Below are 144179 nucleotides of genomic sequence, written 5' to 3' on the forward strand. Positions count from 1 at the left end.
GTTTGTTCAACAAATGACATTTACCTTTTTCAGAAACTTATATATTTAACTAAGGAGTTCCTTGTATTGTTTATATTAATCGTTAACCAATACTTTATACTGTGACTTTGTTGTTTTGTGCCATGAGTCAGATGACCGTTAAGGCCCATGGGCCTCTTGTTTTAGTTTGGACTTTTGTATATCTGAAATATGACATTCATTTCATTAACGATGTCTTCCCATGAATGGATGAAGATGTTTTTACTGGTACTTATATCGTTTTGAGCAGTAAGATCCAGTGCAGTCCTTTTATCGGAATAGTTTTCGTCTTTGTTTAGACAGAAGTCGAAATTTTCCAGCAGAACAGATTCAATGAATTTGCTAGATATTGCTTTCATCACAACAAAATATGCATGAAGTTCCATACTTCCGATATTGGTCAGGAAGCCTCCATCTAGCTGCTTGATTACACCTTTTGTCTTAGTTTCATGTTCTTCCATACGGATGTTGAAAGGTCGTTTAGTCATTCCAACATAGATAGGATACTCCGTGCCAGACGCCGCTTTGACAAAGAAGACATACAAACCGGATGAGTTGCTCAGGGTATGGTTGCCCATGTCATGAACAGAAAACTCTTTGACGGAACCTATTCTTCCAAGAAATTCGCTGATGAAGGGTCCATTTTGTTATGCATGTTCTCCCATTGTCAGACGAATATTTGTAGAAACACAAGTCCGTCCTGATTTATATAAGACAGTTGTTGGCACTTTGTCAACACAAGAGTGACTGATGCACTTCCTAGTAAGAAGGCACGGCGATCTGTATGAGTTTCAACAACATCGTATCATGAATATGTCACATGTCCTTTATATGACACATACATTGTGTTTCTAACTAACAAGTTGATAATGAATATATTCAAGCTGTTTACTTATACTACATACTAAATGGTTCCCCCGTTACGCGATAATGGCATTTAAGATCAGGGCCATTCAAGATTAATTACCAAAGACAGAATAAACACCTTTTATCAAATAGCATTTGTAACAATTAATATGTTAAGTTAATTTAATTAAGTCATTAGGTTTGTTGTTACGGTTCTGTAACATGGACAGCGGATTATCCTCAATACGCATCAGAAAATTACAGGAATTTCTCGTTTACCAATGACTACTATTGCCCTAATTGATTACAAACTGATAAGTTGTATAGTTCCAGACCTTAACATGATATGAAATGGGAGTAATATATTTATTTAAATATTGTTCTATCTACGACACTGGTCAATCATTTTTTTGGTCTGTATCCTATGGGTGGAGGGAACCATTTCATTGAATACTGGATTCAATACCATTAACCTTTTGAAACATAGAAAACATCTTCTATATACATACAGGTTTTGACAATTAAACTTTTCGTCCATATTTGGTGTGAAACATCATTGGGGACGGACAATGATATTTTATATATAAATGAGCGTGGTCCAACCCCTAGGGGCTGAGGGATGGGGCCCCCAAAGTGCAAATTTTCTTAATTTTAGCTTTAAAATCCTACTCCGCCTTCATCCTTGGATGAATTTCATCTATATTTAGTGTAAAACATTATTGGGGAAGGATAATCATATTTGATGTAAATGAGCGTTAGAGTCTATCCGGGAAAGGATTACTAGAGGGTGACATTTATTTAGCTATTCGGGGATGACATAACGGAATTTGAATCAATGTAGCGCAAAAATGGTACTGTATTGAGTAATCAGAAACAATGCATGGATGATGTTCCTGGTATAATGCAGTTTGTAATATTTTATATCTATAGACGGGGCACAAAACCAAACCTAGAAAATGCATTGAAACGACAAATGGTGAATTAAATCCCCGAATCGAAGTGATGTTACGGGATACAATAGGTAGAAAAAAGTAATTTAGGAATACAGATACAAATGTAGTCGCTTTTACTAGGCCGGTACACCTGTACAAATATATAATTAAAAGTCAGAGCGGTTCCGAATGGCGAGCTCGAAAAATGGTAATATGAACTATTTTCTATGTGACTATTGTCTAAGTATGGTAGTTCTGATTAACTTATTTAACATATAGTTATGTAACCTGTGTAATCTATAGAGTTACATAATTCCCCAGTGTGTCACACTGGACTAACATCCTGACATCCGTTAGTTCCGGAAACATGCAATGTTGTGAATGGGTGCTGCGAGAGATTACGCAATGATCCACGAATATACACGTATATAAATCATAATGTAGAAAATTTTCTTTTTTTCTCTCTCAATACATACTTATTAACACTACCTTAATTGATATTAATAAAATCAATAGAAAGGTGTAGATATTATGTCTTAAAAGTCGAAATATGAAAAATATAAGTAAATATTCACAACAAAAATAAAGTATCCGATTTGGAAATAAAACCGTATAATGATTAGCATTTTAATTCATTGAGAGAACATGCTATTGTAATCTCGAATCATGTGCTATAATTCAATGCACGATTTAGGAAAAAAGAATAAATTAATAGCTTAAATAAGATAACAGATAAAATGAAAGATGGCAGGGAATTATATTGGGCGATGTTGATAATGATAATCATAATCATTATGATGATGAAAAGATGTTGATAATGATAACCATGATGATAATGATAAGATGTTGATAAGGATGATGATGATTATGATGATGATTATGATGATGATGATAATGATAAGATGTGATGATTATGATGATGATGATGATGATGATGATAATGATAAGATGTTGATAATGATGATTATGATAATTATGATGATGGTGATAATGATGATGATAATGATAAGATGTTGATAATGATGATTATGATAATTATGATGATGGTGATAATGATGATAATAATGATAAGATGTTGATAATGATGATTATGATAATTATGATGATGGTGATAATGATGATGATAATGATAAGATGTTGATAATGATGATTATGATAATTATGATGATGGTGATAATGATGATGATAATGATAAGATGTTGATAATGATGATTATGATAATTATGATGATAGTGATAATGATGATAATAATGATAAGATGTTGATAATGATGATTATGATAATTATGATGATGGTGATAATGATGATGATAATGATAAGATGTTGATAATGATGATTATGATAATTATGATGATGGTGATAATGATGATGATAATGATAAGATGTTGATAATGATGATTATGATAATTATGATGATGGTGATAATGATGATGATAATGATAATAATGATGATTAATGATGAATGATTGCTTTAATATTGTTTTACACTAAATATAAAAAGTATTGAAAAATAAACAATTACAAATAAAATAGAGTCTGTCAAAGGTGTCGGCAATAACGGCAAGATGATATCAATAGGTCTGATTTAAAGTCATCGGTCATATAACCAACTATATTATACTCTAACTATGTCGTTTTGATTTCAAAACTTTATTTAGAAAATAAACTGTCGGTTATGTCGGCTAAGTTGAGAATACATGACATGACGTGTTTGTACCTTTGTTTGAACGTTGAAGCCGCTTTTACCATTTGATGGTTTAGTGCCGGCTTGGAAGGACAGCGACACGTAGGCAATGGACCATTTATCCTGACATTTACCTTATTGATAACGATCCATTTCCGGCCGATCACAGGAAAGGTAGTTTTGACATTTGAGCTGAAAACAATGAACTTTTCAATAGTTTGTTAAAGTTTTCTACAACCATCAGTAATATCTCACCTCAGTCTGGGTATCATGGAATCTACGATCCAACTCATGTAAACAACTCTTCTGTACAATTCACTATTGGGCATTGATATAAAAACTGTAATTAGAAAACAAACTACATGTACATGTATTAGTAAAAAAAAATGTTTTCGTGTCTGCTGAGCGGAGAGTATAGGACTATAGTGTTTGAACTTTGAACCCGTTGTCGCCCAGGTTACAACCAGGTGATGTGTTTGTGCCGCTTTTGAAGGACAATGTAACGGAGGACACGGGTGATATGTTTCGGTGTTATATTTGTCTTTACATTTGGAAATGTGTCATTTCTATATTTATTTTTAATTTTAAAATGTACTGTAGCTCTTATTATCATAAATCATTATGAATTAAATTATGCTTTCACAACTTTTAGTACTTGATTTGTAGTAATTGATTTTTTTTGTACAATTGATGTGATTACTGTAAACCAAGTGAATGACGTATGCGATTGTATTTTACAGATGATAAGAATTCCCATAAACACTTTTGTCACGGATACTGTAGAAAGTTTAACAACAAAATCACCTAAAACCATATTGCATGAAAAATCAAATGGAAAACATAGTTCTCGGGGCTCATACTGGTACAGATATGACACTCAATATATTTTACCGAAATAATGAAGTACGTAAAAAGAATTAAAACCAATAATCCTTTTTAAACATTCCAAACATTTTGCCGACTCGCGTTTTTGTCTGACCCATTTTCGTTTCCGCCCGAAATATTTCCGACAATTTGTAGAAATTTTGAGATAAGCTCTTGCAAAATTAGGAACTCTACATGAAAACGATTCAAACTTTGGATATCAATAATAACTTAAATGTCAGTAATACGTATACGTGTGTGTCCAACACACATGGTGCACTAATAATGGTATAGTCATTACCTGTATGGGTAATAGTACTTAAAATTAAAAATTATAAATTAAACGTGTAATTGAAGTAAGAAGCAATATGATAATCATAAAGTTCAGTAAATCGATTGATTGCATTACAAAATTGTGTGATGTCCAATTACTTTCCAATTACATTTTATTTATCTATCCAAGAGGAAAGAAGCACAATTATTCGTATTTGTTACATAAAATCAATCAAATATGACCTATTTCATCACTGGATGGACTTCAAGCTTACAAAATTGTGAAAATTTGTTCGAGATCCCGCGTTTTTATATGATATTTGAAAAATAAATTACCTTGGGCATATCATATACAAATCTTGTGGAATTGACATTGGTTTTATTTACTTTTTGGCCACTTCATTAATTTTTAGGGGCGAAAATATAGCAAAACATGATAATAAGTATAGAAACGGTCCTTGGAAAAAACGAAAATTAGTTCACATTTGTAAAAATACAACAGTTTTGTATATTGTTCTATCGTTAGAAATTTAGGACAAAAAATCAACAGGATCGAGACTACATCACCCCTAATTTTACAGAAAACATAATTTTATTAATTTTTCTGTTTTCGGCCAGCAAATGTGCACATATGGTCTATTTAAACCTCATATATCACAAAACGTTGTTCAAGAACACTCATTTTTAATGTAGCTTTGAAATCTACATGAAAAATGCAAGAAAATAAGACCTGTTAGAAAAAAATTACACGGGTTTCCCCAAAATGGAGCTACCTAAAGTTATTCTTTGGAGGATAATATAAAATGTGAGATATTGAAGAAGATGATGGAAGATAACATCATTAAATAAGCTTGGCATACCAAGTGTTAGAAGTGTCTTTACATTGCCTTGATTCCAAGACGTGTTCCAACTGGTTAATTATAAATCTAAAATGAGAGTAACTACCCATAACACAAAATCTAATTTGAATATGAAAGTGAATTATTATTGATAACTTTACATCAGGGGGAGGAAGTTGAAATGAAGGGGCGAAGACCCCAACTGTGGCCGTTTTAATAGGTACAATATTTAGGTAATCAAATTCAATGGAGGTTGAAGGGTGTGTGTATGTTGTTGTACGTTATCAAATGTTAACTTCTAGATGTTCCTTTGTGCATTCCAACACTTGTCACAGACCATATTTACTTTGAAAATAATCATCAAATGTTTTTCGTAAACAATGAATCTGATATTATCATTTATTGGTTACGATTTGTCTAATTTAAACTTCTAGAAATGACATTTAAACCATCGAATGAAAGAGGATAACAATCAGTTACCCTCATTTAGGATAACAATCAGTTACCCACATTTAGAATAACAATCAGTTACCCACATTTAGAATAACAATCAGTAATACTCATTAAGGATAACAATCAGCTAATCTCATTTAGGATAACAATCAGTAATCCTCATTTAGAATACCAATCAGTTATCCTCATTTAGGATAACAATCAGTTACCCACATTTAGAATAACAATCAGTAATCCTAATTTAGGATAACAATCAGTTACCCTCATTTAGAAAAACAATGAGTAATCCTCATTTAGGATAACAATCAGTTACCCACATTTAGGATAACATTCAGTTACCCACATTTAGAATAACAATCAGTTATCCTCATTTAGGATAACAATCAGTTACCCACATTTAGGATAACATTCAGTTACCCACATTTAGAATAACAATTAGTTACACTCATTTAGGATAACAATCAGTTACCCACATTTATGATAACAATCAGTTACCCACATTTAGAATAACAATCAGTTATCCTCATTTAGGATAACAATTAGTTACCCACATTTAGGATAACATTCAGTTACCCACATTTAGAATAACAATTAGTTACACTCATTTAGGATAACAATGGGTTACCCACATTTAGGATAATAATCAGTTACCCACATTTAGAATAACAATCAGTTATCCTCATTTAGAATTGCAATCAGTAATCCTCATTTAGGATAACAATCAGTTACCCACCTTTAGGATAACATTCAGTTACCCACATTTAGAATAACAATTAGTTACCCTCATTTAGGATAACATTCAGTTACCCACATTAAGAATAACAATTAGTTACCCTCATTTAGGATAACAATCAGTTACCCACATTTATGATAACAATCAGTTATCCTCATTTAGAATTACAATCAGAAATCCTCATTAAGGATAACAATCAGTTAATCTCATTTTGGATAACAATAAGTTACCCACATTTAGGATAACAATCAGTTACCCACATTTAGGATAACAATCAGTAATCCTAATTTAGGATAACAATCAGTTACCCACATTTAGAATAACAATCAGTAATCCTCATTTAGGATAACAATCAGTTACCCACATTTAGAATAACAATTAGTAATCATCATTTAGGATAACAATCAGTTACCCACATTTAGGATAACATTCAGTTACCCACATTTAGAATAACAATTAGTTACCCTCATTTAGGATAACAATCAGTTACCCACATTTAGGACAACAATCAGTTACCCACATTTAGAATAACAATCAGTTACCCACATTTAGAATAACAATCATTTAACCACATTTAGGATAACAATCAGCAATCCTCATTTAGAATAACAATCAGTTACCCTCATTTAGGATAACAATCAGCAATCCTCATTTAGGATAACAATCACTTATCTTCATTTAGAATAACAATCAGTAATCCTCATTTAGGATAACAATCAGTTATCTTCATTTAGGATAACAATCAGTAATCCTCATTTAGGATAACAATCACTTATCTTCATTTAGAATAACAATCAGTAATCCTCATTTAGGATAACAATCAGTTATCTTCATTTAGGATAACAATCAGTAATCCTCATTTAGGATAACAATCAGTAATGCTCATGTAGAATAACAATCAGTTACACACATTTAGAATAACAATCAGTTACCCACATTTAGGATAACAATCAGTTACCCACATTTAGGATAACAATCAGTAATCCTAATTTAGGATAACAATCAGTTACCCACATTTAGAATAACAATCAGTTACCCACATTTAGGATAACAATCAGTTACCCACATTTAGAATAACAATCAGTTAATCCTCATTTAGGATAACAATCAGTTACCCACATTTAGAATAACAATTAGCAATCATCATTTAGGATAACAATCAGTTACTCACATTTAGGATAACATTCAGTTACCCACATTTAGAATAACAATTAGTTACCCTCATTTAGGATAACAATCAGTTACCCACATTTATGATAACAATAAGTTATCCTCGTTTAGAATTACAGTCGGAAATCCTCATTAAGGATAACAATCAGTTAATCTCATTTTGGATAACAATAAGTTACCCACATTTAGGATAACAATCAGTTACTCACATTTAGGATAACAATCAGTAATCCTAATTTAGGATAACAATCAGTTACCCACATTTAGAATAACAATCAGTAATCCTCATTTAGGATAACAATCAGTTACCCACATTTAGAATAACAATCAGTAATCCTCATTTAGGATAACAATCAGTTACCCACATTTAGGATAACAATCAGTTACCCTCATTTAGAATAACAATCAGTTACCCACATTTAGGATAACAATCAGTTACCCTCATTTAGGATAACAATCAGTTACCCACATTTAGGATAACAATCGGTTACCCGCATTTAGAATAACAATCAGTTACCCACATTTAGAATAACAATCATTTAACCACATTTAGGATAACAATCAGCAATCCTCATTTAGAATAACAATCAGTTACCCTCATTTAGGATAACAATCAGCAATCCTCATTTAGGATAACAATCACTTATCTTCATTTAGAATAACAATCAGTAATCCTCATTTAGGATAACAATCAGTTATCTTCATTTAGGATAACAATCAGTAATCCTCATTTAGGATAACAATCACTTATCTTCATTTACAATAACAATCAGTAATCCTCATTTAGGATAACAATCAGTTATCTTCATTTAGGATAACAATCAGTAATCCTCATTTAGGATAACAATCAGTAATCCTCATGTAGAATAACAATCAGTTACACACATTTAGAATAACAATCAGTTACCCACATTTAGGATAACAATCAGTTACCCACATTTAGGATAACAATCAGTAATCCTAATTTAGGATAACAATCAGTTACCCACATTTAGAATAACAATCAGTTACCCACATTTAGGATAACAATCAGTTACCCACATTTAGAATAACAATCAGTTAATCCCATTTAGGATAACAATCAGTTACCCACATTTAGAATAACAATTAGCAATCATCATTTAGGATAACAATCAGTAACTCACATTTAGGATAACATTCAGTTACCCACATTTAGAATAACAATTAGTTACCCTCATTTAGGATAACAATCAGTTTACCCCACATTTATGATAACAATAAGTTATCCTCGTTTAGAATTACAGTCGGAAATCCTCATTAAGGATAACAATCATTTAATCTCATTTTGGATAACAATAAGTTACCCACATTTAGGATAACAATCACATTTACTCACTAATTTAGGATAACAATCAGTTACCCTACATTTAGGATAACAATCAGTAATCCTCATTTAGGATAACAATCAGTTACCCACATTTAGAATAACAATCAGTAATCCTCATTTAGGATAACAATCAGTTACCCACATTTAGAATAACATTAGTAATCATCATTTAGGATAACAATCAGTTACCCACATTTAGGATAACATTCAGTTACACCCACATTTAGAATAACAATTAGTTACCCATTTAGAATCATTTCAGTTTACCCACATTTAGGATAACAATCAGTTACCCCACATTTAGGATAACAATCGGTTACCCGCATTTAGAATAACAACAATCAGTTAACAATCCAACACATTTAGAATAACAATCATTTAACCACATTTAGGATAACAATCAGCAATCCTCATTTAGAATAACAATCAGTTACCCTCATTTAGGATAACAATCAGCTAATCCTCATTTAGGATAACAATCAGTTTATCATCATTTAGATAAACAATCAGTTAATCCTCATTTTGAGAATAACAATCACTTATCTTCATTTAGGAATAACAATCAGTTAATCCTCATTTAGGATAACAATCAGTAATCCTCATTTTAACAATCAATCCCATTTAGATACATCAGTAATCCCCATTTAAGATAACAATCAGTTATCACTCATTTAGAATAACAATCAGTTATCCACATTTAGGATAACAATCAGTTACCCATTAGAAAACAATCAGTAATCCAATTTAGGATAACAATCAGTTACCCACATTTAGTTACCCACATTTAGAATAACAATCATTACATCCACATTTAGGATAACAATCAGTTACCCACATTTAGAATAACAATCAGTTACCCACATTTAGGATAACAATCAGTTACCCACATTTAGAATAATAACAATCAGTTAATCCTCAATTTAGGATAACAATCAGTTACCCACATTTAGGAATAAACAATCAGATATCATTTAGGATAACAATCAGTTACTCACATTTAGGATAACATTCAGTTACCCACATTTAGAATAACAATTAGTTACCCTCATTTAGGATAACAATCAGTTACCCACATTTATGATAACAATCAGTTACCCACATTTAGAATACAATCAGTATCCTCATTTAGGATAACAATCAGTTATCATCATTTAGGATAACAATCAGTTACCCACATTTAGGATAACATTCAGTTACCACATTTAGAATAACAATTAGTTACCCTCATTTAGGATAACAATCAGTTACCCACATTTAGGATAACAATCAGTTACCCACATTTAGAATAACAATCAATTATCCTCATTTAGAATAACAATCAGTTAATCCTCATTTAGGATAACAATCAGTTACCTCATTTAGGATAACAACACATTTAGGATAACAATCAGTAATCCTAATTTAGGATAACAATCAGTTACCCACATTTAGAATAACAATCAGTAATCCTCATTTAGGATAACAATCAGTTACCCACATTTAGAACAACAATCAGTAATCATCATTTAGGATAACATCATTACCCACATTTAGATAACTCAGTTACCCACATTTAGATAACAATCAGTTACCCCATTTAGGATAACAATCAGTTACCCACATTTAGGATAACAATCAGTTACCCACATTTAGAATAACAATCAGTTACCCATCATTTATAATAACAATCATTTAACCACATTTAGGATAACAATCAGCAATCCTCATTTAGAATAACAATCAGTTACCCTCATTTAGGATAACAATCAGCAATCCTCATTTAGGATAACAATCACTTATCTTCATTTAGAATAACAATCAGTAATCCTCATTTAGGATAACAATCAGTTATCTTCATTTAGGATAACAATCAGTAATCCTCATTTAGGATAACAATCACTTATCTCATTTAGGATAACAATCAGTTATCCTCATTTAGGATAACAATCAGTTACCCACATTTAGGATAACAATCAGTTACCCACATTTAGAATAACAATCAGTTACCCACATTTAGGATAACAATCAGTTACCCACATTTAGAATAACAATCAGTTAATCCTCATTTAGGATAACAATCAGTTACCCACATTTAGAATAACAATTAGTAATCCTCATTTAGGATAACAATCAGTTACCCACATTTAGAATAACAATCAGTTACCCACATTTAGGATAACAATCAGTTACCCACATTTAGGATAACAATCAGTAATCCTCATTTAGGATAACAATCAGTTACCCACATTTAGAATAACAATCAGTTATCCTCATTTAGGATAACAATCAGTTACCCACATTTAGGATAACAATCAGTTACCCACATTTAGAATAACAATCAGTTACCCTCATTTAGGATAACAATCAGTTACCCACATTTAGGATAACAATCAGTTACCCACATTTAGAATAACAATCAGTTATCCTCATTTAGGATAACAATCAGTTACCCTCATTTAGGATAACAATCAGTTACCCACATTTAGAATAACAATCAGATTACAATCAGTTATCACATTTAGGATAACAATCAGTTACCTCATTAGATACAATCATTTAGGATTTAACAATCAGTAATCCTCATTTAGGATAACAATCAGTTACCCACATTTAGAATAACAATCAGTTACCCACATTTAGGATAACAATCAGTTACCCACATTTAGAATAACAATCAGTAATCCTCATTTAGGATAACAATCAGTCTACCCTCATTTATGATAACAATCAGTTACCCACATTTAGAATAACAATCAGTAATCCTCATTTAGGATAACAATCAGTTACCCACATTTAGGATAACAATCAGTTACCCACATTTAGAATAACAATCAGTTACCCACATTTAGGATAACAATCAGTTACCCACATTTAGGATAACAATCAGTAATCCTAATTTAGGATAACAATCAGTTACCCACATTTAGAATAACAATCAGTAATCCTCATTTAGGATAACAATCAGTTACCCACATTTAGAATAACAATCAGTAATCCTCATTTAGGATAACAATCAGTTACCCACATTTAGGATAACAATCAGTTACCCACATTTAGAATAACAATCAGTTATCCTCATTTAGGATAACAATCAGTTACCCACATTTAGGATAACAATCAGTTACCCACTTTTAGAATAACAATCAGTTACCCACATTTATAATAACAATCATTTAACCACATTTAGGATAACAATCAGCAATCCTCATTTCGAATAACAATCAGTTACCCTCATTTAGGATAACAATCACTTACCCACATTTAGGATAACAATCACTTATCTTCATTTAGAATAACAATCAGTAATCCTCATTTAGGATAACAATCAGTTATCTTCATTTAGGATAACAATCAGTAATCCTCATTTAGGATAACAATCAGTAATGCTCATGTAGAATAACAATCAGTTACACACATTTAGAATAACAATCAGTTACCCACATTTAGGATAACAATCAGTTACCCACATTTAGGATAACAATCAGTAATCCTAATTTAGGATAACAATCAGTTACCCACATTTAGAATAACAATCAGTAATCCTCATTTAGGATAACAATCAGTTACCCACATTTAGAATAACAATCAGTAATCCTCATTTAGGATAACAATCAGTTACCCACATTTAGGATAACAATCAGTTACCCACATTTAGAATAACAATCAGTTACCCACATTTATAATAACAATCAGTTACCCACATTTAGGATAACAATCAGTTACCCACATTTAGATAACAAATCAGTTATCCTCATTTAGGATAACAATCAGTTACCACATTTAGGATAACAATCAGTTACCCACATTTAGAATAACAATCAGTTACCCACATTTAGGATAACAATCAGTTATCCACATTTAGGATAACAATCAGTTACCCACATTTAGATAACAATCAGTAATCCTCATTTAGATAACAACAATCATTTTACACCACATTTAGAATAACAATCAGTAATCCTCATTTAGGATAACAATCAGTTACCCACATTTATGATAACAATCAGTTACCCACATTTAGAATAACAATCAGTTACCCACATTTAGAATAACAATCAGTTACCCACATTTAGGATAACAATCAGTTATCCACATTTAGAATAACAATCAGTTACCCACATTTAGAATAACAATCAGTTACCCTCATTTAGGATAACAATCAGTTACCCACATTTAGAATAACAATCAGTTATCCTCATTTAGAATAACAATCAGTAATCCTCATTAAGGATAACAATCAGTAATCCTCATTAAGGATAACAATCAGTTAATTTCATTTAGGATAACAATCAGTTACCCACATTTAGGATAACAATCAGTAATCCTAATTTAGGATAACAATCAGTTACCCACATTTAGAATAACAATCAGTAATCCTCATTTAGGATAACAAATAGTTACCCACATTTAGAACAACAATCAGTAATCATCGTTTAGGATAACAATCAGCTACCCACATTTATGATAACAATCAGTTACCCACATTTAGAATAACAATCAGTTATCCACATTTAGGATAACAATCAGTTACCCACATTTAGGATAACAATCATTTGTCCACATTTAGGATAACAATCAGCAATCCTCATTTAGAATAACAATCAGTTACCCTCATTTAGGATAACAATCAGCAATCCTCATTTAGGATAACAATCAGTTATCCTCATTTAGAATAACAATCAGTAATCCTCATTTAGGATAACAATAAGTTACCCAGATTTAGATTAACAATCAGTTACACACATTTAGAATAACGATCAGTTATCCACATTTAGAATAACCATCAGTAATACTCATTTATAATAACAATATGTAATCCTCATTTAGGATAACAATCATTAATCCTCATTTAGGATAACAATCATTAATCCTCATTAAGGATAACAATCAGTTACCCACATTTAGAATAACATTCAGTTACCCACATTAATGATAATAATCAGTTACCCACATTTAGGATAAAAATCAGTAATCCTAATTTAGGATAACAATCAGTTATCCACATTTAGAATAACAATCATTTACCCTCATTTAGAATAACCATCAGTAATACTCATTTATAATAACAATATGTAATCCTCATTTAGGATAACAATCAGTAATCCTCATTAAGGATAACAATCATTAATCCTCATTAAGGATAACAATCAGTTACCCACATTTAGAATAACATTCAGTTACCCACATTAATGATAATAATCAGTTACCCACATTTAGGATAAAAATCAGTAATCCTAATTTAGAATAACGATCAGTTATCCACATTTAGAATAACCATCAGTAATACTCATTTATAATAACAATATGTAATCCTCATTGAGGATAACAATCAGTAACCCTCATTTAGAATAACAATCAATAATCCTCATTTAGAATAACAATCAGTAATCCTCATTAAGGATAACAATCAGTTACCCACATTTAGAAAAACAATCAGGTACCCACATTAATGATAACAATCAGTTGTCCTAATTTAGGATAAAAATCAGTAATCCTCATTTAGGATAACAATCAGTTACCCATATTTAGAATAACAATCAGCAATCCTCATTTAGAATAACAATCAGTTACCCTCATTTAGATTAACAATCAGTAATCCTAATTTAGGATAACAATCAGTAATCCTCATTTAGGATAACAATCAGTAATCCTCATGTAGAATAACAATCAGTTACACACATTTAGAATAACAATCAGTTACACACATTTAGAATAACAATCAGTTACCCACATTTATGATAACAATCAGTTGTCCTCATTTAAGATAACAATCAGTTATCCTCATTTAAGATAACAATCAGTTACCCACATTTAGAATAACAATCAGTTACCCATATTTAGGATAACAATCAGTTACCCACATTTAGATTAACAATCAGTAATCCTCATTTAGAATAACAATCAGTTAACCTCATTTAGGATAAAAATAAGTTATCCTCATCCAGGATAACAATCAGTGATGTGACTGAGTTGGGAGTCCTGTTGGATGTCCTTGACAGTATGTTCCAGTGGGTAGTACTATAATGTGACTGAATGGAGAGTCATTTATGCTCATTTCGTCCGACCAAATGTACGCCTCTAAAAAGGTCATGTATCCTGTTTCCAGAAAGAATGGTATAGGAAAGGAGTGAAATATGTATCTGACCTTTTGTATTATTTCAAATACCAACATTCAAGAAGATTATTGGAAAAATATATACACCAATATCTTAAAAATAACACAAGACACTACAATACAATGGTTCCAGTATAGGCTGCAACATAAAATCCTTCCCCTAAATATATTTGTAAAAAGATTTGAGTAAGGAATTCCAACAAATGGAATTATGTAAAATAGAAATAGAAAGTACCATGCATTTATTTTTGGAATGTGATAAAATGAAAACTCTTTGGCAACATTTAATTAGATGGATGAAATTATAATTGATAAAAATGTAGATTTAGATCTAGTGTCAATCCTATATGGGAAAAACAAAATTTATCAAACTCACTTTTTCTTTTAAATTTCCTGAAAATTCAACAAAAAACTTATCTATGTCTCTTCAAAAATTGGCAATAAGCTTACTTTCAATTACGTTAAAAATATTCAATATACCAATTGAATATTGAAAAAAAGTATTGCACAGAAAAATATTAGTATAGATCTTTTTAACAAGCTACAGGAAGTCTGTCAAAACATCTTCATTATTGTTACTGTAAATTTTCATACGGAGAACAGTTTTGGAAATTATTGTTCTAATTTGTTGTTTATAAGTGGTCATAACAGTAAAATTCTCATGAAATAACATAATGTCAAAAGGTATTTTGAAATGAAACTCTCAACTTGTCAATTTACGCTTAGATTGTATTGAATTGACAAAGTATATATTGAGAATGAGTAGAATGTCCAGCCTAGAATAAAGGTGACTGTGAGGATTATTTAAAGATTTAAATGTATCCACATCGCGTTATGTTTCCGGAACTAGCGGAAACTTACCAGTCAGGATGTTAGTCTCAAATGTAATATACGTAGACATTCAGCAGAGTTCTTTAATAGATTATCTCCCCCTAGTTTGAAACTGCCACCAGACCCTTAGTTGTTGATAAACCTTTTTCAGCAGAGTCTAGAATCAAACATGTAGCAAGACAAAAATAATCAAAGCTTTAAGAGATTTTTTTCAACATTATAGACTGGTGGCCAGTCTACACCTTACATTATGATGCGTTTCGTTTAAGTATGGGAGAAAAAGAATCAAACATGGGATGTCAAATGAACAGGGATATCTCAACTCTTGTAAAAGATTATGGCCGTCAACCCTCGGCAAGCCTCGGGTTGACCAGCCAAAATCTTTCACTCGGGTTGAGATATCCCTGTCCACCTGACAGGCCCATGTAAGATTCTATTACTCTTCCTCAATATATACTACCTACCTATACCTTAATTGGTAAAGTACATGGCTACCAATGCAATACAACTTCGTTACGGCACCATGTCAACAAGATTACTGTTTTCTTGGTATATTTTAGTTTAATTTTCAGAAAACAGTCAGGTTAATTGTAAAGATGCCATACAGCGGGATTTGCTCTACTTAATTTACTTGCAGTCACGGCTTGCAATTGTATTTATAACTACATATTTCAAAATGGCGGGACACTTTGGTTATTGTAAATAAGTCGGCAGAAAAATAGATAATAGGATGATTTGTGGATATGAGGGATAAATAGAATGTTGCGTGTTTGCTTTATTTCTCGTACTTTATCGAAAGAATAATAAAAGAATTCAGTTGTAAAAAGCATTTTTGATTCAGCGTCATCATTTGGACGGCCAAACACGTCAAAATTGATGACGTGAATGGTTGCTGCTAGTCTTGATGATATCATGCCATTGTCCAGCGCGTGTGAGCTGGGTTTTTTTCCTACCCTTGTTAAATATAGTGTCTTGTTTTCCCAGCAACAGCCGGATAACCGTATCAGCTATGGAAGAATAATAAATTTAATCTTATATGGGTCTGTTAAGTGGACAGGGATATCTCAACTCGAGTGAAATATTTTAGTTGGTCATTCCGAGGCTTGTATGTCTACTGCAGACCCATGTTTGATTAATTTCCCCCATACTCTAAAGAAAATTCAGTTGTTTAGAATTATTTTCATATTCGAATTATCACAGAGACGTCTCAATGTGTCACAATTAATACAGACAATTGTCTCCGCAGGTATCAATGACGTGACGTCATTGTCAAGCGCGTGTGAGATGTATTTTTTCTTCTCCGGTAAAAAACAGAATTATCTTTACCCTGGCAACCGTGGGATAACCCTGCTAAGTTTGGAAAAAAGGTATTCCAACCCGGGTTCAAAATATTTTTTTCGTAAAATTCAGGTTTTACTAACCGTCTGGAACACTCGAGTATAGAACATCCTGGGCTTTATAAATCCCACTTTGTACAAATTTTACTGGGCTTTATAAATCCTACTTTGTACAACTTTTACTGGGCTTTATAAATCCTATTTTGTACAAATGTTACTGGGCTTTATAAGTTCTATTTTGCACATATGTTACTGGGCTTTATAAATCCCACTTTGAACGAACAAATGTTACTGGGTTTTATGAATTCCTCTTTGTACAAATGTTACTGGGCTTTATAAATCCTACTATCTTCAAATGTTACTGGGCTTTATAAATCCCAATTTGAACGAACAAATGTTTCTGGGCTTTATGAATTCTACTTTGTACAAATGTTACTGGGCTTTATAAATCCTACTTTGTACAAATGTTACTGGGCTTTATAAATCCCACTTTGCACAAATGTTACTGGGCTTTATAAATCCTACTTTGTACAAATGTTACTGGGCTTTATAAATCCTACTGTCTTCAAATGTTACTGGGCTTTATAAATTATACTTTGTATAAATGTAACTGGGCTTTATAAATCCCACTTTGCACAAATGTTACTGGGCTTTATAAATCCTACTTTGTACAAATGTTACGGGGCTTTATAAATCCTACTGTCTTCAAATGTTACTGGGCTTTATAAATTATACTTTGTATAAATGTAACTGGGCTTTATAAATCCCACTTTGTATAAATGTTACTGGGCTTTATAAATCCTACTTTGTACAAATGTTACTGGGCTTTATAAATCCTACTTTGTAAAAATGTTACTGGGCTTTATAAATCCCACTTTGTACAAATGTTACTGGGCTTTATAAATCCTACTTTGTACCGATGTCACTGGGCTTTATAAATCCTACTTTGTACAAATGTTACTGGGCTTTATAAATCCTATTGTCTTCAGATGTTACTGGGCTTTATGAATTCTACTTTGTAAAAATGTTACTGGGCTTTATAAATCCTACTTTGTACAAATGTTGCTGGGCTTTATAAATCCTACAGTCTTCAAATGTTACTGGGCTTTATAAATCCTACTTTGTACAAATGTTGCTGGGCTTTATAAATCCTACTTTGTACAAATGTTGCTGGGCTTTATAAATCCTACAGTCTTCAAATGTTACTGGGCTTTATAAATCCTACTTTGTACAAATGTTGCTGGGCTTTATAAATCCTACAGTCTTCAAATGTTACTGGGCTTTATAAATCCTACTTTGTACAAATGTTACTGGGCTTTATAAATCCCACTTTGTGTTAATTTTACTGAGCTTTATAAATCATATTTGGTACAAATGTTACTGGGCTTTATAAATCCTACTTTGTACAAATGTTACTGGGCTTTATAAATCCTACAGTCTTCAAATGTTACTGGGCTTTATAAATCCCACTTTGTACAAGTGTTGCTTGGCTTTATAAATCCTACTTTGTACAAATGTTACTGGGCTTTATAAATCCTACAGACTTCAAATGTTACTGGGCTTTATAAATCCTACTTTGTACAAATGTTGCTGGGCTTTATAAATCCTACTGTCTTCTAATGTTACTGGGCTTTATAAATCCTACTTTTGTAAAAATGTTACTGGGCTTTATAAATCCTACTTTGTACAAATGTTGCTGGGCTTTATAAATCCTACTTTGTACAAATGTTGCTGGGCTTTATAAATCCTACAGTCTTCAAATGTTACTGGGCTTTATAAATCCTACTTTGTACAAATGTTGCTGGGCTTTATAAATCCTACAGTCTTCAAATGTTACTGGGCTTTATAAATCCTACTTTGTACAAATGTTACTGGGCTTTATAAATCCTACTTTGTACAAATGTTGCTGGGCTTTATAAATCCTACTGGGCTTTATAAATCCTACTTTGTACAAATGTTACTGGGCTTTATAAATCCTACTTTGTACAAATGTTACTGGGCTTTATAAATCCTACTTTGTACAAATGTTACTGGGCTTTATAAATCCCACTTTGTGTTAATTTTACTGAGCTTTATAAATCATACTTTGTACAAATGTTACTGGGCTTTATAAATCACTATTGTCTTCAGATGTTACTGGGCTTTATAAATCCTACTTTGTACAAATGTTACTGGGCTTTATAAATCCTATTGTCTTCAGTGTACAAATGTTACTGGGCTTTATAAATCCTACTTTGTACAAATGTTACTGGGCTTTATAAATCCTACTTTGCACAAATGTTGCTGAAATGAAAGTTTTCAGCAAGAGCATTAAAACCTTTAATTTTTAAATAGAACAAATGCTTAACAATGCCACTGTGATCTACTTGTTCAATTTTTCATCTGTTTTCTGAAATGAAATTCAAAAGCCCGTTATTTGCAGGCACACAAAATATTATTTCCAACCTATGATTGGATTAATGGGGACTATACGATGGGGTATAAAAATATTTCAGAAACCTGACATATCCTTACATGACCCTAGTGGTTAAAAGAACGAAATAAACTAATGTATCTTTACTCATTATAACGGCTATTTTGCTCCTTAAAGCATAATATGAGATTTACTGAGCTACATCATGATCTGTAGTAGACATGAAAACAAAGTTTCAGAACGTCAACATATCTGCACTTGAAAGTTAAGGATGTACATGTATAAGATCCCGGTGTCCGGATAGATCAATGTAGACGATAGAGTGTCCGATATACTTGGTACAGTGATATCATTCCCCGGTGTGTCACACCCATGAGGATAGTATCATGCTATATCCGATGAATGTTCTCCGACAGTCAGTCAAGGAAATATGGAGGGGTGACCGGGTGGTGTACTAGTTAGGTCATCTGCTTTATACTTCAGCCAACAGGGTGTCTTCCGTAGTTCTGTCCGCAACACGGACGAAGGTGAGGGTCAATTTCTCATTGGTGTGACACACCGGGGAATGATATTACAGCACTAAGTATATCGGACACTCTATCGTCTACATTGATCTATCCGGACACCGGAATTTTATACATGTACATCCTTATCTTTCAAGTGCAGATATGTTTACATTTATAAACTTATTACTTTTTTCTTCATTTCTACTACAGATCATGGTGATTCTCATTTAAGTACTTCAAGATACTTTGCTATTTGGAGAAAAATAGCCTTGATAACGATTAATAAAATAAGTCTATTAACCGTTTTGATTATTAAAGGATACCGTATGTCAGGTTTCTGGGACCAAATTATCTTCCTGCGTTTTCATTTTCTTTGTTCCTTGATACTATTCCGTCTTTGCATATTACAGAGTTAGCTCCCTTGCGAGTAGGTATCGATTGTTACGTCATTATTTTGTGAGCACAATTCACGTCATTTTCTCCGAAAAGTATGACGTTACGCTCGCAAAACATCACGTCACAATCAATACCTACCCGCAATTGCAGATAACTCTGTAATATGCAAATCCGGAATATATAAACTTTCATATTTTATCAACTATTTTGGCAATTTGATGAAATGCTGTGAATACACAAAATAGGGTAGTATGTAAATATCCATAACAAGGTCATAATAACATTTTAAAATTAAATTTCGTTACCTATTTCATCTCTTCTACCATGATTATACCTTAAGGTTATCTGTATTCTATGTTCTATTTCCATGAAGATACCTTAGGGTTATCTGTATTTTATGTTCTATTTCCATGAAGATACCTTAGGGTTATCTATATTTTATGTTCTATTTCCATGAAGATACCTTAGGGTTATCTGTATTTTATGTTCTATTCATTAGACCCGATTTTTTTCTGGGCTCATACGTAAAAGGTCGAATGGTGTGAATTGATGTTTCCATTAAGTCCTAATTAATTAAATGATAAATTGCAGTTTTGTGCCTGCAAATCACGAGGTTTTGAATTTTCCATCAGTTCAGAAAACTGATGGAAAATTGAAGAAGTAGGACACAGTGACCTTGATAAGCATGTGTTCTATTTAAAAACAATAGGTCGGCATTGATGTTTAGTAGAATCTTGAGAATCTTCACATAACATAATTACAGTATGACGGGGATACATTAGGTCATATTGAATGAAGCAAATGAAGTGTAACGAAATGAAAGCGATGGTATTATTCACTGCGTTTAGACTACATGCATTCATGATTGCATTACTTATAGGCTACAGGAAGCTATGGTGTACACTAGGTCTATGCTACAGGTATCCATGGTATTCACTACGTTTACACTACAAGTAGTCATGATGTGCACTACGCGTAGACTACAGGTAACCATGGTGTCCACTATGTCTAGAATATAGGTCATCATGGTCTGAAATTTGTGTAGACTACAAGTAGTCATTGCTACGCCGCTTGAGGCGTAGCAGTTAGAATCGGATGTAAATCACGCCATCTTGCAGGATAGCCATGTGGCAAGAACGCTTGAATCAGATGAATGTTCGGTGTGTTACAAGCACTGCCTGTTGAAGTAATATTAAAACGAATTACGGAAACAGACTTTAATCTGTCCGGATTCGGACGCCATCTTATAGTCCTGAAAATTATAGACCAATATCGCTCACTTGTATCTGCAGCAAACTCCTAGAGCATATTGTAGTAAGTAACATCATGTCTCATGCCGACCGAAATAACATCCTCTATCCTCTCCAACATGGCTTCAGACAATCCCGGTCATGTGAAACTCAACTATTAGAATTTTTAGATGATGTCTCCAGAAATATTGAAAATAACAAACAGACAGATGTGCTCATTCTTGACTTCTCAAAAGCTTTCGATAAGGTCAGTCACACTCTTCTTATCCATAAACTCTATAACTATGGCATCAAGGGGGACGTTAACAGATGGATAAAAAACTTTCTTGAGAACAGAACACAATCTGTCATCCTTGATGGCGAACTTTCCCCACCACTCCTTGTAGAATCGGGGGTCCCCAGGGCTCTGTTCTCGGCCCAAGCTTGTTTTTATATTACATCAATGATATGCCACTTAACCTCTCATCTTCAGTTAGATTGTTCGCCGATGACACTATCTCATACATAACCATAACATCGAAAAAAGATTCAGAAACACTCCAAAATGATCTAGATAAACTAGCTGACTGGGAAAAAAGGTGGAAAATGGAATTCCACCCCCAGAAATGTAATGTTCTTTCGATTACCAAGGCTAAACATTCAATCAAACATAATTATTATCTTCATGGTCACTGTTTGGAACACACTGATAAGGCAAAATATCTGGCATAACAATCAAACACGATTTCAAATGGGAATCCCACATCAGCAACATCACCTGCACAGCCAATAAGACCCTTGGCTTTATTAGACGAAACCTCAAAATTAATTCAAAAAAGATTAAAGAACAAGCATACAAATCTTTAGTACGTCCCACACTTGAATATGCATGTACAGTGTGGGACCCATACCAGAAGGGAGACATTGATAAGCTAGAAATGGTCCAACGCAGAGCTGCTCGATATGCCACTAACAGATTCCATAACACCTCAAGCGTTAGTGACATGCTTGAACACCTAGAGTGGCCTAGCTTATCGGCTAGAAGAAAAAACGCACGGCTTACTATGCTTTTCAAAATCACTCACGGCATAGTAGCTATTAAAAAAGACGAATACTTGACCTCACAGTTACGCCCTACCAGACACTCCCATACATTTGCATACCAAATACATTACTGTAGAACTGATTCTCGCAAACACTCCTTCTTCCCCCGCACTATCCAAGACTGGAACTCTCTTCCGCAAGATCTTGTAATCTCAAAGTCACTTGACTCCTTCAAAACTCGTCTTTCATCTCTAATTTAATTATTTTCTTCTCTTCCCCTGTTCATAGCCACACCTTCAACAATATCGACATGATCTTCAATATGATGAAGTAGGTCGATTATTTGGTAGATGTAGAGAGATCTTCCGAATATTTAAAGCATGGTCACATGTGCGCTTACATCCGTTAACTAGATTTCGGTGTAGAACAAGCATTCGTGGTAAAAGTATTCTGAATAAGAATTTCCTAGAAATTGATCGGGCATTTTAATTAAATCTGGTTCCATTTACAGATGGAACAAATATATCTGTAGTAGTTGTCATGTTCGAGGCATTACTTTTATATTTCTTATTTAATTTAGATCATCATCGTGTAACATTATATACATATGTAAATACTACCTGCATTAGAGGGTGACAGTGCCAAGAGCCAAGTGTCACCCCGAGGATATCACTGTCACCCGAGGCTTATTTTATTATACCAAAAGTTTAGAATCAAAACTAATTTTCAAGTATTTGCAATCTATTGAAACAGTTTAACTAATTTTAGCAAAAGTCGAACAATCACCGTCGGCAGTAGAATAGCAACTCGGCTTCTACTGAGTAGTGCTAACTATCATTGCATTATAAAAAAGAATATTCACAATAAGGATTTTGTGAAAATTCTTGTTGTTTTTATTCCTGCGTTTGTTAAAATCTTAACGTTTTTGTAAATCTCAATGAGTTTTGGTTTCGTCCCGTCGTCTGTTTACAACATCAGCAACGTCACGAAGACGCTTGAAATCGCATGTCTTCCGTTCCCCTAATCACCGACGGGTTCATAAAAACAAACATATAGCACTTGGACGGTAAGCGAAAAGGCGTAAACGGAAAGCTCCGTGCTTAATTTAAAAAAGAAATACTGATAAGCAAACTAATTTGGCAGAACTAGCTCCAGATAAATTTTGAAGCGTCGCTTCCAAAAACAAAGATGGCGTCGAAAAAAGAAACGAGTGCGCATCTTTTTCGGGCGGTTAATATTTTGCACTGTCAAAATTACACTATCACCCGTTGCTAGGGGGTTGCTACGAACGTGTCTATTGTTTTCTATTGTTCTAATGTTACCTGTCGTGTGATAGTGTAAAATACCAAATATATCTCTGGACCAATCAGAATACATGATTCTCACTTGAGGTATAATAATAATAATTGTCAGACATATTATTAAAGGCCCACTACCTTTCCGAAACGGCTTTTAATTTCTAAAATGGGAAAGTAAAACGAGATCGATATTTTTGTTTAGTCGCTAAAGTTGTGAATTTACCGTTAATACTACACGTGTCATCACATTCTGAACAATTTGATTAAAATAACTTAAATGTTTATTTTCATAACGCGGGTCGTCTTAAGTTTCCCGCCGTCGTCCTTAATACCGCGCGGTAGTTGACTACCACTGCGCCAGACGGCAAAACAGCGAAATAACTCTCCACTGTTATCAAACATTACGCAGGAAATCTTGCATATTTTTGGTGTTGTAACCTCATCTTAGGCCATTGGTATATATTTTCTGATGTTATTACTGTTAATAAGAAACCTTTATGTTTTCCTCCGGAAAGGTAGTGGGCCTTTAACGGGACACGGAACATACTAAAATGCGGGATGACAGTACATACTAAAAGCGGAATGAAAAGAGACCATAGAAAAACATAGAAACATATTAGATTAAGTTCAATATTTTCTTTGCCTTTTCTCTGAGCTTAGCCATTCTGCATAAAACCCTTTTTAATTTGTTGGAAGCAAAAGTATTATTAAAACTGTTCGTCTTTACTAGATCTGGCTACCTTGCACTAACACAAGCTCACAAACTATAAAATGACTTTCAACAGAACAATTAAAATTGCTAAACAATATCATCATATCATTGTTTAATTTCCATATTCTGTCCAATCAAAGGGTTAAGCTTCCGCGTAGCCCACCTAGCTTTTTGGGAAGCTAATACTTGTAATGTACTCTACGTTTAGGCTACATGTAATCATGCAATGCACTCTTTTTAAGCTACATTTAGCCATAAAGTGCATTATTTGTAGACTCTATGTAGCCATGGTTTCTTTTACATCTATATATATAAACTATAGGTATCCATGATGTACACTATGTTTAGACTACAAGTAGTTATGGTTTGTAGTACGTTTAGACTACACTCGTCCACGGTTGAAAACATTTAATGAGATATGGAAATAAAAATTCTATCTAGCAATGCTTGATATACAAAGTACGAATCAATATAGCTTTGATCTCAAAATGGACGAACAGACACTATACGTCATCTTTCTGGATTTAATGGAAGCCGGCGAGTCAGGATGTTATGTAGACTGGCCACCAGACCCTAAGTTGCTGATAAGACTTTCTCAGCAGAGTTCTTTACTAGATTATCTCCCCCTAGTTTAAAACTTAAGCATGTAGTAGAGACAAAAATAATCAAGCCAATTTTTAGTGATTTGTTTAATATTCTAGAGACTGGTAGCCAGTCTAGATGTTATGCTATGGTCACAAAGATCTGTCGGTATCTGGAGATAGTTGGTAATCGGGAGTACACCATTACTTTTTTTTCCCGACATCAGTCAAAACACTTTCTCACACATGATTTACATAAATGCCACCATCTGGAGGCCGTGCGAAAAGTCTTACAAAGTGTTTCCAAACAGGTTTTATGAGGCTCAGTGAGGCAGTGAATACCGACCGTACATGCGATAGCCGTACTGTTCACCGGACATTATGCGAACATCACCGGAAAACGAACAATGCCTGTACAAACCGGCCGATTGTCGGGCGGTGGGATTACCGCTCAAAATTCCGGCCGAGTATCTGATCATTTAGTACAATGGTTGAAGGATATATTGCGTGATGCAGTGAAGATTGATGTTAACTGTGCCGAATACTTAGGGACCAAGTGAAGCGTGAAATAATGCTGATGATCATATTGATATATCAGTCCTGTATCCCAATTACTCGTATTCTGGTCTGTCAATTTATTAATTTTCTAGTAAACGTGTTTTCCCTACTTCCGAAGTTGCATTCTTTGTTGCTACCATCTCCCTTGTCAATGCCTCAACTTTGGTCTTGGATTGAGTGAACGCCCTGTGAAGAAGACATTTCTTTCCGTTAAAGTACGTGGTACAGTTCAAGAAGCGGTGCAACTCTGTTAATTCCATCTATGATTGTCACCTGCTAAATCCGTAAATGGATATTTTCACGATACGGCTACTCGAAATATAATACTTAATGATATTTAATACAAAATTATTTAAAATAAACAGACTACTGTATGCAATGCTACAAAAGTATGTTATGAGTAACGCAGGTACTGAACATCACGATGCTGACTAATAACAATAGGAAATAATGACGGATTTTGATTGGTTAGATCGCGTTGATTTATTATTGGCTTCGTCTTATATAAAGAACGACAAACGCGACTTGTAAGTCAACTGAACCGTGGAAATGGAGAACTCTAATAACTACGCCGAAAGGAATGCCTATTTCATCCATCACTTTCTCCACAAGATCGGGGGAAGTGTGGCAGACTTTAAAGTCGACACGATTGACCTTAACACTTTACCAAATACAACTGGCCTGTACGTGTTCTACGTCAAGTTCAACCCTGACAGTGACGATAGGTACCCTATCTACACCGGCATCACCAGGAGGTCCTTCCGTCAACGTTTCAAGGAACACGCCGAGGATGGTGTTATCGACGCCGTTAATAATAACACATTTCCAAGTAATTACTCAAACATGAGTCTTCACGCATACCTTGTACAACTCCACGGATTTACACCAAAGTTCATTGAATCTATTCTTCTGGAGGCCTTTAATTTTTGTCTAAACAAGGATGAAAATGGTGCTAGAAGACAAAACCTTAACACCGAAGGCCAATTCGAAGCCTCTGTAAGTAAACACAACTTTGACATTACATGGGGGAACAGCATGAAAGATGTGGCTGACACAAACAACGCTTATAACATGAAATGATGAATTACGGTCTGTCAAGGGTATCTATAACGGCAAGGTGATATCGAAAAGTCTGATTTAAAGTTATCGACCAAGCTCATGTTATCAACTTTCTGTGCTCTTCAACTAGGTCGCTTTGATTTCAAAACTACATATTTGGAAAATGAACTGCCAGAAATATTGTAGCGTCGGTTAAACTAGGAATACTTGACAAAAATGTGTTTATTTGTATTTGAACGTTGAACCCATTTCAACCATCCCATGGCTTAGTGCCGCCTTGGTAGGACAACGTCGTGGAGGTAATTGACAATTAACACTGACATAAAATGGTTCCAGGAAAACGATTTGTGGAACAGTCTTCAGAAAATGTTAATCATATCGTGAGTTTCGTAGACTGCTGCACACTCGGACAGTCCTACCTGATCCTGTTTCCTTATGTAAAATTACTTCTTGCCTGTTTGTTTTTTGGGTTTTTTTTACACGCTTTGTAATTTTCGCTTATCATTTTTCATTTTATTGCTTTACACTCTATTTGTTATCAAAATAAACAGATATTTAATTATTTAGTTTCTATGGTTAATTTTTACACTGTTTCTTATTATCTCATTTAAATATTTGGAATACAGAATTTCTAACAAGTGATTACTGTTATGCTGTTTAAACATTTCCCAGAGGTCTTACTAGGTAGGAGAATCCTAATCACTGGATTACTTTTTGATGTTTTAATATTTCATTTATATTTAATTTTAGAACTTATTAAATTGTGCAATCGTCTGTGATATATGATATGGGCCGCGGTGGCCGAGTGGTTAAGATGTCCCGACATATCAGCACAAAAAAGCCTTCCACCTGAGTCGCGAGTTCGAATCCTAAGTGTGGCAGTTGCCAGGTCTTGCCAGGTCTTTCTCCGGGTACTCCGGCTTTCCTCCACTTATCAACCTGGCACGTCCTGAAATGACCCTGTCTATTAATAGGACGTTAAACTAATTAAACCCAACCAATTTTTGCTTAATCATTTTGTTTAATTAAGAAGACCAAAGAGTTTTTATTGTTATAAATAGTGCCTATTTAAATTGATATTTGTTGGGTTTTTTAATATATATTTGTCTTTCTTGTCTTTTTTATACTGTTTTTATTGATCTCATTTAAATATATTGAATATAGAATTTAGAAAAAGTGGTTAAATGTTTATGGTTATGTAGTTTATATATCAAATATATATCTTATCGTATCAACCATTATCTAGAGGGCTCGCAAGGTAGGGGAATTCCAATCACTTCTGGATTACTATTTTTATTATTACTACTCTTTCATTAATCTTTAATTATATAACTTATTAAATTGTATATGCGTCTGTGATATATGTACGTTATCCTTACTCACTTTACTATAACGTATAATGTTATCTCTGTATATATATACGACACTGAATAAAGTTTCTTGTATCTTGTTGTTCTTGTATCATTTATCTTACGATCACATCCCCGCCCAGTACAGGGTAGGCAGATTTGACACTCAGTTGAAAACATTACTCGAAGTTTCCAATGCTACATTTGTAGTTTTATACATTTTTTAAATGTTTCTATGACCATCAGTAATATGTCACGTCAGTATGGATATCAAGGAGTCTACGTCCAACTCATGTAACCAACTGTTCTGTATAATTCACGTTGGAATTTTGATGTAAAACCTGCATTAAGAAAACAATCAGTAAAGAATGTTTTCGAGTCTGTGAAATTGAGAATATAGGATTTTTCCATAACCCCGAGCTACTGCCCTTTGTTTTTCTTGGCGTAACATTTTTAGCAATTATCCTCAGTTCATTTTTATTGATGTTTTTTGTAACATTGTGCCTATATTTTCAGGGCTAACGATATAATGATATTTCCTATTTCTATTAAATGTTTGCGTTGTCCGATACCCACATTTTATCATACTTTTATCAATGAATATTTTGCACGAGTGGTCGCAATTTACTGTATGACCGTGTGACCTCTGTTTTAAAATGTGCATAATATATGATATATATATATATCCTAAAATTTTAAAGCAAAATTCACAATTGCATAAAGAAATCAAACAAAATAGGTTAGAGAAATTGATAGCTGCGGCACAAGGCAGGATTGCTTAAACAGTTTAATGTTTAATATCAAAATATTTACAGATTGCACCGACATAACCATGCTTTCTAGTATTATCATTATCAGTGTATAATGATAGTAGAACACGTGCGACGATTATATAGTAAAGACAATCGATCAGGGGGAGGTAACTCGGTATAAAAAAATCGGAAATCAGTTCGCGGAACGTAGAGAAATGTTGCTTAAGACATTAAAATATTTAACTGGTTTTGGCAATTATATAATTTGTTAAAAATGAATGTTTTTAATGAAACGGGGAACTGTTTTCTTTTAATTTGTTGTCAATGCCGCAATGCGGCGGGATTCGTGGGGTCATGACTCCACTTTTGGAGGGAGCATATGAATGACTCGATTACAATCAGCTGTTTAATCGAATTCGTTGATGAAGACGGAAGCGAAAACAATATTTGTATTAAAAAATATGCAACTGTCGCGAGAATAAATAACATATTCATATGCGTGAAAAACTGTTAATACAAGAAAATTAAAAATCTATTTCTTAGATAGACTCATTTACGCTATCGCGATAGTGAAACTGCAGTGATCAAGGAAAAAATCTATCTAGAGAGGGTGTAATTTTGCCATCATCTGATGACGTCTGCAGAGTTGCAATTTAAGCCATGTCATTTAATTCAACATTTTCAGAGTGTTAACTTGATTTTTTGTTCGATCATTTACAGAGTGAAATTCGAAAACAACTTTGATTTAAACGGCCATCTTGGATTTCAAAATGGCGGTCATGTTGAAATTAATATTAAAATCAACTATTTATGTAACAAATACTACAAAAATATAAGTATTTTCACTATATTTGCTTCAAGTCAGCTTAACCATTTAAATACATTATATATAAAGATATAGCTCGCAAAGTTGGCGGCCATTAAAGTTTGGTTTTAGCTGGTATAGAACGTGAGTTATGAGTCACAGAAGGTGTTTTTGGCAGCCATTTTGAAAACCAATATGGCGGCCGCTAGGGGCCGTGATTTTTTGGGGTCCATTTTTTTCTGAAACCTTATGTCCCAAAGAAGCCATATGCAAAGTTTCATGCTTTCTTTAAACTTTGAACGATTTTGCCAAAAAATCTACCTTAACCGCTCCACTATATGACATTAATAATATATGAAAAATCGACCGTTATCATGTGGATTTTTAAAGGTCAAAACTTGTACGTCATTAGCGGATAATGAATGAAAATCAATTTGTTTAATAACATAAGCATTAATTCATAAAACGTTTCGCACATAGTTAATTACACTCGTATAATAATTGAAAAATTTCTAAATTTTAATCATGGAAGAAATAAATCTAAAGGGAAAATCATAAAACCACTGGCATGTATTACAGCGAAATGTGTTGGGCGAGTTGACTTTAGGCAATACCTATTAGTTGGACGATCTTTTACAGGCAATGCAAAATATCTATTTTCTCCTCGTTGTTTACGAATTCACTAAATTTTCCACGATCACCAAAGCCAGACCTGACCGGATGAGCTTGCATAAACATCATGGATAGGGGTGATAAGTCAATCCCTAACCAACTGGATGTTTGTGTAGATCTATATGATATTATCTATTAATAGCAAATAAAGCTCTGACATCTATACAGACATCCGATTTCATAAAAAGTTAGTTTGGTGCTAATTCACTTTCACTATTGCATAGTATTATCTGCTTACCCCGAGTCAGAATCACCAAACAAATTCCATACTCTCTAATCATTGTGGAGAATGGTCGATGGTGTTTATGACTACATGAATGTCATCTGTTGATGCAGCTAGAGTTCAAACATAGAAACTATATTTTAGCACCATTGATTAGACAACGCATCTAATATATTATCAATACAGTATGTTTCCTTTTAAATTCAAATTATGTGTTTACATTGTTTTGACTTGTCAATTATGATAAATTAGGCTTAATCTTTCAACTCATTTCATCAGATTGGTAACACTTGTAACATCACATAGGTGGGTGATATGCCAATCGCTAACATACATGATGTTTATGACTTTAGTTTTGTTTTATTTTGAAAAATAACAGTCATATTATTTTCACAATCATCTTAAAATATATCAGGCTTCTTATGTACAAAATAAATGCTCCTTCCTAAATATATCAAGCTTCTTATAAACAAAATTAATGAAACGCTTTGCAACTCCTTCCTAAATATATTAAGCTTCTTATGTACAAAATATTTGTCAAATTGGTACTAATTACAAATGTGCAATTAATTTATAATTCTACAAGGTATATATTTATCATTCATAAATCCCTGGTACCCTGTGAGTTTATAGGATATTTCCTTTATTTAAGGAAAAATTTTTTTTAAATAGTTGTCTTTAATAAAATCCAATATGAATTTATATTCATGAAATCATAGATGTACATATGGTAGGCTTCAATTAGTGTTTTAGTTCAACGTCATCTGATATAGTTCATAAAGAGTATTATGTTAGACAAACTCTTTAAACAAGTCAAAATGTAAGCAGATAATAGCGGAATAAAACATGGATATCCCTGTCTGTCACTGCCGATGCAGTGAGTCAATTGCAATGAGGTTATGCAATTTATTGGAAATTAACAATCATGGAACATAACTTGAAGGTGAAATTAATAAAAAAAAAATGGTTTTTGTTTGTAATTGCATTTAGTTTGAACGTTTAGTTTCTTGATTTTCGTGAGTTACTCACAGGAGTTTGACGACGAGTTAGTTTTTTTATCATTTAATGTGATTTAAAAGGAAGATGTTTATGACAAATGTTATTAGAACATCGGTAAAGAAAATAGTAAGAATCTCGAAATCCGCTCTCTTACCAACACCGCATGCCAAATCATTGTTTGCTGCTCTCGATTTTAATATGCCAAGCGCGTGCCAGTTCTCTACCCACCTGTTGTCGACAGCATCACAGTCGTTATCCCACCAAAATCGATAGAGTCTTGGTGGCCATTGATGAAGGTTAAATGTTATGTTATAAAAATCAATTTTTTAAAAATAAATATCCGGGTTTTTTAACCAAAATAATCATCAAAACCCTTCTGTTTTAGACAAAGAAAAGCAATGCTAAAGGCATCTTGAAATATCACTGTCAAATCAACGAGGAAAGGAGTCCGTGCATCTTATATTTTTTAATATATTAGTATCGTTGCGATTATTTATAAATTTTCTTAATTTGACAGCTGTTATAACTGACAAATTTTATAGTATTTTACAAACAGAAAGGCCATGTGGTAGATATAAGCATTTGGCTAAACATGTAATCCATCCTCAGCTAATAAAGTTTATCATTAAAGGTATATATACACCTGATGATGCGTGTTGCTAATACATATCTTCTGTAAAAGAAGTAATCAGACCGGAATGATGTCACTGCAGAAATCACGAACATTATATTTTCAATGTAAAGTTTCACTTAAAGCAAAAATAAGGGCAAACCATCAAAGAAAGAATCAATCAACCGATGTAATTACATCGATACAATCAATGCAGGTCTATAAACCAAAAAGATCAGATAACTAGACATAGCAATAGATTCCTTAACATTGAAGATGTCAAAACAATAGAACTACCATAAAAATCAACATATGTTTCATCAGAGTATAATAATCATTTATTGTAAAAATATAGATAGATATATACGTCTCAACGCTAGAAATTTTACTAGGTAAAGCAAAACGGAAAAAATAAAGAAATCGGACACTCATAGAAATGGGCGAAATACATCACAGGTCAGAGTTTGTAGCTGCTAATGGTCATCCGATATGGTCGTATCAAGCCAACTGCTTCACTTAGAGTTCGATTCAACGCAACGAGTCCGAACTTAGGAAAAAGTCAAGTTAAGGCATACTGACTCCGCGTAACATGGACATAACTGTCCACAGATTTAACGTTTATATAGAGTGTCGATTTCCGTAATCCTTTGCATGATGTTGTCCCAAAAAATATTGAAGTTTTGCTTGCTATTGTCGGCCGTGTATTGATCGCTGATGTCCAGGGCCGTGCGAAGAGCAAAATTTTCATCAGTGTTTAGACAGAAATCGAACGCTTCCAGTAGAACCGATTCTAGGAATTTGCTTGTGATGGCGTTGAATTCTACAAGGTATGCATAAAGACCCAGGTTTCTGTGATTCGTAGGAAACCTTCCATTGCACACCTTGTCAATGACGCCATCATTTGTCGCATGCTCCTTAAATCGCTGGCGGAAACTTCTTCCCGTGATACCAACGTAGATGGGATAGCGCTCCTTACTGGTGGGATTAAACTTGACATAGAATACATACAGACCAGCTGCCTTTGGCATGGTGTTCAGGTCGGTATTGGTAACATCTACGTCTAGCACTGTCCCTATCTTGCTCAGGAAATATCTGATAAATGGTGCATTCTTCTCTGCGTGATTTGCCATGTCTGGTCCGTATTGTGGCTTAACATTATTTTGATCAAGTTTAAATACTGGAGTAACTGCATTTAAGGAAATGATTAATCATTTTGTCATCAGATGATCTTAAGTGCCTCTTAACATCACATGCACGTACATTTAAATAAAAAACTTCCGTGGGGAAAACCGTACGCCTTGAAAAATCTGTTGATTTTAATTTGTTTTAACATGAGTTACATTTAATTCCGATTCCAAAACATCAAAAATCTATTACTAGGCCTTATAAATCGATCTATATGATTGAAAATAACTGTATTTTACAGAAGTTCAGGACTTCTAAATAAAAGTACATGTATATTTATGTTGACATTCAGCTTTTCTAAATTGTGAAATAAAATAAGTCTTTGAGTTTCAAATTGTTAACACTCAGAGAAATAGTGGAATGATCAGTCCCCCTTCCCCTTGTGAGGTCAGTGTCGTGCCGTATCGTGTTGTTTAAGCATTGGACGTCTTTAAGTTGGCATTCATAGCCAATATGAATGCAAACTGGACAGAGGCAAATTCCATGAAGCGCGCTAGCTCTTCATGTTGAATTTGCCTCTGTCCAGTTGGCATTCATATTGGTTATGAATGCCAACTGAAAGACGTTCAATGCTTATATTTACATTTGGTTACAATTTTATGATGAAATCCCAAGGAATTTTGCATATATAATGAATTAATCATTCGTTATCGTCATGGATGGAACAGCCATTTGAACAGCCGTCTTCCGTGATCGCTGGCACGACAATTGTGACGTCACAATGATAATGACGTCATAATAAGCTCTTGAAGTTCATTGTCTATATGACTGCCAACTGCGCTTGGTAAGGTTACATAGTGGGACTGCAGTGAAAATGTAAATATATCGTGATGACCAATTAAATTACGTGATGTTATCTGAAAATTGTGTCAAGAACATATAATTTATTAATATTGTAATGTTGATATGCTTTTTGTAAGTCGTAGTTTCCGTGTGTTGTAGTGTAGAATACAGAATTGTAGGTTCGGTATGTTTAGTGAGTAATGCAGGAGTCGACTGGCACACATAGTTTTCAATGATGGTTTATTTAAGGAATAGATTTTTATTTGTTGAGGTTATGAGGGTATAATGATAATGGAGCACGTGTAAATTATGTAACCCTTGCGAAGCCGGGTTACATAAAATTCACACGGGCTCCATTATCATTATACCCTCATAACCTCAACAAAATAGAAATACATTTTTTATATTTACAGTTTTTCTACGTAAATGAATATAATTTATTCTCGTGGAAGTTGCATATTCTTTTTTTATTAAAATACCATTTTTTTCTCTCCCGTCATCATCAACGAATTCGATTGAACAGCTGATTGGAATCGAGTCATTCATGTGTTCCCACCAAAAGTGGAGTCATGACCCCACGCTGCTACGCCATCGACTATTCCCGTAACAATAGAATCGCCGCACGCATTAATTGTGCTATCATTATACACTGATAATGATAATACTAGAAAGCATGGTTATTGAGTCCATGTCAGCGCAAACTGTAAATATATAGCAATGCACAGGGACATCAAATAATATCATATCTAATTAGGAGCTATATAATTTACCCCAACATGTAGATCTAATTAGGAGCTATACAATGACCCCAACATGTAGATCTAATTAGGAGCTATATAATGACCCCAACATGTAGCTCTAATTAGGAGCTATACAATGACCCCAACATGTAGATCTAATTAGGAGCTATACAATGACCCCAACATGTAGATCTAATTAGGAGCTATACAATGACCCCAACATGTAGATCTAATTAGGAGCTATACAATGACCCCAACATGTAGATCTAATTAGAGGACCCTAACATGTAGATCTAATTAGGAGCTATACAATGACCCAACATGTAGATCTAATTAGGAGCTATACAATGACCCAACATGTATCTAATTAGGAGCTATACAATGACCCCAACATGTAGATCTAATTAGGAGCTATACAATGACCCCAACATGTAGATCTAATTAGGAGCTATACAATGACCCAACATGTAGATCTAATTAGGAGCTATACATGACCCAACATGTAGATCTAATTAGGAGCTATACAATGACCCTAACATGTAGATCTAATTAGGAGCTATACAATGACCCCAACATGTAGATCTAATTAGGAGCTATACAATGACCCTAACATGTAGCTCTAATTAGGAGCTATACAATGACCCCAACATGTAGATCTAATTAGGAGCTATACAATGACCCTAACATGTAGATCTAATTAGGAGCTATACAATGACCCCAACATGTAGATCTAATTAGGAGCTATACAATGACCCCAACATGTAGATCTAATTAGGAGCTATACAATGACCCTAACATGTAGATCTAATTAGGAGCTATACAATGACCCTAACATGTAGATCTAATTAGGAGCTATACAATGACCCCAACATGTAGATCTAATTAGGAGCTATACAATGACCCTAACATGTAGATCTAATTAGGAGCTATACAATGACCCCAACATGTAGATCTAATTAGGAGCTATACAATGACCCTAACATGTAGATCTAATTAGGAGCTATACAATGACCCTAACATGTAGATCTAATTAGGAGCTATACAATGACCCTAACATGTAGATCTAATTAGGAGCTATACAATGACCCTAACATGTAGATCTAATTAGGAGCTATACAATGACCCCAACATGTAGATCTAATTAGGAGCTATACAATGACCCAACATGTAGATCTAATTAGGAGCTATACAATGACCCTAACATGTAGATCTAATTAGGAGCTATACAATGACCCCAACATGTAGATCTAATTAGGAGCTATACAATGACCCCAACATGTAGATCTAATTAGGAGCTATACAATGACCCCAACATGTAGATCTAATTAGGAGCTATACAATGACCCCAACATGTAGATCTAATTAGGAGCTATACAATGACCCTAACATGTAGATCTAATTAGGAGCTATACAATGACCCTAACATGTAGATCTAATTAGGAGCTATACAATGACCCCAACATGTAGATCTAATTAGGAGCTATACAATGACCCTAACATGTAGATCTAATTAGGAGCTATACAATGACCCCAACATGTAGATCTAATTAGGAGCTATACAATGACCCTAACATGTAGATCTAATTAGGAGCTATACAATGACCCCAACATGTAGATCTAATTAGGAGCTATACAATGACCCCAACATGTAGATCTAATTAGGAGCTATACAATGACCCAAACATGTAGATCTAATTAGGAGCTATACAATGACCCTAACATGTAGATCTAATTAGGAGCTATACAATGACCCCAACATGTAGATCTAATTAGGAGCTATACAATGACCCCAACATGTAGATCTAATTAGGAGCTATACAATGACCCCAACATGTAGATCTAATTAGGAGCTATACAATGACCCCAACATGTAGATCTAATTAGGAGCTATACAATGACCCTAACATGCAGATCTAATTAGGAGCTATACAACGACCCTAACATGTAGATCTAATTAGGAGCTATACAATGACCCCAACATGTAGATCTAATTAGGAGCTATACAATGACCCCAACATGTAGCTCTAATTAGGAGCTATACAATGACCCTAACATGTAGATCTAATTAGGAGCTATACAATGACCCCCAACATGTAGATCTAATTAGGAGCTATACAATGACCCCAACATGTAGATCTAATTAGGAGCTATACAACGACCCTAACATGTAGATCTAATTAGGAGCTATACAATGACCCCAACATGTAGATCTAATTAGGAGCTATACAATGACCCTAACATGTAGATCTAATTAGGAGCTATACAATGACCCTAACATGTAGATCTAATTAGGAGCTATACAATGACCCTAACATGTAGATCTAATTAGGAGCTATACAATGACCCCAACATGTAGATCTAATTAGGAGCTATACAATGACCCTAACATGTAGATTAATTAGGAGCTATACAATGACCCCACATGTAGATCTAATTAGGAGCTATACAATGACCCCAACATGTAGATCTAATTAGGAGCTATACAATGACCCCAACATGTAGATCTAATTAGGAGCTATACAATGACCCCAACATGTAGATCTAATTAGGAGCTATACAATGACCCCAACATGTAGATCTAATTAGGAGCTATACAATGACCCTAACATGTAGATCTAATTAGGAGCTATACAATGACCCCAACATGTAGATCTAATTAGGAGCTATACAATGACCCTAACATGTAGATCTAATTAGGAGCTATACAATGACCCTAACATGTAGATCTAATTAGGAGCTATACAATGACCCCAACATGTAGATCTAATTAGGAGCTATACAATGACCCTAACATGTAGATCTAATTAGGAGCTATACAATGACCCTAACATGTAGATCTAATTAGGAGCTATACAATGACCCTAACATGTAGATCTAATTAGGAGCTATACAATGACCCCAACATGTAGATCTAATTAGGAGCTATACAATGACCCCAACATGTAGATCTAATTAGGAGCTATACAATGACCCTAACATGTAGATCTAATTAGGAGCTATACAATGACCCTAACATGTAGATCTAATTAGGAGCTATACAATGACCCTAACATGTAGATCTAATTAGGAGCTATACAATGACCCTAACATGTAGATCTAATTAGGAGCTATACAATGACCCCTAACATGTAGATCTAATTAGGAGCTATACAATGACCCCAACATGTAGATCTAATTAGGAGCTATACAATGACCCCAACATGTAGATCTAATTAGGAGCTATACAATGACCCCAACATGTAGATCTAATTAGGAGCTATACAATGACCCCAACATGTAGATCTAATTAGGAGCTATACAATGACCCTAACATGTAGATCTAATTAGGAGCTATACAATGACCCTAACATGTAGATCTAATTAGGAGCTATACAATGACCCCTAACATGTAGATCTAATTAGGAGCTATACAATGACCCCAACATGTAGATCTAATTAGGAGCTATACAATGACCCCAACATGTAGATCTAATTAGGAGCTATACAATGACCCAACTGTAGATCTAATTAGGAGCTATACAATGACCCAACATGTAGATCTAATTAGGAGCTATACAATGACCCCAACATGTAGATCTAATTAGGAGCTATACAATGACCCCAACATGTAGATCTAATTAGGAGCTATACAATGACCCTAACATGTAGATCTAATTAGGAGCTATACAATGACCCCAACATGTAGATCTAATTAGGAGCTATACAATGACCCCAACATGTAGATCTAATTAGGAGCTATACAATGACCCCAACATGTAGCTCTAATTAGGAGCTATACAATGACCCCAACATGTAGATCTAATTAGGAGCTATACAATGACCCCAACATGTAGATCTAATTAGGAGCTATACAATGACCCCAACATGTAGATCTAATTAGGAGCTATACAATGACCCCAACATGTAGATCTAATTAGGAGCTATACAATGACCCCAACATGTAGATCTAATTAGGAGCTATACAATGACCCCAACATGTAGATCTAATTAGGAGCTATACAATGACCCCAACATGTAGATCTAATTAGGAGCTATACAATGACCCCAACATGCAGATCTAATTAGGAGCTATACAATGACCCTAACATGTAGATCTAATTAGGAGCTATACAATGACCCCAACATGTAGATCTAATTAGGAGCTATACAATGACCCTAACATGACCCTAACATGTAGATCTAATTAGGAGCTATACAATGACCCTAACATGTAGATCTAATTAGGAGCTATACAATGACCCTAACATGTAGATCTAATTAGGAGCTATACAATGACCCCAACATGTAGCTCTAATTAGGAGCTATACAATGACCCCAACATGTAGATCTAATTAGGAGCTATACAATGACCCCAACATGTAGATCTAATTAGGAGCTATACAATGACCCTAACATGTAGATCTAATTAGGAGCTATACAATGACCCTAACATGTAGATCTAATTAGGAGCTATACAATGACCCTAACATGTAGATCTAATTAGGAGCTATACAATGACCCTAACATGTAGATCTAATTAGGAGCTATACAATGACCCTAACATGTAGATCTAATTAGGAGCTATACAATGACCCCAACATGTAGATCTAATTAGGAGCTATACAATGACCCTAACATGTAGATCTAATTAGGAGCTATACAATGACCCTAACATGTAGATCTAATTAGGAGCTATACAATGACCCCAACATGTAGATCTAATTAGGAGCTATACAATGACCCCAACATGTAGATCTAATTAGGAGCTATACAATGACCCTAACATGTAGATCTAATTAGGAGCTATACAATGACCCTAACATGTAGATCTAATTAGGAGCTATACAATGACCCCAACATGTAGATCTAATTAGGAGCTATACAATGACCCCAACATGTAGATCTAATTAGGAGCTATACAATGACCCTAACATGTAGATCTAATTAGGAGCTATACAATGACCCAACATGTAGATCTAATTAGGAGCTATACAATGACCCCAACATGTAGATCTAATTAGGAGCTATACAATGACCCCAACATGTAGATCTAATTAGGAGCTATACAATGACCCCAACATGTAGATCTAATTAGGAGCTATACAATGACCCTAACATGTAGATCTAATTAGGAGCTATACAATGACCCCAACATGTAGATCTAATTAGGAGCTATACAATGACCCCAACATGTAGATCTAATTAGGAGCTATACAACGACCCTAACATGTAGATCTAATTAGGAGCTATACAATGACCCCAACATGTAGATCTAATTAGGAGCTATACAATGACCCCAACATGTAGATCTAATTAGGAGCTATACAACGACCCCAACATGTAGATCTAATTAGGAGCTATACAATGACCCTAACATGTAGATCTAATTAGGAGCTATACAATGACCCTAACATGTAGATCTAATTAGGAGCTATACAATGACCCTAACATGTAGATCTAATTAGGAGCTATACAATGACCCCAACATGTAGATCTAATTAGGAGCTATACAATGACCCTAACATGTAGATCTAATTAGGAGCTATACAACGACCCCAACATGTAGATCTAATTAGGAGCTATACAATGACCCCAACAGAATCTGGTTTCCAAAAAGGATTTACTTGTAGGTACATATGCCATTGTACATAGATACACATTAGCTTGATCCAACAGATTCCAAGACTATTTTTTAACTCTATCGGATTCTCACAAAAGTTTGCAAACAAAGTTTATTTCATTACCCGATGAAGTTAAAAAATAGTTACATCAATGCTTATAAATAATTGTTCAGACTACTTGATAACACAAGATAAGTTTAAACGTTTACATGTACGATTTTATTGATTTTCCAATGTATCATCTTTTAATATTTACATTTTCGTTTTCACTTTCCTATATAACCTTACTAATGGGCAATCGTTTACACTTGCGTAAACGCAGAGGGGCTGCTGCGCAAGAACACAAACCAAAACACTGACTTCCGCCCTTATGTGAATGCGCATCCGGTTAGGCTAAAAATATATGCCATTACAAGGGTTCGATATCAACATCAGTTTGAATGCAATGGGAAGCATTGTGTTAATATTAAAAAATAAAAAAAATGAAATTATATGGAATAAATGGATTAAAAACGATAAAGTTATTGTGGAACTATATTTTATTTACTCCTGGAACTTGACACATGTTCCCGCCAAATTGGAGCCAGCTGTTTCGCGATTCCATCAATTACTCAGCTGTTCCATCAATCGTTTTACGTTGAAAAAACGAAGGTTTATTTCACCGGAACACTAAATTTAAATGAAATGATCGGTCGAAATGTAAATATAAGGAATGTTTTTAATTTTTTGTTGTTTACAGATATTTCAACATGACGCGCTGACGCGCGTCATTTAAAATATATGTACAAAAAATGCAGTTTACACACCAGTAAACAACAAAAAATAAAAATCATTCCTTAAATCAATACGCAACGTTGACGTCTATAGTGACGTCATGATAACGTCGGGTTTTCGCGCCATTCTTGGTTTTTTTTTTCATGATAGCATGAAGAAAACGTATCTGATAATCAGAAACTACGATTAAGTATGGAAAAAATACATGTAAACATATGTCTTTGAATAAACCTACACCGCGCTTCAGAATAGTATTACATCGACATGTAACCCACGAGCAATCTGGAGTTTATTTTACAAACTGTTAGAAAATGTCCTATTTTTATTCCCAAGGGATATACTACTGTGAGGTTTGTTTGATTCAATACATCTTAGTTTGATATTCCATGATTCTTGCAAAGTGAAATAGAGTTTTCATGTTGTGAATAATACTACACTACAAAATAAAGTATTATACATAATCTAAAGTTTTGCCGCTGTCCACAGACTTCCGATTTACTACGTGACACATCTGACAACATCCGCTCGGGAAGTACGAGCACAAATTGTCATACCCTCTAGGATGATATGGGCAACCTTAACACAAAGAAAAAATCATAGCGGAAAAACATGCGTAATGAATATTACATCCAGCTTCCCCATCCAGTTTTCTGTGGCATCTATGTCTATGACAATGAAATCAAAAATGCTTATGTTGATTTATAGACAATATATTGAAATATCGTGGCCATATTAATTCAAATCTTACCATTTTGTGTCGGACTGAAGATGCATAAAGCTTATCATATGTACTGTATTTTATTGTTATTAATCATCAGATCTACTTTATGTGAGATGTTTTCTTTACTTCCCTGTAAAATAGGTTTTATCTCGGTTAGAATGCCTTATAGTGCTGATGTAGATTACTATATCTAAATTTCTATAGCTACATATGGGTCCGTCCAAATTGGTATAAAAAACCAAATATGATTCATAAAAGTAAATGCATATAGTGGATGTGTTTTATTTTCGGTTTTTTTCCGGGGGGGGGGGGGGGGGGGGGGGGGGGGGGGGGGGGGTTCAATGGTTTGTGTTTTAAGAATGTTATTTCCATACGGCTAATAGAAGCAGCATACAGCATAGTGAACTTTTTTTTTAAAGTTTTCTTTGTTATACATTATGAAAAGAAGTCGTTTGTGTAAAGATAAATGTATATACAAAATACTAGGTTTATTTGGGGTTAGAGACTTTGCCGAGTCATATTTGCCTTGTGGGAAGTTATTTTCTTCTTTTGGCATGATGCAAGACTCTACTGCCTTGTGCAGGAAAAGATTCATTCACTGTAACTGAATGAGAGTGTTTTTTTTTACTGCAGTGGGAATTAGATCGCCGAACCCTAATTCCGTGTTAGCCCAAATTTCATGTCCTTCCTAAACATTTCCAGCAATGGCTAGTGTAATGTTTTTGTTTGTAAATTCAGAATGTAATATCACTAAAACACAAGTCGCATCTGAGCACAACTTTGCACAGTTATAATAGATACGTCGTCTGATGAACGACTTGCATGGCCGGAGATACCAGGCGCTGACACCAGCTACCATACAGGTGAGAGTAGCACATATACCTATATAACTACATGTTAGGACACTTAGGGAAGTTGATCTGTTGTAGTCTATTAATGTAACACATCTAAAGTTTCATTGAATGACTTTAACCATCCATCAAAAACTTTTGATGTGTCGCCTGCAAACTGTGAGAGTTTATAGTCGTTTTGATAAACTGTAAATTGTAGTAAGTAAGTCAGCAACAAGTGTTAAATACATCTGGGAAAATTGTGTATCTTGGAATGTTTACAGATTTGGAATACTTAACATTATTGCACTAGTCATTATCCAGGCGGTAATTGTTATTACATATAGTCATAGTGGTTTTTAGTACGACTAAAATTGTATGTGTATTGCGCATGCCTATGGATGTTGTTGCTGACTGCCCGCCATATTGGAATAAAGTGTGAAACATTTGCGCCGTGTTTGTTCCTGAAATATCCTCTAATGAAAGCCTACACCCGGACATTTCATGTCTGACAAAAAACATTATTAAAATAAAGTGTTTAACCATCTTTTGGCACTATATCCGAAGTAAAAAATATCCTTGGGACAGAATCAAATGCCTTTTCAAAATCAATAGTCCTGAAATATCAGTTAGTTCTATTCTAGTCCTTTCAAAATGCTGTATACAAGTCTAGTAATTTCACCAATAGAGCATCTCAACTTATAGAAACTTCCTGAGTTTCAGAAATATATAATTAGCAAGAACTTAAAGATGATCCACCTCTAACAAATGGTATTTTTTCACTATCAAAAACATGAGCAAACGATTTAGTATTTTTCTTCAGTTAATTTATGCTCTGTCGGTGGTATCTTTAATTTAACTTGTTTTCTATGCAAGCTGAGGATAATTTATAAACAATATTTTAAAGTTTTTTCTGAAATGTGCCGCAAAATTAACACTACTAATACTGATCTTCTTAACTCCCCTTCTGTTGGAACATTTAAATCAAAGTACTGTAAGTACTGAACTGAAAAAGCATTGATGTAACAAAATTTTAGTTCAAAGAAGGCAAATATGTCATTAGTAACATTTTAGGGTGTGTATTTTCTTGCAAGTCCCATGTCATTATCAAGTTGGGTTATTTATCTTCCAAATATTTATTTAATTAATTTTGGATAAATTGTTGAGATTGCAGACAACCATTCCTCCTCATATCAAAAGATGAATCTAAAAATTATGAGAAGATTTTAAGAAAATGCTAGACAATTTCTTTTAGATTTAAACTTTGAACCTATCTTGAATTCAACAGTTTCAACAAATATTTACAGTCAGTGTCATGTGACCTTTTCTCTAATGTTTGAATATAATTGTCTGAATAACAAAATAAAGAAAAAAATTTGTAGTTATGATTATTTGATAATTGATCTTGAGGACAAGGCCATGGAGACCTACAGCTAATAACAATCTGCAGTAAAATGACAACAAGGGAAACATTAAGACTCCATTAAGAAGAAAGTATAATCTGACACATGGATATCCCTTGATGGCATTTTTACAAAGTTCATAGCTTATGCTGCAAATGTTGTTTACAGACCTCATTTATAAGGAACTATGTGCAATGCATATGATATTCAAGTATTTTTTTCCGATGAACTATGTGGTACAGATCTATTACAGGAGGAAAGGGCAAAAGGCAATTAATTAAATAATTTTCAAGAGAAGAAATGAAATGACAAAAACTAAGGGTCAAATGTTCATTTAAAGAATTGATTACTGCATCAAAATCAAAACTGAATTGTTTTGAATTATGTTTATTCAAAAATACTTTAATACAAACATGAAATAACATCACAATACATTATTTTTTTCTAGTTCTGTTCTGTGATACACACAATGTATTCAGGCATATTAGTAAGTAAAGAGCAGTTCTTGATACTTTGCTGCCATATTGAAGAAAAGTCATATTCTTAAAGTTAGATTCTCAAAATCAGTGTGTTACTTGTATACATTGACATGTACATTGGACCCTCGATAATCTGGACACCTTCGTTCCCAGCCTAAACCGCCCAGATTACAAATTTTCCGGACTGCCGAATTTCGTGTACCCTAGTCAATTTTGAAATTGTCATGTACAAGTTACTCCCCTTGACCTTGTAAATCAATGATCGGTTTTTATGTTTATGTACTAAAATAAATACTTTTTTTTGTTATGTTTTAAAGGTTTTTTTCCCATTTAATTATGTTAAGAATATGAAATTAACGTACATGTAATCACACATTATTGGCAACTTGTTGTTAATGTCACATTACTTACAACTTTTTATACATGTATTGGTAACAAGATCAGAAACAGTTGTAAAAACATTTGATAGAGGCATCAACTAATGGGAACAACCAATGGGCTATGTCACAAAAAGCGTTAAAATTTGTGTCATTTTGGTGAACACACTGCACAAAGTCAACAAGTAAAACTGTTTAATATGTTTCTGTTGTAGCAAATAAATGAATGTCATTCCATATACAATGTACTTAAATGGCCGTGTCACAGATGTGAATCATTGAAATATACATTGTAGTAATGATAATTCAGGCGTGATGATGGGTAAATAAATTATCAGTTTATATTATAAATGTAGGATATTTCTATATATATATCTAAATGCAAAGTTACTCGACACTCGCTAATTGTCATCACTTGATGTTTTGCAACATTACAGTCAATGGGACAGAATTGTAGTTCTGATAATGACCGTCTGTCAGAACATATATAGTGTGTTTCATTCAAGCCAAGAAAACTCTTTTTGTTTGTATGAATTTTACAACAAAACAGAAAGACTAACATGTGAGTCAGTCTGTGAAGTTAAAAGTTTAAACATCTTCTATCTCTCCACATATTGATAACAATCGGCAGTATGTCAAATGGTGACAACTCTTTGCAAAAGTTGCAAATATACTGGATTTACTTTTTTGTATTTTTGTGTTTTAATTGGCATTACGAAACAATGCGAATGAGAAGCGCCAATCCATATGCTTGTTGTCCAGAGCTACATGTATGTTGTCGCAGCTAGTTTAATATATGCCTGGTACATGTAGTCATCCTTAGAATCATTTCACTGCTTCCAAAGTTATCCTGATAATATCCAGTCTTCAACAATTATGAATCTGCTTCAGATGACTAGCCAATGAGTCCTGTAATTATAAATTTAACATATATATCAATATTCTTAATTTGTTATAAAAAAAGTTACAGAAATCATCTAACAATGACAAAAGGAAGAAATTGGACTCATGTACACAAGGACTTTGAGTTAAAGATGCTCCACCGCCGACAGAGTATAAATGATATTCATCATTTGAACAATAATTAGTGTTTAATCGTGTATGCATAAGCCTAATTAACACAAAAAATAATATAAAATAATTAATTTTGCCTTTGGGTCAAGCGCAATCAGTACTTCATTCCATATAGGATATAGTGCTACAGAATTTTTTCGGGATGCAATTAATTATTTTATTTATATTTTTAACTTGAAGTGAAATTGGAGCTCAAACTTTTCAACGGCGGTAATGGTGTAAAGTAAGTAACTTTTGTAGCTGAAGAAAAATACTAAATTGTCTGCTGCCGTTTTTGATAGTGAAAAATACCATTTGTCAGCGGTGAAGCATCTTTAATATATTAGCATCATAATTAATTTGTCTCCTATATCTGATACACATTGATAAAATACAATGTTTTTTACTGTTAGCAAAACTTACTTTAAACCAAATACTGTAATATTGAGCAAGTGTAAATTTATCATGTATGATATATTACAGTGCACAGGTTATTGTTTATTTTGGTAAGTGTTATTATAAATTCTCTGAATCCATGAAGTTATATATGTAGTGACTGTTTAATCGATGTTTTAAGTTCATACCGCCAATTTCGAAATCCCAGATATTAATTGTCTTAAATAAATCTAGCATTACAATTCTTCTATTTATCTAAAGAAATTCTGTATTCACATGTGTATTACACACATATACATGTACGTATTGTGTATGGATCTATATCATGCATTGTTTTGCCTACAAATAAACACATGCTTTGTGATGTTTATAGATAAATTGACAATCTGGTAAATTGACTCTATGCATTAATATTAAATTTGATGTCATCGCATTAGAAAATAATACCAAAAATGAATCTTGTCAACTGCTAATATAACAACAAACTACTTCAAATTTAAAGTGATATTATACAAATATAGCATTTTGGTGAGGTCGATACATGGTTATATCGACCAAAGAAAAAATATTGACCGAGGACGTAGTCCGAGGTCGATATTTTTTCTGTGGTCGATATAACCATGTATTGACCGAAATCAAAATGCTATAATTGTTTTATTATTTTTTCTGAAATTGTTACATTTTGAAATGAGTGTGAAACTAAATGAGCATCGCATTTTAAATTCTGCTTCGTGATGACAGTTACAATCCTATGACTTTGTAACAAGTATAATTCAAAAACAACATATTAAAACAGTATCAATTGATGCACTTCAAGCTTTTATTACATGAACCCGGTGCATGCGTGTTTGTAAATTGCATACATGTACATGTACTCCATTATACATGTAGCTCGCTGTCTTAAGGACAGTCAATTAAATGTATAGTTTGTTCTCCGTTGAAATAATACACTTCGACGTCAAACATATATTAACAGATTCAGATTGACATTAAGATACATTATCTTATGCTTAGTACTCCATTCCGTAAAATGAAAGTCGTATACATACAGTAGGATTAGCCTAGGCCTAATGTTGTAAGTAGCCTAGGTGTAATTTTAAAAATAAATATCAAACGTATTCACTATTCAATGGCCCCAGACGCTTAATGTATGTTATTCGATTGTTTCCTACTCTCCTATACCGTGTTTATATTGAAACTTTAAAAGTTTAAACTGTAGTCATCAGCTGGAAGTCGTCATCATCTTTGTTAGAAACCTAAACAATCAACGTCGTCTGTCACATTTTGTGGTTACGCTTCAAACTAAGGTCATCAAAGCGTTTGTTTCAAAGCGCCAGGAACACTAAGCGTTTTGGTAACGTCGACGATAACGTTATCTAAAAATAACCGTGCAATATACTTTTTCTATAAACTACTTCCGGAAAAATCGTGCAATATAGTTTTTTATCGGTGATCACGTGGCGTGTTTTTGACCAATGAGAAGTGACAAAAATTCCAGAAAAACAATAATCAATTTTGTTGCGATGTAATAAAATAAAACGTCGATAATATGGATGTTAGCAGGAATTCACACATACTCATGATGTTGTAAGTTCACTTCATGTGCCGATGTCTGCCAAATAGTTCATATAATAATATACCGACCCATAGGCATGATAGGCAAAGAAGCAAAAACGAAATGAAACTTAAGATTTTCACTGCTTCTGTCTCCAAATACGAAAAGAATTCCGTAGTTTACTAGCAAGGTGGCTTGCAACATGCAGTGTTCAAATATTCTTCGGTGTTTTTCAGATATGAGAATGCATTTATTACGCTCGATAATTAAATGGAAAACATCTCTTGACTTGCAAGTTTACATCACAGGTCCGCTTTGCGTGATGACGTCTTTGTTTACATTCGGCCGTTTACACTATTGCTGAGTGTCACGATATTCCATAGTATCTGTATCCGTGTATTAAATATCCCCTCGTTAATGAAAGGATGCGTTAGTTGACAATTTGAGCGAAATGATAAGGAACCAGCGTAACTCAGAATTTATCGTGTTTGTTAGCTTCTGCATAGATCACCCAGACGCTTGATGCGTACGTAGTTAACAAGCGTCTGTTTGAGTGAGACTTGGTTAAATTCAGTGGGCCATCGTAATGACATGATCACAATACGAACGTACCTGTTCTCCAAAATGACTATCAATATAATACATGTAAAAACAAACAACTTTTGTATCTTTCTTACGTCGGGATGAATTAAAAAATTGTCATTATATAATAGATTATGAATGTATACATCAAACTACAATTAGATACTTACATACCAAAATCCTGACAATTCCTTTATTTAGTGTTACCCAAACCGGATGTTTACATAAATATATGCAAATGCTGGCGAGAATTAGGCCACCGATCGCTACCACTGATGCAAATTATCCTCACTATTTTTCAATTATAGACGTTCATGCTATAGTTTTTGTAGACATGTTTGAAACTATTCTATTTAATGAAATACCATAGAAGTTGTTTAACTGCACTATGGCAGCATATTTGTTCTAGAAAGAGGAAAAGAGAAAAAAATCGCATGCAAATGAGAGGTCAATCGCATTTAAATTTGTGGGTCATCCGGGCCGTAGCAATACTGGAAAAGCAAGCTTTTTCAGTAAAAACAATAAGATACTTATCAATTTTCAAAGCAGAAGTTAGCAGAAGAGCAAATATTATTTTATGTCAACTTGGTAACTCCTGTTGTAACGTAAATCTGGATTTGTACCAGGATCATCTTACTAACAGTCCAGCTTGTACTTGCTCTGCTGAAAATGAAACAGTATCTCATTACTTCATGGAATGTCCCTTTTTATTAACCAAAGATGTCTGTTTACTTCTATAAACAGTTATGCCAACCACAACCACATTGATATAAATATATACAGTATACTTCTCCAAGGCTGTCCTGACTGTGATGGTCTTACAAATAAACTAATACTTGAAGACATACATTGCTTTATTGGAAAAACTCGATGTTTTAATTTATATATGACTTAAAGCCAGAAAGAAAAAAATAAATAAATGATATTTTTTTTAAAATCATATCAAATTGTATAAGATTCAGGTTGAACATAACTATTGACAGCACCTGTACATTCAATAGTATCCTTAATTTGTGAATAAAATCTATTCTTATAATTCTTAATTAATAATAGTTACTGGTAGCAGTGACCAGTGCAAGGATTGCACATGGACTTTTGGTCCAAGTCTGCCAGTGACTATATATGTATGAATATTTAGGTATTATTATACTTTTGTTGTCCATGTTGGTTGTGAATGTAGTAGTGTGTATCAGGTGTGTGAGGTATCCCCATTACAGTTATGTCCTCTTTGCCGTGTTATGAATGTTTTGCATTATTTTTTCATTTCATATTTATGTCTAATTTGTTTCATCATTTTTCTTCTCACTTTTGCCACTATTGGAGAGAACTTAAATAGGATTTGCCTGCTGTTTAATCCAGTTGACATGTAACATCTTTGTGAATAAAATTTGATGTAATGAAATTTCTCTCCAAATCTTCCTTTGGTATGCAGATGATAATATCCTCGCTTGATGTAATTGATAGTTCAATATTTACAGTTTGCACTTACATGTATTTATAATGTATCAATAACCAAGCTTTCTAGGATTATCATTATCAGTGTACAATTTTAGTAGAACAAGTGCGGCGTTTATATAAAGACATTCATTCAAGGGGAGGTCACTCGATATAACAAAGTCGGAAATCAGTTCGCGAAACATAAAGAAATGTTACTAAAGACATTAAAGCATTGTTAAAACATTTCACTGATTTTGTCAATTATATCTTTTGTTAACAATGAATATTTTTATGACATGATACCCTCAATTATATCTTTTGTTAACAATGAATGTTTTTTATGACATGATACCCTCAATTATATCTTTTGTTAACAATGAATGTTTTTTGTGACATGATGCCCTCAATTATATCTTTTGTTAACAATGAATGTTTTTTATGACATGATAGCCATTAAAATTATAAGAAACGGGGAACTAATTTGCTTTTGTTGTTAATGCCACAATGCGGAGGAAACGATGACGAGAGAGAAAAAAATATGGGTATTTAAAGAAAACATATGCGAGAATAGATAATATTCATTTGCGCGAAAAATGGAAATACAAGGAATAGATATTTATTTTGTTGAGGTTATAACTATAATGGAACCCGTGTAAATTTTATGTAACCTGGCTTCTTCGCCGGGGTTACAAAATTTACACGTGCTCCATTATCATTATTCCCTCAAAACCTCAACAAAATAAAAATATATTCCTTAACCGGTGATGTAACCAAAATGTAACGATTTATTAATTATATAAAACATATTAATTTTTTCCAAACAGTACTTCAGTCTCCATCAATGGTCTGTAATCTTGTTTTCTGATCGTCACTTAAAATCAAAACAAGATAAGAGATGACCCAGAACAACATTTTTATTGGACTCCGATTGGTCTGCATACAACATCTATAAACATTTTGAACTTCAGAAAGATTTTCTTTAGAGGGTTAGAGTGTAGAGATTTCCCTATCCTACTCTCTACCTGTAATTAACCTTAACAAATGTTTAAAACTACAAATGCGCTTTTTCAAAAACGGGAAGATAAATAATTATTACTAATTGTATCAAATGTGGGGATTTTTTTTATTAAAACCTTTGTTAAAAACACGTTACATTGTGACAAACAATAATCTAAATCACTATGAAATATCCACAGTCAAAGAAATATTTACATATAGTTTATCAAAATCATTTTAATACAGCCTTTTTACCGGCTAAAAGTTTTAGGCAAAGTGAAATGTGTATTTTATAAATATTTGTGTTCGCTTTTTTTTTAAATCGGGTAGACTATTAGTACGGGGCGCCAAATGGGACACTTGTGATTTTTTACACGAAATCCAATTTTGTGTAGACAAAAATGAATTTTGTTCAACAAAAATGAGCCCAGATTAACAGAATTTAAAACGTATTACAAAAATAAGTTTTGTTATACAAACAATCTTTCAGTGGACAAAAGTTATGATGAAATTCAATTTTGTAGATAAAATTCAATTTCGTGACACAAATTGAGATCTGTCGTAACAAAATCACTTTCCTCCTACAAAAATTGTTGTTTTTTTTTATAATAACTTAATTTCCGTTATGACAAAAATAAATAAATTTTGTTAAACAAAATCTTCTTTCAGTGGACAAAAATCATTGTTGTTATGACAAATTTCATTTTTGTGGACAAAATTCATTTTCGTCTAGACGAAATTCAATTTCGTCTCGACAGAATTCATTTTCGTCTAGACGAAATTCAATTTCGTCTCGACAGAATTCGTTTTCGTCAGTTAAGTATGCAAATGAGTCCATGTTTGACCTTTACTTGTAAGCTGCTAACCAATTGGTTGAAACGCTTACAGTTCGCTCAATCTTTGGCGAAGGCTTACATGACTTAAAAGTTGTGATAGTGAATGAATATTTGTTGAATAGGTACGTAATCATTACGCAAATGACAATTCATGTGTATTTCCTTGAAAGACTATTTTCCGTAGAGTACCATTTCTGTATGTACCTAATCGGCCTGCTCTTGATATCGTAACCTACCTCCCTTTTACTCTTGGCCTTATAAATGATATATTCCAGAGCATGCGCCTTTCACAAGTAGTCGGGACATATTCTGCTGATTATATTATACATTGTATGTTAAGTATAATAAACATCCACAAGAATGATACGGATGATGCAAACACAGGTGCTTTCTCCAAAAGCTCTTACAGCCTATCCATTATGCAACAACACATTGGTTTAACACCGTGTGCACGTACCATACAACGGTCACTATATCCAATGAGAGGCCACGTCACAAAATCGTGATGAGACAGTTCATTTGCATACACAAAATGTATCCATATTTGGATTCGGTGACAAAATTGACTTTTGTGACACAAAATTAAACTTTGTATCCAATTTTCACTTTCGTTTGACAAAACTCAATTTCGTCTACAAAAATGAATTTGGTCATGACAGAAATGAATTTTGTGTAGACAAAATTGAATTTTGTGTTCAATTTTCACTTTTGTCTAACAAAACTTCATTTCGTCCACAAAAATGAATTTTGTCATGACAAAAATGAATTTTGTGGAGACAAAAGTGAATTTTGTGTGCTGGAAGATAATTTTGTAAGACGAAAATGATTTCGTTATGACAAAAGATGATTTTGATTACAAAAAGATAAAGTCCCAATCGGCGCCCCGTAATTAGTAGTTTTAAACATTTTTTTTAATAACAGGGACAGACAAAGAATAATTCTCTACCAAAATAGTAGGACAGGGAAATATCTATCCTCGAAGGAGATTCACGACACTCTAACCCTCGGCCTCGGGTTAGACAGTCGTGAATGTCCTCCGAGGGTAGAGATTTCAAGCCTCGGGTTAGACAGTCGTGAATCTCCTCCGAGGGTAGAGATTTCAAGCCTCGGGTTAGACAGTCGTGAATCTCCTTCTCGGGTAGAGATTCTAAGCTTCGGGTAAGACAGTCGTGAATCTCCTCCTCGGGTAGAGATTCCAAGCCTCCGGTAAGACAGTCGTGAATCTCCTTCTCGGGTAGAGATTCCAAGCCTCGGGTTAGACAGTCGTGAATCTCCTTCTCGGGTAGAGATTCCAAGCCTCGGGTAAGACAGTCGTGAATCTCCTTATGGGTAGAGATTCCAAGCCTCGGGTTAGACAGTCGTGAATCTCCTTCTCGGGTAGAGATTCCAAGCCTCGGGTAAGACAGTCGTGAATCTCCTTCTCGGGTAGAGATTCCAAGCCTAGGGTAAGACAGTCGTGAATCTCCTTCTCGGGTAGAGATTCCAAGCCTCGGGTAAGACAGTCGTGAATCTCCTTCTCGGGTAGAGATTCCATGCCTCGGGTAAGACAGTTGTGAATCTCCTTATCGGGTAGAGATTTCCTTGTCCTACCCTCAAGGTAGGAAAAGATCAAATTAATCTTGTCCTCATTGGAAGTTCAGATATTTCTGTCCGATGGGGGTAAAAAAATTGAATGGATTTGCCTTGTCATCATCGGTATACCCTGAAAATTTAAGTTTAGCATAATTGATATACACATAAACCCGCAACGCTAAATTTGTGTGTGGTTACATCCTGAAGAAATTAAAAACCTTCTATTGAACTGAAAAATTCCACTTCGTTAGCAGTCAAATATCGATAAAATAAAAAGATACATTCTAAGTAAAGATTATAATGAAGGAGTATGGAAATGTTAAATGTAGAAAATTTCGTTAATGGACTCAAGACAACATGGATACGTAGAGCTCTGAGGTCAAAATGTAATGAATGGATCAATGTTTTTAAAAGGCAAAATTGACGATTACCTAAATACAATGGAAACTTAATATGCGTGCATGTTTCTTAGTTGGTGGCCTTTATTTACAAGTACAAAATGGATGTCACGGATAACATTATTTTAACAAATAAAGCGTAACAGTGTAATAAAATGTGTTCTAATGCGAGAGAACGGTCACGTGCATGGTATGTAGAAGGATCCTCCCCTCTCAGCAGATACACATGGGAAAGACTTGCATGACCAGTTCGGAGCAGAGAAAGGAGAACTTTTTTTCTACAATCCCTTTGACTGGACAAATGAGCTTTAAGTTTAGGTTGTAATTTTAAAAGTTTATTGTTTGTTCCGGTAATTCTGCCTATAGTTGTCAGTTTTTGTATAAGAAACAATAGAGCGCAACCTTGGCAATATTTACTGAGAATATGTAGGCACATCAATTACACCTTTAGAAATATAAAGTTTGTTCAAGGATGCGCTCTGTGGTTATTAGATGAAAAACGTAGCAAAAATGACCAAAATTTTTTCACATTTTGATAACAATTATATACATGCTTGGGATAATTACCATCAACTGCAGCAGCTGCAATGATACAAAACCATCATACATATTATATCTAGGAGGATACACTCATTACCACCATACATATTATATCTAGGAGGATACACTCATTATTAGAAATGTGCAATGATACAAAACCATCACACATATTATATCTAGGAGGATATACTCATTATTAGAAATGTGCAATGATACAAAACCATCACACATATTATATCTAGGAGGATATACTCATTATTAGAAATGTGCAATGATACAAAACCATCACACATATTATATCTAGGAGGATATACTCATTATTAGAAATGTGCAATGATACAAAACCATCACACATATTATATCTAGGAGGATACACTCATTATTAGAAATGTGCAATGATACAAAACCATCACACATATTATATCTAGGAGGATATACTCATTATTAGAAATGTGCAATGATACAAAACCATCACACATATTATATCTAGGAGGATATACTCATTATTAGAAATGTGCAATGATACAAAACCATCACACATATTATATCTAGGAGGATATACTCATTATTAGAAATGTGCAATGATACAAAACCATCACACATATTATATCTAGGAGGATATACTCATTATTAGAAATGTGCAATGATATAAAACCATCATACATATTTTATCTAGGAGGATATACTCATTATTAGAAATGCACAATTTAATCACTAGATGACCGTTTTGAAAATTTGACAAATTTAGGAGACATAAGAAAGAGTCCAAATTATACATAGTCCTTTTGGCACTGAGATGAAAACCAACCAACCACGAGCAGACAAAGTTTGTATGGAGGCAAATTCAACCACAAACTTAAGTTAATTCAGTGGCGCTAGATGTATTTCTGTCTTGTGAGTAAATAGCTACCAGTATTACTCCACATTTTATTCAATGTCTCCTTGTTTTTGAATAGAAATAACAATTGTTTTTCGGTTATAACCGAGCCTAGGACACAGGTTCATAACTCTAGGCCGTGCTTCATTGCTATACCATTTTTTGTGAACAGATTGACGTTTGAAGCTAGAAATATGTTTGTATACAGTAAACACATGAATAGAAAAAAAGAATGCGAGGGACTAGGAGTAAGTTACAAATAATAATTTATTTTATGATAATTAAAGAGAAAGCATTGAGATATAACGATAATATTTACAATTATATAAATATTCATTCAATAAGAAATGACAAAGTTCCAAATTACATTTTGTTCGTTTTCAAATAAGGCAAATAAATGTTTTAAACTTAATTTCTTATTGGAATTCTAAAGTAGAATACAAATGTATTTAAAATCATTCGTTATAATTTCACATTGGAAATTAATGGTTATCTCGAATAAGCATCGTGTGAAAGTAGACTTACGATCCATCGTCTATCACCGTATGTCACGTACAGAATTATTAGTATATCAGTATATATAAGTATATCAGTATATATAAGTAGATCAGAAATGATTCCCAAATTAAATTATCATCCAAGGGTCTCAAATATACTGCAACGCCAAATTCCAATAATCAAGAACTCAAAACGGATATTAAAACCTATACTAGAAGATTAAGATTAGCGGAGTTTTTTCATCAAGAGAATGAAAATGAAGATAATCAAATTAACGAAGAAGACCTTGTGAGAAATAAATCATCATTCAACCCCAGAAAAGGCAGAAACAACACACTAGATGCCGTGTGTGAAATGCTGGAAAACCTACCTCTTAAGAATGAACAAACAAATCAGAGGAGCAATCTAACGAAAGATGAAGAAAATGCCTTGAAAGCCTTAGCAAATGACAACATAATAATAAAAGACGCAGATAAAGGAGGCGCGATAGTAGTGATGGACAGAGAATTCTATAAAACGAAAATTACGAGCATACTGCTGAATAAGGAATATTACGTCATTCAATGCAGAAAATAAAAAGACTCATCAGCAACAACTTAAATACTACGAAAATAACCGGAAATGAATAGGATTACCTAACACATTTTGAATTCAAAGAAAATTGCTTTTATTAACTACCGAAAATTCACAAATCAAAACAAATTAAGGAAGCAATACAAACACAAAATTCAGAATATATAACTTGTTTAAATCCTGATGATTTAACATTCAGACCAATTGTGGGTGGACCGAATTCTTCAACCCAGAGACTCAGCAACTTACTAGATATCCTGCTTAAACTATTCTGTAAATTGAAAATTCAAAACTTGTAACGATGGATGTCGTGAATCTCTACACAAATATCACCAAAGAACTAGGACTGAAGGCAATTGAATACTGGCTAGATAATGACCCAGAGAAAATACATCATCGTTTCAAAAACAATTTACCCTAGATGGGATAGAACTAGTATTATCGAACAATAATGTTATGTTCAATGACGAACATTACCTACAAATCAAAGGCACTGCTAAGGGCACGAAAATGGCTCCAACGTACTTATTAGACACTAGTAAACATAGTGGTATGGTTATTTGACGACAAAAATATGTACCGAACCCTGAGGACTTACTAAACTGAAATGTACAATTTATTTTTTTGCATACATTGTATTTTGCCAAAATTTACAAGCAACACAACAGTCTCAACAGTATAACGTAAGGTTAGACCTTATACATACACACTTTTTATCAGTTTAGTTTTGTTCAAGTATAAGAAGTGATATATAAGCATATAAAATAGCACTTAGTATTTTATAAGCAGTAACTAAAGACCTATTTTGCTTCGTGGTCATGTAACAGAATTATCCTCACAGAATAGTATGACCCTTATACATGCCTTGTGTATATGTCTATTTTGTCCTAGGTAAATACTTGTCCCCCCTCCCCAATTATGGTTAATGAATTTCAATTTTCAATAAAGGTATTTTTTCATTCAGTGGATATCAAACAGCACACCCCATCTATCCCAGGTAAGTTACGAAGGTCTTTGGAGGATGCGGTATATTCATGTTGTATCCCCTTGTAATAGTGGAACTCTAGACATTTTTGTAGCGCTAAATTACTGAAGCATGTCGCCTAAGACTAGTCATTTTAAAGCGCTAAATCACTGAAGCATGTCGCCGAGGACATCAAGGAAGCACATCCCACCTCGTCACATTCTAGCTGTCAATATAATGTTTAACACAAATCAAACAATCACCTAACGTTTGTCCAGAATACCATTCCGCTTATTTTCTTAATGGTATCACTTTGGTAGACAGTTTGCCTGTTCTTGGGTTGTCTATTACATACTGCAACATGTTCGGCGCAATGTATTGCGGTGCGTCTGTATGTTTTGGGAGGCTGCGGTAATAAGTGAAACTCTCACCTTTTTAGTGCTATATCACTGAAGCATACCGCCGAAGACACGTTACATTATACTGACAACGGACAAACCAGGCCCCCAGCGGCTTGACTCCCAATTTTATCTCCTTTTTTGTTCAGTTCAATTCTAATTTCTTTTACCGATAGTTGTGCCAGGCTGTGTTCAAATTTAATCTCTATCTATCTACGGAGTTTGGTTTTGTTCAATTTTAATCTCTTTTTACCGATTTTGATGTCATGTTTTGTTCATTTTTAGCTCTTTTTATAATAATGTTTGGTTTTGTTTAATTTAAATCTGATATTTACCGATGATGGGGCCCGGTTTCCTCAGTCCTCCTTTAATATATCTTAGGTAAATGAAACAGAACTCGTCCTATTCCTGAGTGCATGGTCTAGGCACAATGACCTTGATGAAAAAGCCCTCATAGGAGTGATACTTTTATTAATGTGTTCTTAAATCTACAAGTTATCTTAGGCTATCCTGTATGACAACACGTAGAGACAGGTTCCATGTCCAATGTAAAACACAAAGCAATTAAATACAAATAATTTTTAATCTTCTTCCTGGCAATAAGTAGTACATCTTTGATAACAATGATATGTAAACACACAATCTTAATCAGAGAAAAGATAACAAAGGATGTGATATCAACAACAGCATGTATGTGTGGGTGCGACGAAGTCACTTCCCTCACCTTATACAAGTATCAAAATGGGAATACAGGGAAAACAGAGGCTTTAATCTCAGCATGTTTTCAACCAGTGAACAATCACTTTTAGTATTCTCCGACAGCTTCACAATTAAGTCAGATAAGTAATATGAAATATGACAAATTCATTACAACAATCATTTGTTTCATATCATATGCAGGTAACGAAAGGTCGAAAAATAGGCTTGTTCAGCAAGACCATCGACCGTATAAAATATCCTATTTAAAATACGTGAGTTATTGATGCTTTGCTATAATTTCAGATAAATTAAACATACGAAGGATGGTCCATGGTAATTACCATAGAAAAAGGTTGGACATCCAAAGTCTTGAAAGTTTTCAGTAGTAACAGTGGAGCTTACATGCTCTTTTGTTTCCGTCTACCTACAGCAAAGAATAAGTTTATAAAATTACTTATTTTGTGTCCCAATTTCTGGAGTAATCTAATTATATATAAACTATATGAAAGAAGAGATCACAGATCACAAACAGACCTCCTTAAGAGGAATATGCACAACAAAATGGCCACAACCTTCTGGGGAATTTAGTACATTTGTATTTTCAGTTCGATAAACGAAAACAAACAGAGGGAGAATACAAGGTACAGACAGACATTGTACACAGCTAATGATAGCGACAAATGATTACTTAAATTACAAGAGGGAGGCAAGTTAAATGGAAGAGACTTGAAGCACACAAAGCTGGACGAAAACTACTCAAACCTTGGTTTGTCATCACAAACATGAGGGCAATGTGAACATTTTAATAGCACAATTGCCGTTATATCTTATCTACATCCTTGTATATCTGCTTGTCAAATATTTTCAATTAAAAAAAAATCAAATCAAGATCTGGTGTTTCAGCCATACTAGTGTACATAACATGATTAAATAGCGTTTATTATACTTCCTATCTAAAGCATCAAATTTTCAAATTTCTAAAAACTCTCTGGGAAAGTACCTTTCTACAGTGCTGTATGATAAATCAGTTGATACCCGTGTCAATTTAATGGGAAAAAACAAACAGTGTATCTAAAACCAAACAGATATTCCGTTAATATCTGAAATAAAACAGCATTCCAAACCTAAAATGTCATAACTTCCCCCGAGGTTGGTTCGAGTTTTACTATTCAGCACTACATTTAATCATACAAGAAACACTGCTTATTTTTAAAATACTTTCTAAAACCTTCATACTCGGGGCCAATAACAGATTCATCTGTGGAAAAAGATATATAGGAAGTTTTGATCTCTATGATATATAGATGTGTGCAATGGTCAACCGAACTATTTGACATGCTGACAACCATTTGATAACACCTTTCTGATTAGCTATACTCATTACACACTGTACTACAGCTTTCTATAAGGAGACACAGACATCTAGACATGGAATACCTAAAGGCACTTCGGAAATTATCTTGTTATACCTTAACATAAACAAACGGTGCAACAAACTCTGGACAGAACAAAATGTATATCTTTAAACAAACTTAAACATATTTTGGTATCGTTTGAAGAAATAGCACTTTGTATACGAAATTCTATTATATGATTAATTTCCAAATCATTACAATATGCAATATTCAAATATAAGCAATGTTCTATACATGTAAAGTAGTTATTTAACAACATCGTCACTTTAGAATATTTCGTTATACTGTCACCAATTTGGAATATTTCGTTATACTGTCACCACTTTGGAATATTTCGTTATACTGTCATCACTTTGGAATATTTCGTTATACTGTCACCACTTTGGAATATTTCGTTATACTGTCACCCCTTTGGAATATTTCGTTAAACTGTCACCACTTTGGAATATTTCGTTATACTGTCACCACTTTGGAATATTTCGTTATACTATCACCCCTTTGGAATATTTCGTTATACTGTCACCACTTTGGAATATTTCGTTATACTGTCGTCAATTTGGAATATTTTGTTATACTGTCATCACTTTGGAATATTTCGTTATACTGTCACCACTTTGGAATATTTCGTTATACTGTCACCACTTTGGAATATTTTGTAACACTATCGTCACTTTAGAATATTTCGTTATACTATCACCACTTTGGAATATTTCGTTATACTGTCACCACTTTGGAATATTTCGTTATACTGTCACCACTTTGGAATATTTCGTTATACTGTCACCACTTTGGAATATATCGTTATACTGTCACCACTTTGGAATATTTCGTTATACTGTCACCACTTTGGAATATTTCGTTATACTGTCACCACTTTGGAATATTTCGTTATACTGTCACCACTTTGGAATATTTTGTTATACTGTCATCCCTTGAGTATTTTTGTATATCATTGTGGTCTATATTACATCGCTATACTATCATCCCTTTGGGTAGTTTTGTTAAGCTTTGTCATTATTACATCGCTATACTATCATCCCTTTGGGTAGTTTTCTAAAGCGTTGTCATTATTACATTGTTACACTGTCATCCCTTTGGGTAGTTTTGTTAAGCTTTGTCATTATTACATTGTTATACTGTCATCCCTTGGGTAGTTTTGTAAAGCGTTGTCATTATTACATCGTTATACTATCATCCCTTTGGGTAGTTTTGTAAAGCTTTGTCTTTATTACATCGTTATACTATCATCCTTTGGGTAGTTTTGTAAAGCGTTGTCATTATTACACCGGTTATTCTGTATGGAATTCCTATGATCATATTGGTTACTTATAGAACAATATAAAAACAACATTCAAACATACCCTATGTCTTTTAAAAAGGCTGTTGATTATATAAATTTACTCAACCATTCCCCACTCAGCATTATAATATGTTTAAATAAACTACATTATTCCCTCCTTTACATTACGTAAACTTTAAAACTATAGATAAATTGAAAAACAATCTAAATCATATCAGGAAAATTGCTTAACCAAAACTTAATGTTTATATATATGTAGAAAGTATACAGTGCTCTACCTACTCCAGAACTATACAACTACACCACATATAAAACAATCAGTTAAGTTGGCCTGCTATCAAATTCCATATATATAAACACAAAGGTCTGGCTCAATTTCTAAAACACCTTCAAGTTTGAATAATCGATTCCATAACTTAAAGCTAGAATAGTTGCAAAAAGAAGACTTGTTCCAAGTTGAAATGTAAACTTGTAGGCTAACACTAATGACATCAAAAGGAGAAATTTATCTCGTAAAGTGTAAACAGCCAATATAACAGATTTATAAATCCACATTTTGAAATACAGACATCAAGTCAATTAATACATGCTACAAGATTTAACTGTCAATTTACACTGCATAAAATAAAAAAAATTACATTGACCGAATAATTAGGTGATCTGAGTAACAATAGGTGGCATGAGAGACTAAAGGTGATCTGAGTAACAATAGGTGGCATGAGAGACTAAAGGTGATCTGAGTAACAATAGGTGGCATGAGAAACAATGGATGACATGAGAAAAAATGGATGATATGAGAAACAATGGATGATATGAGAAACAATGGGTGATATGAGAAACAATGGATGATATGAGAAACAATGGGTGATATGAGAAACAATGGGTGATATGAGAAACAATGGATGACATGAGAAAAAATGGATGATATGAGAAACAATGGATGATATGAGAAACAATGGGTGATATGAGAAACAATGGATGATATGAGAAACAATGGGTGATATGAGAAACAATGGGTGATATGAGAAACAATGGATGATATGAGAAAAAATGGATGATATGAGAAACAATAGATGCTATGAGAAACAATGGATGATATGAGAAACAATGGATAATATGAGAAACAATGGATGATATGAGAAACAATGGTGACATGAGAAACAATGGATGATATGAGAAACAATGGATGACATGAGAAACAATGGATGATATGAGAAACAATGGATGATATGAGAAACAATGGATGATATGAGAAACAATGGGTGATATGAGAAACAATGGGTGATATGAGAAACAATGGATGATATGAGAAACAATGGGTGATATGAGAAACAATGGATGATATGAGAAACAATAGGTGATATGAGAAACATGTGTTACCTTATTAGTATCTTGGATGGTAATTAACCAGAAATGGTAATAAGGGTATCCTTTAGAAAACTGTGGGGACGATTCTTATGTATTAGAAGTATAATGAATAGTAATAGAAACTACCAGACTATTCTGTGATGGAGTGATATAGACGTCCATAGGAGAATCAAACTCTTACATAGCATGTAAATTTAATATTGTATAAATCATTTAACGATGATATCAAAATATTGGAAACAGAGTGTTATAAACAATAGGAACTTGTCAATCAAACAAGTAACTAAGAGTTACATGATTTAGTAACGAAAAGTTACTCAAGCATTATAGATCTATAACAGTTTAAGAAAGAAGTGATCAAATACAGACATTGATAACCATTGAGGAATGAACACTTAAACAAGATATGAAAATACAAATGTAGTCATTAACACAACTTGGAACACATAGGAGAATCACATCGATGTTAAATGATGACTATTGAAGTCATAAGAAAGTAATATGATATAGATGTGCATTACAATAAGGAAAAATCCAATTTCATCAACGAAAATTCTAGATACCATAAATTACGTTTATAACGAGCACATTAAAAACAAATCAACAGTTATGTGTAGTTTTTTCATTCCCCTTCAAGATTCATATGCAATGTAATTGTTAAATGTCAAATATACAATGTCATTGTTAAATGTCAAATATACAATGAATTTTTTAAATGTCAGATATATAAGTATTTCATTGGTCCCTTTATATCTGTTAAAATCACATTTTACTTAACCAGCAAAATCTAACAATACCATTGAATAATATTTCAAGAACACAATGTTAATTCAGAAAAAAATAATGATATCATGCATTTGGAATGTATATATGATATTATTTGGAATGCATGTATGATATTATTTGGAATGCATATATGATATTATTTGGAATGTATATTATCTGGAATGTTTATAGAAAGGTATCTGATGAAAACCTGATTAACGAGCACCAAAATATATTAAAGACTTAATTCACTGACTTACACTCAGTTCTATCCAATAAAGATTTTTTCAACCAATTTACACTCAGTTCTATCCGATAAAGATTTTTTCAACCAACTTACACTCAGTTCTATCCGATAAAGATTTTTTCAACCAACTCACACTCAGTTCTATCTAATACAGGATTTTTCAACCAACTCACTTAATTTCAGCTCTATCTGATACAGGATTTTTCAACCAACTCACTCTCAGCTCTATCTGATACAGGATTTTTCAACCAACTCACACTCAGTTCTATCTAATAAAATATTTATCAACTGACATAAATGTTAATATATATATAGACACAGTATCCCAACATATCACATTATTAACTTTAAACATAATTAGGTGCCATTACAAAATATTCTCCTAAATTAAGAGATCATGACTTTATCTTGTCCAGTCTTCATTACTATTGTTTTCTCTGACATAATTTATCCACCTTCTACATATGTAGTTCATGTAATAGCCCTGTGCCAATATCTTTAAACAATCTTTAACCCCAACTCTCTTGTCCATATTAACTTACACGGGGCATATATAATTATAGCAACATAGGTGACAGGCTCAGCTTAGCCAATCAAACATGACTTAACATTAAGCCATGACATCTGTGAATGGCTACAAAAACTGTTTCATTATCTAGGTCCCAGATGGTGTAGAGGTCTCACAAGCCGGGGAGAGTGGATCTAACACCTGGAGGTATACACTCCCAGATGGTGAAGAGGTCTCACAAGCCGGGGAGAGTAGATCTAACACCTGGAGGTATACACTCCCAGATGGTGTAGAGGTCTCACAAGCCGGGGAGAGTAGATCTAACACCTGGAGGTATACACTCCCAGATGGTGAAGAGGTCTCACAAGCCGGGGAGAGTAGATCTAACACCTGGAGGTATACACTCCCAGATGGTGTAGAGGTCTCACAAGCCGGGGAGAGTAGATCTAACACCTGGAGGTATACACTCCCAGATGGTGAAGAGGTCTCACAAGCCGGGGAGAGTAGATCTAACACCTGGAGGTATACACTCCCAGATGGTGTAGAGGTCTCACAAGCCGGGGAGAGTGGATCTAACACCTGGAGGTATACACTCTCAGATGGTGTAGAGGTCTCACAAGCTGGGGAGAGTAGATCTAACACCTGGAGGTATACACTTCCAGATGGTGAAGAGGTCTCACAAGCCAGGGAGAGTAGATAGAAACACCTGAGGTATACACTCCCAGATGGTGTAGAGGTCTCACAAGCTGGGGAGAGTGGAATTAACACCTGGAGGTATACACTGACACACATACATGGTGATACAACAACAACAAAACTTCAGATTGCCACAAACATATTTTGGCATTAGGATTCATTCGTTACTTTAGTACAGCCCTACAGTAGTATATCTTAGTAGTATTGTTTCCTCTTCTTGCTACCAGGGGCTTCTGGAAATAAAAATAATACACATAAATAAAAAAAGAATCATCCAAATAATACAAATTATCATCATTCCCATGGAAACTTTATTATAAATTGCCATTATACTTCTATATACGAGCGCAAAATATTTAATAAATGTCTACTCTAGGGTCCAAATTGGTACTGTAAACATACTTATCTCAGTTTTATTGATACCCTTTTCACATTGTCTTTGAAATTCAAAATTGTGTAGAAGGGTATTACAGGTAGTTAACCTTCAAATTGCGCTAATTGATATTCCCGTTTATAAATTATGATTTACAGTTTTTCACATTTGGCCAAAAGTAGTAAATTTAAAGTATCTGTACAGTATACTGTACATCATTGCAAATATTGACTAATTTCAACCTTTAAGCCTAGAATTTATTTATCTCTCCTTTAAACAAAATCTGAATTTCTAACTTTGTAAACACATTTAATCATTATGATAACTAAAAATGAAAATCACAAGACATAAAGTGTTTGAGTGAAATAACTCCTAAGAGAGGGTTGAAATCATATTACAATATATATTCGCTTAATTAAGGCAGAAAAGGCATTAGGCTTCACGTATTATCTTTGAAGCGAATTAATGTTAATTAATATGGTTATTAAGTGGAGCATTTATTGAAGCATGATCATTTTCCATTTCCTTATCCTAAAATGTATTTCACTTAAATATTTTACATAAACAATAACAATAATCAAATGAACAAAATGTTCATGTACAAAGTCAATATTGGCTGTCATCATACTCAATAGCTATAGGTATAGATAAGGATGACATTTAACACACAAAGCATAAATATTTCACCACAAAATACAACCATAGGGCAAAGTCAATTAGAACACCAACTGTTTACACAATATGAATCACACAATCCAAGATTACGGATCAATCTTATTTTAGAATTAATATCTAAATAGATATTCTTTTTATATCCTTGTTTATATATAGGAAGTGCAAACTCACCTTACTTCTTCAAATATATTGTTAGGACATAAATTGGAAATTTTTGGGGGTATAAATAAGTGAATAAAAGCAGTGCAATATAAAAAATATTTCTGTTTGCAACAAATCAAATTTTATGATAAAGACATTTGTAATTAATCTGATATTCGACCAAGTTATCAATTATAAGGTTGCATGCTACACACTAGAATGGGCAACTACCTGTAGAGAGATACTGTTGACAGTAGCTTTATTAGTTATAAATTCTAATTCCACAGAATATATATAAACATCAAGCATCTGATGATTTGTAATGAGGCCTGAGGAATCAATGTGTATGGCACAAGGGGCACAACTCTGACAACAACTCGTGTATAACCGTTATCTGAGTAAATGTGTTGGGATTTTTAGTCTCATATAAGAAATTATAATCATATGGCTTGATCAATGAAGAGTCAATGTGCCTAATGATATGTTTTCAGATTTCATTTTTACACAACACATTTACAATAGATGTGGTTTTTATATAAGTAACACAACACTAAGAAACCGTCTAGATTCTAGCACTATATATATATATTTATATGTAGCTAATTATATGTATTGTGCATCTAGTATTAATTGTTTAATGTAAAGAGAAAAATAATATAACTGTATATACACATGTTCCTGTAGTAAGGAAGTGTTATAAATACAGCTTTTTGAATTTTCATTTATATTCTTTTATTTCATTATATTAATTATTTCAATAAAACTTTTACTGAAACAATAGCTTCACATTCAAAATATGACACCTTAACAATAGCAATGTTTACAAAGTAACTGTAAGTCAATTTTCTTCTGGCAGATATATATATAATAATTAGTGGCAGTCTGGTGAGGGGATATGATCTTGTTACTTTAAAACATATTTCAGAACAACTTAATTATTTTAATTTTAATACATTTTTATTAATAAATTAAAGTCAGATTCTTTGAACACATGTCATCTGCCTTTGCAGAAGATTGACTTGCAGTGAAGTACTAGTTAGATATCAGTAAGAGCACACTGCGAACTCCAATCTTCTCCCATATTCATCATACTGTTTCCTTTTCAATTTTAAAATCTAACTTTCATCATGATATCACATTACTATAGTGTTTCACCATTCAGAATATGTCCAATTAGCAAGCATTAACTAATACATCCTTGAAATTTTATAATGGACTGTTCCAGTACTTGGAGTAAATGAAAATATAGTGATCAGTTAGAAATGAACTACATATTTTATGACGGGAGAAAACAGAAGCTGAGTGTAACCTGCACCATGTTAGCAATCTACTTACTGTGCGGCATTAGTAATACTTTTGTTGCTGTGGCAACACTGGATAGCCACCATGCATAGGGTATTGTCCACTTTCGTGGTAAGAGGGGGGTCGGTCTGAGCCGTGATAGTGGTAACCACCCTCACCATTACGTAAGTACGGATCCTGTGGCTGCCCATTGTCGTAACCTGCATTTGGTACGCCCCTGCTTCGACCTTTCTGATACCCCGCCTCCATGCTGACAACACAAATAAAGGGAAATGTAAAACCGAACCCACAGGTGAAAACGTTGGTGTGATTATATCATGGTATGGTGCTATCTTTATATATCACAACCCCTAGACTAAAGCTTTTTAACAATTTTTATGTATGATCATCAATATATTTCCATAACTATCTTTACATCTAACAAGAACAGCAAAGTGTATATTGGCCTTATACCACCGGACATATAAACAATACAGCTGTAGGGGGTCAGTAGTATTCTCCCAGTCCTTTAATATACCTTTTTTCATTTTTTTTTTCTAATTTATTTTTAAACAATCAGTATATAACTGATAACGTGGAAGGTATACATATAATGTCAAAGTAGTCCTTATACAGGGCAAAATCATCAGTAGCCTATCCTTTCATCTAATAAATATTTGTGGGGTATCATTGAAGCATTAATCTTTGCATGGCATCTTGTCGAAATGGTCAGAGCTTGGCAGATATTCATCACAGTGCGCATACTGTGGCTAGGTTGTGTAGATTTAGGCAGAAACAATCAGAAAAAAGCAGAGTTTTGAAAATAGGTCTTCAATCTATAAAAGCACATGGAACTGAACTTTGTAGCAAGCATATACAAATAGTTCATATTTTAATGTGGCAAAGGAGAGCTCAAAATTTATTATACAGTTTACAATCAAATATGGCCAAAATTTCTCCAAACAAACTTATATCAAAATTTTTGTCATATTAAAATTTTCGACATTTTAAAGATATCCATGAATAAGGAAAAAAACCTTGTATTTTTTGCTTCGAGAAATCCGGTCCAGAGGACACACCAAGATGAGTGTTCCGAAGTCTTATGTTAAACAAGCAAGTTATTGAAAAGAGCAAAAGGATATCACTAGGTGGTGTGGAAAATGTTGAAAAACCAAGTATTTTATATATATAGCAACACATGCAGCATTTGAACTTAGCAGCTGCCTAACAATTCAATAATATGTTTAAGTCTATCTTTCCTGCAGATCGATATTGAGCTAATACAGCATTCTGAAATCTAAATCTTACTTTCATTAGAAATTAATTTTTGTATATATACATCATACTGGTAAACTAAATACAGTTTTATAAACCTTGGTTAGAATTGTCACTAATCACAACCAAAACTAGTTAACATTTGTATATATGATATATAAAAGTTGTTGTTAGTTTGTGTGCTGTGTTTAGTATGGTTGCCGTGGTAACCTGTGTTGCTATGAAGCAGTATACACACCTGGTTAATGGCACATTGTCCTGGTGACCATAAGCATTATAGCCAGCCTGGCCTTGGTACATCTCCATGTCTCTGGAAAAAGGTGGAAAATTATTGTACTCAAATATTTGTGATATCAACTATTAAGTCTTGTAAATCATAAAAAAATGTCATTCTCAATGAAACTGTAACATTTCAATTTAACAGTTAAATTAAAATGCTAAAGAACAAAAAATCACCTGAGTAATTAACAGGTGTTATGATGAGGAGTACACCAGAGTCATTAACAGGTGTTTTGATGAGGAGTACACCAGAGTAATTAACAGGTGTTATGATAAGGAGTACACCAGAGTAATTAACAGGTGTTATGATGAGGAGTACACCAGAGTAATTAACAGGTGTTATGATGAGGAGTACACCAGAGTAATTAACAGGTGTTTTGATGAGGAGTACACCAGAGTAATTAACAGGTGTTATGATGAGGAGTACACCAGAGTAATTAACAGGTGTTATGATGAGGAGTACACCAGAGTAATTAACAGGTGTTTTGATGAGGAGTACACCAGAGTAATTAACAGGTGTTATGATGAGGAGTACACCAGAGTAATTAACAGGTTTATGATGAGGAGTACACCAGAGTAATTAACAGGTGTTTTGATGAGGAGTACACCAGAGTAATTAACAGGTGTTTTGATGAGGAGTACACCAGAGTAATTAACAGGTGTTATGATGAGGAGTACACCAGGAGTAATTAACAGGTGTTATGATGAGGAGTACACCAGAGTAATTAACAGGTGTTTTGATGAGGAGTACACCAGAGTAATTAACAGTTATGAGAGTGTTATGATGAGGAGTACACCAGAGTAATTAACAGGTGTTTATGATGAGGAGTACACCAGAGTAATTAACAGGTGTTATGATGAGGAGTACACCAGAGTAATTAACAGGTGTTATGATGAGGAGTACACCAGAGTAATTAACAGGTGTTATGATGAGAGTACACCAGAGTAATTAACAGTGTTATGATGAGGAGTACACAGAGTAATTAACAGGTGTTATGATGAGGAGTACACCAGAGTAATTAACAGGTGTTTTGATGAGGAGTACACCAGAGTAATTAACAGGTGTTTTGATGAGGAGTACACCAGAGTAATTAACAGGTGTTATGATGAGGAGTACACCAGAGTAATTAACAGGTGTTATGATGAGGAGTACACCAGAGTAATTAACAGGTGTTATGATGAGGAGTACACCAGAGTAATTAACAGGTGTTATGATGAGGAGTACACCAGAGTAATTAACAGGTGTTTGATGATGAGGAGTACACCAGAGTAATTAACAGGTGTTTATGATGAGGAGTACACCAGAGTAATTAACAGGTGTTATGATGAGGAGTACACCAGAGTAATTAACAGGTGTTATGATGAGGAGTACACCAGAGTAATTAACAGGTGTTTATGATGAGGAGTACACCAGAGTAATTAACAGGTGTTTATGATGAGGAGTACACCAGAGTAATTAACAGGTGTTATGATGAGGAGTACACAGAGTATAACAGTGTTTGATGAGAGTAACAGAGTAATTAACAGGTGTTATGATGAGGAGTACACCAGAGTAATTAACAGGTGTTTTGATGAGGAGTACACCAGAGTAATTAACAGGTGTGTTATGATGAGGAGTACACCAGAGTAATTAACAGGTGTTATGATGAGGAGTACACCAGAGTAATTAACAGGTGTTATGATGAGGAGTACACCAGAGTAATTAACAGGTGTTTTGATGAGGAGTACACCAGAGTAATTAACAGGTGTTTTGATGAGGAGTACACCAGAGTAATTAACAGGTGTTTTGATGAGGAGTACACCAGAGTAATTAACAGGTGTTATGATGAGGAGTACACCAGAGTAATTAACAGGTGTTTTGATGAGGAGTACACCAGAGTAATTAACAGGTGTTATGATGAGGAGTACACCAGAGTAATTAACAGGTGTTATGATGAGGAGTACACCAGAGTAATTAACAGGTGTTATGATGAGGAGTACACCAGAGTAATTAACAGGTGTTATGATGAGGAGTACACCAGAATTAACAGTAATTAACAGGTGTTTTGATGAGGAGTACACCAGAGTAATTAACAGGTGTTATGATGAGGAGTACACCAGAGTAATTAACAGGTGTTATGATGAGGAGTACACCAGAGTAATTAAACAGGTGTTATGATAAGGAGTACACCAGAGTAATTAACAGGTGTTATGATGAGGAGTACACCAGAGTAATTAACAGGTGTTTTGATGAGGAGTACACCAGAGTAATTAACAGGTGTTATGATGAGGAGTACACCAGAGTAATTAACAGGTGTTTTTGATGAGGAGTACACCAGAGTAATTAACAGGTGTTTTGATGAGGAGTACACCAGAGTAATTAACAGGTGTTATGATGAGGAGTACACCAGAGTAATTAACAGGTGTTTTGATGAGGAGTACACCAGAGTAATTAACAGGTGTTTTGATGAGGAGTACACCAGAGTAATTAACAGGTGTTTTGATGAGGAGTACACCAGAGTAATTAACAGGTGTTATGATGAGGAGTACACCAGAGTAATTAACAGGTTATGATGAGGAGTACATGATGAGGAGTACACCAGAGTAATTAACAGGTGTTATGATGAGGAGTACACCAGAGTAATTAACAGGTGTTATGATGAGGAGTACACCAGAGTAATTAACAGTGTTATGATGAGGAGTACACCAGAGTATTAACAGGTGTTTGAGGAGTACACCAGAGTAATTAACAGGTGTTATGATGAGGAGTACACCGAGATTAACAGGTGTTATGAGTACCAGAGTAATTAACAGGTGTTTTGATGAGGAGTACACCAGAGTAATTAACAGGTGTTTTGATGAGGAGTACACCAGAGTAATTAACAGGTGTTATGATGAGGAGTACACCAGAGTAATTAACAGGGTGTTATGATGAGGAGTACACCAGAGTAATTAACAGGTGTTATGATGAGGAGTACACCAGAGTAATTAACAGGTGTTTGATGAGGAGTACACCAGAGTAATTTAACAGGTGTTTGATGAGGAGTACACCAGAGTAATTAACAGGTGTTATGATGAGGAGTACACCAGAGTAATTAACAGGTGTTATGATGAGGAGTACACCAGAGTAATTAACAGGTGTTTTGATGAGGAGTACACCAGAGTAATTAACAGGTGTTATGATGAGGAGTACACCAGAGTATTAACAGGTGTTTTGATGAGGAGTACACCAGAGTAATTAACAGGTGTTATGATGAGGAGTACACCAGAGTAATTAACAGGTGTTATGATGAGGAGTACACCAGAGTAATTAACAGTGTTTTGATGAGGATAACAGAGGTAATTAACAGGTGTTATGATGAGGAGTACACCAGAGTAATTAACAGGTGTTATGATGAGGAGTACACCAAGTAAGTAATTAACAGGTGTTTTATGATGAGGAGTACACCAGAGTAATTAACAGGTGTTATGATGAGGAGTACACCAGAGTATTAACAGGTGTTTGATGAGGAGTACACCAGAGTAATTAACAGGTGTTTATGATGAGGAGTACACCAGAGTAATTAACAGGTGTTATGATGAGGAGTACACCAGAGTAATTAACAGGTGTTATGATGAGGAGTACACCAGAGTAATTAACAGGTGTTTTGATGAGGAGTACACCAGAGTAATTAACAGGTGTTATGATGAGGAGTACACCAGAGTAATTAACAGGTGTTATGATGAGGAGTACACCAGAGTAATTAACAGGTGTTATGATGAGGAGTACACCAGAGTAATTAACAGGTGTTATGATGAGGAGTACACCAGAGTAATTAACAGGTGTTGATGATGGAGTACACCAGAGTAATTAACAGGTGTGTTTTGATGAGGAGTACACCAGAGTAATTAACAGGTGTTTTGATGAGGAGTACACCAGAGTAATTAACAGGTGTTTTGATGAGGAGTACACCAGAGTAATTAACAGGTGTTATGATGAGGAGTACACCAGAGTAATTAACAGGTGTTATGATGAGGAGTACACCAGAGTAATTAACAGGTGTTATGATGAGGAGTACACCAGAGTAATTAACAGGTGTTATGATGAGGAGTACACCAGAGTAATTAACAGGTGTTATGATGAGGAGTACACCAGAGTAATTAACAGGTGTGTTATGATGAGGAGTACACCAGAGTAATTAACAGGTGTTTTGATGAGGAGTACACCAGAGTAATTAACAGGTGTTTTGATGAGGAGTACACCAGAGTAATTAACAGGTGTTATGATGAGGAGTACACCAGAGTAATTAACAGGTGTTTTGATGAGGAGTACACCAGAGTAATTAACAGGTGTTTTGATGAGGAGTACACCAGAGTAATTAACAGGTGTTATGATGAGGAGTACACCAGAGTAATTAACAGGTGTTATGATGAGGAGTACACCAGAGTAATTAACAGGTGTTATGATGAGGAGTACACCAGAGTAATTAACAGGTGTTTTGATGAGGAGTACACCAGAGTAATTAACAGGTGTTATGATGAGGAGTACACCAGAGTAATTAACAGGTGTTTTGATGAGGAGTACACCAGAGTAATTAACAGGTGTTATGATGAGGAGTACACCAGAGTAATTAACAGGTGTTTTGATGAGGAGTACACCAGAGTAATTAACAGGTGTTATGATGAGGAGTACACCAGAGTAATTAACAGGTGTTATGATGAGGAGTACACCAGAGTAATTAACAGGTGTTTTGATGAGGAGTACACCAGAGTAATTAACAGGTGTTTTGATGAGGAGTACACCAGAGTAATTAACAGGTGTTATGATGAGGAGTACACCAGAGTAATTAACAGGTGTTTTGATGAGGAGTACACCAGAGTAATTAACAGGTGTTATGATGAGGAGTACACCAGAGTAATTAACAGGTGTTTTGATGAGGAGTACACCAGAGTAATTAACAGGTGTTATGATGAGGAGTACACCAGAGTAATTAACAGGTGTTATGATGAGGAGTACACCAGAGTAATTAACAGGTGTTTTGATGAGGAGTACACCAGAGTAATTAACAGGTGTTTTGATGAGGAGTACACCAGAGTAATTAACAGGTGTTATGATGAGGAGTACACCAGAGTAATTAACAGGTGTTTTGATGAGGAGTACACCAGAGTAATTAACAGGTGTTTATGATGAGGAGTACACCAGAGTAATTAACAGGTGTTTTGATGAGGAGTACACCAGAGTAATTAACAGGTGTTTTGATGAGGAGTACACCAGAGTAATTAACAGGTGTTATGATGAGGAGTACACCAGAGTAATTAACAGGTGTTTTGATGAGGAGTACACCAGAGTAATTAACAGGTGTTTTGATGAGGAGTACACCAGAGTAATTAACAGGTGTTTTGATGAGGAGTACACCAGAGTAATTAACAGGTGTTTTGATGAGGAGTACACCAGAGTAATTAACAGGTGTTTTGATGAGGAGTACACCAGAGTAATTAACAGGTGTTTTGATGAGGAGTACACCAGAGTAATTAACAGGTGTTTTGATGAGGAGTACACCAGAGTAATTAACAGGTGTTATGATGAGGAGTACACCAGAGTAATTAACAGGTGTTTGATGAGGAGTACACCAGAGTAATTAACAGGTGTTTTTATGAGTGAGTACACCAGAGTAATTAACAGGTGTTTTGATGAGGAGTACACCAGAGTAATTAACAGGTGTTATGATGAGGAGTACACCAGAGTAATTAACAGGTGTTATGATGAGGAGTACACCAGAGTAATTAACAGGTGTTATGATGAGGAGTACACCAGAGTAATTAACAGGTGTTTGATGAGGAGTACACCAGAGTAATTAACAGGTGTTTTGATGAGGAGTACACCAGAGTAATTAACAGGTGTTTTGATGAGGAGTACACCAGAGTAATTAACAGGTGTTTTGATGAGGAGTACACCAGAGTAATTAACAGGTGTTTTGATGAGGAGTACACCAGAGTAATTAACAGGTGTTTTGATGAGGAGTACACCAGAGTAATTAACAGGTGTTATGATGAGGAGTACACCAGAGTAATTAACAGGTGTTATGATGAGGAGTACACCAGAGTCATTAACAGGTGTTTTGATGAGGAGTACACCAGAGTAATTAACAGGTGTTATGATGAGGAGTACACCAGAGTAATTAACAGGTGTTTTGATGAGGAGTACACCAGAGTAATTAACAGGTGTTATGATGAGGAGTACACCAGAGTAATTAACAGGTGTTATGATGAGGAGGAGTACACCAGAGTTCATTAACAGGTGTTATGATGAGGAGTACACCAGAGTAATTAACAGGTGTTTTGATGAGGAGTACACCAGAGTAATTAACAGGTGTTATGATGAGGAGTACACCAGAGTAATTAACAGGTGTTATGATGAGGAGTACACCAGAGTAATTAACAGGTGTTTTGATGAGGAGTACACCAGAGTAATTAACAGGTGTTTTGATGAGGAGTACACCAGAGTAATTAACAGGTGTTATTGATGAGGAGTACACCAGAGTAATTAACAGGTGTTTTGATGAGGAGTACACCAGAGTAATTAACAGGTGGTTTTGATGAGGAGTACACAGAGTAATTAACAGGTGTTTTTGATGAGGAGTACACCAGAGTAATTATTAACAGGTGTTATGATGAGGAGTACACCAGAGTAATTAACAGGTGTTTTGATGAAGGAGTACACCAGAGTAATTAACAGGTGTTTGATGAGGAGTACACCAGAGTAATTAACAGGTGTTTTGATGAGGAGTACACCAGAGTAATTAACAGGTGTTTTGATGATCTCCTTTACAGGATCACAAATAACTTATCTCCCTTTACCAAAAGTCACAAATAACTTATCTCCCTTTACCAAAAGTCACAAATAACTTATCTCCCTTTACCAAAATTCACAAATAACTTATCTCCCTTTACCAAAATTCACAAATAACTTATCTCCCTTTACCAAAATTCACAAATAACTTATCTCCCTTTACCAAAATTCACAAATAACTTATCTCCCTTTACCAAAATTCACAAATAACTTATCTCCCTTTACCAAAAGTCACAAATAACTGATCCCCCTTTACCAAAATTCACAAACAAGTTATCTCCCCTTTACTGCAAGTCATAAAATAACTTATCTTCCCTTTACCAAAGGTCACTAATATCTTATATCTCCTTTACCAAAAGTCACTTATAACTTATCTCCCCTTTACCAGAATTTACCAATACCTTATCTTTTTTTTTATGTGTCACAACCTCAGCATTTGTTACTGAACAGTTGTTACTTTTGCATGGATGTAAATCTATGTGTTGACAAACACTAAAATGTACCCGGGCAATCCTACATACCACCAGCATGTCTACTACCTTTATGAAACAGCTTTTTCTTTTTAAAATGGAGATGTAAAACGAGATTGATAATTATGTAGTCTAAAAAGTTACAAGCTTACCATTAATACTACACTCAATATCATCTTCTGAACAATGTAATTTAAATAAATCAAATATTAATTTTCACAACGCAGGACGTCTTATGTTTCCTGCTGTCGTCCTAATTACTGTGCGTTAGTTGACTATCACTGGGCCAGATGACAAAACAGCGAAATGAATCTTCACCTGTTAGATGATCTTCTTGTTTTCAAAAAACATAATAATTTTTTTTCTTAACCTCGAATACGAAATAAACAACTTACAAAAGGATCCAGAGTGATGAGACATAAGGAGTTGGAGGCCTGCTGAGTGGCATCGTAAAGTGGCTTACACCTTCCTATTTCATTCTCAATCTGTAAATGTAACCATAAAGCAACACTGAACAGATTGAATATAGATAATTCTAATGAGAGCACAGAGTATTTGATGTGAAGGAAATATAAAATACCCATTCACGTACTGGTAATCCAAGAAATGACAATCAATTTGGTAACCTTGAAGTTACATAAAACTGTTTCTGGTTAAGTATGACGTGATCATGTCTACAGGAAGATGTCTGGTCATTAATAACAGTAAATAATGCTGTAGAACTCGTTTACTTGTCCTTATACATACCTTACTCTTTACTCCATCGATCTCCCTTTGTACAAAGGTAGAAATATTCCCCATTACCACCTGTAAAGTCTGTAAAAACACAAACAAGATTAAATAATCTGTCTGCTCAAACATACAACTTCTCTGGTCTTACATAAATATAGAGTTTAAAACTTTGATATACACAAAACTTTCACTGGATCTGTTAAATAATTAGTTTTGCCTGGTAGACGCTTATCCTGGTACTTTTTAAATATTTTTTAATACTTTTTGTTAATATTTTTACAATATATTGTTAATGCTTACAACTGATAATCTGTAAACTATTAAGATAAATATAATTTTATAGCTCAATCTTGATGAAAAATAAGAAGATTCCAGAAGAATCCCCTACACTAAACAATTTTGATGAGATGCCCTCACAATAACTATAATACTTTCATCCATCAAAAAAGGCCCCATCCCCTCTAAATTGACCCTTAGCCGCAGTAAATGAAACCAATATACCTAAATACCAATCTTCATTGAAATGAGACAATTTTTTAATTTTTACCCCTTTAGGAGCTACTGTGAACATTGTGGATTTCTAGACCTCTTCATAAATAATGAGCATAGTATTCATGTCCCAACACATTCCTGTTTACCAATATTTATTAAATTGGACGATTGATTTATAGATTTTGACCCATTTGATTTCTAGAGGAAAATTCAAACCGCTATTGCACTTCTACACAGTATCAGTTATACCATGTGCAGTTTGAAAACAATCATCCCATCTGTTTTGAGCAATCTCCGGAAACATTGAATACATGCCCCTAATAATAATCAGGGCAGTGACCTTATAACAAGCTGTAAGTTCTATGCCAAAGTTGGCCCATGTCAACAGACTTAATGTAATATTTGACCCTTACATTTTATCACATTGACCTTTCCTTCTTTTACTCATGGTGTTCTTTCCATCAACTTGGCTTTATAACACAACAATATATCAGTAAAATATACATGATTTTACCTCACTAACAATAGTGGTACTGTTTCTATTGAAAATGATCTGAGTTTCATTTAGTGCATTGATTAGGTCTCTTGTCCGGTTCTGTAAAAAAAGAAATACACTACATTAATATATCAGTATCAATTACATCATACAGACTCCTAGACTTTATATACCATTACATACAACAATAACAGGTGGCTGTGATGACCAAGAGTTTTTAGTAGATATTACCAAAAGTACAGTTAAAGTCATATTGTAACTTGGTCATTACAAGTTTTTATCATATATTTCTACATAGATTTGTACTTTCAAAATAACAAAGTATCTGAATGCAATGATAGACCGCCAATTCATTTGACATTTTACCTGAAGTTTAGTTTAGACTCAAACTATTTAGGAAATTTAATTTCTATCTGGCTAAATGTTGTACAGTCGAGACTGTCTTATGTGACTTTCCAAGGGACCGTCACAAAAAAGTCACATAAGACAGGGAGTCACTTAAGGCAGTCCAAGATCATCCGCAACATCACTGTACAAAAATCTGTCTTTAATTGTCTGTTAATTTATTCTTCATTATAAATATATCAATTTTTCAGATTTTTAAAAGATAAATAAAAAATAATAATAAAATAATAATAAAAAAAATGAAAAATTATTTAATTTTTTTTAATTAAAAACCATTTAGATCTAGTTATAAATTACAAGCAGACATACATTGATGCTTGGTTTTAAAATTTGTTCAAGAAAAAAAATTCTATCTGGAGGGGGTGCAATTTTGGGTTAAAAATCTAATTTTTTTGCAATTAAAAAAAATATTTGTGTGTCATGGTTTTTCAGGCTTGAAAAAAAAATACAAAAATCACACTTGTCAGAAAACAACCATTGCAAAACAATTGCAGATGTTGTGTAAATTAAAAAACAAATCATTACTACTGTACAGTAGAGGTACCATTTTTAAACCTGGGTTTTATTTTGCTGAATTTTACAAATCTACTGTACACTGCTACCAAATGGCGGCCATTACAGAAGCCCAAGTCGTGTGCACTTGTTTTCACAAGGCTTTTTGGTGTTATGAAGAAAATATAGGGTTTCTGACTATGGGATGGCAATTATAATGACTGTTTACTCATATCAAAGAACGAAATTATGTTTGGTCGTAAATGCCATGTACAAAACAAGAGTCACCCACGCCAAGCCATAGGATGATACGGTAGGCAAAATAAAACATGCCGATTTATTTAATTTGTTCCGTTATTAATGGTCAATATTTACCATTGTTTAGTATTGAGAGATATCTGGACGATATCTAGCCTTTTTAATAGTTTAACACAAAATTTTGTGGAAAAAAACCAATCTTTCATGATCCGTCAAAACTGGTTACGCATTAACTACTCTTATCGTAGTCAACAGTCGATGTTTAGTTCGATGTTCACACCTCTTTATCTATCATAATTATGGCCTCAGGCGAATGAAAAGTCGCTCAAGATAGACTTTTCATGATGTTTGGGTTGTAAAAAAAACATGGTCGCTTGTCACGTAAGACAGGGAGTCGCTGAAAACAGACCCATTATATAGCAAAATACGTTGGGGGGTCTCAAGTAAGGTCACATAAGACAGGGAGTCGCTACATACAGGGGGTCGCTCAGACAGTCTCGACTGTACTTAGTTCTAATGTAACTACCTTTATGTTTGTATAGGTCTCTAAATGTTTTACTTAGTTTTGATGAAACTACCTTTATGTTTGTATAGGTCTCTAAATGTTGTACTTAGTTCTGATGTAACTACCTTTATGTTTGTATAGGTCTCTAAATGTTGAACTTAGTTCTGATGTAACTACCTTTAAGTTTGTGTAGGTCTCTAAATGTTGTACTTAGTTCTGATGTAACTACCTTTATGTTTGTATAGGTCTCTAAATGTTGTACTTAGTTCTGATGTTACTACCTTTATATTTGTGTGGGTCTCTAAATGTTGTACTTAGTTCTGATGTAACTACCTTTATGTTTGTGTAGGTCTCTAAATGTTGTACTTAGTTCTGATGTAACTACCTTTATGTTTGTGTAGGTCTCTAAATGTTGTACTTAGTTCTGATGTAACTACCTTTATGTTTGTATAGGTCTCTAAATGTTGTACTTAGTTCTGATGTAACTACCTTTATGTTTGTATAGGTCTCTAAATGTTGTACTTAGTTCTGATGTAACTACCTTTATGTTTGTGTAGGTCTCTAAATGTTGTACTTAGTTCTGATGTAACTACCTTTATGTTTGTGTAGATCTCTAAATGTTGTACTTAGTTCTGATGTAACTACCTTTATGTTTGTGTAGATCTCTAAATGTTGTACTTAGTTCTGATGTAACTACCTTTATGTTTGTGTAGATCTCTAAATGTTGTACTTAGTTCTGATGTAACTACCTTTATGTTTGTGTAGATCTCTAAATGTTGTACTTAGTTCTGATGTAACTACCTTTATGTTTGTATAGGTCTCTAAATGTTGTACTTAGTGCTGATGTAACTACCTTTATGTTTGTGTAGATCTCTAAATGTTGTACTTAGTGCTGATGTAACTACCTTTATGTTTGTGTAGATCTCTAAATGTTGTACTTAGTTCTGATATAGCCACCTTTCTGTTTGTGTAGATCTCTAAATGTTGTACTTAAAATCTGATATAGGAACCTTTATGTTTGTGTGGGTCTCTAAATGTTGTACTTAGTTCTGACGTTACACTTACCTTTATGTTTGTGTAGGTCTCTAAATGTTGCACTACAGCCCTCAGTTGGTTCTATGATGAAATAAAGAAAATAAACATAAAACAAAGAGCCGCAAAGAGTGGCATTATCCCTCGCTAATCCCAGTTGGTATACAAACCCAAGTGCAACCAGGTCAAAATAATAATTATTAAAGTATAAATTTGAATATGTGCGAACATTGTACTGAAGAAAAAAATAGCAGGTCACAAAAAAAAACTGCTATTCTATATTTCCATGGTAACAGAAGAAATTCCAAACACTGAAGGTCCTTAACAGCAAAAGGCACAACTAGGGCAATTTGGTATTTTTGACAGTTTCCATGGTCACGTGAAAAATTCTCAAAACAGGAGGTCGGCAATAGCAAAAGGCACAACAAGGGCACTTTTCTCAAATATTCATTAAGTTTCATGGAGCTACGTTAAACTGGTTTGGAGTTCTGGTCTGGGAAAAAAGGAGGTTGTGTTAGTGTTTTTTGGACTGAAGAAGGCCCTATAGTGGCTGAGTATATATTCCATAGAAATGATTTTTGATTTTACATTGAATTTATTTTGGACTTTTTATTTCGGATTATTGATGTACCATTATTATACCATTATTACCTCATTAGGAAACAAAAGGAAACAGTAATTTGGTATTTTTGACTAAGTTTCCATGGTGACGGAAAAAGTTCCCAAAATAGAAGGTTCGCAATAACAAAAGGCACAACTAGGGCACTTGTCTGATGTATACAGAAAGTTTCAAGGAGATGCGTTGAACATTTTTTGAGTTATAGCCTGGAAAAGAATCTCGGACAGACGAATGGATCCCAAATTAATATCCCCTGCAAACGTGTTTCACGGGGGATAATGAACATGTTTTTATTGGAAGTCTATCGACAAATACTTCTAGTTGACAGGGTCCTGGCTGAAAGCACCTTTTACTTTATTTTGGGAATAAAATTGGGTTAAATTGAAAAGGATTTCCCTGAGGTTATATGCAAATTTTGGGATTTTTTTAAAAGTACAAAATAATGGAGCCCATTATGGCCCAAAATTTCCCGAGAAAAAGAACCTGGTTGACATTTACACAGTTCATATTTTTTTCTTTTAAGATTTCATAATAAATGAAATTTGATAATGTTTAAACCTCACATGTTTTTTTCTTTCATTGATTTACTTTAAAGTTATAATATGATAACATTTTAATGTTTGAATGTTCACATTGCTAACTTGTATATATATAAATGATAACTCTGTACTTACAAACTGTTGAGTTAGGTTTACGACCTCGTCATCCTCCAGTGCCTGAAGCACAGCTGATTGGTTCCTCAGACTTTGTGCTGCTGTCAAATTCTGATCACAAGAGAAAACAAAAACTGAATTATCAGTATGTACTAACATTACTTTTTATAATTCAAACTTAAACATGTTTTTTTATCCTATATATGACAGCCTTTGGGGAAAGGCACTAGAAACAAATAACCACAAAGTAAAACATTTCACATTAAGGCTGTATTGACTACATAGACAGACAGACAGACAAACAGACAGACAACCTGATTACTTATAAGCACTCACTACAGCACATCTCCATGCAGGACATAAAATCCCATAAACATTTTACAGGTTAATACTTTGATATCATATTAACACCAAGCAACTCTTTTGATAATATACAAGGCATACTCACAGTTCCCTCAATGGTAGTAGCTGTGTTAATACTAGTAATAGCACCATTCAACGGTGACGTAGTGATACTCTTGTTCAGCTATTAAAGAAAATTAATGATACAACAATCAGTGCTGATAATTAACGTTGTTATAGTGGTATAATTCAGATCAAGATATGATAATTAAGTTGTTATGGTGGTCTTGTTCAGATCAAGATCTGATAATTACGCTGCTATGGTGGTCTCGTTCAGATCAAGATCTGATAATTACGCTGTTATGGTGGTCTCGTTCAAATCAAGATATGATAATTACACTGTTATGGTGGTCTCGTTCAGATCAAGATCTGATAATTACACTGTTATGGTGGTTTCGTTCAGATCAAGATATGATAATTACGCTGTTATGGTGGTCTTGTTCAGATGAAGATCTGATAATTACACTGTTTTTTGGTGATCTCGTTCAGATAAAAATCTGATAATTACGCTGTTATAGTGGTATAATTCAGATAAAAATCTGATAATTATGTTGTTATTGTGATCTCATTTAGATGAAGATCTGATAATTACCCTGTTATTGTGGTCTCGTTCAGATCAAGATATGATAATTACACTGTTATCTTGGTCTTGTATAGATTAAGATCTGATAATTACGCTGTTATTGTGGTCTTGTTCAGATCAAGATATGATAATAACACTGTTATGGTGGTCTCGTTCAGATCAAGATCTGATTATTACGCTGTTATGGTGGTATCGTTCAGATCAAGATCTGATAATTACACTGTTATGGTGGTATCGTTCAGATCAAGATCTGATAATTACGCTGTTATGGTGGTCTCGTTCAGATCAAGATCTGATAATTACACTGTTATGGTGGTCTCGTTCAGATCAAGATCTGATAATTACACTGCTATGGTGGTCTCGTTCAGATCAAGATCTGATAATTACGCTGTTATTGTGGTCTCGTTCTGATCAAGATCTGATAATTACGCTGTTATGGTGGTCTCGTTCAGATCAAGATATGATAATTACACTGTTATGGTGGTCTTGTTTAGATGAAGATATGATAATTACACTGTTATGGTGGTCTCGTTCAGATCAAGATCTGATAATTACGCTGTTATGGTGGTCTCGTTCAGATCAAGATCTGATAATTACACTGTTATGGTGGTCTCGTTCAGATCAAGATCTGATAATTATACTGTTATGGTGGTCTTGTTCAGATGAAGATCTGATAAGTACGCTGTTATGGTGGTCTCGTTCAGATCAAGATATGATAATTACACTGTTATGGTTGTCTCGTTCAGATCAAGATCTGATAATTACGCTGTTATGGTGGTCTCGTTCAGATCAAGATCTGATAATTACCCTGTTATGGTGGTCTCGTTCAGATCAAGATCTGATAATTACGCTGTTATGGTGGTCTCATTCAGATCAAGATATGATAATTACACTGTTATTGTGGTCTTGTATAGATGAAGATCTGATAATTACCCTTTTATGGTGGTCTCGTTCAGATCAAGATATGATAATTACACTGTTATCTTGGTCTTGTATAGATGAAGATCTGATAATTACGCTGTTATTGTGGTCTTGTTCAGATCAAGATATGATAATTACACTGTTATGGTGGTCTCGGTTAGATCAAGATCTGATAATTACACTGTTATGGTGGTTTCGTTCAGATCAAGATCTGATAATTACACTGCTATGGTGGTCTCGTTCAGATGAAGATCTGATAAGTACGCTGTTATGGTGGTCTCGTTCAGATCAAGATCTGATAATTACACTGTTATGGTGGTCTTGTTTAGATGAAGATCTGATAATTACGCTGTTATGGTGGTCTCATTCAGATCAAGATCTGATAATTACACTGTTATGGTGGTCTTGTATAGATGAAGATCTGATAATTACACTGTTTTTTGGTGATCTCGTTCAGATAAAAATCTGATAATTACGCTGTTATTGTGGTCTCGTTCAGATCAAGATCTGATAAATACGCTGTTATTGTGGTCTTGTTCAGATCAAGATATGATAATAACACTGTTATGGTGGTCTCGTTCAGATCAAGATCTGATAATTACACTGTTATGTTGGTCTTGTTCAGATCAAGATCTGATAATTACGCTGCTATGGTGGTCTCATTCAGATCAAGATCTGATAATTACGCTGTTATGGTGGTCTCGTTCAGATCAAGATCTGATAATTACGCTGTTATGGTGGTCTCGTTCAGATCAAGACATGATAATTACACTGTTATGGTGGTCTCGTTCTGATCAAGATCTGATAATTACGCTGTTATGGTGGTCTCGTTCAGATCAAGATCTGATAATTACGCTGCTATGGTGGTCTCATTCAGATCAAGATCTGATAATTACGCTGTTATGGTGGTCTCATTCAGATCAAGATCTGATAATTACGCTGTTATGGTGGTCTCGTTCAGATCAAGATCTGATAATTACGCTGTTATGGTGGTCTCGTTCAGATCAAGATCTGATAATTACGCTGTTATGGTGGTCTCGTTCAGATCAAGATCTGATAATTACGCTTTTATGGTGGTCTCGTCAGATGAGATCTGATAAGTACGCTGTTATGGTGGTCTCGTTCAGATCAAGATATGATAATTACACTGTTATGGTGGTCTCGTTCAGATCAAGATCTGATAATTACGCTGTTATGGTGGTCTCGTTCAGATCAAGATCTGATAATTACACTGTTATGGTGGTCTCGTTCAGATCAAGATCTGATAATTACGCTGTTATGGTGGTCTCGTTCAGATCAAGATATGATAATTACACTGTTATTGTGGTCTTGTATAGATGAAGATCTGATAATTACCCTGTTATGGTGGTCTCGTTCAGATCAAGATATGATAATTACACTGTTATCTCTTGGTCTTATATAGATGAAGATCTGATAATTACGCTGTTATTGTGGTCTTGTTCAGATCAAGATATGATAATTACACTGTTATGGTGGTCTCGTTCAGATCAAGATCTGATAATTACACTGTTATGGTGGTTTCGTTCAGATCAAGATCTGATAATTACACTGCTATGGTGGTCTCGTTCAGATGAAGATCTGATAAGTACGCTGTTATGGTGGTCTCGTTCAGATCAAGATCTGATAATTATACTCTTATGGTGGTCTTGTTCAGATCAAGATATGATAATTACACTGTTATGTTGGTCTTGTTCAGATCAAGATCTGATAATTACACTGTTTTGTTGGTCTTGTTTAGATGAAGATCTGATAATTACACTGCTATGGTGGTCTCGTTCAGATCAAGATATGATAATTACGCTGCTATGGTGGTCTCGGTTAGATCAAGATCTGATAATTACACTGTTATGGTGGTCTTGTTTAGATGAAGATCTGATAATTACGCTGTTATGGTGGTCTCGTTCAGATCAAGATCTGATAATTACACTGTTATGGTGGTATCGTTCAGATCAAGATCTGATAATTACGCTGTTATTGTGGTCTCGTTCAAATCAAGATATGATAATTACACTGTTATGGTGGTCTCGTTCAGATCAAGATCTGATAATTACACATTATGGTGGTCTCATTCAGATCAAGATCTGATAATTACGCTGTTATGGTGGTCTTGTTCAGATGAAGATCTGATAATTACACTGTTTTTTGGTGATCTCGTTCAGATAAAAATCTGATAATTACGCTGTTATAGTGGTATAATTCAGATAAAAATCTGATAATTATGTTGTTATTGTGATCTCATTTAGATTGAAGATCTGATAATTACCCTGTTATTGTGGTCTCGTTCAGATCAAGATATGATAATTACACTGTTATCTTGGTCTTGTATAGATGAAGATCTGATAATTACGCTGTTATTGTGGTCTTGTTCAGATCAAGATATGATAATAACACTGTTATGGTGGTCTCGTTCAGATCAAGATCTGATTATTACGCTGTTATGGTGGTATCATTCAGATCAAGATCTGATAATTACACTGTTATGGTGGTATCGTTCAGATCAAGATCTGATAATTACGCTGTTATGGTGGTCTCGTTCAGATCAAGATCTGATAATTACACTGTTATGGTGGTCTTGTTCAGATCAAGATCTGATAATTACACTGCTATGGTGGTCTCGTTCAGATCAAGATCTGATAATTACGCTGTTATTGTGGTCTCGTTCTGATCAAGATCTGATAATTACGCTGTTATGGTGGTCTCGTTCAGATCAAGATATGATAATTACACTGTTATGGTGGTCTCGTTCAGATCAAGATCTGATAATTACACTGTTATGGTGGTCTCGTTCAGATCAAGATCTGATAATTACGCTGTTATGGTGGTCTCGTTCAGATCAAGATCTGATAATTACACTGTTATGGTGGTCTCGTTCAGATCAAGATCTGATAATTATACTGTTATGGTGGTCTTGTTCAGATGAAGATCTGATAAGTACGCTGTTATGGTGGTCTCGTTCAGATCAAGATATGATAATTACACTGTTATGGTGGTCTCGTTCAGATCAAGATCTGATAATTACGCTGTTATGGTGGTCTCGTTCAGATCAAGATCTGATAATTACCCTGTTATGGTGGTCTCGTTCAGATCAAGATCTGATAATTACGCTGTTATGGTGGTCTCGTTCAGATCAAGATATGATAATTACACTGTTATTGTGGTCTTGTATAGATGAAGATCTGATAATTACCCTGTTATGGTGGTCTCGTTCAGATCAAGATATGATAATTACACTGTTATCTTGGTCTTGTATAGATGAAGATCTGATAATTACGCTGTTATTGTGGTCTTGTTCAGATCAAGATATGATAATTACACTGTTATGGTGGTCTCGGTTAGATCAAGATCTGATAATTACACTGTTATGGTGGTTTCGTTCAGATCAAGATCTGATAATTACACTGCTATGGTGGTCTCGTTCAGATGAAGATCTGATAAGTACGCTGTTATGGTGGTCTCGTTCAGATCAAGATCTGATAATTACACTGTTATGGTGGTCTTGTTTAGATGAAGATCTGATAATTACGCTGTTATGGTGGTCTCATTCAGATCAAGATCTGATAATTACACTGTTATGGTGGTCTTGTATAGATGAAGATCTGATAATTACACTGTTTTTTGGTGATCTCGTTCAGATAAAAATCTGATAATTACGCTGTTATTGTGGTCTCGTTCAGATCAAGATCTGATAATTACGCTGTTATTGTGGTCTTGTTCAGATCAAGATATGATAATAACACTGTTATGGTGGTCTCGTTCAGATCAAGATCTGATTATTACGCTGTTATGGTGGTCTCGTTCAGATCAAGATCTGATAATTACGCTGCTATGGTGGTCTCGTTCAGATCAAGATCTGATAATTACGCTGTTATGGTGGTCTCGTTCAGATCAAGATCTGATAATTACGCTGTTATGGTGGTCTCGTTCAGATCAAGACATGATAATTACACTGTTATGGTGGTCTCGTTCTGATCAAGATCTGATAATTACGCTGTTATGGTGGTCTCGTTCAGATCAAGATCTGATAATTACGCTGTTATGGTGGTCTCGTTCAGATCAAGATCTGATAATTACGCTGTTATGGTGGTCTCGTTCAGATCAAGATCTGATAATTACGCTGTTATGGTGGTCTCGTTCAGATCAAGATCTGATAATTACGCTGTTATGGTGGTCTCGTTCAGATCAAGATCTGATAATTACGCTGTTATGGTGGTCTCGTTCAGATCAAGATCTGATAATTACGCTTTTATGGTGGTCTCGTCAGATGAGATCTGATAAGTACGCTGTTATGGTGGTCTCGTTCAGATCAAGATATGATAATAACACTGTTATGGTGGTCTCGTTCAGATCAAGATCTGATAATTACGCTGTTATGGTGGTCTCGTTCAGATCAAGATCTGATAATTACACTGTTATGGTGGTCTCGTTCAGATCAAGATCTGATAATTACGCTGTTATGGTGGTCTCGTTCAGATCAAGATATGATAATTACACTGTTATTGTGGTCTTGTATAGATGAAGATCTGATAATTACCCTGTTATGGTGGTCTCGTTCAGATCAAGATATGATAATTACACTGTTATCTTGGTCTTATATAGATGAAGATCTGATAATTACGCTGTTATTGTGGTCTTGTTCAGATCAAGATATGATAATTACACTGTTATGGTGGTCTCGTTCAGATCAAGATCTGATAATTACACTGTTATGGTGGTTTCCTTCAGATCAAGATCTGATAATTACACTGCTATGGTGGTCTCGTTCAGATGAAGATCTGATAAGTACGCTGTTATGGTGGTCTCGTTCAGATCAAGATCTGATAATTATACTCTTATGGTGGTCTTGTTCAGATCAAGATATGATAATTACACTGTTATGTTGGTCTTGTTCAGATCAAGATCTGATAATTACACTGTTTTGTTGGTCTTGTTTAGATGAAGATCTGATTATTACACTGCTATGGTGGTCTCGTTCAGATCAAGATATGATAATTACGCTGCTATGGTGGTCTCGGTTAGATCAAGATCTGATAATTACACTGTTATGGTGGTCTTGTTTAGATGAAGATCTGATAATTACGCTGTTATGGTGGTCTCGTTCAGATCAAGATCTGATAATTACACTGTTATGGTGGTATCGTTCAGATCAAGATCTGATAATTACGCTGTTATTGTGGTCTCGTACAGATCAAGATATGATAATTACACTGTTATGGTGGTCTCGTTCAGATGAAGATCTGATAATTACACTGTTATGGTGGTCTTGTATAGATGAAGATCTGATAATTACACTGTTATGGTGGTCTCGTTCAGATCAAGATATGATAATTACGCTGTTATGGTGATCTGGTTTAGATGAAGATCGTTTAAGTTGTATTTAGTAGTAGTCACATTGTTAAATACATGTATGATTCAATTTGGATATTCATTCTCCCTATTTAAATTTTTTTTGGCCTTTTTTCTATTAATAAATTAAATTAAATATTTAATTAATAAATAAATGAGTGAAATAAGAAGAACTACGAGGTAAGAGGAGGGAGAGAAGAGAACAATTGAATTCTCGATTAGACATGATCTAACTGGCAACTCCCACAAAGTGAGGGAGAGGAGACTGTATACTCACCTCAGTTGTGTACTTGTCAAAGTTGATGGTGTCCACGCCGGAGTTGGAGAATTCATCAAGTTGAGTCTGTAGCTCTGTGGGTATGATGTTGATACTACCAAGGCTTGGGAGAGCAGTACCCATCACACTGTCGATCTCATTAGTGACCGCCTGCAATAACATCAATCTTTACTCAGCCAAACCCACATACAATGCTATTGTTATTTGGAAGAGATTATCATCCTATTAACAGTCAGGGCCATTTAAGGATGGCCTCCCATGTATGCGGTGTGAAGTGTGTGTGTATTCTTGGTGGCTGAATTATGTTTGTGTTGTGTCTTGTTGTGACAGCAGAACAGCAAATGAGTCATTCCATTCTCTTTATGCTAAGCAGAAACGGACACTTTTATAGGCTATTGTGTGTCTCGCCCATGGGCCAAGTGTGTAACTCCAGGCCAAAAGTGAGGCAGTGTCAAGGGAGACAATTCTGTCTCTAATCAAAGGAGTTTCTGGTATTTGTTGATGTTTCTAACTGAGATTTAATTTGTTCATAAAATCACCAATGTGATGGGAAGCAGACAGGATATTTAATGTTGTGGCACAATAGATCTAGATAAAAAATATAAAAAATAATCTAAAAAGTATTAAGAACAAATATTCTAGGAATGTTAATGTTTTTCAATATATGCCTTCAACTATCATTTGCATATATAAAACCATTACAAACAGGTTTGTGTATACTGGCATGGTTAGATTCATATTTGCATAATACTCAACATTTCATTATAATATTGAATGTGTGTGTACTCACCGAGGTGTTGAGGAGGGAATCCAGATCAAAAAGGTGCTTCAATTTGACAGCTGTATATAGGGCCATGTTGTTTTTACAGTCACTGCAATAGATAAAACACTGCATCATAAATGAAGGAAGTAGCCAACAAGGCATCACTGTCACACCTGACCTAGATGTAACACCTGTCCTAGGTGTCACTGTCACACCTGTCCTAGGTGTCACTGTCACACCTGTCCTAGGTGTCATTGTCACACCTGACCTAGGTGTCACTGTCACATCTGTCTTAGATGTCACACATGTCTTAAATGTTACACCTGTCCTAGATATCACTGTCACACCTGACCTAGATGTCACACTGTCCTAGGTGTCACTGTCAGACCTGTCCTAGGTGTCACTGTCACACCTGTCCTAGATGTCACTGTCACACCTGTCCTAGGCTTCACTGTCACACCTGTCCTAGGAGTCACTGTCACACCTGTCCTAGGCGTCACTGTCACATCTGTCCTAGGCGTCACTGTCACACCTGTCCTAGGTGTCACTGTCACACCTGTCCTAGGTGTCACTGTCACACCTGTCCTAGGTATCACTGTCACACCTGACCTAGATGTCACGCCTGTCCTAGGTGTCATTGTCACATCTGTCCTAGGTGTCACTGTCACACCTGTCCTGAGTGTCACTGTCACACCTGTCTTAGATGTCACACCTGTCTTAAATGCCACACCTGTCCTAGGTGTCACTGTCACACCTGACCTAGATGTCACACCTGTCCTAGGTGTCACTGTCACAACTGTCCTAGGTGTCGCTGTCACACCTGTCCTAGGTGTCACTGTCACAACTGTCCTAGGTGTCACTGTCACACCTGTCCTAGGTGTCACTGTCACACCTGTCCTAAGTGTCACTGTCACACCTGTCTTAGATGTCACACCTGTCTTAGATGCCACACCTGTCCTAGGTGTCACTGTCACACCTGACCTAGATGTCACACCTGTCCTAGGTGTCACTGTCACACCTGTCCTAGGTGTCACTGTCACACCTGTCCTAGGTGTCACTGTCACACCTGTCCTAAGTGTCACTGTCACACCTGTCTTAGATGTCACACCTGTCTTAGATGCCACACCTGTCCTAGGTGTCACTGTCACACCTGACCTAGATGTCACACCTGTCCTAGGTGTCACTGTCACACCTGTCCTAGGTGTCACTGTCACACCTGTCCTAGGTGTCACTGTCACACCTGTCCTAGGTGTCACTGTCACACCTGTCCTAGGTGTCACTGTCACACCTGTCCTAGGTGTCATGTCACACCTGTCCTAGGTGTCACTGTCACACCTGTCCTAGGTGTCACTGTCACACCTGTCCTAGGTGTCACTGTCACACCTGACCTAGATGTCACACCTATCCTAGATGTCACTGTCACACCTGACCTAGGCGTCACTGTCACACCTGTCCTAGGTATCACTGTCACACCTGTCCTAGATGTCACTGTCACACCTGTCCTAGGTGTCACTGTCACACCTGTCCTAGGTGTCACTGTCACACCTGACCTAGATGTCACATCTGTCCTAGGTGTCACTGTCACATCTGTCCTAGGTGTCACTGTCACACCTGTCCTAGATGTCACTGTCACACCTGACCTAGGTGTCACTGTCACACCTGACCGATGTCACACCTGTCCTAGGTGTCACTGTCACACCTGTCCTAGGTGTCATTGTCACACCTGTCCTAGGTGTCACTGTCACACCTGTTCTAGGTGTCACTGTCAAACCTGACCTAGGTGTCACTGTCACACCTGACCTAGGTGTCACTGTCACACCTGTCCTAGATGTCACACCTGACCTAGGTGTCACTTCACACCTGACCTAGGTGTCACTGTCACACCTGACCTAGGTGTCACTGTCACACCTGGCCTAGATGTCACACCTGACTTAGGTGTCACTTCACACCTTACCTAGGTGTCACTGTCACACCTGTCCTAGGTGTTACTGTCACACCTGTCTTAGATGTCACTGTCACACCTGTCCTAGGTGTCAATGTCACACCTGTTCTAGGTGTCACTGTCACACCTGTCCTAGGTGTCACTGTCACGCCTGACCTACCTTACATAGGTGTTTATCACACCAGTCTCAATATATTAAATCCCATTTGTCCTTTATGACCTTACTTGAGTATACTGCCCAGGGTGAGATTGGCCGGTGCATTATCTCCGTACAGCAGTTTACTGATCCGAATGTGTAACACCTCATCCACCACTGGCTCATAAAGCTACAATATAAATGTGGTCTTAACATTCTGCAAAATGTATCAAATCAAGAAATCAATGATTGACATAAAATGTTGGGCCAATATCATTGGTGGTAAATAATTAATTACATAACAATTTATCCTTATCAGGTATCTGAGAGCATGTATCAACTTATCATCAGAAGGCTATAAAAGGTTTTATATATTTACTGAGGTTATACCAAGAGTAATTAGGCTATATATTACCTGGACATTTTCCACTCCGTTGTTGAATTCACGACACACAATACCGTACATGCTCCCTCCCAGCAGGAACAGTATGAGGACAATCAACATGAGGATGGAGGCGAAAAGGAAGGACCATACTACACCACTGGTAAAATCAAAAGGCGTGTGTAAAATAATCATTAACAGAGGCACAACATTTAAACAATAGTCACTCAGCTTAGCCTGCTGTACAATCAATATAAGGCATCAGACCTTTAAGGAACATGTATACAAAGTTTGCTTAACCTAAACAGTCTTGAATTAAAGGTCAGTTTACAGCTTGACTTACCATACAATACAGCTTGACTTACCATACAATACAGCTTGACTTACCATACAATGTTAGCATGACTTACCATACAATACAGCTTGACTTACCATTCAATACAGCTTGACTTACCATACAATGTTACAGCTTGACTTACCATACAATGTTACAGCTTGACTTACCATACAACATTACAGCTTGACTTACCATACAATGTTACAGCTTGACTTACAATACAATACAGCTTGACTTACGATACAATACAGCTTGACTTACGATACAATACAGCTTGACTTACCATACAACATTACAGCTTGACTTACCATACAACATTACAGCTTGACTTACCATACAACATTACAGCTTGACTTACCATACAACGTTACAGCTTGACTTACCATACAACGTTACAGCTTGACTTACCATACAATGTTACAGCTTGACTTACAATACAACGTTACAGCTTGACTTACAATACAACGTTACAGCTTGACTTACCATACAATGTCACAGCTTGACTTACAATACAACGTTACAGCTAGACTTACCATACAATGTCACAGCTTGACTTAACATTCAACATTACATCTTGACTTACAATACAATGTTACAGCTTGACTTACCATACAACATTATAGCTTGACTTACCATACAACGTTACAGCATGACTTACCATACAACATTACAGCTTGACTTACCATACAACGTTACAGCTTGACTTATCATACAATGTTACAGCTTGACTTACCATACAATGTTACAGCTTGACTTACCATACAACGTTACAGCTTGACTTACCATACAATGTTACAGCTTGACTTACCATACAACGTTACAGCTTGACTTACCATAAAACATTACAGCTTGACTTATCATACCATGATGCAGCTTGACTTATCATACCATGATGCAGCTTGACTTACCATACAATGTTACAGCTTGACTTACCATACAATGTTACAGCTTGACTTACCATACAATGTTACAGCATGACTTACCATACAATGTTACAGCTTGACTTACCATACAACATTACAGCTTGACTTATCATACAACATTACAGCTTGACTTACATGTTACAGCTTGACTTACCATACAATGTTACAGCTTGACTTACCATACAATGTTACAGCTTGACTTACCATACAATGTTACAGCTTGACTTACCATACAACGTTACAGCTTGACTTATCATACCATGATACAGCTTGACTTACCATACAATGTTACAGCTTGACTTACCATACAATGTTACAGCTTGACTTACCATACAATGTTACAGCTTGACTTACCATACAATGTTACAGCTTGACTTACCATACAATGTTACAGCTTGACTTACCATACAACGTTACAGCTTGACTTACCATACAATGTTACAGCTTGACTTATCATACCATGATACAGCTTGACTTACCATACAATGTTACAGCTTGACTTATCATACCATGTTACAGCTTGACTTACCATACAATGTTACAGCTTGACTTACCATACAACGTTACAGCTTGACTTATCATACCATGATACAGCTTGACTTACATGTTACAGCTTGACTTACCATATAATGTTACAGCTTGACTTACCATACAATGTTACAGCTTGACTTACCATACAATGTTACAGCTTGACTTACCACAATGTTACAGCTTGACTTACCATACAATGTTACAGCTTGACTTACATGTTACAGCTTGACTTACCATACAATGTTACAGCTTGACTTATCATACCATGATACAGCTTGACTTACCATACAACGTTACAGCTTGACTTACCATACAATGTTACAGCTTGACTTACCATACAATGTTACAGCTTGACTTATCATACCATGATACAGCTTGACTTACCATACAATGTTACAGCTTGACTTACCATACAATGTTACAGCTTGACTTACATGTTACAGCTTGACTTACCATACAATGTTACAGCTTGACTTACCATACAACATTACAGCTTGACTTACCATACAATGTTACAGCTTGACTTATCATACCATAATACAGCTTGACTTACATGTTACAGCTTGACTTGACATACAATGTTACAGCTTGACTTGACATACCATGATACAGCTTGACTTACCATAAAACATTACAGCTTGACTTATCATACCATGATGCAGCTTGACTTATCATACCATGATGCAGCTTGACTTACCATACAATGTTACAGCTTGACTTACCATACAATGTTACAGCTTGACTTACCATACAATGTTACAGCATGACTTACCATACAATGTTACAGCATGACTTACCATACAACGTTACAGCTTGACTTATCATACAATGTTACAGCTTGACTTACCATACAATGTTACAGCTTGACTTACAATACAGTGTTACAGCTTGACTTACCATACAATGTTACAGCTTGACTTACATGTTACAGCTTGACTTACCATACAATGTTACAGCTTGACTTACCATACAACGTTACAGCTTGACTTATCATACCATGATACAGCTTGACTTACATGTTACAGCTTGACTTACCATATAATGTTACAGCTTGACTTACCATACAATGTTAAAGCTTGACTTACCATACAATGTTACAGCTTGACTTACATGTTACAGCTTGACTTACCATACAATGTTACAGCTTGACTTACATGTTACAGCTTGACTTACCATACAATGTTACAGCTTGACTTATCATACCATGATACAGCTTGACTTACATGTTACAGCTTGACTTATCATACCATGATACAGCTTGACTTACCATACAACATTACAGCTTGACTTATCATACCATGATACAGCTTGACTTACGTGTTACAGCTTGACTTATCATACCATGATACAGCTTGACTTACCATACAACATTACAGCTTGACTTATCATACAATGTTACAGCTTGACTTATCATACCATAATACAGCTTGACTTATATGTTACTGCTTGACTTGACATACAATGCTACAGCTTGACTTGACATACAATGTTACAGCATGACTTACCATACAACGTTACAGCTTGACTTACCATACAATGTTACAGCTTGACTTACCATACAATGTTACAGCTTGACTTATCATACCATGATACAGCTTGACTTACCATACAATGTTACAGCTTGACTTATCATACCATGATACAGCTTGACTTACCATACAATGTTACAGCTTGACTTACCATACAATGTTACAGCTTGACTTACCATACAATGTTACAGCTTGACTTACCATACAATGTTACAGCTTGACTTACCATACAATGTTACAGCTTGACTTACCATACAATGTTACAGCTTGACTACATACAATGTTACAGCTTGACTTACAATGTTACAGCTTGACTTACCATACAATGTTACAGCTTGACTTACCATACAATGTTACAGCTTGACTTACCATACAACGTTACAGCTTGACTTACCATACAATGTTACAGCTTGACTTATCATACCATGATACAGCTTGACTTACCATACAACATTACAGCTTGACTTATCATACAATGTTACAGCTTGACTTACCATACAACATTACAGCTTGACTTACAATACAATGTTACAGCTTGACTTACCATACAATGTTACAGCTTGACTTACATGTTACAGCTTGACTTACCATACAATGTTACAGCTTGACTTACCATACAACGTTACAGCTTGACTTATCATACCATGATACAGCTTGACTTACATGTTACAGCTTGACTTACCATACAATGTTACAGCTTGACTTACCATACAATGTTACAGCTTGACTTACCATACAATGTTACAGCTTGACTTACCATACAATGTTACAGCTTGACTTACCATACAATGTTACAGCTTGACTTACATGTTACAGCTTGACTTACCATACAATGTTACAGCTTGACTTATCATACCATGATACAGCTTGACTTACATGTTACAGCTTGACTTACCATACAATGTTACAGCTTGACTTATCATACAATGTTACAGCTTGACTTATCATTAAATGTTACAGCTTGACTTACCATACAATGTTACAGCTTGACTTATCATACCATGATACAGCTTGACTTACCATACAATGTTACAGCTTGACTTATCATACCATGATACAGCTTGACTTACCATACAATGTTACAGCTTGACTTACCATACAATGTTACAGCTTGACTTACCATACAATGTTACAGCTTGACTTACCATACAACGTTACAGCTTGACTTATCATACCATGATACAGCTTGACTTACATGTTACAGCTTGACTTACCATACAATGTTACAGCTTGACTTACCATACAATGTTACAGCTTGACTTACCATACAATGTTACAGCTTGACTTACCATACAATGTTACAGCTTGACTTACCATACAATGATACAGCTTGACTTACCATACAATGTTACAGCTTGACTTATCATACCATGATACAGCTTGACTTACCATACAATGTTACAGCTTGACTTACCATACAATGTTACAGCTTGACTTACCATACAATGTTACAGCTTGACTTACCATACAATGTTACAGCTTGACTTACCATACAATGTTACAGCTTGACTTACCATACAATGTTACAGCTTGACTTACCATACAACGTTACAGCTTGACTTACCATACAATGTTACAGCTTGACTTATCATACCATGATACAGCTTGACTTACCATACAACATTACAGCTTGACTTATCATACAATGTTACAGCTTGACTTACCATACAACATTACAGCTTGACTTACAATACAATGTTACAGCTTGACTTACCATACAATGTTACAGCTTGACTTACATGTTACAGCTTGACTTACCATACAATGTTACAGCTTGACTTACCATACAACGTTACAGCTTGACTTATCATACCATGATACAGCTTGACTTACATGTTACAGCTTGACTTACCATACAATGTTACAGCTTGACTTACCATACAATGTGACAGCTTGACTTACCATACAATGTTACAGCTTGACTTACCATACAATGTTACAGCTTGACTTACCATACAATGTTACAGCTTGACTTACATGTTACAGCTTGACTTACCATACAATGTTACAGCTTGACTTACCATACAATGTTACAGCTTGACTTACATGTTACAGCTTGACTTACCATACAATGTTACAGCTTGACTTATCATACAATGTTACAGCTTGACTTATCATACCATGATACAGCTTGACTTACCATACAATGTTACAGCTTGACTTGACATACAACATTACAGCTTGACTTATCATACCATGATACAGCTTGACTTACATGTTACAGCTTGACTTACCATACAATGTTACAGCTTGACTTACCATACAATGTTACAGCTTGACTTACCATACAATGTTACAGCTTGACTTACCATACAATGTTACAGCTTGACTTACCATACAATGTTACAGCTTGACTTATCATACCATGATACAGCTTGACTTACCATACAATGTTACAGCTTGACTTATCATACCATGATACAGCTTGACTTACCATACAATGTTACAGCTTGACTTACCATACAATGTTACAGCTTGACTTACCATACAATGTTACAGCTTGACTTATTATACAATGTTACAGCTTGACTTATCATACAATGTTACAGCTTGACTTATCATACCATGATACAGCTTGACTTACCATACAACGTTACAGCTTGACTTACCATACAACATTACAGCTTGACTTACCATACAACATTACAGCTTGACTTACCATACAACGTTACAGCTTGACTTACCATACAATGTTACAGCTTGACTTACATGTTACAGCTTGACTTACCATACAATGTTACAGCTTGACTTACCATACAACGTTACAGCTTGACTTATCATACCATGATACAGCTTGACTTACCATACAACATTACAGCTTTACCTATCATACCATGATACAGCTTGACTTACCATACAATGTTACAGCTTGACTTACCATACAATGTTACAGCTTGACTTACCATACAATGTTACAGCTTGACTTACCATACAATGTTACAGCTTGACTTACCATACAATGTTACAGCTTGACTTACCATACAACATTACAGCTTGACTTACCATACAATGTTACAGCTTGACTTACATGTTACAGCTTGACTTACCATACAATGTTACAGCTTGACTTATCATACCATGATACAGCTTGACTTACCATACAACGTTACAGCTTGACTCACCATACAACATTACAACTTGACTTACCATACAATGTTACAGCTTGACTTACCATACAATGTTACAGCTTGACTTACCATACAACGTTACAGCTTGATTTACCATACAATGTTACAGCTTGACTTACCATACAATGTTACAGCTTGACTTATCATACCATGATACAGCTTGACTTACCATACAATGTTACAGCTTGACTTACCATACAATGTTACAGCTTGACTTACCATACAATGTTACAGCTTGACTTACCATACAATGTTACAGCTTGACTTACCATACAATGTTACAGCTTGACTTATCATACAATGATATAGCTTGACTTACATGTTACAGCTTGACTTATCATACCATGATACAGCTTGACTTACCATACAATGTGACAGCTTGACTTACCATACTACAATGTTACAGCTTGACTTACCATACAATGTTACAGCTTGACTTACCATACAATGTTACAGCTTGACTTACCATACAATGTTACAGCTTGACTTACATGTTACAGCTTGACTTACCATACAATGTTACAGCTTGACTTATCATACCATGATACAGCTTGACTTACCATACAACATTACAGCTTGACTTACCATACAATGTTACAGCTTGACTTACCATACAATGTTACAGCTTGACTTACCATACAATGTTACAGCTTGACTTACATGATACAGCTTGACTTACCATACAATGTTACAACTTGACTTATCATACCATGATACAGCTTGACTTACCATACAACATTACAGCTTGACTTACCATACAATGTTACAGCTTGACTTACATGTTACAGCTTGACTTACCATACAATGTTACAGCTTGACTTACCATACAATGTTACAGCTTGACTTACCATACAATGTGACAGCTTGACTTACCATACAATGTTACAGCTTGACTTACCATACAATGTTACAGCTTGACTAACCATACAACGTTACAGCTTGACTTACATGTTACAGCTTGACTTACCATACAATGTTACAGCTTGACTTATCATACAATGTTACAACTAGACTTACCATACAATGTTACAGCTTGACTTACATGTTACAGCTTGACTTACCATACAATGTTACAGCTTGACTTATCATACAATGTTACAACTTGACTTACCATACAATGTTACAGCTTGACTTACATGTTACTGCTTGACTTACCATACAATGTTACAGCTTGACTTACCATACAACGTTACAGCTTGATTTATCATACCATGATACAGCTTGACTTACCATACAACGTTACAGCTTGACTTACCATACAACATTACAGCTTGACTTACCATACAACATTACAGCTTGACTTACCATACAACGTTACAGCTTGACTTATCATACAACGTTACAGCTTGACTTACCATACAACGTTACAGCTTGACTTACCATACAACGTTACAGCTTGACTTACCATACAACATTACAGCTTGACTTACCATACAACGTTACAGCTTGACTTACATGTTACAGCTTGACTTACCATACAATGTTACAGCTTGACTTATCATACAATGTTACAGCTTGACTTACATGTTACAGCTTGACTTACCATACAATGTTACAGCTTGACTTACCATACAACGTTACAGTTTGACTTATCATACATGATACAGCTTGACTTACCATACAATGTTACAGCTTGACTTACCATACAACATTACAGCTTGACTTACCATACAACGTTACAGCTTGACTTACCATACAACGTTACAGCTTGACTTACCATACAATGTTACAGCTTGACTTACCATACAATGTTACAGCTTGACTTACCATACAATGTTACAGCTTGACTTACCATACAACATTACAGCTTGACTTACCATACAATGTTACAGCTTGACTTACCATACAACGTTACAGCTTGACTTACCATACAACGTTACAGCTTGACTTACCATACAACGTTACAGCTTGACTTACCATACAACGTTACAGCTTGACTTACCATACAATGTTACAGCTTGACTTACCATACAACTTAACAGCTTGACTTACCATACAATGTTACGACTAGACTTACCATACAATGTTACAGCTTGACTTACCCTACAACTTTACAGCTTGACTTATCATACCATGATACAGCTTGACTTACCATACAATGTTATAGCTTGACTTATCATACAATGTTACAGCTTGACTTACCATACAATGTTACAGCTTGACTTACCATATAATGTTACAGCTTGACTTACATGTTACAGCTTGACTTATCATACAACATTACAGCATGACTTACCATACAATGTTACAGCTTGACTTTACAATGTTACAGCTTGACTTACCATACAATGTTACAGCTTGACTTACCATACAATGTTACAGCTTGACTTATACAATGTTAAGCTTGACTTACATACATACAATGTTACAGCTTGACTTACCATACAATGTTACAGCTTGACTTATCATACAATGTTACAGCTTGACTTACCATATAATGTTACAGCTTGACTTACCATACCATGTTACAGCTTGACTTATCATACAACATTACAGCATGACTTACCATACAACATTACAGCTTGACTTACCATACAATGTTACAGCTTGACTTACCATACAATGTTACAGCTTGACTTACCATACATGTTACAGCTTGACTTACCATACAATGTTACAGCTTGACTTACCATACAATGTTACAGCTTGACTTACCATACAATGTTACAGCTTGACTACCATACATGTTACAGCTTGACTTACCATACAACATTACAGCTTGACTTACCATACAATGTTACAGCTTGACTTACCATACAATGTTACAGCTTGACTTACATGTTACAGCTTGACTTACCATACAACATTATAGCTTGACTTACCATACAAGGAGATTACTGCCAGCCCCCTTATTACAGCACTGAGCTCCATCGCCGGGCCGATCTCCAAATGTACCAAACATGATTCCCATAAAGTAGAATATAACGAGTAAGATCACAACACATGGAATAGCTATACCAGCATACCACCTGTAAATGTACAATAACAAAAAAGTTTGTTACCTGATATAAAACCACATTATATTGTAACAGTTTGTCACCAGATATAAAACCACATTATACTGTAATAGTTTGTCACCAGATAGAAAACCACATTATACTGTAATAGTTTGTCACCAGATATAAAACCACTTTATACTGTAACAGTTTGTCACCAGATATAAAACCACATTATATTGTAACAGTTTGTCACCAGATAGAAAACCATATTATACTGTAACAGTTTGTCACCAGATAGAAAACCACATTATACTGTAACAGTTTGTCACCAGATATAAAACCACATTATATTGTAACAGTTTGTCACCAGATATAAAACCACATTACACTGTAACAGTTTGTCACCAGATATAAAACCACTTTATATTGTAACAGTTTGTCACCAGATATAAAACCACATTATATTGTAACAGTTTGTCACCAGATATAAAACCACATTATATTGTAACAGTTTGTCACCAGATATTAAACCACTTTATACTGTAACAGTTTGTCACCAGATATATAACCACTTTATTTTGTAACAGTTTGTCACCAGATATAAAACCACTTTATTCTGTAACAGTTTGTCACCAGATATAAAACCACTTTATACTGTAACAGTTTGTCACCAGATATAAAACTACATTATACTGTAACAGTTTGTCACCAGATATAAAACCACATTATACTGTAACAGTTTGTCATGTGACAAGTAGCTGGATGTGACCATAACATCATGTAACCCATAACATCATTTGAATCTGTGCATGGTTTAAGAGAAGTCTTACCAGTAGTCTCCGTATTCCTTGAGGTAGGAGTCAAGGTCTATAAGCTGTGGTGCTACGTTACTGTTGATGGAGTCTACCTGCAATCACAACAACAGTAAAGCTATATATATTATATTTTATTATTTTTCTGGATTTTTTGTCACTTCTCATTGGTCAAAAACTTGCCACGTGATCACCGATAAAAACTATATTGCACGATTTTTCCGGAAGTAGTTTATAGAAAAAGTATATTGCACGGTTATTTTTAGATAACGTTATCATCTACATTACCAAAACGCTTCGTGTTCCTGGCGCTTTGAAACAAACGCTCTGATGACCTGAGTTTGAAGCGTAACCACAAAATGTGACAGACGACGTTGAATGTTTCGGTTTCTATCAAAGATGATGATGACTTCCAGCTGATAACTTTTAAATTTTCAACATAAACACGGTAGTAAATAATCGAATAACATTCATTAAGCATCTGGAGCCATTGAATAGTGAATACGTTTGATATTTATTTTTAAAATTCCACCTAGAATAGTAACAACTTTAGGCCTAGACTAATCCTACTGTATGTATACGATTTTTATTTTACGGAATGGAGTACTAAGCAGAATAAAAGCGTGAAGTGCATCGATTGATACTGTCTTCATGTTTTTTCAAAACTAAACTTGTTACAAAATTATGAGATTGTAACTGTCTTCACGAAGCAGAATTTACAATGCGTGCTTATTTAGTGTCACACTCATTTCAAAATGTTAAAAATCCAGAAAAATAATAAAACAATTATAGCATTTTGATTTCGGTCAATACATGGGTATATCAACCACAGAAAAAATATCGACCTCGGACTTCGTCCTTGGTCAATATTTTTTCTTTGGTCGATATAACCATGTATTAACCATGTATCGACCTCATCAAAATGCTATATTTGTATAATATTATATTTCATATTATATATATACAGTATATTACATTAAATACTTCGTCAAGTATTGTATTTAGGGTTGATTATCATTATATACCCTGGGTGTCAGGTAGATTGCCACTGAATTACCATAGCGAAACAGTGAACATATAACGTTTGTTTGAGTTTTACTGTATTTAACAGCCAGGATTATTAAGGATGTGCTGGGTTCCAGAGGTAATAGATAGTAGTAGTTCCTGGAGGAAAATTCATCAACCTACAATCTTTACTTGGTTAATGCCATATATGGGCTTCTATTGGCCCTGCCACTCAGCTGCTGAGGACTAAAGACATCCCTCAATGTTAATCCCTCAGCCACTAGTCTGCCCCCATCTGATCAGTATATACTTACAAACGGCTGCACAGTTTCGTTGACAGTGTTGAGCTGTCCCGATACCTCATTGGTTATAGAGTTTGTCTGGTTAATTGCACCTGGAATATTATACAGAATATAACTTTAAACAGTTTTTGAAAAGGAAGTCATAAATACTTTCATTTGTTTATAACTGAAAATTAAATTACTTGAAAACCATAAAATTCTTCACAAATTCCATATTTTAACCATAGTATACCAAATATTTTCTACCCTAGATTTATACCAGACAGTTTTACACCTAGGCTATAGAAGTTATCTCCCTTAGGGCAAGTTTGTACAATTGATTTGTGTAGGGAACAACTTGGTGATGACACCAGCAAGCCTAGTTTGATGGTTCCAATAAAGTTTTGGATGGTATATAACCTTGATATAAAACTTGGATTTACTTTTAAAAGTACATGTTTTTCAATGAAGTACTTTGTCATATTCAACAACTTACTACTGTCATATTACTACTGTCATATTCTATAACTGACTACTGTCATATTCTATAACTTACTTCTGTCATATTCTATAACTGACTACTGCCATATTCTAATAACTGACTACTGTCATATTCTATAACTTACAACTGTCATATTCTATAACTGACTACTGTCATATTCTATAGATACTACTGTCATATTTTATGACTTACTTTGTCATATTCTATAACTGACTACTGTCATATTCTATAACTGACTTCTGTCATATTCTATAACTGACTACTGTCATATTCTATAACTTACTACTGTCATATTCTATAACTTACTACTGTCATATTCTATAGATACTACTGTCATATTCTATAACTTACTTCTGTCATATTCTATAACTGACTACTGTCATATTCTATAACTTACTACTGTCATATTCTATAACTTACTACTGTCATATTCTATAACTTACTACTGTCATATTCTATAACTTACTACTGTCATATTCTATAACTTACTACTGTCATATTCTATAACTTACTACTGTCATATTCTATAACTTACTACTGTCATATTCTATAACTGACTACTGTCATATTCTATAACTTACTACTGTCATATTCTATAACTTACTTCTGTCATATTCTATAACTTACTACTGTCATATTCTATAACTTACTACTGTCATATTCTATAACTGACTACTGTCATATTCTATAACTGACTACTGTCATATTCTATAACTGACTACTGTCATATTCTATAACTTACTACTGTCATATTCTATAATACTACTGTCATATTCTATAACTGACTACTGTCATATTCTATATTACTACTGTAATTCTATACTTCTGTCATATTCTATAACTGACTACTGTCATATTCTATAACTTACTACTGTCATATTCTATAACTTACTACTGTCATATTCTATAACTTACTTCTGTCATATTCTATAACTGACTACTGTCATATTCTATAACTGACTACTGTCATATTCTATAACTGACTACTGTCATATTCTATAACTTACTACTGTCATATTCTATAGATATTACTGTCATATTCTATAACTGGCTACTGTCATATTCTACAACTTACTAATGTCATATTCTATAACTTACTACTGTCATATTCTATAATTTACTACTGTCATATTCTATAACTGACTACTGTCATATTTTATAACTTACTACTGTCATATTCTACAACTTACTACTGTCATATTCTATAAATAACTACTGTCATATTCTATAGATACTGCTGTCATATTCTAAAATGTTCTTCTGTCATATTCTTTAATTTACTACCATCATATTCTATAACTTACTATTAATTTGGTTGTTTATTTCTCTTTCCAGATTGGCTTGTAACTTATTAAACTCCTCTCTAGCCTGAAAAATAAATATCAGAAATTAAAAATTCTCTTGCAGCAAAACATTCCCTATAAGATACAGGCAATGATTGTTCATTTCTAGATTTTCTTTATCATTATTTTTATTCTTATCACAATTATACAGCAGTGTGATACTTTCAAACATCTTAAACATTGGAGCATGAGAAGACCAGGTATCAGAGTAAAATGGCTTAAGTTTCTTACAGTTTGAGTTTGATTAATTATTCCTTGTGCTCCGCTCATCTTCGATATTTCGTTTGATAAACCGGCAATCTGTAAAAAAAAAATAAAGGAAAGCATAAAAGGATGTTTTTATCATTTTGAGAAAAATAAGATGCCCAAATGGCCTGTATTGCTAAATTAGAATGTATCTTAAACCAGTCCTCTGTAAAAATATAACACAACATGTTACTTTATAGCAAACACGCTTGCAGTGAATTCATGGTTATAATGTAGTAATTAATATGTGTATGATGAACTATGCTTATAACATTGTGAATTAGTTGGTCCCCTGAGGTTTGTTATATCAGGCTGTTTTACTGTAATACTTATTCTACTTACCCCTGAGGTTCGTTATATCCTGTTTTACTGTAATACTTATTCTACTTACCCCTGAGGTTTGTTATATCCTGTTTTACTGTAATACTTATTCTACTTACCCCTGAGGTTTGTTATATCCTGTTTTACTGTAATACTTATTCTACTTACCCCTGAGGTTTGTTATATCCTGTTTTACTGTAATACTTATTCTACTTACCTCTGAGGTTTGTTATATCCTGTTTTACTGTAATACTTATTCTATTTACCCCTGAGGTTTGTTATATCCTGTTTTACTGTAATACTTATTCTACTTACCTCTGAGGTTTGTTATATCCTGTTTTACTGTAATACTTATTCTATTTACCTCTGAGGTTTGTTATATCCTGTTTTACTGTAATACTTATTCTACTTACCTCTGAGGTTTATTATATCCTGTTTTACTGTAATACTTATTCTACTTACCCCTGAGGTTTGTTATATCCTGTTTTACTGTAATACTTATTCTACTTACCCCTGAGGTTCGTTATGTCCTGTTTTATTGTAATACTTATTCTACTTACCCTGAGGTTTGTTATATCCTGTTTTACTGTAATACTTATTCTACTTACCCCTGAGGTTTGTTATATCCTGTTTTACTGTAATACTTATTATACTTACCCCTGAGGTTCGTTATATCCTGTTTTACTGTAATACTTATTCTACTTATCCCTGAGGTTTGTTATATCCTGTTTTACTGTAATACTTATTCTACTTACCCCTGAGGTTTGTTATATCCTGTTTTACTGTAATACTTATTCTACTTACCCCTGAGGTTTGTTATATCCTGTTTTACTGTAATACTTATTCTACTTACCCCTGAGGTTTGTTATATCCTGTTTTATTGTAATACTTATTCTACTTACCCCTGAGGTTTGTTATATCCTGTTTTACTGTAATACTTATTCTACTTACCCCTGAGGTTTGTTTATATCCTGTTTTACTGTAATACTTATTCTACTTACCCCTGAGGTTTGTTATATCCTGTTTTACTGTAATACTTATTCTACTTACCCCTGAGGTTTGTTATATCCTGTTTTACTGTAATACTTATTCTACTTACCCCTGAGGTTTGTTATATCCTGTTTTACTGTAATACTTATTCTACTTACCCCTGAGGTTTGTTATATCCTGTTTTATTGTAATACTTATTCTACTTACCCCTGAGGTTTGTTATATCCTGTTTTACTGTAATACTTATTCTACTTACCCCTGAGGTTTGTTATATCCTGTTTTACTGTAATACTTATTCTACTTACCCCTGAGGTTTGTTATATCCTGTTTTATGTAATACTTATTCTACTTACCCCTGAGGTTTGTTATATCCTGTTTTACTGTAATACTTATTCTACTTACCCCTGAGGTTTGTTATATCCTGTTTTATTGTAATACTTATTCTACTTACCCCTGAGGTTTGTTATATCCTGTTTTATTGTAATACTTATTCTACTTACCCCTGAGGTTTGTTATATCCTGTTTTATTGTAATACTTATTCTACTTACCCCTGAGGTTTGTTATATCCTGTTTTATTGTAATACTTATTCTACTTACCCCTGAGGTTTGTTATATCCTGTTTTACTGTAATACTTATTCTACTTACCCCTGAGGTTTGTTATATCCTGTTTTTATGTAATACTTATTCTACTTACCCCTGAGGTTTGTTATATCCTGTTTTACTGTAATACTTATTCTACTTACCCCTGAGGTTTGTTATATCCTGTTTTACTGTAATACTTACTTATTCTACTTACCCCTGAGGTTTGTTATATCCTGTTTTACTGTAATACTTATTCTACTTACCCCTGAGGTTTTGTTATATCCTGTTTTACTGTAATACTTATTCTACTTACCCCTGAGGTTTGTTATATCCTGTTTTATTGTAATACTTATTCTACTTACCCCTGAGGTTTGTTATATCAGGCTGTTTTACTGTAATACTTATTCTACTTACCTCTGAGGTTTGTTATATCCTGTTTTACTGTAATACTTATTCTACTTACCCCTGAGGTTTGTTATATCCTGTTTTACTGTAATACTTATTATACTTACCCCTGAGGTTTGTTATATCCTGTTTTACTGTAATACTTATTCTACTTATCCCTGAGGTTTGTTATATCCTGTTTTACTGTAATACTTATTATACTTACCCCTGAGGTTTGTTATATCCTGTTTTACTGTAATACTTATTCTACTTACCCCTGAGGTTTGTTATATCCTGTTTTACTGTAATACTTATTCTACTTACCCCTGAGGTTTGTTATGTCCTGTTTTACTGTAATACTTATTCTACTTACCCCTGAGGTTTGTTATATCCTGTTTTACTGTAATACTTATTCTACTTACCCCTGAGGTTTGTTATATCCTGTTTTACTGTAATACTTATTCTACTTACCCCTGAGGTTTGTTATATCCTGTTTTATTGTAATACTTATTCTACTTACCCCTGAGGTTCGTTATATCCTGTTTTACTGTAATACTTATTCTACTTACCCCTGAGGTTCGTTTATATCCTGTTTTACTGTAATACTTATTCTACTTACCCCTGAGGTTTGTTATATCCTGTTTTACTGTAATACTTATTCTACTTACCCCTGAGGTTCGTTATATCAGGCTGTTTTACTGTAATACTTATTCTATTTACCTCTGAGGTTCGTTATGTCCTGTTTTACTGTAATACTTATTCTATTTACCCCTGAGGTTTGTTATATCCTGTTTTACTGTAATACTTATTCTACTTACCTCTGAGGTTTGCTATATCCTGTTTTACTGTAATACTTATTCTACTTACCCCTGAGGTTTGTTATATCCTGTTTTACTGTAATACTTATTCTACTTACACCTGAGGTTTGTTATATCCTGTTTTACTGTAATACTTATTCTACTTACCTCTGAGGTTTGTTATATCCTGTTTTACTGTAATACTTATTCTACTTATCCCTGAGGTTTGTTATATCCTGTTTTACTGTAATACTTATTATACTTACCTCTGAGGTTTGTTATATCCTGTTTTACTGTAATACTTATTCTACTTACCTCTGAGGTTTATTATATCCTGTTTTACTGTAATACTTATTCTACTTACCCCTGAGGTTTGTTATATCCTGTTTTACTGTAATACTTATTCTACTTACCCCTGAGGTTTGTTATATCCTGTTTTACTGTAATACTTATTCTACTTACCCCTGAGGTTTGTTATATCCTGTTTTACTGTAATACTTATTCTACTTACCTCTGAGGTTTGTTATATCAGGCTGTTTTACTGTAATACTTATTCTATTTACCCCTGAGGTTCGTTATATCCTGTTTTACTGTAATACTTATTCTACTTACCCCTGAGGTTTGTTATATCCTGTTTTACTGTAATACTTATTCTACTTACCCCTGAGGTTTGTTATATCCTGTTTTACTGTAATACTTATTCTACTTACCCCTGAGGTTTGTTATATCCTGTTTTACTGTAATACTTATTCTACTTGCCCCTGAGGTTTGTTATATCCTGTTTTACTGTAATACTTATTCTACTTACCCCTGAGGTTTGTTATATCCTGTTTTACTGTAATACTTATTCTACTTACCCCTGAGGTTTGTTATATCAGGCTGTTTTACTGTAATACTTATTCTACTTACCCCTGAGGTTTGTTATATCCTGTTTTACTGTAATACTTATTCTACTTACCCCTGAGGTTTGTTATATCCTGTTTTACTGTAATACTTATTCTACTTACCCTGAGGTTTGTTATATCCTGTTTTATTGTAATACTTATTCTACTTACCCCTGAGGTTTGTTATAACCTGTTTTACTGTAATACTTATTCTACTTACCCCTGAGGTTTGTTATATCCTGTTTTACTGTAATACTTATTCTACTTACCCCTGAGGTTTGTTATATCCTGTTTTACTGTAATACTTATTCTACTTACCCCTGAGGTTTGTTATGTCCTGTTTTACTGTAATACTTATTCTACTTACCCCTGAGGTTTGTTATATCAGGCTGTTTTACTGTAATACTTATTCTACTTACCCCTGAGGTTTGTTATATCAGGCTGTTTTACTGTAATACTTATTCTACTTACCCCTGAGGTTCGTTATATCCTGTTTTACTGTAATACTTATTTTACTTACCCCTGAGGTTTGTTATATCCTGTTTTACTGTAATACTTATTCTACTTACCCCTGAGGTTTGTTATATCCTGTTTTATTGTAATACTTATTCTACTTACCCCTGAGGTTCGTTATATCCTGTTTTACTGTAATACTTATTCTACTTACCCCTGAGGTTTGTTATATCCTGTTTTACTGTAATACTTATTCTACTTACACCTGAGGTTTGTTATATCAGGCTGTTTTACTGTAATACTTATTCTACTTACCCCTGAGGTTTGTTATATCCTGTTTTACTGTAATACTTATTCTACTTACACCTGAGGTTTGTTATATCAGGCTGTTTTACTGTAATACTTATTCTACTTACCCCTGAGGTTTGTTATATCCTGTTTTACTGTAATACTTATTCTACTTACCCCTGAGGTTTGTTATATCCTGTTTTACTGTAATACTTATTCTACTTACCCCTGAGGTTTGTTATATCAGGCTGTTTTACTGTAATACTTATTCTACTTACCCCTGAGGTTTGTTATATCCTGTTTTACTGTAATACTTATTCTACTTACCCGGCCTCAGGTTCGTTATATCCTGTTTTACTGTAATACTTATTCTACTTACCCCTGAGGTTTGTTATATCCTGTTTTACTGTAATACTTATTCTACTTACCCCTGAGGTTTGTTATATCCTGTTTTACTGTAATACTTATTCTACTTACCTCTGAGGTTTGTTATATCCTGTTTTACTGTAATACTTATTCTACTTACCCCTGAGGTTTGTTATATCCTGTTTTACTGTAATACTTATTCTACTTACCCCTGAGGTTTGTTATATCCTGTTTTACTGTAATACTTATTCTACTTACCCCTGAGGTTTGTTATATCCTGTTTTACTGTAATACTTATTCTACTTACCCCTGAGGTTTGTTATATCCTGTTTTACTGTAATACTTATTCTACTTACCCCTGAGGTTTGTTATATCCTGTTTTACTGTAATACTTATTATACTTACCCCTGAGGTTCGTTATATCCTGTTTTACTGTAATACTTATTCTACTTACCCCTGAGGTTTATTATATCCTGTTTTACTGTAATACTTATTCTACTTACCCCTGAGGTTTGTTATATCCTGTTTTACTGTAATACTTATTCTACTTACCTCTGAGGTTTGTTATATCCTGTTTTACTGTAATACTTATTCTACTTACACCTGAGGTTTGTTATATCCTGTTTTACTGTAATACTTATTCTACTTATCCCTGAGGTTTGTTATATCCTGTTTTACTGTAATACTTATTCTACTTACACCTGAGGTTTGTTATATCAGGCTGTTTTACTGTAATACTTATTCTACTTACCCCTGAGGTTTGTTATATCCTGTTTTACTGTAATACTTATTCTACTTACCCCTGAGGTTTGTTATATCCTGTTTTACTGTAATACTTATTCTACTTACCCCTGAGGTTTGTTATATCAGGCTGTTTTACTGTAATACTTATTATACTTACCCCTGAGGTTTGTTATATCAGGCTGTTTTACTGTAATACTTATTCTACTTACCCCTGAGGTTTGTTATATCAGGCTGTTTTACTGTAATACTTATTCTACTTACCCCTGAGGTTTGTTATATCCTGTTTTACTGTAATACTTATTCTACTTACCTCTGAGGTTTGTTATATCCTGTTTTACTGTAATACTTATTCTACTTACCCCTGAGGTTTGTTATATCCTGTTTTACTGTAATACTTATTCTACTTACCCCTGAGGTTTGTTATATCCTGTTTTACTGTAATACTTATTCTACTTACCCCTGAGGTTTGTTATATCCTGTTTTACTGTAATACTTATTCTACTTACCCCTGAGGTTTGTTATATCCTGTTTTATTGTAATACTTATTCTACTTACCCCTGAGGTTTGTTATATCCTGTTTTACTGTAATACTTATTATACTTACCTCTGAGGTTTGTTATATCCTGTTTTACTGTAATACTTATTCTACTTACCCCTGAGGTTTGTTATATCCTGTTTTACTGTAATACTTATTATACTTACCCCTGAGGTTTGTTATATCCTGTTTTACTGTAATACTTATTCTACTTACCCCTGAGGTTTGTTATATCCTGTTTTACTGTAATACTTATTCTACTTACCCCTGAGGTTTGTTATATCCTGTTTTACTGTAATACTTATTCTACTTACCCCTGAGGTTTGTTATGTCCTGTTTTATTGTAATACTTATTCTACTTACCCCTGAGGTTTGTTATATCCTGTTTTATTGTAATAGTTATTCTACTTACCCCTGAGGTTTGTTATATATTTGTTTTACTGTAATACTTATTCTACTTACCCGGCCTCAGGTTCGTTATATCCTGTTTGACTGTAATACTTATTCTACTTACCCCTGAGGTTTGTTATATCCTGTTTTACTGTAATACTTATTCTACTTACCCCTGAGGTTTGTTATATCAGGCTGTTTTACTGTAATACTTATTCTACTTACCCCTGAGGTTTGTTATATCCTGTTTTACTGTAATACTTATTCTACTTACCCCTGAGGTTTGTTATATCCTGTTTTACTGTAATACTTATTCTACTTATCCCTGAGGTTTGTTATATCCTGTTTTACTGTAATACTTATTCTACTTACCCCTGAGGTTTGTTATATCCTGTTTTACTGTAATACTTATTCTACTTACCCCTGAGGTTTGTTATATCAGGCTGTTTTACTGTAATACTTATTCTACTTACCCCTGAGGTTTGTTATATCCTGTTTTACTGTAATACTTATTCTACTTACCCCTGAGGTTTGTTATATCCTGTTTTACTGTAATACTTATTCTACTTACCCCTGAGGTTTGTTATATCAGGCTGTTTTACTGTAATACTTATTCTACTTACCCCTGAGGTTTGTTATATCCTGTTTTACTGTAATACTTATTCTACTTACCCCTGAGGTTTGTTATATCCTGTTTTACTGTAATACTTATTCTACTTACCCCTGAGGTTTGTTATATCAGGCTGTTTTACTGTAATACTTATTCTACTTACCCCTGAGTTGTTATATCGTGTTTGTTATACTTCTGAGTTGTTTTCTGTTTTACTGTAATACTTATTCTACTTACCCCTGAGGTTTGTTATATCCTGTTTTACTGTAATACTTATTCTACTTACCCCTGAGGTTTGTTATATCCTGTTTTACTGTAATACTTATTCTACTTACCCCTGAGGTTTGTTATATCCTGTTTTACTGTAATACTTATTCTACTTACCCCTGAGGTTTGTTATATCCTGTGTTTTACTGTAATACTTATTCTACTTACCCCTGAGGTTCGTTATATCCTGTTTTACTGTAATACTTATTCTACTTACCCCTGAGGTTTGTTATATCCTGTTTTACTGTAATACTTATTCTACTTACCCCTGAGGTTCGTTATGTCCTGTTTTATTGTAATACTTATTCTACTTACCCCTGAGGTTTGTTATATCCTGTTTTACTGTAATACTTATTATACTTACCCCTGAGGTTTGTTATATCCTGTTTTACTGTAATACTTACTCTATTTACCCCTGAGGTTAGTTATATCCTGTTTTACTGTAATACTTATTCTACTTACCCCTGAGGTTTGTTATATCCTGTTTTACTGTAATACTTATTATACTTACCTCTGAGGTTTGTTATATCCTGTTTTACTGTAATACTTATTCTACTTACCCCTGAGGTTTGTTATATCCTGTTTTACTGTAATACTTATTCTACTTACCCCTGAGGTTTGTTATATCCTGTTTTACTGTAATACTTATTCTACTTACCCCTGAGGTTTGTTATATCCTGTTTTACTGTAATACTTATTCTACTTACCCCTGAGGTTTCGTTATATCCTGTTTTACTGTAATACTTATTCTACTTACCCCTGAGGTTTGTTATATCCTGTTTTACTGTAATACTTATTCTACTTACCCCTGAGGTTTGTTATATCCTGTTTTACTGTAATACTTATTCTACTTACCCCTGAGGTTCGTTATATCCTGTTTTACTGTAATACTTATTCTACTTACCCCTGAGGTTTGTTATATCCTGTTTTACTGTAATACTTATTCTACTTACCCGGCCTGAGGTTCGTTATATCCTGTTTTACTGTAATACTTATTCTACTTACCCCTGTAAAATCTGTTCCAACATCCACATTAATAGCTGGACAGGCACCAGAAGAGAGGCCATAGTCAGTACAGGTAGTAGTGACAGCAGTTTTAACACCAGTCAGTGTTTCATTTATCTTTGTGTTGAGGTCCTTTATAGCCTCCAATGTAGTCGTGACATTTTGTAAATCTCTCAAAACAGCCGACGCATCTGTATACAAATTTCACGAAGTAAGTATGATAATAGCAAAGCCACAAGTATGGTTAAACTTGATTATGTTGAGGTTTAAACCATTTAAAAAAAACAATATTGAATAACTTCACACTTCATATCTTAATAAAAACTGCTAAGGTAACCTGAACATAGTTCTCCCCTCCCCCAGCCATAATGTTAATAGGCTAAACTGAAGATCTGTTATAAATGACTGTGTACAAGAGGTCTGTGTTGAAGATTGGTCATTAGAAAAAAATCAAATTGAAGTATGTGACAAATACGGACATGACTGAATTAATGATAAACCTTTGTGTACAGACTAAACTATACCAAACTCCTAATCATAAAACATACAATTAATGCACATTTCTGTGATTGTATTAAGTACCTGTTCCAAGATTCTCAGCATCTGTCAATAATTTCTCTGCATTAATTGTCTTTTTCACGTCATCAATCGTTGTATTAGTAGCATCTGTTTAAAAAAATTGAAATCATTCAGCATTGAATATCCATAGTTATAACAGTGAATTTTCATATACTAAAAATTAAATCATTCCAATATAGCTTCAGGAACTTTTTGAATTTACTTTTAGGGATTTTTTTTATTTGCGGCACATTTACTAGAGCATACAAATTTATTCCTAGAGAAATCAGGGTTTTTTTCCAGCATGATTTGGGGCTGATTTTTGGCCCCATTCCCTATGGCAAAGCCTCTGATTTTTTTCCCCAATTCAAGCCTTACCTTTCCCCAAATCAAAGTTTCTTGAAAACTATACAAAAATAGTGCATGAACTTAGTTGGTTAAACTTTAAATATTTGTGAATTGGCTTCAGAAATGTACATACCGGGTATATTGCACTGGAATTAAAAAATCTTGTTTGTTATGCTTTATTTCATATCTCATAATTTTTCACAAATCTAACTTTTGTCGCACATTTTCCCAAATTCAAAGCCACATGTCCCCTTCCCAAAGCAGTAAGAAAAAGCTCTGGAAATTTCAATATTTTCAATTGTTTCTAAAGTGGGTATTGTGACTTTATGTAAAGTAAATTTCATTCCTAAATATATGTAATAGATTAGTTTGATGTACTCTAACGACAATTTCATAAAATTAATTCACCACTATCTGATTTCCTGTTTCAGTCAAAATTGTGAAATTTTTGATCCGTAAAAACATCCATCTACCGTTGTATATGGTATCATATAACGGTACATGTACTTTAACTGTGTTAGCAATTTGTGAAAATTTGTGTGTGTCTAAATGGAATAGAAATTTGAAATGTCTCTAATATATCTATTTTGTTATAAATGATGTTACCTCGTATTCTGGATACGACCCCAGAAACAGTTCTGTCCAAAGTAACGCTGCCTGCTTGTTCTATCTCCTAAAACAACACAAATCAATGGTATTTATTACCTCAGGATTCAACGTTAAATGTGAGACACTAAGGAAATGGATGGTAAAACCATCATAAAGTGCATTTATAAAGTAACAGTACATATACACCATATTTATACCTTTACAATTAATGTAGAGGGAGTGGTTAAGATGTCCAAACATATTACCACAAGATCCCCAGACATCAAGAAAGCTGGAAAAAATGGCTGGACATTCGGATCGGCAAGGGCTGTGAGCAAGCCGGACGGAACAAGATTTTGCTGGACCAAACATTAATGTGAATTTTTGAAGTAAACATAACTTCCTGCTGTTAGTATCCAGGCAATTGTTTTCATGATTATCTTATGCAGTTTACGTTTTTGCCAGGTTTGGCACCTGCATAATATGCCATTTCTACCGGCTTCTGGTACTCAATACCCGGTAATTGCCGGACAGTCGGTCCGGACCCGGTTTTAAAATAGGCGGTCTGTGTCAAATTTTGCTGGACATGTCCATAGGACCAGCAAATTTCGCGATGTCTGCCCTCCACCTCTGAGTCACTAGTTTAAACTCCATGAGGAGCAGACGCCAGGTACTGACTGCTGGTCAGTTGTTTTTCTCCAGGATTCCTGGCTTTCCTCAACCAACAAACCGGACATGTCCTAAATGGCCCAGGCTTGCCTGTTACCCGGTAATAGGATTTTTAACTAAACAAGAGGCCCAAGGGCCTTAACGGTCATCTGACTTGGATTTCAGATTGATCCAAAAAATAACAACACTTTGTGGGGAGCATGTCAGGATCATTTCAGGCAAGTTTCAGCCAAATCACACCGGTAGAACTTGAAAAGAAGTTCAAAATGGGTTTTCCAGATGGCGGCTGTGGTGGCCATCTTGGACTTTTAGATTGACCCGAAAAATAACAACACTTTGTCAGGATCATTTCAGGCAAGTTTCAGCCAAATTGCACTGGTGGAACTTGAGAAAAAGTTCAAAATTTGTTTTCAAGATGGTGGCTGTGGTGGCCATCTTGGATTTCGGATCGACCTGAAAACAAAAACACTCTGTCGGGACCATGTCAGGATCATTTCAGACAAGTTTCAGCAAAATAATTTACACCTGCAGAACTGGAGAAGAAGTTCAAAATATGAAAAGTTAACCCACAGCGGAAGGCACACAGTGGATAACAACAGACGAAACATGATGACTATAGGTCAGATGACCTAACAAATCAATACATAATTAATGGGCACTTCTCTATCAATATCAAGCTAATTTCACATTTGTTCTATACAGGAGAATACATACACATAACACCTGCAATAAAGTTTATTAGAAGATGCAGCTTGATTGACTGTGATGAATGACTTCTGTATAACACAGAGACATTTATAAGTTACTGTAGAATAGGTAAACATAGGTGGCTTATTTTCATTACCTTTGTATTTCACTGAAATCCGTGAATTTGGAGCACCGATGAAATATCTAGAAACTCAATGATATTTCTTAGAACAATATATAGTTCAAAAAATTATTGCAATGAGTGAACCTTGATATTTAACCTCTATGAATATGATCTATAGGAAACTGTGAATTTAAAGTGATATACAATTATACAGTATTGTCTGTTATCAAGCCTATGGACAACAAGAACAACACATCTCAAAGATGACAAAAATCTCAAGCAATGCAACTGTAAAAAAGAAGGAACTTTATATGATCATTATAAAGATTGAGAAACTCTCAGTTCTGCAGAAAATTTTATATAAATGGACGCTGGGTATCTATATGGTTGAGTAGTGGAGATACATACTTTGACTGTATCAATGGCGAACTCTTCAAGTCGATCAAAACTTCCCTCTAACATTCCGACTGGACCCTTGTTGTCTTCGTTCCGTAACTTTGCATGGAGGATTTCATTTGATATGACCGAAACAATACAACCAGCTCTAATTGAAATAAAAATAGTCATACAAAATTAATAATGTATCCAGAGATTTCTGTATCGATAAAAATAGTCATACAAAATTAATAATGTATCCAGAGATTTCTGTATTGATAAAAATAGTCATACAAAATTAATAATGTATCCAGAGATTTCTGTATCGATAAAAATAGTCATACAAAACCAATAATGTATCCAGAGATTTCTGTATCAATAACAAGAGGCCCATGGGCCTTAACGGTCATCTGACTCATGGCACAAAACAACAAAGTCAAAGTATAAAGCAAATTGGTTAACGATTAATATAAACAATACAAGGAACTCCTTAGTTCAATATGTAAGTTTCTGAAATAGGTAAATATAATTTGTTGAACAAACTTGGTAGCCCTTCATCCAAATATGGTTGTAACCAATTCAAGGATTAATATGAGGAGTCGTCAGATTTTAAAGCCAAATTTCAGCAAAGCTCCCATTTTGGACCTCCGCCGTACTATCCCCATGGGTCTTAGCTTGGTCCTTTATAAAATATGATTGTCCTCACCTAAAGTTCCCCCTTCTGAATCAATTAAAACCCCTATAGAACAATTTTCATTGAGATCGGAGACTGAAACCTGAAAACAGGAAGTGGGCCAGTGGCCATCTTGGAATACCAAAATCTTTATGAAAATGTTTTCATGTAGTTCGGCATCAATTAAAACCCGAATAGACCAATTTTCATTGAGATCGGAGGTTGAAACCTTAAAACAGGAAGTGGGCCAGCGGCCATCTTGGAATACCAAAAATCTTTACGAAAATGTTGTATGTTGTTCGGCATCAATTAAACCCCTATAAAATCATTGAGATCGGAGACCGAAACCTGAAAACAGGAATTGGGCCAGCTAAAATTAAGAAAATTTGCCCTTTTGGGGCCCCACCCCTCAGCCCCTAGGGGTCAAACCAGACTCATTTATATAAAATATGATTGTCCTTCCCCAATGATGTTTCACACCAAATATGGATGAAATTCATCCAAGGATGAAGGAGGAGTAGGATTTTAAAGCTAAAATTAAGAAAATTTGCCCTTTTAAGGCCCTACCCCTCAGCCCCTAGGGGTCGGACCAGGCTCATTTATATAATTTATGATTGTCCATCCATAATGTTGTTTCACACCAAATATGGATGAAATCCATCCAAGGATGAAGGAGGAGTAGGATTTTAAAGCTAAAATTAAGAAAATTTGCCCTTTTAAGGCCCTATCCCTCAGCCCCTAGGGGTCGGACCAGGCTCATTTATATAAATATATGATTGTCCATCCCATAATGTTGTTTCACACCAAATATGGATGAAATCATCCAAGGATGAAGGAGGAGTAGGATTTTAAAACTAAAATTAAGAAAATTTGCACGTTTGGGGCCCCAATCCCTCAGCCCCTAGGGGTCGGACCAGGCTCATTTATATAATATATGATTGTCCATCCATAATGGGTTTTTTTTTTTTATATTTTATTGCATAAAAACATTTTACATATAAACAACTTGTACATATTCATCATTCACTAACTTTCTCATCTCTCATTTTTTTAGCATTTTGTTATATGATCATCTTAACTTCAGCATATTATTGCACTATTATTTCCTTTCGTTGTACAAATATATCTCATTCTCTCTCATTTTTATTACAATTACACTAATACTATCGATCTCTTACTTACTCCTATTTCATTCAATATAATGTCTAATATTTCCTTAATGCTTGTTAGGTTGTATATTTTTTTACATCCCTCTCATTGTCTCATTTCTACATTCTCTCATTCTATTACACTCACACTTCATTTTCTAGTATCGTAGTCAATTTTTCCAATGTCCCATCTAATCCAAAAATGTTTGCTGTTCTGATTAAATTATTTTTAGTGTGTCTGAATATAAAATTTTCGTCATGATCAGTGTTTTGATATTTAATAATATTTTTTGTTTTCCAAATCCACCATTTTGTTGTCATTATGATAAAACTGGTAGTGATTTGCTGTTCCTTGTTGAAATAAGTATTCAGTCCTAACATAATGTGTTTTTCTTCCATAATATAATTTGGGGGTAAGTTAAATAGCCTTATAATGACATTTTTAATTTTTTGCCATAGTAATTCAATTTTTGGCAATTTTTGGACCACTTAAAATTCCTAGTACTGGAATAAGGTTTACCACTTAAATTAATATTAAATAGTCCTACATAATTAAATAGTCCTATTTGATTTCTGGTCTAACTTAAAATACTGGAAACAATAATACCACTTAAATAGTCCTATATGGAAACAATAATACATCTTAAATTATGTCCTATACTGGAAAACATGTAATAATAGCACTTAATATAGTCTTAGTTGGAAACTTCAATACTCACTTAAATTAGTCCTATACTGGAAATAAATTAATACCACTTAAAATAGTCCTAAACTGGAAAAGTTAATAATAACACACTTAAAATAGTCCTATTACTGGAAACAAGTAATAATATACCTTGAATAGTCTTTTACTGGAAACATTAATACTCACTAAATTGTCACTATACTGGAAAACTGTAATCCATTAATTAGTCCTTTACTGGAAACAATGAATACCACTTAAATAGTCTTATAATGGAATATAATAATACACTTAAATAGTCCTAAATGGAAACAAGTAATAATACCACTTAAATAGGTCCTATACTGGAAACAATTATACCACTTAAATAGTCCTATATACTGGAAACAATAATACCACTTGTCATAGTACACTGGAATTAATAATACCGACTTAAATTAGTCACTATACGGGAAATATAATACCACTTAATTAGTCATATACTGGAAACTGTATACCACTTAAAATAGTCCTTATACTGGACAACAAACAATACCACTTAAATAGTCCTATACTGGGAAACAATAATACCACTTAAATAGTCCTATACTGGAAAACTAATTAATACACTTAATATATGTCCTTATACTGGAAAACAATAATACCACTTAAATAGTCCTATACTGGAAACAATTAATACCACTTAAATAGTCCTATACTGGAAACAATAATACCACTTAAATAGTCCTTTACTGGAAAGGAAACAATAATACCACTTAATAGGTCCTATACTGGAAACTGTAATACCACTTAAATAGTTTCCTTATTACTGGAACACAATTAATACCACTTAAATAGTCCTATACTGGAAATAATAATTACCACTTAATTAGTCCTATGACTGGAAATAAGTAATACCACTTAACTTAGTCCTAAACTGGAAAACAAGTAATAATATCACTTGAATAGTCTTAACAACTAATAACCACTTAAATAGTCCTATACTGGAAACAAATAATAACCACTTAAATAGTCCTATCACTGGAAAACAATAATTACCACTTAGAATAGTCCTAATATTGGAAATAATAATACCACTTAAATAGTCCTATACTGGAAACAAGTATAATACAACTTTAAATAGTCCTTTACTGGAAAACAAAAGTAATAATATCACTTTGAATAGTCATTATTCTGGAAAACAATTAATACCACTCTTAAATAGGTCCTTATAACTGGAACAAGTAATATAATAATACCACTTAAATAGTCCTATACTGGATAACAATAATACCACTTAAATAGTTCCTATACTGGAAATTATATATACCACTTAAAATAGTCTTTATACTGGTAAACTGTAATACCACTTAAATAGTCCTATACTGGAAATTATTAATACCACTTAAATAGTCCTATACTGGGTAAATAATACCACTTAAATAGTCTTATTCTGGAAATAATAATACCACTTAAATAGTCCTCATACTGTGGAAATAATAATACCACTTAAATAGTCCTAAACTGGGAAACAAGTAATAATACCACTTAAATAGTCCTATACTGGAAACAAGTAATAATAGCCACTTGAATAGTCTTATACTGGAAATCATAATACCACTTAAATAGTCCTATATCATGGAAACTTTTAATACCACTTAAATAGTCTCCTATACTGGAAAAACAATATTACCACTTAAAAGAGTCCTCTATACTGGAAATAATAATTTCCATCTTAAATAGTCCTATAACTGGAAGCTGTAATACCACTTTAATTATTCCTATTACTGGAGAACAAGAATAATAACCACTTAAATAGTTCCTATACTTGGAAAAATAGTACCAACTTAAAAATCGTCCCTATACTGGAAACAATAAGTAACTTAATACCACTTAAATTAAAAAGACCCCTATACTGGAAACAATAATACCACTTATAAATAGTCTATACAGGAAACAATAATAATACCACTTAAATAGTCCTATACTGGATAACCACTAAATAGTCCTATACTGGAAAATAATAATACCACTTAAATAGTCCTATACTCGCGGAAACAAGTTTAATAATACCACTTAAATAGTCCTATACTGGAAACCAATAATACCACTTAAATAGTCCTATACTGGAAATAATAATACCAACTTAAATAGGTCCTATAATATACCACTTAAATAGTCCTATACTGGAAACAATAATACACTTTAATAGTCCTTATACTGGAAATAATAATACAACTTAAATAGTCCTATACTGGAAATAATAATACTCACTTAAATAGTCATATACTGGATATAATATAATACCACTTAATAATTGTTCCTATTACTGGTAATAATGAATTCCACTTAAATTGTCTAAAACTGGAAATAAGTAATACCACTTAAAAGTCTATATTGGAAATAATAATTCACTTAAATAGTCCTATACTTGGAAACTAATAATACCCACTTAAAATAGTCCTATACTGTATATTATAATACCACTTAAATAGTCTATATTGGAAATAATAATTACCACTTAAATAATCCTACTACTGGAAATAATAAGACACTTAAATAATTGTTCCTATATCTGGAAAAATAATAATACACTTAAATAGTCCTATACTGGAACATAATTAATACCACTGAATAATAATACCCACTTAAATAGTCCCTATACTGGAAATCAATTATACCAACTTAAATAGTCCTATTACTGGAAACAATAATACCACTTAAATAGTCCCTATACTGGAAATAATAATACCACTTAAATGAGTCACTATACTGGAAAACTGTTAATACCACTTAAATAGTCTTATACTGGAAACAATAATACCACTTAAATAGTCCTATACTGGAAACAAATGAATACCACTTAAATAGTCCTATACTGGAAATAATAATACCACTTAAATAGTCCTATACTGGAAACCAATAATACCACATAAATAGTCCGTATACTGGAAATACAATTAATACCACTTAAATAGTCCTATACTGGAAACAATAATACCACTTAAGATTAGTCCTATACTGGAAACAATAAATACCACTTAAATAGTCCTCTATACTGGAAATAATAATACCACTTAAATGAGTCCTATACTGGAAATAATAATACCACTTAAATAGTCCTATACTGGATCAAATAATAATACCACTTATATTGTTAATAGTCCTATACTGGAATTGAAATAATAATACCACTTAAATAGTCCTATACTGGGGAAACAACAAAAAATAATGATAATAAACCACTTAAATAGTCCTATACTGGAAATAATAAATACCACTTAAATAGTCCTATACTGGATAATAATAATACCACTTCAATAGTCCTATACGGGAAAATAATAATACCCAACTTAAATAGTCCTATACTGAAACTGTAATACCACTTAAATAGGTCCTATACTGGAAATAATAATACCACTTAAATAGTCCTATACTGGAAATATTATACCACTTAAATAGTCCTATACTGGAAACAATAATACCACTTAAATAGTTCCTATACTGGTATAAACCAATAATACCACTTAAATAGTCCTATACTGGAAACTGTAATACCACTTAAATAGTCCTATACTGGAAATAATAATACCACTTAAATAGTCCTATACTGGAAACTGTAATACCACTTAAATAGTCCTATACATGGAAACAATAATACCACTTAAATAGTCCTATACATGGAAACAATAATACCACTTTAAATAGTCCTATACTGGAAATAAATAATACCAAACTTAAATAGTCCTATACTGGAAACAATGAATACCAACTTAAATAGTCCTATATTTGTTGGGAAAACGTAATACCACTTAAATAGTCCTATACTGGACATTAAATACCACTTAAATAGTCCTATACTGGAAATAGATAATACCACTCTAAATAGTCCTATACTGGAAATAATAATACCCACTTAAAAATAGTCCTATACTGGAAATAATAATACCACTTAAATAGTCCTATATCTGGAAATAATAATACCACTTTATTAGTCCTATACTGGAAATAATAATACCACTTAAATAGTCTAAATGGAAATTTAATAATACCACTTAATAGTTCCTATACTGGAAATAATAATACCACTTAAATAGTCCTATATACTGGAAACTTTCAATACCACTTAAATAGTCCTATACTGGAAAATTTTTTAACCCATAATACTCACTTAAATAGTCCTATACTGGAAATAATAATACCACTTAAATAGTCCTATATGGAAACAATACTATAACTACTTAAATTAGTCCTTATACTGGAAATAATAAATACCACTTAAATAGTCCTATACTGGAAACAATAATACCACTTAAATAGTCCTATACTTGGAAATAATAATACCATATTTAAATAGTCCTATACTGGGAAATAATAATACCACTTAAAATAGTCCTATACTGGAAATAATAATACCACTTAAATAGTCCTTATACTGGAAATAATAATTACCACTTAAATAGTCCTATACTGGAAATGTAATAATACTCACTTAAATAGTCCATATACTGGAAATAATAATACCACTTAAATAGTCCTATTCTGGAAAATAATAATACCACTTAAATAGTCCTATACTGGAAATAATAATACCACTTAAATAGTCCTATACTGGATATTTAATATATCCACTTAAATAATATACTGGTGAACTAATATACCACTTAAATAGTCCTATAATGGAATTAATAATACCACTTAAATAGTCCTATACTGGAAATAATAATACCACTTAAATAGTCCTATACTGGAAATAATAATACCACTTAAATAGTTCCTATACTGGGAAATCAATAATACCACTTAATAAGTCACTATACTGGAAATAATAATACCACTTTAAATAGGTCCTATACTGTGGAAACATTTAATAATACCACTTATAAATAGTCCTATACTGGTAATTATTAAACCATAATACCACTTTAATAATTGTCCATCTAAATACTGGAAACTATAATACCACTTAAATAGTCCTATAACTGGAAATAATAATCTGATAAAACACTTAAATAGTCCTATACTGGTACTGGATGGAACAAGTTAATAATATCACTTAAATATGTCCTTATTACTGGAATATTAATAATACCTCACTTAAATAGTCCTATACTGGAAACAAATAATAATAGTCACCTGGAAACTTATAACTGTATAGTCCTATACTGGAAACTCAATAATACCATTAAAATAGTCCTATACTGGAAACAATAATACCACTTAAATAGTCCTATACTGGAAACAATAATATCACTTTAAATAGATGCCTATACTGGAAAATAATACCACTTAAATATGTCCTATACTGGAAATAATAATACCACTTAAATTAGTCCTATACTGGAAATAATAATACCACTTAAATAGTCCTATACTGGAAATAATAATACGACCACTTAAATAGTTCCTATACTGGAAACAATAAATACCACTTAAATAGTAATACTGGAAACTTAAATAGTCCTATACCTGGAAAAATAATACCAATTAAATAGTCCTTATACTGGTAAATAATAATACCACTTAAATAGTCCTATACTGGAAATAATAATACCACTTAAATAGTCCTATACTGGAAACAATAATACCACTTAAATAGTCCTATACTGGAAATAATAATACCACTTAAATAGTCCTATACTGGAAATAATAATACCACTTAAATAGTCCTATACTGGAAACAATTAATAACCACTTAAATAGTCCTATACTGGAAACAATAATACCACTTAAATAGTCCTATACTGGAAACAATAATACCACTTAAATAGTCCTATACTGGAAATAATAATACCACTTAAATAGTCCTATACTGGAAATAATAATACCACTTAAATAGTCCTATACTGGAAACAATAATACCACTTAAATAGTCCTATACTGGAAATAATAATACCACTTAAATAGTCCTATACTGGAAATAATAATACCACTTAAATAGTCCTATACTGGAAACAATAATACCACTTAAATAGTCCTATACTGGAAACAATAATACCACTTAAATAGTCCTATACTGGAAACAATAATACCACTTAAATAGTCCTATACTGGAAACAATAATACCACTTAAATAGTCCTATACTGGAAACAATAATACCACTTAAATAGTCCTATACTGGAAACAACTGTAATACCACTTAAATAGTCCTATACTGGAAACATAATACCACTTAAATAGTCCTATACTGGAAAATAATAATACCACTTAAATAGTCCTATACTGGAAACAATAATACCACTTAAATAGTCTATCTGGAAATAATAATACCACTTAAATAGTCCTATACTGGAAACAATAATACCACTTAAATAGTCCTATACTGGAAACAATAATACCACTTAAATAGTCCTATACTGGAAACAATAATACCACTTAAATAGTCCTATACTGGAAATAATAATACCACTTAAATAGTCCTATACTGGAAACTAATAATACCACTTAAATAGTCCTATACTGGAAATAATATACCACTTAAATAGTCCTATACTGGAAATAATAATACCACTTAAATAGTCCTATACTGGAAATAATAATACCACTTAAATAGTCCTATACTGGAAACTAATAATACCACTTAAATAGTCCTATACTGGAAATATAATACCACTTAAATAGTCCTATATGGAAACAATAATACCACTTAAATAGTCCTATACTGGAAATAATAATACCACTTAAATAGTCCTATACTGGAAATAATAATACCAATATACTGGAAAAATAATACCACTTAAATAGTCCTATACTGGAAATAATAATACCACTTAAATAGTCCTATACTGGAAATAATAATACCACTTAAATAGTCCTATACTGGAAATAATAATACCACTTAAATAGTCCTATACTGGAAATAATAATACCACTTAAATAGTCCTATACTGGAAACAATAATACCACTTAAATAGTCCTATATACTGGAAATAATAATACCACTTAAATAGTCCTATACTGGAAATAATAATACCACTTAAATAGTCATTATACTGTAAACGGAAATAATTATACCACTTAAATAGTCCTATACTGGAAATAATAATACCACTTAAATAGTCCTATACTGGAAATAATAATACCACTTAAATAGTCCTATACTGGAAATAATAATACCACTTAAATAGTCCTATACTGGAAATAATAATACCACTTAAATAGTCCTATACTGGAAATAATAATACCACTTAAATAGTCCTATACTGGAAATAATAATACCACTTAAATAGTCCTATACTGGAAATGGAAAAATAATACCACTTATAATACATAGTCCTATACTGGAAATAATAATACCACTTAAATAGTCCTATACTGGAAATAATAATACCACTTAAATAGTCCTATACTGAAACTTAATACCACTTAAATAGTCCTATACTGGAAATAATAATACCACTTAAATAGTCCTATACTGGAAACAATAATACCACTTAAATAGTCCTATACTGGAAATAATAATACCACTTAAATAGTCCTATACTGGAAACAATAATACCACTTAAATAGTCCTATACTGGAAACTGTAATACCACTTAAAATAGTCCTATACTGGAAATAATAATACCACTTAAATAGTCCTATACTGGAAATAATAATACCACTTAAATAGTCCTATACTGGAAATAATAATACCACTTAAATAGTCCTATACTGGAAAACAATAATCACTTAAATAGTCCTATACTGGAAATAATAATACCACTTAAATAGTCCTATACTGGAAATAATAAATAATAATACCACTTAAATAGTCCTATACTGGAAATAATAATACCACTTAAATAGTCCTATACTGGAAATAATAATACCACTTAAATAGTCCTATACTGGAAACAATAATACCACTTAAATAGTCCTATACTGGAAATAATAATACCACTTAAATAGTCCTATACTGGAAATAATAATACCACTTAAATAGTCCTATACTGGAAATAATAATACCACTTAAATAGTCCTATACTGGAAATAATAATACCACTTAAATAGTCCTATACTGGAAATAATAATACCACTTAAATAGTCCTATACTGGAAATAATAATACCACTTAAATAGTCCTATACTGGAAATAATAATACCACTTAAATAGTCCTATACTGGAAATAATAATACCACTTAAATAGTCCTATACTGGAAATAATAATACCACTTAAATAGTCCTATACTGGAAATAATAATACCACTTAAATAGTCTATACTGAAATAATAATACACTTAATAGTCCTATACTGGAAATAATAATACCACTTAAATAGTCCTATACTGGAAATAATAATACCACTTAAATAGTCCTATACTGGAAACTGTAATACCACTTAAATAGTCCTATACTGGAAATAATAATACCACTTAAATAGTCCTTATACTGTCCTAAACTGGAAATAATAATACCACTTAAATAGTCCTATACTGGAAATAATAATACCACTTAAATAGTCCTATACTGGAAAAATACCAATAATTGTCCTATACTGGAATTTACTGGAAATAATAATACCACTTAAATGTCCTATACTGGAAAATAACTTAAATAGTCCTATACTGGAAAAAATAATACCACTTAAATAGTCCTATACTGGAAATAATAATACCACTTAAATAGTCCTATACTGGAAATAATAATACCACTTAAATAGTCCTATACTGGAAATAATAATACCACTTAAATAGTCCTATACTGGAAATAATAATACCACTTAAATAGTCCTATACTGGAAATAATAATACCACTTAAATAGTCCTATACTGGAAATAATAATACCACTTAAATAGTCCTATACTGGAAATAATAATACCACTTAAATAGTCCTATACTGGAAATAATAATACCACTTAAATAGTCCTATACTGGAAACAATAATACCACTTAAATAGTCCTATACTGGAAATAATAATACCACTTAAATAGTCCTATACTGGAAATAATAATACCACTTAAATAGTCCTATACTGGAAATAATAATACCACTTAAATAGTCCTATACTGGAAATAATAATACCACTTAAATAGTCCTATACTGGAAACTAATAATACCACTTAAATAGTCCTATACTGGAAATAATAATACCACTTAAATAGTCCTATACTGGAAATAATAATACCACTTAAATAGTCCTATACTGGAAATAATAATACCACTTAAATAGTCCTATACTGGAAATAATAATACCACTTAAATAGTCCTATACTGGAAACAAGTAATAATACCACTTAAATAGTCTTATACTGGAAATAATAATACCACTTAAATAGTCCTATACTGGAAACAATAATACCACTTAAATAGTCCTATACTGGAAACAATAATACCACTTAAATAGTCCTATACTGGAAATAATAATACCACTTAAATAGTCCTATACTGGAAATAATAATACCACTTAAATAGTCCTATACTGGAAATAATAATACCACTTAAATAGTCCTATACTGGAAATAATAATACCACTTAAATAGTCCTATACTGGAAATAATAATACCACTTAAATAGTCCTATACTGGAAATAATAATACCACTTAAATAGTCCTATACTGGAAATAATAATACCACTTAAATAGTCCTATACTGGAAACAATAATACCACTTAAATAGTCCTATACTGGAAATAATAATACCACTTAAATAGTCCTATACTGGAAATAATAATACCACTTAAATAGTCCTATACTGGAAATAATAATACCACTTAAATAGTCCTATACTGGAAACAATAATACCACTTAAATAGTCCTATACTGGAAACAATAATACCACTTAAATAGTCCTATACTGGAAACAATAATACCACTTAAATAGTCCTATACTGGAAACAATAATACCACTTAAATAGTCCTATACTGGAAACAATAATACCACTTAAATAGTCTTATACTGGAAACAATAATACCACTTAAATAGTCCTATACTGGAAACAATAATACCACTTAAATAGTCTTATACTGGAAACAATAATACCACTTAAATAGTCCTATACTGGAAACAATAATACCACTTAAATAGTCCTATACTGGAAACAATAATACCACTTAAATAGTCCTATACTGGAAACTGTAATACCACTTAAATAGTCCTATACTGGAAATAATAATACCACTTAAATAGTCCTATACTGGAAACAATAATACCACTTAAATAGTCCTATACTGGAAACAATAATACCACTTAAATAGTCTATACTGGAAACAATAATACCACTTAAATAGTCCTATACTGGAAACAATAATACCACTTAAATAGTCCTTATACTGGAAACAATAATATCACTTAAATAGTCTTATACTGGAAACAATAATATCACTTAAATAGTCCTATACTGGAAACAATAATACCACTTAAATAGTCCTATACTGGAAACAATAAATAATACCACTTAAATAGTCTTATACTGGAAACAATAATACCACTTAAATAGTCCTATACTGGAAACTGTAATACCACTTAAATAGTCCTATACTGGAAATAATAATACCACTTAAATAGTCCTATACTGGAAACAAGTAATAATACCACTTAAATAGTCCTATACTGGAAACAATAATACCACTTAAATAGTCCTATACTGGAAACAATAATACCACTTAAATAGTCCTATACTGGAAATAATAATACCACTTAAATAGTCCTATACTGGAAATAATAATACCACTTAAATAGTCCTATACTGGAAACAATAATACCACTTAAATAGTCCTATACTGGAAATAATAATACCACTTAAATAGTCCTATACTGGAAATAATAATACCACTTAAATAGTCCTATACTGGAAACAATAATACCACTTAAATAGTCCTATACTGGAAATAATAATACCACTTAAATAGTCCTATACTGGAAACAATAATACCACTTAAATAGTCCTATACTGGAAATAATAATACCACTTAAATAGTCCTATACTGGAAATAATAATACCACTTAAATAGTCCTATACTGGAAATAATAATACCACTTAAATAGTCCACTGGAAACAATAATACCACTTAAATAGTCCTATACTGGAAACAATAATACCACTTAAATAGTCCTATACTGGAAACAATAATACCACTTAAATAGTCCTATACTGGAAACAATAATACCACTTAAATAGTCCTATACTGGAAACAATAATACCACTTAAATAGTCCTATACTGGAAACAATAATACCACTTAAATAGTCCTATACTGGAAAAATAAACACTAATATCCTACTGAAACAATAATACCACTTAAATAGTCCTATACTGGAAACAATAATACCACTTAAATAGTCCTATACTGGAAATAAATAATACCACTTAAATAGTCCTATACTGGAAATAATAATACCACTTAAATAGTCCTATACTGGAAATAATAATACCACTTAAATAGTCCTATACTGGAAAAATAATACCACTTAAATAGTCCTATACTGGAAAAATAATACCACTTAAATAGTCCTATACTGGAAACAATAATACCACTTAAATAGTCCTATACTGGAAATAATAATACCACTTAAATAGTCCTATACTGGAAATAAAAATACCACTTAAATAGTCCTATATTGGAAATAATAATACCACTTAAATAGTCCTATACTGGAAATAATAATACCACTTAAATAGTCCTATACTGGAAATAATAATACCACTTAAATAGTCCTACATAATAACATCAGAATGAGAGTTTTCACTTTCTTGAGGAAATAAATTATACATTATATAGAAATATAGACCTGTTCTTTGATAGAGCAGATCATCTACATGATCATTTAACTTTCCTTTCTAAAATTTAGGTACCTTTTCAATCTCAAATATATTTCTGAAAAATTGAAGCGAAATTGTAAGGGTTATTATTTATACAATATGCCCACAAATAATGCAGATTTGCCTTTATAATTTGAATGATTTCATCCTGCTTCTGTTCAATGAAGTTTGTATTGTAATCTATTTCAAGGTATGGCATTAATTGTTATTTGAAAAAAGTCCTTTTACTCTTATTCCAAATTAAACATAAAAGAGCTCACGAGTTACGATTAAACTTGTTGCCATCTGTAAAGTAATCCATTTATTTCAGATCACGTGATAAGGACTGTCATACAGGACACATCATATAGGTTTTTATTGTGGTTTAAATAAAAACATCAAACAACAAAACTTGTTAACTAACAAATAATAAATATCTAAATCAGAATTTTTACAAAAAAAATATCTATACTTATAAATGTTGCCTAAAAATATAATAATTTCAGTCTGACAGTCATATCGTGTTGAGAGCTACCTAATCCTGTGATCACCACTTCACCTATACCCTTTATATAGCTGGTTTGAGGACTATTGACTTATCATGACCTAACTGAGTATATTTTTAAGTTTGGAGTCACACATATTAACCCATATAATGTTAGAACGTTCAACAAATCCATAATAGCATTTAATCAAATGATGCTCTTGATATGATGTTTGTGTTCGATTGTGTTATTTAAAGATGTAATTATAATCAAATGCAGCTCTCAACATGATGTTTGTTTTCGTATGAAGCTCTCGACATGATGTTTGTGTTCGTATATTTACATTTTCACTGCAGTCCCACTTTGTAACCTTACCAAGCGCAGTTGGCAGCCATATAAAGTATGAACTTCAAGCGCTTATTATGACGCCATTATCATTGTGACATCACAATCGTCATTCCAGCGATCATGGAAAACGGCTGTTCAAATGGTTGTTCCATCCATGACGATAACAAATGATTAAATCATTATAGGTGGTGCAAAATCCCTTGGTATGTCAGCATAAAATTGTAACCAAATGTAAATTCAAGCATTGAAAGTCTTTCAGTTGGCATTCATAGCCAATGTGAATGCCAATTGCAACTGAACAGAGGCAAATTCAACATGAAATTTGCCTCTGTCCAGTTGGCATTCATATTGGCTATGAATGCCAACTGAAAGAAGTTCAATGCTTAAATGAAGCTCTCAACATGATGTTTCTATTCGTATGAAGCTCTCAACGTGATGTTTGTGTTTGTATGAAGCTCTCAGTATGATGTTTGTGTCTGATAGTGTTATTCAAAGATGTAATGATGTTTGATATTGTCATACTTACTTCCTGCCACCGATCCTGGAGCTCGCTGTAGGTGCCATTCTGTATTATTCTGTTGAGATCTTTGTAAGCTGAAAAAATGCATAAGTAATAACATAAATATTCATCCTCATCATCCTCATCATCATTATCATTCATTATAACCAAAATCATCATCAACATCATCATCATCATCATCATTATCAACATCATCATTATCATCATCATCATTATCATCATTATCACTATCATCCTCATCAATATCATCCTCATCATCATCATCATCATCATCATCATCATCATCATCATCATCATCATCATTTTCACTACCACCGCCAAAAACAAAAATTATGATACATGTGTATGCATGCAACAATTGTTCTTTGGTTCTTGATTATTTTTATCCCTCGCTTTTACCAAAACAGGGGAAATTAATGTTTGTAACTTGGTCACATGGTTAAATGTGGCAAGGGCTCAGATGAGTTTGCTCGGCAATTTCATCGGACCTTATTTCTCGAAACTTGGTACCATGGTTAAATGTCTCAGGGCCTTGGCCAAGTTAGGGACTTTGATTGGACTCCATTTGGCTGAGTTATGGCCCATATAATTACGATTAAAACAATTTTCGTCTGTTGGTAACATGGTTTAATGTCTCGTGGCATTGGTCAAGTTCGATCAGGACTTTGATTGGACCCTATTTGTCTGAGTTATGGCCTTTTGAATAAAGAAAAACACCATTTTTGGCTGTTTATGTTCAATAATTCACGCAAATATTACCAGATTTTCTAAAAAAATTGGTACCATGGTTAAGTGTCTATGGGCCTTCGCCAATCTCGACCGGCACTTTCATTGTACCCTATTTGGCGGACTTACTGATTAACGAAAGCGGGGAATATAAATTCCATGAATTTACTTGTTTTTACCAAAGCATCAATTTTATCTGATAGCTGCCATATATGGATGGTAAAACAATAGAATTCCTTGGATATTGATGTCGTCTGCAACTCGTTATATCTTTTTTATTTTTATAGTAACAGTTGTATTGACCTTTGTCTTTCGGAGCATATTAACAAATTACCTACAATTCAGATCTAAAAAGAGTAACTTATCAAATGTAGCACCAGTTCATATATTTGAAAAGTTAACATTTTATTTTTGACAAAAAGATATGGTAATACAGTGACCATTCTTGGTTCTTGCTTTTAATCATGTAAACCATTAATTAAGTATTTATTTGGAAGGACACTGTGCAGGACATTCAATGCAAAACTCAAAGGTCAAAATAAGTATATTTATATCTAAATATTATACTCATTTAGAACTTGTGTATATGGATGTACAATTGATGGAGGTATGTAACAATTACATGGGACAGCCAGACCAGACAGGGTTTTTAACACTGGACTGAACTCTTGGTTATTTCACAGATGGAATGAGATAATATATCAAATAATTTTTAGATTTATAGGTAGGACTTGAAAACTGGTCCATGGAAGGGCAATCACACACTGTTGATAGAGAAATCAGATGACAACAGTTACTGTACTATTTATGACACTGACTCACAAAGATCAATAGAAACCATAAGTATAATACATGGTTTGATATAGCCGGCTGTGTCAGGATCAGTGAGGCTATACTGGATCCTCTTACATCAGTTATAGAATCTCTCTACCTGATATACAATCAATAAACACTATCATATTTCCATCAGTATTGCTCTCAGAAAATTACCTTGCACACCTGTTAGTTGATTTGAGGGATGAATTCCCCATTTTAACAGCTATCTAATATAAGGGCAGTCTCCCCTATTTACAATGTGAATTCCCTATTTTAACAGCTATCTTAATATAAGGGCAGTCTCCCCTATTTACAATGTGTATAACTGCATGCGTGTAATGTCTGTACATACTTGTAAAAGGGACAGTTTGAAATGAAAAATGATGAGGCACAATAAGACAGAATAAATAAGACTGCAAAACTCCACTTCTGACTGTCTTCAATTCAATGATGTAAAAGCTAATAACAAAAATAATGTTTTGACTCAGTGAGCCTTTTGAAATTCTCAAAATCCTATTTCTATCCTCTAAGATGATTACATGCCTTAATTTATCAAAAACAACACCTTTAATACAGAAATCAATTTTAGTTGAAAAAGAATACATCACATTCATAAATTAATTTTCTGTCTTGGCACAACAAGGAGATGTAAAGGCCTATAATTCATGGTGTTTCATTATGTGAGAACTATAAATCAAGCTTCTAATTTTCTGTTAGAGAGACATGTATTGTACAGTAGGAACATAAGTGTGACAGATGGCTTTACAACTCAGCAATCATCACCAACAGATTTATACTACCAAGTATACAGCACATTGGGCTGAAAATAGAACCTCTGATCAGCCAACTTATCGTCAGACATTTACTAATATGTTGCTATGTTTCAAATGTTTCTTATTGTGCTGAAGCCCTATACAGTTAGATGTTTAGAACAGCTATTTATAACCCTAATAACAATGCAGTTATTGTGTGTGTCATAGTTACTGTGGTCAGATTTATTTTGTCAACAATAATATACATAAACTCATGATATAATGTAGTAACACTATTAAATGCCTATAACCTTTACAATACACATGTACCTAAATAAGCCCTGAATACTGTATGACATCTCTGTACACATGTACCTAAATAAGCCCTGAATACTGTATGACATCTCTGTACACATGTACCTAAATAAGCCCTGAATACTGTATGGCATCTCTGTACACATGTACCTAAATAAGCCCTGAATACTGTATGACATCTCTGTACACATGTACCTAAATAAGCCCTGAATACTGTATGACAATTCTGTACATATGTACCTAAATAAGCCCTGAATACTGTATGACAATTCTGTACATATGTACCTAAATAAGCCCTGAATACTGTATGACAATTCTGTACATATGTACCTAAATAAGCCCCTGAATACTGTATGACATCTCTGTATACATGTACCTAAATAAGCACCTGGATTCTGTATGACAATTCTGTACACATGTACCTAAATAAGCCCTGAATTCTGTATGACATCTCTGTACAAATGTACCTAAATAAGCCCTGAATACTGTATGACATCTCTGTACACATGTACCTAAATAAGCCCTGAATACTGTATGACAATTCTGTACATATGTACCTAAATAATCCCTGAATACTGTATGACAATTCTGTACATATGTACCTAAATAAGCCCCTGAATACTGTATGACATCTCTGTACACATGTACCTAAATAAGCCCTGAATACTGTATGACATTTCCGTACACATGTACCTAAATAAGCCCTGAATACTGTATGACAATTCTGTACATATGTACCTAAATAAGCCCTGAATACTGTATGCCATCTCTGTACACATGTACCTAAGTACGTAATTGAATTCTGTATGACAATTCTGTACAAATGTACCTAAATAAGCACCTGGATTCTGTATGACAATTCTGTACACATGTACCTAAATAAGCCCCTGTATTCTGTATGACATTTCCGTACACATGTACCTAAATAAGCACCTGAATTCTGTATGACAATTCTGTACATATGTACCTAAATAAGCCCCTGGATTCTGTATGACATTTCGGTACACATGTACCTAAATAAGCACCTGGATTCTGTATGATAATTCGGTACACATGTACCTAAATAAGCGCCTGGATTCCGTATGACATTTCGGTACACATGTACCTAAATAAGCGCCTGGATTCTGTATGTCACACCTACAAAGCTCATTGTTTCCTATTGTCAAGTAGTAAAAGCCTAACAGGATACTTATAAGTACTTATTGTTTATGAGGAGAGACTTATAAGTACTGTATTTATTGTTTATAAGGAGAGACACAAGGAACAGTGTGTTACATTACATACAGCTTCAGATATTACTAAATCTTACACTTTCTTAAACTGTTTTCTTACTGATATTATCATGTCCTATACTTCACAAGCAGGTAAATCTTATACTGATAAGATCTTTGTAAAGCACTTCATCATGCCTCCGTATTTCACCCAAAAGGTGCCCTGGGCAGTATAAACAAGGGGCACATGATAAGACAAGATTTAGACTATAGCCTTTCACAAAACTGATGTATAAGTTAAATAAGTCACAAAAGTAATGAAGTTAAGGAACTACAAAAGTTACTCCTATGTGGTATTCATTTTCAGGATTTCAGAGTATACAGGATCCTACTTACTTATAAACAATGAGCATGGTCGTTAAACAGGATCATTACCACAAGAAAATGGCATTATCTCCAGGAAATGAAACACTCGATAAAGACGAATCAATAATATTAATCCTGTATATCTGTCTTACAATCTAATATATCAAACAAAATACATACCATATAAATTTACAGTGATATGCATTTATGGTTTTTTTCTACACAACATCCAGATGTGTTAAACAAATAAAGTGACATTCAATCTAGACCACATTGATCCACAGTGTAGAAAAGTATGTACATCTAACATATGTCATATGAGTATGATATGTACTATACCCCATCCAATTAGGACAATAACCATTTTGTCTGTCATCCATCCTTTTTGGATATCCATAATATCCATATTATACAATTATAGCATTTTGATGAGGTCGATGCATGTTTTTATTGACCAAAGAAAAATCATCTTCCGAGGTTGATAATTTTTCTTTGGTCAATAAAAACATACATCAACCGAATTCAAAATGCTGAAATTGTTTTAATATTTGAATTGGTTTTTCTTTACAAGCAATAAACAAGAAGACATACAAAAATCTAGTGTAAACATCTGCATTTGTATTTCAGGATATATTACCAGAAATTGAATGGGAAAATATCAAAACGATCATACCAATGATACGAGGATTAAGATACAATTTTCCTATCAATCCTTATTTCCAGATATATGAACAGACGTAGAAGATGGCGAATGCATCATCATACTGCAGTTTTCATAGTTCTCAATGTCCGATAAACGACGTGTATATCTTATCACTGTCTAAATAAAAGTACTGCCCTTACGTGTATAATAATAATATCTTTGTATTTGTAGCTACGACGTTGTTTAAAATGTTTCATTTCTCATTCTGTCTGTTTATCATTCGCTGTGTTTGACGAAAATGTGTTACCAACAAAATGGGTATCTTAGAAACGCTTAAATTATCAACGTTATATATCATGCATGTTGCATTCAAACGCTTAAATGACTTCGACGCTTTGATGCACTGAATTGGGAAATCCCTATCTATTTATAGACAGATCGGCCAATCAACTTTTTCCAATCAACTTTTATCAGTTGATCATTTTTTTATAGGGGGCCACGTGGGGTACCGACATCCAATGAGATTGGCAGAAAAACCAAAAAAAATAATAATCAGGAATATAATTCACATGTTTATTACTTAATCACAATCTAAATGAGGACTTCATCTACCACATATAATACACAATACAGGTTTTTATGTTTAATTGTTAATTACAGGTATTGGATCAAGGGTGCACTGTGGCTGAGTGGTTAAGATCAATGTCCTGACAAATTACCTCAAGCCCTCCACCTAACTCGAGAGTGTGAATCCCATGAATTTGGGGCAGTTGCCAGGTACTGGTCTTTGGTTTTTCTCCTAAACCTGGCACGTCCTTAATTATATGACCCTGGCTGCTAACATGACTTTAAACTAATGAAACCAAACCAAGTACTGGATCAAACCAAACCAAGTATTGGATCAAACCAAACCAAGTATTGGATCAAACCAAACCTTGTTTGTTTGTTTGTTTGTTTGATTAATTAACGTCCTATTAACAGCTATGGTCATGTAAGGACGGCCTCCCATGTATGCGGTGTGTTGCGTGTATGTTGTGCGAGGTGCGTGTTTCGGGAGACTGCGGTATATTCATGTTGTGTCTTCTTGTATAGTGGAACTTTTGCCCTTTTTATAGTGCTATATCACTGGAGCATGCCGCCGAAGACACCAAGCAACACACCCCACCCGGTCACATTATACTGACAACGGGCGAACCAGTCGTCCCACTCCCTTTTTGCTGAGCGCTAAGCAGGAGCAGAAACTACCACTTTTATAGACTTTGGTGTGTCTCGGCCAGGGGACAGAACCCAGAGCCTACCTCACAGGGGCGAACGCTCAACTAAAGGCCAAAAGTGAGGCGGTGCCAAGGGAGGCATTAGGAAGGATAAAGTCAGTTAGGAAGAATAGAAAATATAAGATCCTAAATTTAGTCGCCTTTTACGATCATGCAATAGGGGCAGCAGGTACAATTCTAACGCCCTACCTGCAGGGCTGCAAACCAAACCAAGTATTGGATCAAACCAAACCAAGTATTGGATCAAGACAAACCAAGTATTGGATCTAGACAAACCAAGTATTGAATCAAACCAAACCAAGTATTGGATCAAACCAAACCAAGTATTGGATCAAACCAAACCAAGTATTGGATCAAGACAAACCAAACCAAGTATTGGATCTAGACAATCCAAGCATTGGATCAAAACCAAACCAAGTATTGGATCAAACCAAACCAAGTATTGGGTCAAGACAAACCAAGTATTGGATCAAAACGAAACCAAGTATTGGATCAAACCAAACCAAGTATTGGATCTAGACAAACCAAGTATTGGACCAAGACAAACCAAGTAATGGATCAAGACAAACCAAGCATTGGATCAAACCAAACCAAGTATTGGATCAAGACAAACCAAGTATTGGGTCAAGCCAAATCAAGTATTGGATCAAGACAAACCACGTATTGGATCAAACCAAACCAAGTATTGGATCAAACCAAACCAAGTATTGGATCAAACCAAACCAAGTATTGGATCAAGACAAACCAAGTATTGGATCAAGACAAACCAAGCATTGGATCAAACCAAACCAAGTATTGGATCAAGACAAACCACGTATTGGATCAAACCAAACCAAGTATTGGATCAAACCAAACCAAGTATTGGATCAAACCAAACCAAGTATTGGATCAAGACAAACCAAGTATTAGATCAAGACAAGCCAAGTATTGGATCAAACCAAACCAAGTATTGGATCTAGACAAACCAAGTATTGGACCAAGACAAACCAAGTATTGGATCAAGACAAACCAAGTATTGGACCAAGACAAACCAAGCATTGGATCAAACCAAACCAAGTATTGGATCAAGACAAACCAAGTATTGGATCAAGACAAATCAAGTATTGGATCAAACCAAACCAAGTATTGGATCAAGACAAACCAAGTATTGGACCAAGACAAACCAAGTATTGGATCAAACCAAACCAAGTATTGGATCAAGACAAACCAAGTATTGGACCAAGACAAACCAAGCATTGGATCAAACCAAACCAAGTATTGGATCAAACCAAACCAAGTATTGGATCAAGACAAACCAAGTATTGGATCAAGACAAATCAAGTATTGGATCAAACCAAACCAAGTATTGGATCAAGACAAACCAAGTATTGGATCAAGACAAACCAAGTATTGGATCAAGACAAACCATGTATTGGATCAAACCAAACAAAGTATTGGATCAAACCAAACCAAGTATTGGATCAAAACGAAACCAAGTATTGGATCAAGACAAACCAAGTATTGGATCAAGCCAAACCAAGTATTGGATCAAACCAAACCAAGTATTGGATCAAGACAAACCAAGTATTGGATCAAGCCAAACCAAGTATTGGATCAAAACGAAACCAAGTATTGGATCAAGACAAACCAAGTATTGGATCAAACCAAACCAAGTATTGGATCAAACCAAACCAAGTATTGGATCAAACCAAACCAAGTATTGGATCAAGACAAACCAAGTATTGGATCAAACCAAACCAAGTATCGGATCAAGCCAAACCAAGTATTGGATCAAGACAAACCAAGTATTGGATCTAGACAAACCAAGTATTGGACCAAGACAAACCAAGTATTGGATCAAGACAAACCAAGTATTGGATCAAACCAAACCAAGTATTGGATCAAACCAAACCAAGTATTGGATCAAGACAAACCAAGTATTGGATTAAACCAAACCAAGTATTGGAAAGACAAACCAAGTATTGGATCAAGACAATCCAAGTATAGGATCAAGACAAACCAAGTATTGGATCAAACCAAACCAAGTATTGGATCAAGACAAACCAAGTATTGGATCAAGACAAATCAAGTATAGGATTAAGACAAACCAAGTATTGGATCAAACCAAACCAAGTATTGGATCAAAACAAACCAAGTATTGGATCAAGGCAATCCAAGTATTATTTAAGACAAACCAAGTATAGGATCAAGACAAACCAAGTATTGGATCAAGCCAAACCAAGTATTGGATCAAGACAAACCAAGTATTGGATCAAGACAAACCAAGTGTTGGATCAAACCAAACCAAGTATTGGATCAAGCCAAACCAAGTATTGGATCAAGCCAAACCTTGTTAAAAGCTGTTTTAAAAGTAAGTACTACTGATTCTACTGGGATCATGGCTGAATTTTACAACAAAGTCTTATTATATTAATTGTAACCAATAAGGAATCTTCCCCAATGTGTTACATGTGACCTCAGTTGAGCTGTGTTACGTTTGACCTCAGTTGAGCTGTGTTACGTTTGACCTCAGTTGAGCTGTGTTACGTTTGACCTCAGTTGAGCTGTGTTACGTTTGACCTCAGTTGAGCTGTGTTACGTTTGACCTCAGTTGAGCTGTGTTACGTTTGACCTCAGTTGAGCTGTGTTACGTTTGACCTCAGTTGAGCTGTGTTACGTTTTACCTCAGTTGAGCTGTGTTACGTTTGACCTCAGTTGAGCTGTGTTACGTTTTACCTCAATTGAGCTGTGTTACGTTTGACCTCAGTTGAGCTGTGTTACGTTTGACCACAGTTGAGCTGTGTTACGTTTGACCTCAGGTGAGCTGTGTTACGTTTGACCTCAGCTGAGCTGTGATACGTTTGACCTCAGTTGAGCTGTGTTACGTTTGACCTCAGTTGAGCTGTGTTACGTTTGACCTCAGTTGAGCTGTGTTACGTTTGACCTCAGTTGAGCTGTGTTACGTTTGACCTCAGTTGAGCTGTGTTACGTTTGACCTCAGTTGAGCTGTGTTACGTTTGACCTCAGTTGAGCTGTGTTACGTTTGACCTCAGTTGAGCTGTGTTACGTTTGACCTCAGTTGAGCTGTGTTACGTTTGACCTCAGTTGAGCTGTGTTACGTTTGACCTCAGTTGAGCTGTGTTACGTTTTACCTCAGTTGAGCTGTGTTACGTTTGACCTCAGTTGAGCTGTGTTACGTTTTACCTCAGTTGAGCTGTGTTACGTTTGACCTCAGTTGAGCTGTGTTACGTTTGACCACAGTTGAGCTGTGTTACGTTTGACCTCAGGTGAGCTGTGTTACGTTTGACCTCAGCTGAGCTGTGATACGTTTGACCTCAGCTGAGCTGTGTTACGTTTGACCTCAGATGAGCTGTGTTACGTTTGACCTCAGTTGAGCTGTGTTACGTTTGACCTCAGCTGAGCTGTGTTACGTTTGACCTCAGCTGAGCTGTGTTACGTTTGACCTGAGTTGAGCTGTGTTACGTTTGACCTGAGTTGAGCTGTGTTACGTTTGACCTCAGCTGAGCTGTGTTACGTTTGACCTCAGCTGAGCTGTGTTACGTTTGACCTCAGTTGAGCTGTGTTACGTTTGACCTCAGCTGAGCTGTGTTACGTTTGACCTCAGCTGAGCTGTGTTACGTTTGACCTCAGTTGAGCTGTGTTACGTTTGACCTCAGCTGAGCTGTGTTACGTTTGACCTCAGCTGAGCTGTGTTACGTTTGACCTCAGCTGAGCTGTGTTACGTTTGACCTCAGCTGAGCTCAGCTGAGCTGAGTTACGTTTGACCTCAGTTGAGCTGTGTTACGTTTTACCTCAGTTAAGCTGTGTTATGTTTTACCTCAGTTGAGCTGTGTTACTTTTGACCTCAGTTGAGCTGTGTTACGTTTGACCTCAGTTGAGCTGTGTTACGTTTTACCTCAGTTGAGCTGTGTTACGTTTGACCTGAGTTGAGCTGTGTTACGTTTGACCTGAGTTGAGCTGTGTTACGTTTGACCTGAGTTGAGCTGTGTTACGTTTGACCTGAGTTGAGCTGTGTTACGTTTGACCTCA

The 144179-nt window shown here is 34.0% G+C and overlaps 2 protein-coding genes across 2 annotated transcripts; one reads left to right on the forward strand and one right to left on the reverse strand.

The window, feature by feature from the left end:
* Nucleotides 1–58764: 58764 nt before the first annotated feature.
* Nucleotides 58765–118712, reverse strand: LOC138324210 (prominin-1-A-like). The gene is made up of 23 exons (XM_069269292.1): nt 118526–118712; nt 116656–116722; nt 115726–115809; nt 115144–115334; nt 106511–106579; nt 106241–106304; nt 104468–104547; nt 103167–103243; nt 102220–102366; nt 92983–93109; nt 92657–92757; nt 90517–90598; nt 89727–89876; nt 82628–82705; nt 82201–82290; nt 80941–80991; nt 78234–78314; nt 77243–77311; nt 76866–76980; nt 76640–76674; nt 69177–69295; nt 67718–67934; nt 58765–65426 (listed from the first exon to the last, which is right to left on the reverse strand). Exons 1-22 carry the CDS (start codon nt 118682–118684, stop codon nt 67727–67729), a joined length of 2244 nt encoding a protein of 747 aa, XP_069125393.1. The 5' UTR covers nt 118685–118712; the 3' UTR covers nt 58765–65426; nt 67718–67726.
* Nucleotides 118713–140703: 21991 nt separating this feature from the next.
* Nucleotides 140704–142224, forward strand: LOC138324211 (feeding circuit activating peptides-like). Its single transcript, XM_069269293.1, has one exon. The coding sequence runs from the start codon at nt 140704–140706 to the stop codon at nt 142222–142224; it is 1521 nt and encodes a 506-aa protein (XP_069125394.1).
* Nucleotides 142225–144179: the final 1955 nt, after the last annotated feature.

The sequence above is a fragment of the Argopecten irradians genome, chromosome 5, assembly GCF_041381155.1.
Source record: "Argopecten irradians isolate NY chromosome 5, Ai_NY, whole genome shotgun sequence".
Taxonomy (NCBI): Eukaryota; Metazoa; Mollusca; class Bivalvia; order Pectinida; family Pectinidae; genus Argopecten; species Argopecten irradians.

Coding starts and splice junctions, on each gene's coding strand:
- LOC138324210 (XM_069269292.1), bottom strand. CDS start 118,684: ATGACTATTTTTATTTCAATTAGAGCTGGTTGTATTGTTTCGGTCATA. Junction 116,723..118,525: donor TCGCCATTGATACAGTCAAA/GTATGTATCTCC, acceptor GTGTTGTTTTAG/GAGATAGAACAAGCAGGCAG. Junction 115,810..116,655: donor GGTCGTATCCAGAATACGAG/GTAACATCATTT, acceptor TTTTTTAAACAG/ATGCTACTAATACAACGATT.
- LOC138324211 (XM_069269293.1), top strand. CDS start 140,704: ATGGATCAAGACAAACCAAGCATTGGATCAAACCAAACCAAGTATTGG.